At 34.4% G+C, this 142,194-nt stretch overlaps 15 protein-coding genes and 1 non-coding gene across 18 annotated transcripts; 6 read left to right on the top strand and 10 right to left on the bottom strand.

The window, feature by feature from the left end:
- The first annotated feature begins 23,413 nt into the window (after positions 1-23,413).
- LOC113737207 (phosphate transporter PHO1) lies at positions 23,414-33,900 on the top strand. Its single transcript, XM_027264469.2, has 15 exons — positions 23,414-23,759; positions 24,467-24,556; positions 24,687-24,918; positions 27,437-27,779; positions 28,182-28,230; positions 28,807-28,878; positions 29,236-29,365; positions 29,777-29,897; positions 30,931-31,180; positions 31,833-31,937; positions 32,043-32,087; positions 32,266-32,418; positions 32,688-32,966; positions 33,061-33,200; positions 33,321-33,900. Exons 1-15 carry the CDS (start codon positions 23,523-23,525, stop codon positions 33,409-33,411), a joined length of 2,337 nt encoding a protein of 778 aa, XP_027120270.2. The 5' UTR covers positions 23,414-23,522; the 3' UTR covers positions 33,412-33,900.
- Positions 33,901-40,052: 6,152 nt separating this feature from the next.
- LOC113736193 (long-chain-alcohol oxidase FAO1) lies at positions 40,053-44,517 on the bottom strand. Its single transcript, XM_027263044.2, has 3 exons — positions 44,153-44,517; positions 43,761-44,033; positions 40,053-41,981 (listed from the first exon to the last, which is right to left on the bottom strand). Exons 1-3 carry the CDS (start codon positions 44,381-44,383, stop codon positions 40,236-40,238), a joined length of 2,250 nt encoding a protein of 749 aa, XP_027118845.2. The 5' UTR covers positions 44,384-44,517; the 3' UTR covers positions 40,053-40,235.
- A 7,021-nt stretch (positions 44,518-51,538) lies between these two features.
- On the bottom strand, positions 51,539-55,992 carry LOC113736736 (KIN14B-interacting protein At4g14310). Its single transcript, XM_027263820.2, has 3 exons — positions 53,980-55,992; positions 52,668-53,281; positions 51,539-52,296 (listed from the first exon to the last, which is right to left on the bottom strand). The coding sequence occupies exons 1-3, from the start codon at positions 55,831-55,833 to the stop codon at positions 51,762-51,764; spliced, it is 3,003 nt and encodes a 1,000-aa protein (XP_027119621.1). The 5' UTR covers positions 55,834-55,992; the 3' UTR covers positions 51,539-51,761.
- Positions 55,993-61,884: 5,892 nt separating this feature from the next.
- LOC113736192 (plastid-lipid-associated protein 6, chloroplastic-like) lies at positions 61,885-65,789 on the top strand. The gene is made up of 4 exons (XM_027263043.2): positions 61,885-62,299; positions 64,479-64,715; positions 65,036-65,162; positions 65,266-65,789. The coding sequence occupies exons 1-4, from the start codon at positions 62,006-62,008 to the stop codon at positions 65,478-65,480; spliced, it is 873 nt and encodes a 290-aa protein (XP_027118844.1). The 5' UTR covers positions 61,885-62,005; the 3' UTR covers positions 65,481-65,789.
- A 1,064-nt stretch (positions 65,790-66,853) lies between these two features.
- LOC113737923 (kinesin-like protein KIN-10A) lies at positions 66,854-71,737 on the top strand. Its single transcript, XM_072084533.1, has 6 exons — positions 66,854-67,731; positions 68,356-68,511; positions 68,598-68,705; positions 68,800-68,910; positions 69,009-70,583; positions 71,294-71,737. The coding sequence occupies exons 1-6, from the start codon at positions 67,039-67,041 to the stop codon at positions 71,564-71,566; spliced, it is 2,916 nt and encodes a 971-aa protein (XP_071940634.1). The 5' UTR covers positions 66,854-67,038; the 3' UTR covers positions 71,567-71,737.
- A 726-nt stretch (positions 71,738-72,463) lies between these two features.
- On the top strand, positions 72,464-75,663 carry LOC140003869 (polyubiquitin-like). Of its 2 annotated transcripts, XM_072084532.1 has the most exons (3): positions 72,464-72,733; positions 73,866-74,537; positions 75,320-75,663. In XM_072084532.1, the coding sequence occupies exons 1-3, from the start codon at positions 72,683-72,685 to the stop codon at positions 75,368-75,370; spliced, it is 774 nt and encodes a 257-aa protein (XP_071940633.1). In that variant the 5' UTR covers positions 72,464-72,682; the 3' UTR covers positions 75,371-75,663. The 2 variants fall into 2 exon arrangements, with proteins under 2 accessions (XP_071940633.1, XP_071940632.1); XM_072084531.1 differs by having other exon boundaries at positions 72,467-72,733; positions 73,866-75,641.
- Positions 75,664-86,307: 10,644 nt separating this feature from the next.
- LOC140038781 (probable disease resistance RPP8-like protein 2) lies at positions 86,308-88,031 on the bottom strand. Its single transcript, XM_072084054.1, has 3 exons — positions 87,896-88,031; positions 87,305-87,812; positions 86,308-87,196 (listed from the first exon to the last, which is right to left on the bottom strand). The coding sequence occupies exons 1-3, from the start codon at positions 88,029-88,031 to the stop codon at positions 86,308-86,310; spliced, it is 1,533 nt and encodes a 510-aa protein (XP_071940155.1).
- Positions 88,032-92,708: 4,677 nt separating this feature from the next.
- On the bottom strand, positions 92,709-100,052 carry LOC140038780 (disease resistance protein RPH8A-like). The gene is made up of 3 exons (XM_072084053.1): positions 99,180-100,052; positions 94,059-94,118; positions 92,709-92,786 (listed from the first exon to the last, which is right to left on the bottom strand). The coding sequence occupies exons 1-3, from the start codon at positions 100,050-100,052 to the stop codon at positions 92,709-92,711; spliced, it is 1,011 nt and encodes a 336-aa protein (XP_071940154.1).
- A 926-nt stretch (positions 100,053-100,978) lies between these two features.
- On the bottom strand, positions 100,979-101,497 carry LOC140038779 (putative disease resistance protein At1g50180). The gene has a single exon (XM_072084052.1). The coding sequence runs from the start codon at positions 101,495-101,497 to the stop codon at positions 100,979-100,981; it is 519 nt and encodes a 172-aa protein (XP_071940153.1).
- Positions 101,498-104,133: 2,636 nt separating this feature from the next.
- LOC140038778 (glycolipid transfer protein 1-like) lies at positions 104,134-107,357 on the bottom strand. Its single transcript, XM_072084051.1, has 5 exons — positions 107,240-107,357; positions 106,803-106,858; positions 105,983-106,113; positions 105,280-105,547; positions 104,134-104,169 (listed from the first exon to the last, which is right to left on the bottom strand). Exons 1-5 carry the CDS (start codon positions 107,355-107,357, stop codon positions 104,134-104,136), a joined length of 609 nt encoding a protein of 202 aa, XP_071940152.1.
- A 999-nt stretch (positions 107,358-108,356) lies between these two features.
- LOC140038610 (uncharacterized) lies at positions 108,357-109,712 on the bottom strand. Its single transcript, XM_072083988.1, has 2 exons — positions 109,404-109,712; positions 108,357-108,689 (listed from the first exon to the last, which is right to left on the bottom strand). Exons 1-2 carry the CDS (start codon positions 109,542-109,544, stop codon positions 108,465-108,467), a joined length of 366 nt encoding a protein of 121 aa, XP_071940089.1. The 5' UTR covers positions 109,545-109,712; the 3' UTR covers positions 108,357-108,464.
- Positions 109,713-110,581: 869 nt separating this feature from the next.
- Positions 110,582-110,653, bottom strand: TRNAQ-UUG (transfer RNA glutamine (anticodon UUG)). The gene has a single exon. It is a non-coding gene; the product is annotated as a tRNA-Gln (tRNA).
- Positions 110,654-111,654: 1,001 nt separating this feature from the next.
- LOC113734306 (uncharacterized) lies at positions 111,655-117,443 on the bottom strand. Of its 2 annotated transcripts, none has more exons than XM_072084530.1 (7): positions 117,223-117,359; positions 117,013-117,142; positions 114,504-115,443; positions 113,538-114,437; positions 112,948-113,250; positions 112,271-112,527; positions 111,655-112,184 (listed from the first exon to the last, which is right to left on the bottom strand). In XM_072084530.1, exons 2-7 carry the CDS (start codon positions 117,057-117,059, stop codon positions 111,986-111,988), a joined length of 2,646 nt encoding a protein of 881 aa, XP_071940631.1. In that variant the 5' UTR covers positions 117,060-117,142; positions 117,223-117,359; the 3' UTR covers positions 111,655-111,985. The 2 variants fall into 2 exon arrangements, with proteins under 2 accessions (XP_071940631.1, XP_071940630.1); XM_072084529.1 differs by having other exon boundaries at positions 111,751-112,184; positions 117,287-117,443.
- A 3,050-nt stretch (positions 117,444-120,493) lies between these two features.
- On the top strand, positions 120,494-122,772 carry LOC113733785 (putative protein phosphatase 2C-like protein 44). The gene is made up of 5 exons (XM_027259962.2): positions 120,494-120,574; positions 120,966-121,268; positions 121,615-121,907; positions 122,245-122,344; positions 122,493-122,772. The coding sequence occupies exons 1-5, from the start codon at positions 120,542-120,544 to the stop codon at positions 122,628-122,630; spliced, it is 867 nt and encodes a 288-aa protein (XP_027115763.2). The 5' UTR covers positions 120,494-120,541; the 3' UTR covers positions 122,631-122,772.
- A 943-nt stretch (positions 122,773-123,715) lies between these two features.
- Positions 123,716-125,153, top strand: LOC113735389 (uncharacterized). The gene is made up of 5 exons (XM_027262400.1): positions 123,716-123,812; positions 123,913-124,074; positions 124,595-124,720; positions 124,844-124,930; positions 125,086-125,153. Exons 1-5 carry the CDS (start codon positions 123,716-123,718, stop codon positions 125,151-125,153), a joined length of 540 nt encoding a protein of 179 aa, XP_027118201.1.
- A 1,541-nt stretch (positions 125,154-126,694) lies between these two features.
- LOC140003866 (COP1-interacting protein 7-like) lies at positions 126,695-135,709 on the bottom strand. The gene is made up of 14 exons (XM_072084528.1): positions 135,552-135,709; positions 135,311-135,443; positions 134,151-134,330; positions 133,036-133,156; positions 132,922-132,961; positions 132,631-132,683; positions 132,499-132,554; positions 131,927-132,079; positions 131,522-131,739; positions 129,617-131,235; positions 128,260-129,201; positions 127,418-127,808; positions 127,091-127,156; positions 126,695-126,997 (listed from the first exon to the last, which is right to left on the bottom strand). Exons 2-14 carry the CDS (start codon positions 135,367-135,369, stop codon positions 126,930-126,932), a joined length of 3,966 nt encoding a protein of 1,321 aa, XP_071940629.1. The 5' UTR covers positions 135,370-135,443; positions 135,552-135,709; the 3' UTR covers positions 126,695-126,929.
- Positions 135,710-142,194: the final 6,485 nt, after the last annotated feature.

The raw sequence follows: 142,194 nt of genomic DNA, 5'->3' as shown, positions 1-142,194 counted from the left end.
AGCTGAGTTCACAAAATTCTTAACTCCAACAAAATTCACCACTTTCTCACCTTTGATCCTCCCCACTAAGCTTGACTGACATTCTTGAATACCTTTGTCAATCTCTTCTCCTCCCAGGTCAGTTCCCTCCAGCTCTTTGTCAGAAAGAGCAAATTTCCTTATCGCATCTGCTAGTTCCTCCGCCATGGGGTATAAACAGATTCGAAAAACAACCTACTTCCACTACTGAGAAAACCAAGGCAAGACGGCCAAAGCCTAAGAAGAACAGAAACGACAACTACCTCGGCAGACAAAGATGTACTAAAAGAAAGAAAGACTCTAAACAAAAAAACAGAAAAAAACCAAACTACTCAAAAAAGAGGAAAAACCATAACTTTTAACCTTTAAATCCTAAACAACCTGAAACAAAGAGATTGATCGGGGTAAACCCCAAAAACTTTTAAAGAAAAAAGTAACAAAAGCAAGAGTGAACCATGGAAAATATGGCTGTGAGGATACCTGTCAGCACCCTAGCTTCTTCCATGGAGTCTGTTTCCTTGAACCAGAATTACCGAGCTATCTTCTGCTTGACACATTCCGACGTTGAGCTGGAATCTTAAAAGTGAAAACTGTCCCCCTCATGGGGAGCTAGAATCTTTCCAAGATGTTCGGCTTTAGCTATTTCATCACTTACAGACCGAACTACTTAATTTCATCAGCAATAAGGTTGTTGATCTTTGTTTGATTCTTGGGATTGAGTGTAAAAGTTTGCGTAAAATTTTGAAAAGTTTTGAACTCTCAAAAAAGAGAGACTCGCGCTCTTACCCAGAGAGAGAAACTCTCACTTTTAGGAGGGAGTTTATACGTGATGTATTCATTTGTGGAATTTGTGATTTTCATTTCCCCAACACACGAATTATTCTCTTCAATTGCGTGGTTCAATAACTAACATCCCTAGTTTTTCCCCTTTAAAATTCATTCAAGTGCGACATAAAATTGTATTGTTTCTTGTAATTTGGTCCAATTTCGTGGTAAGGTGTCAAAATTTTATGCATCATAGCTGAAGTAAATTAGGTGTAGGTAGTTTGGCAAATCAGTTCAAGAAGCTTCCAAACGGCACCTCTTCTTTGCAGTTGGGAATTTTCCTAATATGATGACCATAACTGGTCTTGAATATCTCAATCCAATGTCTCGTAATTTCTTATGTTTCCAAAAAGAATCTGCCTATTTCTTTTGGCAACAGATATTATAATTTGATTAGATTAAGAATTTCAAAAGGAAAAGAATTAACCCTCGGAATTGCTTCTACTAACTAATCGAATTCCTAACTCGTCTTACATTCAAAGAAAGTTCCTTGGCATGAACATTTAATTTTGGAGCCAGAGCCAAATTTGTCAGAGAATTTTCCGCCAGAACTCATTCTTGAGATAGTCTCAAGACTACCAGTGGAGTCTTTATTGAGATTTAAGTCTGTTTCCAAGCAATGGCTTTCAACAATATCCGATAAGAAGTTCAATTTTGCTGGAAAAGAAGAACTTTTGCTCTTCTCGTTCAATAAGAAAACACCACCTAACTCTTTCTAAGACCATCAATTTGGTTTCCAATCCTCGTCCAATGGGCTAGATGAATTTGGACCCAAACCTGATATTTTTTAGGCCCTCAAAATGTGGTGCCCTATAGCCTGACAATAGCAAATGGTCTCAAACACCACCCAAATAACGGTCTGCTTTACACACTGGATGGATTCCTTTAACGGTTTCGTTGATTTTGATCCCAAGGCCCATGACTAGGGCTATAATCTAACTGAGTTGCTTGCAACCGAGCTAAATCAAGCTACTTGTGAGCAATTCGATCAAAAACTCGACTTGAACTCGGATTAATTGAATTCGAGTAGCTCGATAGGCCAAGTAAATCAAATTCGAATATCTAATAGTAAGGTTCGAAAGCTGATCAAACCTTATCGAGTTATTTAATTTTTATTCTTTAATAATCATTATTATGAAATTACCTGAGCGTCCACAAGAGTGGTTAAATTTACAAAATGTTTTCGGTCATATGAAATTTTTTGAAGGGCGATAATGCCTTTTCGCTCAAAAATTATCAAAAAAATGAATCTCCAAATCTTCCTGACTCAAGCTTGATAAGGCTTGCATTGATTCAAGCCCCATGCGAGTCGAGTTTGAGAGCTCTGAGTTCTGTGAGCAATGCATCGAGTTCGAGTTCAAGCTCCAGTAATATTACTTGCTCGAACTCAAGTATCTTTCCTGCATATCGAGACGAGTTTGAGTATGGCGATACTCGAACTTAATTCAACTCGATTACATTCCTACCGATAACATTTGAACATCGTGGCACTGTACAAGATCATTTTGCTTGCCTGCAATGATAGTTCGTGACGTGTCAAAGTAAATTACTCCTTTTCATTTTCTTATAAAATTAAATTTATTTATTCAAGAATAAAAATTTTAACAAATATTTTTCATAAAATACAATTTTTTCTCCTTTTTTACTTAATAAATAAAAGATTTTGAATCCAAAATCTCCCCTTACCATCTAGCCCAACCCTCCCCTTTTGAGAAATACTCAACTTACGTTTTTGTAATAACTAATGCTATGTCCAATCTTTTGTTGTTAAACTTTTGATATGTCAGATTTTTTAACGCTGCTAGTGATATAAGACAATACCGAAAAATCGTCAACCATCTGATAAAATAAGGCCTCCTTTCACAAAAAAAAAAAAAAAAGAAAGGAGAAAAAACGATAAAGGCTTTCTAGAGTTGATTTATTAAAATTCAATGTCGTTTCTCCAAATGACAGCATCGATTGTAACAACTAGAACTTGCAATTGTTTCACAATGCTGTCATCCAACAACTAGAAGTTGCAAATTATGAAACCGAGTTTTATAAGCCACCATACTTTCCATTTTCTTTAACATGAATGGGAGATTCTTTATAGCCAAACATCTGTAACATTTGAGTCTATAACTTTAGTTATCGTGTCTGTTGAAAAATGAAACTCCATTTAGCCTATAACAATCACATATTATTTCCTCTTGGGATCAAAATGATACTTTTCATGATGTCACTGATTTAGTGCAAACACTGTAGTACTTCTAATGGTGATTCTCTACTTTACACACCACACCTAATCATGGTGTTAATGAAAATTTCATATTATATAGTGTCTACTTTGTGACTTCAATAATTCCCACAAATACTAACAATAATTGGTCAAATTCCAAGCCGTGGACCCAATTGCAACATCCTAAACCAAGTCCATACATTGAGGACGAATGGAGTCTGCTATGCTGCTCCTAGTAGAGATAATAAATTTGTATTGTTAGGTTAGGTGTTGAGGACTAAGCAAGTGTTTTGATAGACCCACCAATAAAAGACTTCAACATGTCCTGCTCAATTGGTTAACACTATTTGTAATTCTTCTTTTACTTGTTTGGTCTTGTGGTAGAGTCCCTATCAGTATTTGATAAAGCCTCCACTCGTTTGTACCAGTGGCCTTAACTTTTTCTTATTAGCCTTATAACGTACTAATGCATTTCAGTGTTCCCCACTCAAAAATGAGGTCGATTTGATCTTCTACTCTTGGTTTTTTTTTTTTTGTCCCTTCCCTTTCTTGCATATTTCTTGTTTATAGTGGATGCAAGCAAACGAAAAGACTTATCCATTGTATAATAGTTTATAAACTAATGAAACATGCACTGTAGCGAACTAGCCGATCGGTATGCGTTAAAAGTTTAATTCCATATCCTCTTATTTCAACCTATACACACACTCACACACATGTATATGTGTATATGTAAATATGTGTGTATATATATGTGTGTGTATGTATACATATATACATATATATATATATATATATATATATATATCTGTGTGTGTATAAAATAAATTGTTACGCAAACGTTTTGCACAATTTTTCAGGTGTTGCATCGAGCTTCTAAGTCCACAAAATTTATGCTCAAAATTAAACATAAATGCGAGTTCTAATGAATCAAATGGGTTCCAGCGTATACAGGAATATAAGTTCTTCATTGTTTATGATTTCACCAGCATCAGACACAGCTATTCCCTCATTACTTGCTATGTTGGGGACTAGGACCCATACGTAACACATTGTTCCCCCATTTTCGGTAGTCAAATTAGGATTAGTACCTTATGAGCCTAGCACCTGCTTCAGGCTGGGAAATATTCAAGTACAACTGAGTAGAGTTGCGTTGTGACGTAATTTAAACCTGTTCAGATTCAGGGTTGACAAGAAGTTCTTCGAATCTGCGATCTAAAGCAAGTTATCCACACGTTGAGGCCGATAAAAAGGCAAATGATAGAGTTATAGGTAAAGACATTATTGCAGGGGTGACAAAATTTCTGGTTCTTGGATTCTGATAGACATTATTGAGTCTTTATGATTTAAGGATTTCTACGATCAATCAAACAACTTGTCCAAGTAGTAGCACGCAGACAGTAAATGTGGCATTTTTTGGGCCTTTTCCATTCCATATTGGACTATCTTTTCTGTCAATATGGCCTCCAGAAGTGAAAGGTTCCATCTGGTTTGGTATAATCAATAGTTTTGATGGTAACATTTCAAACTTGTTCATGAAATAGTACTGTTTTAGCATTTTCTTCAACAATCATGGGGAATCTCTTACTCTTCCCTCTCTTATTATCTTGAAGATAAGAGACTTTGTTGATCATCCCCCCCCCCCGGGGTGGATGGGGAGGGTACATTAATCGTTAAAGAGGACTTGGTGCTTCTTGAGCTCATGCAGAAAAAGATACAGTGTATATGAGGTGGCAATAATTTTGTGCCCTATCTTCATAGAACTACTTTTCAACATGATATCATAACTTCAAGCTTGTGGTTTTCTTTTCCTACTGAATGGGGAAGTTCTTACTTTCTTTGTAAAGATGTTTGAAACTATAAGCTTTTCCAGATGCCATTACCGGCTGAAGAGATATGGCTATTACTGTGCATTTCTTGGATTTATATTCTTCTATGTGCTGTTCATAAAGAACTTAAACCCTAATTGGTATAGAGAAAACATGTGTACTGATTTTGCAAATTTTTTTCCCCTTTGACATAACAAGTGTACTGATTTTGTAAATCAGAGTCAAATTGAATATCTGATTTATCAAACTCAAAGTTGCAAAAGGTTCTAGTAATTGAAGTTTTTGGATTAAACGTGTCAATTCAAGTTCATCCTTTACTAAATAGTTAATAGAGAAGAACTGGATTTGACTTGAATGAACTTTTATAAACTTTTGCCTTATCAAGCACAAGTTCAATCTTTCAAAAAAAAAAAAAAAAAGCACTCAGTTTCTTCGTTAGTTTAGGATATGCACATTGTATTTTGTGTAATCAATAAAATTCAAGAAGCTTGAGACTGACTTTAATGGTCTCACAGCCTCAGTCCTTAAAGAGTTAAATTCAATTATAACTTGAATAGCTCGAACTGTATCCCAACCCAGTCAAAACCAAGTTGATTAATCCAACTTTGGACTAATTAAACTGATTAATAGCAAAAAATTGTTTGTTAATTAATCGTACGTTAGTTAGTCCACGAAGCATAAGACTGGACCATCCAGGTGACGTATGAATTCTTGTAACACATTCAAATTTCTTGAAAAATAGAAGTACAATAGGAGACATTTCGGACGGAGGAGTCGTAATCTGAGAGTTATGCAATTTCTTCTTGGATCAGATCAATCCCACATTCCCACTTGTTGTGGACTTCAGAGCTGTTGGACCAATAATCATGCTCTTAGGTTTATATTGTTAACAAGTTTTTTACCCGTTCGTTGAACGGGAATTTTCAAAAAATAATAAACTATTTAGTCAATTTTATAAAAATGTCGATATGAAATACAAACTTAATGTATATTTTATTATAACCTTTCTTAAGTATATTACTATATGCACATTGTAATATAAAATATTCTTATAATATAAATTTGAACATCTAATTCAGTAAATAATAATTCAAAAATGAAAAAATAACATTCGACAATACCATAACATTCAAAAACTTGAAAATAAATAAAAAGTACAGTAAATAATATCAAATAATATTCTACTCTTCAGAAACTTATTTTTGTTTTTCTTTTGTTTGAACATTCTCCTCGATTTGTCCATGCAAATCAGCATTTATTGATTTTTCATTATCACTGCATGATAGCAAAGCAGGATAACTAAGAATAAAAAAATAAATGATTTATCGCATTTAAGGCTGTGTATAACAATACATAAAGATTATAATTTAAGAAAGTAAAATAGTATATTAAATCTACCTTCTCATGCATATCTTTTTATGAGGATTCCCTTCCTCTGTGATTTTTGTTGAACCCTCTGATGAATGATTCAGATGAAGTGTATTGAAATGTTATTTATTAAAATCATCTATTCTACTAATTGGGATCTGGGAAGAAGATGCTTCAAGTTGGTATTGGTTGTCAGTTCCACCAATCTAATAATGATTTATCAAAATTAAAGGCAAAAATATTATGTGAGATATAATATGTGAAATATAAGAGAAATTTATTACTAATTCAAGATATATTACTAATCCTATGTGTTCATAAAAAAACAAACAGAAAATAAAAACAAAAAAAAAACAAAATTCAAGATATGTTACTAAACTTTTATAATTGAAGATCAACATGCCTTTTAAAAAAAAAATATGTATTGAAAGAAGATGTACCTGATAATCAAGAGGAGTGGAAACCCAAAATCGATACTTTAATGTGCCAACCGCATGTACTGAAAATACCTAACCATGAATTTGATGCTTGAAATCAATATATTAGAGGCTATATGTAGTGTAGGCATAAGAAATAAGAATTGATAAGAATATAAAGAGATGTTGATAAGAACATTAAAAGTATGTTTATCTTGATTTAAGTTGTTTAAGGTACATAACTTTGAGTAGGAAATAAGAATCCTATAATAGTAAGAATTCTTATAGGAAATAAAAGTGTGTTATCAAGACAGATTTTACCTACTTTGAAAGACCACCTCAACGATATCGAGTCCTTTAAGTGCATGGACTCCTGTGGCGTGGGTCCACACCCTAAATACTCCCCACATCTGAGCAGAGAAGTATTGTGAATCCTATAACCTAGCAATGAGTATAACCTGCATGTTTTGATTAACAACGAACGGATTTATAGGAATTTACAATCCGGTGCTCAAATAGGAATTTATATTTGACCGTACGGGGCAAATACATATAGTTAATTGGATTCAATTAACTTTTTCTTTTCCATAAATTTCGTGTTATGCATTATGTCTTGATAGCGCACTTAATAATAAAATTTATTAAGAATATTATTTCCATTCTTGTAGTGATAACAATTCTTATTTACTTTGGTTCCCTATACAGTACACAAATTATTGGCATGAATTTGGAGATATATTTAATAGAGATATTTATGTCTCTTTTATTTATATCGCATTACTTTTCAGTTCCTTTTTTGAGTAGGAAATAAGAATCATATAATATTAAGAATTCTTATAGGAAATAAGAATTGATATATATCTAAACAAAAAAGGAGCAAGCCACGTAAGAAACTACTTGCCGTCTCGTTAAGGCACGTAGGAAAGAGAAAATATGAAGGGATAAGAATGAGGATACGATTTTATTATATATATATATATATATATATATGATTAACCTAGATGGTTGTGATATGAAGTTGGTAAGCAGATTGATAAACATATTGGCTAGTTTTCATTCTTTTCTATTCATTTTTCTCCTTAGATGAACAAATCAAGTAGTCAACCAATATGGTTTCTTGTTACATGTATAAATTAAAGTCATTATTGCCATATGACTAGCTTTTCACATTGCTAAACAGTGGACAATCTCAAAAGACTTGGTAATATAATTGCATTATTATAGCAAAGGATGCTCCCACCCTGTGAGAAAGATCTAAAACTTTTCTTGATTGGCAGTAGCATATTAATGGTAGAAACAGGCAATGCATAAAAATAATGGTAGGGTCATAACCTAATTCTTCTAATAATGTCAATTTAATACTTTATCAACATGCCTAGGACCACTACTATTTGCTTTCGTCATCTTTTCTTTAATTTCCTGATTTCCTTTCCTTTCATTTGGTGGAGATGTTGTCATATCAATGATGAATTCTTAGCGTACCATGACTTTTACTGGTGCACGCCCTCTTCTAGTCTAAGGAAAAAATGCACTTTTCATCCCCAATGTATGAGGTGTTGAACAATTTCATTCCTAAAATTTCAGTCAAAACACATTTTATCCTCATAATTTTATAATTTTGATAAATTTCATTCCTAAAGTTTCATGAAACACATTTCATCATCATATTTTCATAAATTTGATCAATTGAGGACAATCGAATGATTGTTAACCAATTTGAAGAATATCATCACATGACTAGTATGTCCTGTTAATAATTGTAATGTTAATACCTAATTCGGTCATTTATTAAATTACATAAATAATATTGAGTGTGTTCGGATAAGAGATTTTGTTTTTTAAATTTGTGATATGATATATGTGAGATAAAAAATAGATTGGATGATAGGTAAACAATTTGAGAAACACGTATATGATGCAACAAAACAAAATTTTGCTAATAAATGACAATCTAAACAATTCTTTCTTTCACGTTAATATTTTTCTCCAATTGGTTGCAATGGAATTATTTGAAAATTTTCTCCAATTGGCTATAATAGGGTTGTTTCTTCCCCATGATGTTGTTTCCTCTCAAACTTTTGTACAATTTGTGATTAAGAAGAGAGTAATACTGGCTAAAAATTGTTTTTTAAATAATAAAGTGAATTAAAAAATTATTTTTGAGTTTTTGTTGATCCAATGTTTTGTTGTATTTTACTAATCGGCATGCTATGGTCAAGTGATGATATTCCATTCAAATCGCTTGACAATCCATCAATTGTCCTTAATTAGTCAAATTTATGAAACTATTACAATGAAATGTGTTTGCATAAAATTTTAGGGACGAAATCGATCAAAATTATAAAATTATGTGGATAAAATGAGTTTTGACTGAAACTTTAGGGGCGAAATTGTCCAATACCCTAAACAATGATGATGAAAAGTGCATTTTTCCCTCCAGTCTAATCACATTTGCTACCTGCATGAGATGAATAGCATATTCCTAGAACAAAATATAAGCCCCAATTCATGGAATAGCAAAGAAAAAGTAAAAAAAAAAAAAAAGGAAACTAATGCCTTTAAAGCAAGCAGAAGCATAATTCCAGAGTAAGAAGTAAATGGAGAAGAAATACTTCATGGGATAGTTGTTGCTTAGTGCTTCTTACTTCTAAACACCTTATCCTATCACAAATACGCTACTTTTAGGTGGTTCATGTCGTTAAGTCTGGTATTTGGCTTGACTCATGGCTTTAATTGGATAATATGCGTAATGAAATCATCAACCTCTTAGAAGTGTGAGAAAAAAATGAATTATGAGCATTTAATTAAGGAAGAAGTGGAGATAGACCTGCTTCATCTGAAAATATTATACTCGCAATATTCATACAAAATTCCCCAAAAAGTCATTTTGATAAGCATGAGACTGGAAGATCAAACCAAATTCATTTTGATGAAGATTGGTGTTGCTGACACTGGGTAGAAATATATTTAATTAGTCATATTAAGTCAAATTGTGGAATTGGAAAACCATGTCTACCTTCTACAACTCAGGCGTTTCATTGTTTCTTTTCCGTTTAAAATTTCAGTACATGAATCGTGTCAAAAACGAGGGGGCTTAAACTTTACATCCCTGTGAGAGTGCCTAAACTACTTCTATCATACTACGGTGTCGTTTGCAAATGCGATGACTTATAAAGAACCATTTTTGACGTAAGTATTTTTAATAAAAATGCTTTTGAATTACTAAAAATTAGGCTATTTAAATTACAGAAAATTAGTTACCAAACACTCTAAAGATACTTTCAGTACTTAAAAGCGCTCTTTTTGCAGATGCATTGCAATTCCAAATGGAGTCTACATCTTTTTGAGACTTTGACTTAAACATTTTTTTTAAATAAAAAATAGCCAATTTAAAGTAATGGAGCACATTCATATTTTTATTTGACTTTTCCTTGTGATGACAGAAATAAAAAAAAAAAATTACAAAGGAAACGTGAAATTAAGACACCATTAGCACGATAATATTCCACTAGCCCGTAAGCATATCAAACCTTTTTTTATGTACAAAGCAATAAGTTCATTAACCTTCAATGAAATCAGCCATTAGCTCGTAAGTATATATAAAGGCCTAAATAAGTCAATATATAACTAGAGTACCACAACAACTTGTTTCCCCTTAAAAGTCACATGATTTGGTTAACAACACCAAGTTTAAGAGGAAAAAGGCTCATAAACAAATGAACTAGAATTTGGTTCACGGGATAACAGTTGTAGGCGGCTTGGATATGAGAAATATAGCTTGCAAATCCAGATTTTCTTTCCTTCATTCCCTTGTTTTTTTAATCATTTGCTCACGGATAATGTTCTATGATGTGGATCTGACATAAAGGTGAATTCAAATTTAGCAAGGAAAAACTTTGCTTTACAGGAACAAGGCGTACAAAAATTTTCCATCTTCAGTACAATAAGATGCAATTGTGCAGCGATAGCTAACGCACTACAGCCACTGTTATGTGAATGAAATGTGTTTCTCCGACTGTCCAATCCCTTTGCTGACTTTCTTGAAAGAAGCTAAATGGATTACACAACATCAAGTAGTGCATTTTGTGCCCAAACTTACTTAATGAATAGAACAACCCCAAAACTACATGCGAAATTTGGTTGAAGAAAGAGACACGACACTAAATCTCTAGTTAATTAGTGTAAAGAGATTTACGAGTTAGTGGAAGAAAAAATTATAATTTTTGTCACAAAAAGCTATGCGTTTTGCCATGCATTTTGATGGAAAGATGACTTAGAAATGCCTTTTGCCTTCATACACTAGAAATAATAATTACCATTTCCAATGTACTAATTCTTTCGTGGAAAGCAGTGTACATGGCTAATGACAAAATATGCATGTGTGGCTTTTTAATTTACTACTATTTGATTTTGATTTTTTTTCCCCTGTCTCGTCCGGGAGAGGTCTTAATCGGATCTTGTCCCCTGACCCTTGTTGCTATGCGAGGGGCAATTTTCTCTTGTTTCTTTCAATAAGAGCTACCAAATGATTTCTGGTCTCAAAGGCCGCATTGTCGTTTGTACTCCATCTCCAAGTTTATAGCTCTTTTACTAAAAAATTGCTGTGCATATACAAAATAGATTGTACATTATTCCTTTTTTTGCCTTAGATTCTGATTAACAAAAACATTTTTTCTCCTATTCTGTGACAAATTTACTTTTTATCTTCAATTCCATCCATCGATTTCCTCTTCTTCTGAATTTATTTGTTTCTTTGAATTTTTTCCCCCTTTCAGCTGCTTGATCCAAAGCCTTATGATTTATTCTATCTTTCACTAATTTGAAAATTTGTTAATCATCAGTCCATTCTGGATCGTTCACGTCATCAATGTATCAACTAATCAAATTTTTAATGCAAAACATGAAAGCTAATATTCATGACATGATTCCTTGAGACAGACATAATTATGGCCCTTGAAACAGAAGGGTCCCCTATGATTTTCTGCATGCCCTTAAATAAAAGACTCTAATTGTGAATGGTCTGAGACTCTTAGAGGAGGAACACAATAAAATGAAAGGAAGCAATTTTGCAACGTCATGCACACTCAATTTTAAAAATTAATGCTATAACTATATCTTCGCTTAACCTTGATTATTCATGATGATGGTAATGATGAATCATGATCGATCATACAATGCCCACTAAGACCAGTACTTGTTATTTTGTGTCTCCCTTTCATGCACCACTGTACAGAACAACAACCCAACAGTATGAAAAGAAATTCTCCGAAGCCCTTTATCATGAATTCATGACCACCACCTCAGAGTTCCTATCAATCTCCATTACATTTCTTCTTTATGTATTTCTTTTTTTTTTCTTTTCTTATGTGGATTATGGTAATGAATCTCTACACGTGTTTGAACTCACCAAACAAGTTTCCTAATTTATATCTTGTGCTGTGGCTATAAAATTGCTGCTTTTCAGACTTGGCAGTAAGTGGTTAGTGCTAATTAGTTGTCGGTCTCTTAAATATGGAACTCTTCCAATCTCTCAATGACTTTTTGATTGCTATACTAATTGAACTTTGGCACATTGGGTTAATAGGTTAATTTTATGTTATCAAATTAGAACAACATGAAATAATGTAAAAGAAACAAAAGGGCATCACAAATTGGATTCCGCTTGGTGTTACAATGATTGTTTTTTTTTTTTCAATTTTGGACGCAACATAAAGCATGGAAAGCATTTATGGTACATTAAACTTGTTAATCATTTCTGCATTCTACATTTAAATATTCGCTGACAGGAGTTGTCATTTTTTCCTAAAGTTTTTCCAAACAAAGTTGTAACTTGTACGATTTTAAATATGTTATGTGTTTTTTATTGTGGACTTATCTAACCGGTGCAGCTTAAAATAATGGAGTAAAAGTAATAATAATGAGGACTCTCATGAACAAAGTCCAAATTTATTTTGACAACTTCATCATTTATTAAGATCTTCGAATATGAGAGGAAAGGAGTGTAAATGAGAGATTCTGAATTCGACACCTCCTATTTATACTAGAAAAAAAAATATTATTGAATTAAGTACAGTTGGTTCGACAAATAAAAAGTTTATAACTTGAAGCCTTATTTGCAATATGGAATGGATGCTTCACAGTTATTATTTTAAATAGATAACGTCTCTTTCTCTATGTGATAATTATTTAGTAAAACAGATTTTGATCTTATAATGTTCATCAATTAACTCACAATTTAGCACATAGACTACTATAAGGTGTGTAACAGTAGCTCATGTTGGTAGCCCACCAAACAAACAGGACCCAACGTAAAGGTGTTTAGGCTAATGAATGAAGTAAAGTAGCAAATTTGCATGGCTAAATAATTTTAGTAAGGTATATTCTCTTGTATCAGTATTGTACATAAAAGAATGATTCCATTTGCTTCCAACGTTGGGATCTCATTTACTGAAAAATATGGCAAGAATGTTCAATCCTAAACGGTGCCCAGCTCCTAAATTGACCAAAATTTTCAATACCGAAGTGCCCAGCAATTTGGATGCTACAAGGCCGTCGTGCTATACGTCTTTGTTTGTCAGGTGAACTTTTCTTTATTCTTCAACTAAAAATACAACATGATTCAGCTCTTCTATTAATTATTGTAGATTCTAGTCCTTGGTTAAAACCAATGTTTTAAAAACCGGACCGTTAATTGAACCGGTGAAGTGAAAGGGTCGAGGTTCAACCGGTCGGACCGGTTCAACCTCGGTTCAATGAATTTTTTAAAAATTAATTTATATAAATATATATATGTACAAAATAAGACATGTAATGGACTAATTTAATACTTTGTATGATGAAAAGTTTACTATTTTTTAATAACTTGGATTTTTAAAAATAAATTTTTTAAATTATAAGTTAAAACAAATAAATTTCATCTCAATTTCAATTATATCTAACTCCAACCCCAAAATATCACAATATTTTGAAATTATACAAAATTATACAGAATTTAGATATTATGAACTTAAGTTTTAATTTACGTTTTGGGATTTAGAGATTGCAATTTAAAAAAGAAAATTTGGAATTCGAAGGAAGTCAAGAAAATCGAAAATAGAAATGTAAACTTGATAAAAAAAAAAGATAAAAGTGAGTGGTTGTGGCATTAAATAATTTGGGTTAAAAAAAATTCTTTTTTAACTTTTTTCAATTTAATGGACAAAAACAAAATTAAAAGATGGAAGAAAACATCAATAAATTAAAAATAAAGAGGTTTGATTAAAAAGGGAGTGACAAAAGAAAAGAGGAGAGAGAGAGAGAGAGAGTTGAAAATTAAAAAGAAAGAGCCATGAGGGAATGAGATTTTGTAAGAAAAATGAAAAAAATAAATATGAGCGTTTGCTTTATATAAATAAGTTATCAAAAAAAACTAATAAGATGTGATGGTGCAACGGTTAATACATTGGTCTTTTATTACAAAGGTTTTGGTTCGAATCTTGATAGCTGCATTTTGCAAAACTTAAAAAAAAAAAAAAAAAAAAAAGCTAAAAACCGGAAAACCGCCGGTTCAATCCGGTTCGGCGGTTTTCACGGTTCAACCGGTCTTTGACCGATTTTCTAGCAAAGTCAGCAATGTCATTGAACCGGACCGGTGCCATGGCCGGTTCGCGGTTCAACCGGTCGAACCGGCCGGTCCGGTCCGGTTTTCAAAACATTGGTTAAAACTTAAATAAACATGAACAAACAATAGTGGAAGTGTTTGGCACGTTAAATTTCCTTATTTTTTTTATTTAATTTATAAAACATATGCAAAAGATATACGTGAAACATATATATATATATATATAATCTAGAAATAGGCTTGTCTTTGAGTTTCTTTTCGTTGGTTCAGTCAACCAAAAGAAGATTCATTATTGATACAGCAAGTTATCATATATCGTTTCAAAAATGTGTTTTTCTTGGCCTTCAATGATATAATGTTGCAAAATAACATTTTTAATCAAATGAATATATATATATTCTCGCATATATTAATAGGAACATATCTAATTTGTGCCATAGCATTAACGTCAATGGGGCATCCACGCCAAACAAATTGAAAGCCCCCCTATTCACCAAAAAAAAAAAAAAAGAGAAGTGCAGTATTCTAAAGCAAACTAGCTTTAAAGATCAATCAGTCATAGGGCAAAATACCTTATTAAAGAAATACAAACCAACTTTATGTTTAAGCTTCTTGTTCTATCGGTCACATTTCCTAACAAAGATAATTGAGGCTCCAAATACAGATAAGATTTTGCATTTTCAGTTGTCAAATCATGGTTGCATAAATTTTTTTTTTATCATTGTAAAATGCTACTCCTACTACAATCTTCCACCATTCAGTCATTTACAGGATGTATCCAAAATTACACCGTTTTCTCGACAGTCCATTTCACCAAAAAAAAAAAAAAAAAAATCTTGAAACTGTGATCTTTGGAGGTGGACCAGTCAACTTTAAATAAGAGTAATCAAACTCCAAATTGTATTAGTCATGCCTGCTCTTTTGGGTTGCTTTTTTCTTTTAAAAAGGAGATATAATAGTGACTTCCTGAAATAAGAAAGAAAAGAAAAGCGTCTTAGGGATAGAACATTTCTTCACACAATCTGTTGACTAGATACATGAAAAGTAAGTAATTCTCGTGATGATCACTCTTATTCTTTCAAATAAAAATGGAATGTCTCACTAAAAGGACCAATAGTTTGAGAGCAACTTAATCCCTCACGTTATTATTATTTTTCTTTTTTTTTATAAACGATGCTTCACGTTATCCTATCTTTTTTTTTTTTTACCATTCGAGATTTTTTTTTTTTTTTGGCTGGAAAGAAAAATTTTCAAAATGGTGTAATTTGTTACCGAATTTCTCATCAATTTTGCCATTGAAACCAAACAAGGAATAAGGCCCTAGTGATCAAAAAGTTGAATCAAGATTAGAACCTATTAAATCTGGGAGAAAAAGAATAGGGGAGGCCATTCATCAAGTCTTAAAGTTTGGGCAATGGCTTTTTGATGAAAATAAAGCATGTCTTAGCAATGTGCCAATTTTATGGGTTTCTCATAAATATTCACGTACCATTTCAATTTTTGTTCTATTGGCCCGTTTTTAACATTTTGGAAAGAGTTCTTGGTTCTATGTACAGTGATAGTCTTTTGGGCATTTGCAACTTTCAAGCAAACGGTCCTGAATGGTCCTAGACATTCATGTAGTCTAGCAACATATTCTTGTAACTTGTAAGGACCAACATCCTTTTATTACTTCACTGGTTTTCACCGCGCATGCGACAGCAGGTTTGTTTACCTAATCCTTCAGCATTTTCCAGCATTAATGCATTAAGCAATTGGATTTTGCTAAAAGCCTACATGTCTAGTTCCAGATACTTTCATTGCTAGTTCCCATAAAGAACGCCACATTAATTTCTTCAAAAATGTACTTTCAATTTGCATCGGTATGGCTGTTACTAGATCACTCGCAAAACAGCTTACATGTTGCAAACGCCAGACAGGTTATTGTTAATATTTCACTTTGCACCATCAATAGATGATTAATTAATTCTTACTTAATTGCATCAACTTGTGTTTTGGACCGATTAACTTTTGATAATAACAAATCGATCTCTCGAATGAGGAGGCTGAAATGTCACAATCTGCTAGGTAATTTCCATTGGTCCCTATTTAAAAGTCACATGTCTAGTACAAAGCAATTTAATTAGGGTTTTGTTTCGTTATTCCTTTACTTCTTTTTTTTTTTTGTTTGGTACAATAAATAGAGCTCTGTTTTGTATGAATACTAGGCGTTATTTTCCAATTTGCGTGAAAAAATGGTCCATAAAGTCCTAGTCCGTAAACCTAGTACTCCCTCCCTTTTTTTATAACTGACGTTTAAGGGTTTGCACACCAATTAAGAAAAGTTTTTCATTGTTTAAATCTGTACACTACTTTTCTTTTGTACCCTCATTAATTGTCCAATTCACCCATGTTTTCTCTCACTAGAGTACTACTGCGAGAAAAGAAGAAAGAATACAGAGGGGCAGATAATTACTAGGGTTGTTACAAAGAGAGAAGCAATAATTACTAGGAGTAGTAATTAAGAACCCTGTATTGAAAAAGAGAGATAAAAAAGGTAAAATTGTGAAAAAATAATTAATACTGTATGGGGATAATAAAATGACAGATAAAAGTACACTAGAGCAAATTTCTTAAACGTCAGTTATAAAAAAAGGGAGGGAGTATTAGATTTGCAGCTTCGTACTGTTTTAACAACTCACTGAATCTTAATCACTATGGTTGGCCTAATGGTCAGGAGACAAGTTGCATTGTTGTGCTGTCCTAACAATTCATTGGATGATTCCTCACAAGTTGCAGCATCAATTTTACTCTATACATAATAACCTCATATTGGGTGCAAAAAACATCATAATCTAACATGGCGTATACATGCATTGCTATCTGACAAGAAATAAAACAGTAAAGCATTTTAAGACAGGATAACAGTTGAACTCAGTAAACGATTCAGAAGAGTTAATACAGGCTTATGACTCCAAAATTGTTCCATTTTTTGGCCTCCTTTTACATATGCAATATGCGGTTTTCGTAATTCTAGGTTTCTACTAGAATTGAAGCCATCGGAGACATGAATAATGCTAGGATGCCAGCTGAAATACAATTAATGTGTCAAATATTTGTGTTAAAAAAAATTCTTGACAACTAATAACTTTGTATGGGAAAAAAAAAAATTCAACATAGGGTATATAAATTAACTCACATTGGAAAGATAGAGCAGACAATTATTAATTAACGTCGTATTGCCTTCTTGACAACTAATAACTTCATATAGCAGAAAAAAAAAAAGGAACATACGATATAAATTAACTGATCACATTGGAAAGATAGAGCACACAATTATTAATTAACGTCGTATTGCCTTCCTCTCACGTTAAAAGAAAACAAATAAGAGGTTGTAATTGATGTACCAGATTATGAAATTAATAGTGAAATTAATGCTTTTTGGAACAAGTGACGGCACCCATATTAACATAAAGAAAGCGATTTCTCTCGATACTTCAACTAGGGTTAATGTTGAATTTTGGAACTGGAAATGTTCTCACAATTTTATTTGCTTAGGCTATTGCATCCATAATTTTCTTCTGTCGACCAAGAAAATATTTACGTAGAGTATGTCTTCAGCCCCATTTATAGACTATATATATAGTAGATTCAATAGTCAATAATGTATAATAATGTAATAAATGTGGGCTGTGAATAATGTATAATAATATTAGAAATTTTATGTGACTATTACTTATGTCACATAATTATAATCTACTAGTAAACTGGTACACCAAGTCTATGCAAGTATTGGTGCATGGACAAACCTCTAAATTAGTATGGTATCACTTCTTGATATAGATCCCAATTACTTTCAGTAAAGGACATTTTCCTCCAAAGCCAATACTAAATAGTAGGCATCATCCAAAAGTACAGCGTTAACCCATACCAAAAGGTAAAATGCGTAGAAAGTCAGGTTTTCCTTGGATTGAAGTTTTTCAAGGAAACATTTTTATGGTTTTCATAATCATATTTTATAATCAGCTTTTTATTTCACATACTAGGGGGAGTGTCCGCGTATCGCGCGGGCGTTTGGTGCCTATGGTTAAAGATAATTTTTCATCGAACGAATAATAGTACATTTTATAAAGAAGCAATCATCAAATATAACAAAACTAATAATAGTATATTCTAATTGCAATACATACTTATACATTTTACTTTATCAATACTTTTACAATTTTAACATTCCCAAAAGATCTCTACAGATGTCAGCTGAAAATCACCCAAGAGCAGACATAAGTTGTTTCAGACAAAGGAATATTCTCCAATGGCTCGTTATAGCAACGTGTTAATACGTCTTTGTGTTAATTGTACAACAAAAGCCACATTTCAATTAAATGTGTCTATAAAATTATTTCAGTAATTATACGAATACATAAGCTTATATGAGTTGTACTCAATGCAAAAACGGTTGCAAAATAATTCCATATTCCAGAAATATCCAGATGTCTCCATAAATCAAGGGATAATTTCAGAAACCTCTCCTGAGGTTTCTTATAATATCATTCAACTCCCCTGAGGTTTTTAAAATCTCACTTACCTCCCTTGAATTAACATTTCTTGTAATATTTTAACCCTTTTGGAGGAAATACAAGAAAGATAAAACTTTTGTTCCAATACTACTCTTATATTATCCTACTTATGAATTAGAACAACAATAAAAAATATAATAAGGTTAAATTTCTTGACTTAAATTATTTATTTTAGTTGTATTGGAACAAAAGCAAAATTTACATCTTGAAAAATTCACACATATGAATAGATTATTTTAGTTTTCAATACGACTTAAACAATACCATGAATTAAAACATATTTCCCCAAAAAATATCTTGGCTTCCTTAATTGTAATTGTGCACAAAATTCTTTAAGGTGTTAATTACTCTCTAAAATCCTCCTAAGTGATTGATCTTGATTAGATTTAATTTATTCATATCCTTTGCTATTCAACCATGACTTCAATGTAAAGAAATATGGACTATTATTAGCTAGCAATTTATTTTTTTAATTTACATATTTTACTTTTAAAATTTTATTTTGTTTTGGTTTTTTGGTTAAATAGTTATTAAAAGCAAGGGTAATGTTGTTAATTTGTGACCTTTGATAGGAATATTTAGTCTTGTCAAGTTGACAAGGGAGGTAAGTGAGATTTTAAAATTTTGAGGGGAATTGAGTGATATTATGACAAACCTCAGGGGAGGTTTCTGAAATTATCCCATGAATCAAAGTTTTAAATGTATAAGGGATAATTTCAGAAACCTCCCCTGAGGTTTCTGACACTTTCACTGGCACCCCCGGAGGTTCTCAAAATTTCACTGACCTCCCTTGCTTTTAAATTGGGCCCCTTTGCTGACATCATGAAGGCCAAAATTACAAATATATCCTATGAAGTTGGGGTTTATTACTATCGTTTAGTTGGAGAAAAAGGCATCTAAAGTGATTAATTAAACTTAACAACAATAACACAAACTTGATGGTTAATACATGAATTAAAGCTGGATTAGGGAGTAATGCGCCATTTTTGTGCCATTCTTGTGCCTGCTGTGAATATATAAATGTTTTTAAGTAAAATTCAAAAACATATTCCGGTAATTTCTAACGAAAAAAAACTAGTAGGTTATCTATTTAACATAAATTAAATATTTTTTTAAAAAAGAAATATCCCATAAAGTACCAATTCTTTATGGCTTTTCTCTATTACATGAATCAAGTACCAGGTTTTTATGGACATTTTATTCTGAATTATTTAATTTATGTTAAATATATAAATATTTGCAAATAAAATTCAAAAGCCGTTACACAAATATTTTTACGAAAGAAAAACTCGCATGTTTTGTATTTAATATAAATGAAATATTTGAAAGTAAAAAAAATTGTCCATAACATACCAGTTCTTTACGAGTTTTTTTCATTATATGAATAAAGTACTAGCTATTTATGAGTATTTTACCTCCAAATAAAAACGCAATTTTCAAATACGTTATTTTAGTTTTCATAAATTTGTTTAAATATGAAAAATTGGTTAAATAGCGCATTAAATACAAAACCGCTTTATGGTATGTTATGGGCAATTTCTTTTTTTTTTTAAACTTTCACATATTTAATTTATGTTAAATACAAAACATAGTAGTTTTTCTTTGGCCACTATTTAACCATTTTTTCCTATAAAGAGCTGGTATGTTTCCCATAAAGAGCTGATACAAAACATATTACAAAACCTGCCAGTTTCCCATAAAGAGCTGGTATGTTATGCGCTATTTTTTTTTTAAACTTTCACATATTTAATTTATGTTAAATACAAAACATATTAGTTTTCCTTTGGTCGCAATTTAACCAATTTTTCCTATAAAGAGCTGGTATGTTTCCCATAAATAACTGGTACAAAACATACTACAAAACCTGCCAGTTTCCCATAAAGAGCTGGTATGTTATGCGCTATTTCTTTTTTTTTTTTAACTCACATTTAATTTATGTTAAATACATACATTTAACTTTCAGAAATTGGCGTCAAATTACTTCTTCTATTGCCGCCTAGGAGTAATGATTTTTTAATCACCTTTATTAGATATTAAATTTATGTTATTCTAGTTAAATGTAATTACCAACCAGCAGATACATTTGTCAATTACTTAACGTAAGTAAAATTTAAAAGGTGATATACTAATATTTTTACGAAAGGAAAACTAGTAGGTTTTATATTTAACATAAATTAAATACGTGAAAGTAAAAAAAAAAAGTAATTGCCCATAACATATCAGTTCTTTATAGTTTTCCTCTATTACGAGTTTCTCCCATTTAATTAGTTTAATTAGTTACTTACTTTATGTTAAATAGATAACCTACTAGTTGACTTAAAATTTATGAAAACCGACATTTTTCCTGGCACATCTGGTGCTTACATTTTTTTGTATTGTACTTATTCCCCCTCAATTTTAGTAATCATTCTAATAATTTATTCTTCTTTCAATCTTCTACTAATACAAGGAGCAAAGGGGCAGCCATGGAATAAAAATACCTTCTCACACATGAAAATAATATTGCAATCAGATTTGGACTGCAATGTTACCAAAAACTCAAAAGCAAGGGAGGTCAGTGAAATTTTGAGAACCTCAGGGGGTGCCAGTGAAAGTGTCAGAAACCTCAGGGGAGGTATGTGAAATTATCCCAATGTATAAAAATGAGGGCTTTCGCTAAATATATCTAAATACATGCTACCCTCATTGTACTAAAAGTTTTAAAAACAAAAGTACACAATATTTCACATTTCCAAAAAACCCCTATCCATGCGGTTGAAATTCAAACTCCCTTAACCACAACTCATTCTTATATAGTATAAGATTATCAAATAGTTACAGTATACTTTTCTACAAATAATTCAGAAAATAACAATTCAAATAGGACCTTAATTATTCAGCTGAGCTTTTGAAATTAATGTTTATTTCCTGATTAGATCTTTATTAAGAATCCTCAAAATGAGTTGTAGTTTACAATTTTCTTCTCCTTTCTGTTAAATTTCCCATTAGGACTGTAGTTTGTAGTTTTTCTCTACTTTAGCCCATGTTATAGATTAGAAGATGATTATCTCTCTCTCTCTCTCTCTCTCTCTCTCTCTCTCTCTCTCTCTCTCTCTCTCAAGTGCACTTCTCTCTCTTTTTTTTTCTCTCATATTATGATTAAGTATTGATTTTTTATATTGTGGCTCCTAGAATGAAGAAAAAAAAAGCACGGTCTAAAATTATGGGAGTGTTACAATTTTGACACCCAAAGTTTAGGCTCTACACACTAAAGTGTTTTCCAAAGTTCCAATAAAAAAAAAAAATGTAGTCCTTCATTTCAAAATTTTGATAGAAAAGACAAAAAGAAAATAGAGAATTTGGGCAACCATTACAGGAACATTAATCAAAATAATAAGATATTTTTTCTGAGGATAATTACATATCTTCTGAGTTATATACCAAATAGCATCAATATATGTAATAATTTCTATAGATTTATGCATGTGAGAAAAATAAGATGATATAATCATATAATCTTCCTATAAGTAATGTCTCTACAAAAAGATAATAGTTAAATGTTGTATTAAAGTAGTATAAGTTTTGAAAATTGTAATAAAAGTACCTTTCTTTTGGTTTCATTATAACTTTTAAATTTATCTGTACATTTTTATTTTTTTTTAATGGAATTTAAGAAGTAAGAAGGGGAAAGAAGGATTTGAACTCAGGATTTCAAATTCGTACATATTTATACTTATATGCCTAATTATACCGAACTCATGTTTTTGCAGCAAACTTTAATTTAATCGTATATTTAAAATAAAGATTGTACTATATAGCTACAAATAGATTGGTGGATGTAAAGTCAGCATAAATTTGGAATTTCCCAAGTTCGGGTCGGTAGTGGAAGATGGATCGGACTATAGAAAGTACGTGATAAATATGCCTCTTTTTTTGGTTTTTACTAAATGTGCCTTTTTTTTTTTTTTGGGGGGGGATTAGACGCAGTTCGTCTGAAAGCAGTGAAAACTCAGCCGCAGCAAAAGATTTTACATTTTAGGGTGAAATGCACTTTACCCCCTTATAGTTTAGCAATTTTTCATATAATCTCTTATAGTTTCAAAAGTTATATATATAATCCCCGCATAGTTTAAATTAAGGTATCAAAGTGACGGAAAGAATCCTTTGTAACGGAATTCAAAAAAATGTTAGGAATATCTTTGTTTAAAAACTAAAATGAACTGAAATAACCAAAATATAGAAACATAATATATAAGACACTTTAATGCCTTATGGTTTTATATTTTAATACGTAATCTCCTTCTAGTTTAGTGGTTTATCACATAACTCCCTTATTGTTTTTAAAATATATAAATAAACCCTGTAGTTAATTAATAATTTTCACTTTTATAGATATGTACTTTTGACATTTTAATTGATTGAAATACAAATTTCGTCACTTTGATATTTTGGTCCAAACTATAAGGAAGTTATATATAGTTTTTCAAACTACAAAAGGATTATGTGAAAAAATGCTAAACCATGGGGTGTAAAGCGTATTTTACCCTACTTTTTATTGCTTTGTCTTTCCTCAAAGCTATTTCCCTCTATATATGTCACCTTTCTAAGCACCCTCATAGCTCTTAAGTCTGCTACTCTTCTTCTCCATTTCTTCTCGTCTCCTTCTTCACCACTTTTCCCATTTAGATTATCCTGTCTTCCTTTCCATGTACAATGGTGAAGTTCTCGAAAGAGCTCGAAGCTCAGCTCATCCCGGAGTGGAAGGATGCTTTTGTCAATTATTGGATTTTAAAGAAACATGTCAAGAACGTTAAACTGTCAAGAAAATCACACCTTGTTCAAGACAAAACTTGTGGTATTGGTCGCTCCATTTTCAACCCCATCTGCATCTTCGCAAACAAAATCTCTCAAACAGTTCATAATGCTAGGGGTGATCCAGACCTTTTCCAGGTAAGAATGACCATGATTTAACTTTGAATGCGTGGTGGAAAAGTTAATATCCATTAAAGATTTTGTTTTATGAGGCTAATCTTTTAGCTTGCCGTCTTGACTATCTATGCAAAAGTGGCAATTCTTGCTGCTGTTTATTAATCGCACAAGTTAAAGGTGGCAAGAAAAACATAAGTTTCATAGATGTCCATCCAAATGCAATGATGCTCTTTCAAGTTCATCTTTGCTTCTGGTAGTGGCCATAGCGGCGAAAAAAAATGAAAAAAGGATATCATTGTCAGGGAAGAAGTCCAATCTCAACTGTAAAATATTTTCAGGAGTGCTCCGTTGCTTTCTGCTCCACTACTAGTATCCCATGATCCTCCTTTTTCGCTATCTTTTTCACAGTTTCATAAAATATTCTTCAACTTTGTGGGTCTCCAAGTTCTGCCGTTTCGTTTGGAATATTCATTTCTTTTGATCAACTTTAGTTCTCCCGAAAACCGAAAACTGGCCATTGAAGTCATATTCTGGTGTTTTGAAGTTGAAAAAGATGCATTTCCACGATTTGAAAGGTGGATACAATAGCAGCGAGACGTTTGTGTCATGACATATCCGTGAAGAAAAGAAACAGTTGTAACAACCCGAAAAAGATGTCGACGGAAAGGACACAAAAAAGAGGAACTAATTGACGTTTACGCAAATTTTTCTTTTTCGTTTTATTGCAGGTGAAAAGGAAGATCAGTCAAGGTGAAGAAGGTGTAGAAGAGGAAGGATATGAAAAGGAGCTGCTTCAACTATTCTCAGAAGAAGATGAGGTGACAAACAAAACATACATGCACATATCAACTACCTTGAATTTAGTTGTCTTACGTTTTATACTTCATGTGGATTAAGAATTTTAGCACTATCCCATGTCAAGAATTTATTATGGCCATGCATGGACAGATTCAGTTGTTCTTCGAAAGATTGGACGAAGAGCTTGAAAAGGTGAACAAATTTTATGAGGCTAGAGAAACCGAGTTTCTTGAAAGAGGAGAGCTTCTGAATAAACAGCTTCAGATATTGGTGGACCTCAAACCAGTCCTGTCTGACCGACGCAGGAAATTGTCTTCGAGATCCAGTAGTGGATTTCTCTCGAGGTCTTATTCATCCTCAACCAGAAACTCAGACTTCTCTGGTGAGTTCTATGCCTTTTCTCTAGTGTTTTTTTTTTTTTTAAACTCATAATTTAATCTCTAGTGCTTGTTGATTTACCACATTTGATTGCACCAGAGAATTTAAACAGTAACTCAACAATTACATAGACATTAATATGCTTATCAATTTTCATAATAAAAAAGAATGAAATGGTCATATGAACCATGGATTCTTTCCAACAATTGTGTATTGTGTGGAACAATTGTTTGAGAAACTCAACCACCCCTCACTATATATTCATGGGCCATGGCTGAAATGTGTGCCTCTTATGCGTTGACCTATGTGGTAAATCACCTGAGTAGAAAAGTACAACTTGACGTTGATTTGAATTCCTGCAATGTGACGGCAGCCTCATTAATTTCAGAAAATTTAGGTGGTCATAAACTCTTGGGGAAAGACCTATCAAGTTGCCAAATACATCATAAATTTTATTTATTTGAAAAAATAACTTTCCGGGCTAATTCTAGTGCGGTACCTTGAAAATTATATATATAAACGAATAAAAAACAAGTGAATTAGTCGGTCGATTGCTTTTGGATTTTGGGCAAAAGTGAAACTTGTCTGGTAAAATATGTTGGAAATCAAAATACTTCAAGCTAGGTAACTAACTTGACTTCATTTTTTTTTTAATGTGCCTTTCTCTTTTTTGCCTTTAGACAATCATATATTTCTGAATCGTCTTTTTGCTCTTTCAATATCTTCAAGTTGTTTGTAGATTTTCTTGAAAAATGTATGAAGAAATGACTAATTATGATTGTCTTATAACTTGAGAAAGTATGTAAAGTAATGATTAATTTTCAAACACTAGGGTTATTCTTTCCTTTCTCCCGCGGGTTCCCTAGATTTCTTTTGACTGCATAAGCACAATTTATTAAACTACAAGTCCAAAGTACATAAGTCTCAAAATTCTCATAATCATACAACCGATCTAAGGTAAGTTTTGAAAAGTTAAGTACTGAAAAAAAAAAATCCGTGATTGTTCTTTTAAGAGTTTCTTTTATTAAATGATGATTCTAATTTTTGACAGTAACTGATGATTAATGTTCCTATCAGTTAAGTTAATTTAAATCTTAAGGACTAAATTTGACATGCCCATATCAAGTAGTGTTTCGAAAGACCACTTTGTTTAGCACCATAAAAGATTTTTGCATCAAATCTTAAAGCAATAGTTCCTCCATTTCCAACTTGTGGTCCACCTACAAAACACCTGTAAATTGTGTTTCTTGCACACCATTCATCCACTCCTACCGCCCAGTGGAATCCACGTACGACTCATTAAGCTCAAACCCAAGTCATTGAACTTCAAATTCCAGCCCTGAAAATTGAGAGATCAGTCAAAAAAAAAAAAAAATTGAGGGGGACATAATTAGTGTCCCGGAAGACCTCTTTCATGGTTGAATTTAAAGAATCCCGCTCCAGCATATAGTTCTTCTAGCTCATGGGAAATGGACTTGGTGGTTGTCAATTCGACTGGACAAAGCAAAGACAGTCTTTTTTTTTTTTTATCCGGAACGATAGAAAGCAAAGATAGTCAGATAGGGCAAAGCCACTCAATTTCTTGCTTCACTATAATTCAGTTGTTCAACTAAAAGATCAGATTGACATGCCAATTGGGTCAGGCTACAATTGTATAAAAATCTTACTTTTGACAACATAAACCAAAAAAGAAAAAGCAAAAGGAACATGATGTCAGGGTTATATCTCCTCTAAGATTTGCTTCTAGCGGTGTCCTAACCTGATATGGAACTGAGCATTTTTTACGCTAACTTGGCTTGTTGGTAACTAGTTCTTCAATACATACATATATATATATATATATATTCTTGATTTAAATATTTTAATGCTTAAATATAATTGCTGGCAAACATGTGAGGGCATGCAATCACCATATGATCCTGAACCTCGTGCCTTGTGTACTCCAAAAGGTTTCAGGATATTGCTGTATATAGGTGATAGGCAAAGGCAAATTTATGCCATTAGATGTTTTTACCTTGTCATTTAGTTAATCAACAATCATTAATTTCATCTTTTATATACTAAGGTGAAGTTACCTAGTTAACAAAGTTTTGCAAATTCTTTTTTTTTTCTTTTTTAATAAATCTTCTATTAAACAAATAATATATACACTATCATTATTAGATATATGACAACTAATCGAATTTAATGTTTAAAAAAATTACACGTAGCACTTACATGTAAGTTTTTTCTTTGTAAAACGTACATGAGTATCTATTTCTGAATTGACATTTATATTTCAAATAATATTTAATTTCCCAAAATTAACTTAGTTCCACAAGATAGTGTTCTAAATCTAGTGTATAATTGATGAGGTTTTGATGAGAAGGCTAAGTAGCATCAATCAGCTGTTTATTAATACGCCACCAATTTGCATAGTTGAACTAGATTTTTTTTCTACATGTTTTTAAAAGACAAATATATTATCGCTTTGCAACTTTTAAATATGTCTCTTAAATCTATTTTCATGTCTTGTCTTGCAGAGACTCAAAGTGAGTTTAGTGATACCCCCACAGAAACGTCCCAAACAGATGATGTTATTGCTGCTTTAGAAAAAAACGGCATAAATTTCATCAACTCAGCAACGAGATCAAAGACAAAAATGGGCAAGCCTAAGATGACCATGAGGATTAATATTCCTGCTACTACCCCTGCACGTACCATTGCTGCTGTTTCATCGATGCTTTGGGAGGATTTGGTGAACAATCCTAAGAAAGAAAGTCCAGGAGATTGTATCAATAGAAAGAAGATTCAATGTGCTGAAAAGATGATTAGAGGGGCATTTGTGGAGCTCTATAGGGGCCTGGGATTACTCAAAAGATACAGGTTTCATACTGGATCTTTCTACGTTTAATTGGCTAAATTCATCGAGATGCATGGACTTATCGATTTAGTTTCATTGCTGAATTACTTAGCCATGCAAAAGCTTTCTTTTATGTTTTGGTAGTGACACCCAAAGTTGAGTGACCATTTCTGACAGCAGAATGAAACTTGAATAGATAGAAAGATTGCCTGTTCTTGCAAAGAAAAAAGAAGTAGTATAAGAAGAAAAGCATAAGAAAAAGATGAAAAAGGAAAAGACAATCGTAGAGTTGGCAATCAAAAGCCTGTGGAAGTTACTTAAACGTATTGCTAACTAAATTGCCTCTGGCTTTTAAACTCGTCAAGTTTCTTTTCACTTGTTGAGTACATGCAAGCATATACTAATGATTTCACTACTTTTGGCAGCTCCTTGAATATGATGGCTTTTATCAAGATACTTAAGAAATTCGATAAGGTAAGTTTTCATTTCATCACCTTTATTTTTTTGGGTTTGTATGGAAATGGTAGGAACTAGTCATTCTTATCAGTTAACCAAAGTAATTGAGCTATCAGGTGTATCAACAGTTCATGAAGAAGAATGCTTTTATCAATGAGCGTGTTTAAATAGCAAATTATTTGGGATTTTTTTAAAAAAAAAATGATATTATAACATTTTTTTGATGTGATATATATGAGATAAAAAAGTGATTGAAAAATGTATTGATAATGCAAGAAAATAAATTTTGACCAAAAAAAATCACGATCCAAATCAGGTTTGGGATATTGTGACAGTCTCCAAACAATTAGGTAGCTAGCTATCACACTTAACACCAAATAATTGACAGTATTATGCCTTCACCAAGACGTGGGCACGTCTTTGTTGCCAGAAAGGAGGTGACATAGACCAAAATGGATCATTGAAGACTTTTACACGACATAATTAAACAATTTGAAGACTTCATATTTCGACTCTGAAGTGCTGAATTTTGCGTTTGATTCTCATGCGGTACTTGAGTAATTTGTAATCCTTAGCTATTTTCCATATGAACAGGTATCAAACCAACAGACGTCAGCAAGTTACCTGAAAATGGTGAAGGAATCCCATTTCATTAGCTCAGACAAGGTAATTCATTGGATCATAACGCAAATGTTCTGAAGGCTTACATTACATAATACAGAACCATTTTTCTAATTGATGAAATTTAAAGTGAACAAATTACAGTTAAAAATAAAATTATCAATATCAGCTAATGACATTGGTACACCCTAGTTACTCAATGCTCCATAGGGTTATTCAGAAACAAATTAAATTTTTTTGGAGTTAATTAGTTATATAAGGGATTTTTTTCCCCAAATCATATCTTATACAATTTTTTAATTGTAGAATAAGATTTTGGAATTGCATCCACATCACGAAACGGTTAGTGGTTCTTAGCTTTCTGATGACATTACAAGTACTTTTTTATTTGTTGTGACAAAGGTTGTTAGGCTAATGGACGAGGTGGAGTCCTTGTTCACACAGCACTTCGCCAACAATGACAGGAAAAAGGCAATGAAATTCCTAAGACCACAACAGAACAAAGATTCTCACATGGTCACCTTTTTTGTTGGTACTCTTTCTCCCCATCTGTCTCTTTACATTACATAAAAGCAACACTCTTTGGAAATTCTAAGACAGATTGTTTGGAACAATTCACTAGACAATTGACTGTAGCATGCATGTGATACATAGGAGATTGCAATTGATAAAATACTCAACCAGGAAGGGCTTTTACCCTTTCTCCACTTTTTAATGCAAAGGGTCACTGAAGAACAATTTATCTTGTTTCACGAATTTGTACAAATGCATAAAGTTGTCCACTTTCAGACACCCATTAGTCTTTTGCATCCCTTTTTTTTCTTGGTGTGTAGTTACCAGTAACAAAAAATTAATGGAGTATGACAGATTAGAACAGGATTTCTATGGATGAATCTTCAGAATCATTCTGACTATGGAAACTTTTTCGTTGTCATCATTGCAGGACTTTTTACAGGTTCTTTTGTAACATTGTTTACTGTTTATGCAATTTTGGCGCATATCAGTGGCATGTTCTCGCCCAGATCAGAGAAAGATTATATGGAAACTGTTTACCCTGTTTTCAGGTACACTTTATCACATTATCTTCGTGGCTTGCACTTCCTTCTCATGCTTTTTGTGCATTTGCATTCTCAAAGGAGGCAGTGTTTGTTATGCAATTGTCATCATTTAAACGTCACTTGTTATGGTCTCTAAGGCAATGTGCAAATTTGGCCATGAATTATGGGGAAAGTGATGTATTCCATCAGTTCAAGTAAACTGTATTTTGTCTCCGATCAAATGACAAGATATCATGTGTGCTGAATTTTCTAATCAATTATAGGAGACTGTATTAATTTGAATTCTTAGATTAGTTCTAGGATGGTACAACTGCTAGGCATTCGTTGATTCCTATAGCCAAGTTACCAAGACACTGCAAAGCCTCATGTACAATGTTGTGCAGTACATATAATCCGGGCAAAAATTTGACTCTACCTTTTGAAAAAAGTTTTCATGTACCTTTCCTGTGCAATGCAGCAGAAAATTCTTATGCTACTAGGTGGAAGATTTTGCCAAATGAAATGTCAGTTTTCCTCGATAAAGGGTCAAAAACTCCATCCTTACTTGCCGTCCTTACTGACTCAGGATTTTATTGGAAGAAGATAAACTAACATGTTAGTGCATGGACAATGGAAATGATTTTGTGACACCAGAGTACAATCAAACTCGTTAAAACAAAAGCTTTGTTTCTTCTAGCTTCCTAATGTAGCATGGTCTAATGAAAATCTAAGTCAAAATCATACCACTGACTGCTAAAAACTTAATTTCAATGTTGGTTCAGTTGAAGACATGAACAATCCTCTCTCTCCATCTCTTTCCCATTTTCTTCCTGTTTAATTGTTTGCGGTCTTCCATCTTTTGCCATAGGATTTTAGCCATTTCTGACACCAAAATATAATAGCATAAGGTAATTTAAACTGGAATCAGTTGCCATAGTCACTTTTAGGCTGATGGAAAGTCAGATAGTAAATGCAATGTTTCCATGCTTTCATTCTCCATTTACTTTAAAGTCTATTCCCACAAGCATATTGCTGAATTTATAGGTGTGTCCACTTGCAGCATGTTTGCATTGCTAAGCTTGCACTTGTTTATGTATGGCTGTAATCTGTTCCTTTGGAAGAGTACGCGGATCAACCACAACTTCATATTCGAATTCCAGCCCAACACAGCCCTCAAATACAGAGATGCTTTCCTCATCTGCACCTCCTTAATGACTGCAGTTGTGACAGCACTGGTCATTCACTTAATCCTTCTATCAAACAATTTACCACCAACTCAAGTAGATGCCATTCCAGGAGTCCTTCTCTTGGTTAGTTTTCAATAATCTTGCAACTGACATAACTCCCGTTTATTTCAACTAGTTATTGTCCAATTTGGAACAAGTTAAAAAGGTTAATAATAGGAGAAAATATATGGCAATATGTAATCAAATAAACCACTGATAAACAATAGCATATCTACATAACCAGGTTTTTTTTTTTTTTTTTGGCCAAATTTTCTGCATAACAATAACAGATAAGATTCATTAAACCAATACGAATTATAAATAACAAAATTAAGATGGTGAATCAATTGTTTTGTCCATCCCTTGTAAACTTTTCAATAGATTGTGCAGTCCTGTATAATAATTAAGTTGAAAAAACTATGCCATCACTCTTAACTGGTTCAGTGGCTTGGCAATTATAGTTTTGTGCAACCTTGTGATTTAAAAATTTATTGCTTCTGGTCAGAATGTACATACTCATAGCTTCAAAAATTGTACTCATTCATCCAGAAGCAAATGTTGGTATACCAATGAAACATGGTTATTTTAGTCCAGTTACATCCATCTTCATAAAGTAGACCCTGCATTTTGACATCAAAGCTGGAGTTCAACTTATTACCTTCTGTATAGTTCTGTGCTTATGTTATTCATCTTTAAATGCACTGAAATATCAGGCTGATTTGAATTGCATTTTCAGCTTTCTCTAGCCCTGCTCATATGTCCATTAAACATCTTCTACCGCCCAACCCGCTACAACTTCCTCAAAGTGATGCGCAACATAATCTGCTCTCCCTTTTATAAGGTACTTCAATCTCATCTTCGTTCATTTATAGAAAAAGATGTACTCTCTATAAATAGTCAAATGAGCCAACTAAAGAATATTTCCTTTCAAATTTCACCTGTTCAGGTTCTAATGGTCGATTTCTTCATGGCTGACCAGCTTACAAGCCAGGTAAACCATCCGACTGAACTCTATTTGTTGTTAATAGTTGACTAATGCAAGCCCAAGAATAGAAAAATTGGTAATTACAACACATTTCATGATAGATTCCTTTTTTTTTTGGGGGGGGGGGGGGGGGGGGGGGGGGGGATATTTAAATTAGACTAATGCAGTCTGTTCCATCAAATAGATTCCATTGCTCAGGCATATGGAATCAACAGCCTGCTACTTCATTGCTGGAAGTTTCAAAACACACCGTTATGCAACCTGCAAATCAGGGAAAATGTACAGGGAGCTTGCCTATGTTATCTCATTCGCACCATATTATTGGCGTGCCATGCAGGTATTAGAACATTTGATTTATTTAACAGCAAATTCAAATCCATTATCTATTTTTAAGAACTATGATAATGGAACGGACTTAAACCATTATGCTACATATAATTCAAACATTATTGACATCTTATAATGTTAAATTTCCATTTCAAAGTTACTACTACAACAGATTTTTTGTTTAAACCATGAGCAGTACCATTTATTCACTGTATCATTCTGTTTCCTGGATTCTTTGTACATTCCGCTTGACAAAACTTTATTTGGTTCAACAACTAGTGTGCAAGGCGATGGTTTGATGAATGTGACGTAAACCATCTGGCTAACCTGGGGAAGTATGTCTCAGCAATGGTGGCAGCAGGGGCAAGAATTACATATGCTAGGAATCCCTCAGATTTCTGGATGATCATAGCATTGGTGACCTCACTGGTGGCAACAGTTTATCAGTTGTACTGGGATTTCGTGAAGGACTGGGGGCTTTTGAACCCAAAATCAAGAAACCCATGGCTTAGAGATAATTTGATTTTAAGAAACAAATGCATCTATTACATTTCAATTGTAAGCTTCCACCGTTCTCCTCTCTTCTAAATTTTCTGAAAGAAGACAATAAACTGCTTTTCTCCATTCTGATCAGATTACCTCCCCAATGCAGGCCTTCAATCTTGTACTAAGAGTAGCTTGGGTCGAAACTGTGATGCATTTCAACAACGTTGGAATATTTGAGTCACGAATGCTGGACTTTCTCCTGGCTTCACTGGAAGTAATCAGACGCGGGCATTGGAACTACTACAGGTAAAATTTCCTCCAGTATCACACAAAGAGTAAATTGCACTAATCTCTGTGTTAGCTTCTGCCATTGGAAAGAAAATAAATAAATCATTTTTTATAATTTCTTTCATTTTTTTTGAACAGATTGGAGAATGAACATTTGAACAATGCTGGGAAGTTCAGGGCAGTCAAGACAGTTCCTTTACCATTCAGAGACATTGATTCAGATGGATAACCCAAAAAAAAATTAGAGTACGTATATCTAGAGACATCCTACCAAGAAGGGGTCGGGGAACATGTTGAAATCATCAAGAATTGGAAAAGGATCCAGGTTTGGATCTGACAAAACATGGTGATCAATTTCCTTCATCAAAAATTGTGAAAGAAGTGAACTGTGAGGCATCAGACATGTGAAGATGTGACAAAGGAGGCGCTCAGCTGGGCAACATTACCATTCAAGTGTTCAATGGGACATCTGGAGAGTTCTAACTTCAATTACATATAAATAACATCAGTTTGGTCTTTGAACAATTTCTATCCTATCCTGATAACATTCATACTAGTAAAGTGTACCTACTCATGGCGCAAGCCTATTGCTTAAGTTTGATCTCAAAATTGAAATATTTTTCCTAAAAAAGTATATCAACTAATGAATTATGCTTACTTGTAATGGCAAGGATGTTATGAATTTGTACATAAATATTGATGAAGTTAGATAGTACAAGTTGTCTGTGTAGCATTACTCTTTTTTTTTTTTTTGATAAAAATGAAGTCAATATTGTTAATAAACTAGTGGGAAATCGTCCAGCACGATTTGCTTAACAAAATAATCTGCATTAATGGCAGAAAATACATCGAACATGTCACAGATATATTCGATTTGAAAAATCATTAAATTTAACAGAGTTACAAAATATAAAAGATTATACAATGAATCACAAATCATCAAATCTGACTACTTGAACAAGTTGCTCCATAGACATCTATGCATGTTTGTTCTCTCAAATTTGTTATCCAATTGGTTCAAGTTCAAAACTGATGTTGACATCTGATGAGAGGACCCAAAAAATTTTAGATCTAACATATAGATCTAAAAAAACTCTTAGATATGAGAAAAAATAACAAAAACTAAACAAAACTCTCACTGAGATAGCTTAGAAGAGAAAAAAAACTGTCACTAGAGAATACACTAGGAGAAACTTTATTAAATAAAAAGCAAGAACCAATGGAGAGGAGCCAAGATCTCCCTCCTATGAAGAAAGAATAGTAGGGAGAAGGTTGAGAATAGAGATACTTAAAGAAGATGAATTTGATTAACCAAGATAATTAGACAAGGTGATGGATTAATTCTTGTTATAATTTTTTAACTATATGGATGTAAACACAATTTCTTATTAAGGAGTGTATCAACCAATTAGACAGTTCCAAATCGCGCTTAATAGTGACGGTTATAGTTATCAGTATGAATTTAAATTTAAGAAAAGAAGAAGCAGAAGAAGAAAAAATATATTGCCACAAAATTATTGATGAAGATGTTACAAGTGCAATGTTACTTGTGTGGCACGAGTTGACACGAAAATTGCGCCTTCGTTTCTCAACTCCTTAAGACGTGAATTCTGAACCTAAGGAACACCAACGCCTCCAAACAAAGTAAAGTTTCTATTGAATTCGATATAGTTTGTTCCTCCTCTTACATTTCTTTGAAAGCTCAAAAGTCAAAACCTTTATCAGCACTATATTTTGAGAAAAGCTGCTAAAGTGCAGGTTCTTCATTTTTGCTACCAAAAACAAAAAAAAAAATTACGTTTTAAGATGACCGAATTCATGAAATTTTCCTCCAAGTCAGATAAATTCAGGTGCTTTTTCTATTTCTGGCTCTTTACTTTTAAGAGGGCTCCTTAAGATTTGTTTTAGTATTGTCAAAAACTACAAAAGCCTTCAGTTAAAAAAAAAAAAAAGGCGAATTTATATTGCCATCCATAGCTTTTGGTATTGCCAGTAAATAAGTAACTAGTAATAGATCATCCACCTTATTTTAATGTAAAATCCTCCTTACTTTGTTCGATTAATGTTCATTTTTATATATTCTTTTTCAATTATTAGAATTTAAATCGAATTATAATTGTATATAACAATAAATAAAGTTAGCAAAATTTTTAAAACATAATGTTATGTTAAACTTGTTAATGTTCAAAGAGCTTTTTTTCACTTTATATAAATTTTATTCAACTATCAATGATTTAATTAAAATTGTTACAAAGAGCCAACGTGCTTCATTTGTAAGCTTAGAAGAGGAAGACAGAGATCACATCAAACCCCATCCTTTTTGGCAATAATTACAAAGGGTGTATAATTTTAGTAACAGAAGGACAATATTATATTATCATGGAAAAATGGTCAATTTCGTCCCTAAACTTTTTTTCTGTGTCAATTTAGTCCATGTATATTTTTTTTGGCCAATTTGATCCTTATACTTATTTAACGGTTCTAATTGAGGAACTCCGCGGCGGCGCCACCGTATAAATTCAATCAAATCACTAATTGAACAATTAAGTAAGGGTATTTTGGATAGTTCACTGGGACAATAACAAAAGAAGTAAAATCCTTGAAGGATCCAATTCTAAACCTTGGATTCTTGACTAACAAAGTCTCCAAAGGCTGTCCGAACTCCTCTCCCATTGCTTAAAAATTGCCCAGTTTTGCTTTGTTTCTTTTCAACTGCGTCAGAGAGATCACAATTTGCGACGTCCAATTCTAGGACTAGTCCGGCCTCCGAATCCACCGCCCGCGCCAACTCCTCCACCCTTACCAAATCCCCTATGCCCTCCACCAAAACCTCCTCCAGCCCCAAAACCACCACCTGCACCACCTCCTATACCTCCACCTTTCCCAAAGCCACCATCTGCTCCACCCCTTTTTCCGCCACCGGCCCCACCTCCAGCACCTTTGCCAACGCCTCCTCGGGCTCCTCCTCCTACACCTCCACCTGCTCCACCTCCGGCACCCCACTAATGCCTCCAACGACCCCTCCTACTTCCCCGCTTGCTCCACCCCCAACTCCACTACCAATCTCTACCAGCCCCACCACCTACACCACCACCTACTCCTCCACCAGCTCCACCCCCTGCACCTCCTCCAATGCCACCTCCAACACCACCACCTGCACTGCCTCCAACTCCACCACCACCACCTGCTCCTCCAACACTAGCTCCAGCCCCAGCACCACCACCTACACCTCCTCCAGCGCCACCTCTAGCGGCACCACCACCACCTGCACCTCCTCCAACTCCAGCTCCTCCATTAGCACCTCCAACGCCGCCTCCAGCAGCACCACCACTACCTGCACCTCCTCCAATTCCAGCACCACCATCGGCACCTCCTTCAATACCCAGAAAATCCTCAAGAATGTGTTTGTATCCCGCAACATAATTAAACAAAAATCAGCTACCCAAGATAATTTAAATTCTTCCAAAAAAATAAAAGAAAAAGGGGTGTATATCAGGTATAAGGCGCTCTGAAGAACAAAAAAAGTGATAAAAATCGGTCCCCAAAACACTCAACTCTGTTGGTCCTCAAACGTATCGAAACAGTTGGGAAAAGAAGGGAAAAGCTCTGCTGGTTTGTAGTGGAAAGGGATTTTCGAGTGGTGATAATCAGTAGCCGAATAGCAGAGGAAACCGAAATCCAGTGGAGCTTCTTCAATAAAGACTCAATATTCTCAAAACTCGATTGGAATCTTGCCAACATAAATCTCAGCACCCAATTCTAAGTTTAGAATAGAATTGGGTCTTTTGCCGGATTATTGCAATTATAAAAAGCTAATTGGGTCCTTTTGCCGGATTTTACTTCTTTTGTTACTGTTCCAACAATGAACTACCCAAAATACCCTTGCTTAATTGTTCAATTAGTGATTTGATTGAATTTATACGGTGGCGCCGCCGCGGAGTTCCTCAATTGGAACCGTTAAATAAGTATAAGGATCAAATTGGCTAAAAAAAATATACATGGACTAAATTGACACGAAAAAAAAGTTTAGGGACGAAATTGGCCATTTTCCCTATTATCATAATACTCACTTTTTTTTTCCTTTTAACAAAGTCAACATTTTCCAAGATGACTAATTTCCTTGAAGAGTAACGTATATATTTTTAAGGTCCAGGGTTGTAAAGTGTGATTATCCCAAAGTTTAGAGGGACAAAAAGTGTGATTGACCCAAGAAAAATTACTACTAATTGAATAGATCCCTTTGAAAACTGAAATCTCAATTTATTAAGTACTGAATTATTAAGTATTAAATCTAATGAATTTAAGTGTACATCACATTAAATGATAAGTGAATAGTTTATCACAAGTTGAGATTATCAAAAGATCTAGACAGGCACTAGGATGATATTCTGATTTTTTTGAGCTCAAAAACACGGATATCCCAAATTTTTTGCCTCGACTGTATACCACGAATCTGATAAAGATCACAAATTAAATCAATGAAATGGCATTTAATAAATTGACAGAAACAAGATTTGAAAAAAGATTTAATATGTGATAGAAAAAAGATTTCAAAAGAGAGAATAAGTCGACTCATCATTTTTGAAATCAAACAATTGCAGGTAGAGGAAGAATATTAGAGAAGGAGAAGAAGGGGTAGAAGAAGAAGTGCATAAAAACAAGTTGCTTCAACTCTTTTCTAAGAATATGAAGTGATAAATAGCAAATTTAATAGTAAAATTTGAGCATTTGTAATGGAGATAAATCCCATGTCATAATTTTTTTGTTATGGCCGTGCATGTAATTAATCGTAGGATCAACTGTTCTTTGACAAACTCAACGAGAAGCTTGACAAATTGGACGAATTTCATGTTGCTAAAGAGACCGAGTTTCTTGGAAAAGGAGAGATTCTGATGCAACAGCTTCAAATTCTGCTGGACCTTAAGCAAGTTGATTCATCAAATCTAGGTCTTATTCATCATCTTAACTCAGACTTCTCCAAATATCTACAAATAAACTATCTCACAAGCAGGTCGAATATGATAACCTCTCGTTGATTTATCATATCAATACGTTGAATTATCATAAAATACTCATACACAGTCCTTTTACCTATAAACTATCTTGTTGATTTGGTAATTGTCAATTCATCTCAACAAGGCTACTTTTTTGCTCAATAAGCTTGAATGAGTATGTGGCATGCTTAGTTAAAGAAAATCAATGGGTTATTTGAAACTTGGGTTTTATCCATTTCTTGCATAAATCCCCCTCAAATCAATTTTACACTCTTCTAACAATCTTTATTTATTTTTAATAAACTTAAATTATTTCTTTATCCATATATTGGTTAGTTTGGTTTTTCATTTTTTTTGATAAGTAAATTTATCAATTACGCCAGAAATTGGAATTGAATATTAGTTCATGACAGAATTCTAAAAGCAAGTACATTACTTTTTTGTTTTTAAGTGTACAAATCATTGTAAAAGATTAATCGTTATCTCAAAAAATACCTATTAAATTTTTTTTAACATACGCTGTAGTATTTGATGAATATTCTCATATTATCTTAATTTGATGCATAAGAGTTTTTCAAAATTGATATAGTAGTTGGGCATTAAGAATACAATAATTTTTCAGACATAAATATGAATAAATGTGCAAGAAAAATATTGATATAATGCCTTGCATGTACAACTAATCAAGGTCAAAAAAAATTGATGCACTATTGTACAAGCTAAAATACTAGTTTTATTAATAGAACGATAAAGCAATAAAAAAGGAATCTAACACCAACAAAAAATAAAAAATCAACACTCTATAAAGGACAGATGGAACACAACATCATTAAACAATTCAACCACACATCACTAACTAGAGGGGGGGGAAATGTAAATGGAAGAAATCAAAAAAAAATTAGTCAAAGACGTCTAGGGCTCTAACTTCTAAGCCACACAATTGCGTGAAGGTACTAAAGCATAACTATGGTTGTTGCAAATCTGATCCTTTCTTTTAATACAATATGGTACCAAATAAAGTTTTTCTGCGATGACTTCTTTATGTACTAAAGGCAAATACAGTTGTACCATGTCCGATTCTGACGGGTTTTTGTATTTTTTGTAAGAATTAATGTATCATCATCACATTACCTATTGTATCGAATATATATAAAAAAAATTCTATTCAACATTAAAAACAAACAAGAAACAAGAAGCCCTTTGCAAGTCTTTAGCTTATTGTTTCTTGATATCTTTTCTCGGTCTTGATGATGCAGAGACTCAAAGTAAATACAGTGATACCCCAAAAGAAAACTCCCCAAACTGATGATGCCATCACAGGTCTTGAAAAAGAAGGCATAAACTGGATATTACAAACTAAAATATGTTGCTACCTACCACCTATTGATCGAGCAAGTCCACGTTCCTTAATTTTGATGCTATTAGATATGAAGTGTAGCTTACTAAGATGGGTACCAACTATAAATTGATGAGACAGGCACAGATGGTGCTTTCTATTTTGATGATGAAGTGTTACTAGTAACTTGAATGCACAACTAATCAGGCATCAAAAGGCAAATTTGTTGATGAATTCAACATTTATTCCTTGGGTTCTAATTCCATTGCTTTTATGTGTTTCTGGTTCATTGCCAAAGGCTAATGAAGTGTGAAAATTTAGTTCTCAGGTAAATAAGCTACTTTTTCTTTTTTCTTTTTTTCGTTTTCTTTGGTTTGTAACTAGGATTGATTTTCTTTTACTTAGCAATTCTGTAACCGAGCATCTGGAGCTGTTCCGGTGTCTCGAAGTTGCTTCTGCTTTCTAAGAGGCTTTTTCAATCTATCCATTCGCTTGAACCTGTTGGTGGCTTTGTGGACAAATTAAATGCTAACAGCGAAGTAGAATAATTGATAGCTGATCCATTTAATTTACAAACTTGACGAATCAAAACTGAAAATTGTTGCTACAAATGGATGCTTTTTGTTTCTTTATAAGTTTAGGTTTCTTCTGTGCTTCTTACATGCAACACTCTAATGTTGTCTGTTCTAACAACATCAAAGCAGAAAGGCAAGAAAAATTAGCTCAATCTGAGAACTTTCGTTCTTTCAAAATCTCTGCTATCTTATTCGAGAGGCAATATGCTGTTGACTGGATAGTGATCATTGGATTGACACCAACAGCACCTGGCAGAACACTAGCATCACAAACAAATAGACCTTCTGCCTCCCAACTCTCTCCATTCTCATCCACTGCACCGACTTTTTCACTCTTCCCCATTCTGCAACTCCCCATTTGGTGTGCAGAAAAATATGTTGTCCAATTCTGTACTAAAGATTTTGGTCCCCCTGCTGCCGTAACTTCATCAAGAAACTCTTCTAGTTCTCTTTCACTAGTACCCTTGCACTTGAATTTCTGTCCATTGCTCTGAAGTGTACCTACTTCAACAGCTCCTGCTGCTACCAAAATCCTCAATGCTTGACGCAACCCTGCCGTGAGGTTCTCTTTGTCTGTTGCATCGAATGTATAGCTTATCCTTCCCTCTGACCTGACTTCTCCTGATCCTCTGTCTCTAATCATCGAAAACAAATGAGCAGTTCTGGCATACTTCAGTATCCTTTTCTTTGATTCAAGCCCGGATTCCCAAGGGCGTAATGCTGCAAATGATGCTGGTCCTAAAGCAGGCGATTCTATAAGGGCTCTTACACTGGAATCATCCGATCCCACTTTATGGACAGAGGTGATAATGCCTCCCTCGTAGATTTTTCCCTTAAGTTCTGAATCGGACTCTGGAAAGTATCCCCAAGCCATTAATACTGGATGTAGATGAAGATTCCTTCCAATATGTTGATTCGTCAGACCACTAGAGATCATTAGAGGAGGAGTCAAAAGAGATCCACATGCTGAGATTGTCACTTTTGCTTCAATGCATAGTCTGTTTCTGATATCTCCATTCAAACACTTGGCAATCACTCCCAAACATTTACTCTTTCTCGATCTCCCATATTTATTCTTTTCGAGTACAAACTTCTCAGTTTTGCATCCTGTTATAATCACTGCACCACAAGCCACAGCATCCACCAGCCAAGTTGAATCAGTTCCTTTTTTATCTCCTGTTCTACAACCATAGTTACAAGAACCACAGTAGTGGTTTTCCGAGGAGTTCCTTGGCACAGATTCAACTTCAAGCCCAAGCTTTTCACAACCCCGACGGAGGATCTGGTTCTGGAACCCCTCTTCACTACATTTCTCTGTAACACCAATTCTTTGAGAAACTGTATCCATGGCAGATGTATATTGGGAACTTGTGAAAAGTGGAATTTGGCAATCATTGGTCCATTCCTGGAGCACAGACATAGGTGTTTTGATGCAAGCTGACCAATTAACAGCAGAGCCACCCCCTACTGTTGATCCTGCTAGCATCATCATCTTTCCATCCAGCGTTGCAAGGATTCCTCCTGATTCATATAATTCATTCATGGAGGGTCCTTCTAGGGAAGAGTAGTCTGTCTTAGTGAAATAATTTCCTTTCTCGATGACAACTACTTTCTGGCCAGATTTTGCAAGAACAGCAGCCGCAACTCCTCCACCACACCCTGAACCAACTATTACTACATCACATTTGATCTTGTAGAGCTTCTCTTTAGGATCTTCCTTGACTCTGAGGCCTTTCTGGACTAGGGAACTGACGATGGTCGACTCAGTTTCGTGCGTGGTCTCTACCATACCTTTCATTAGAGGTTTCTCATGTGGCGTAGTTGATGAGTCCTTGCGATTATCCACCTGATAGTCCATGGCTTCCCATGCTGGATTTTTTAAATCATCCCATACCTATGACAAGTTGAGATATCAAACCATGTGCTTTAGAAAAAGGATTTGGATGGTATATAATGACATTTAAATTGTGATTCGACATATGAGTTAGATTTTAAGAACAACTCAAGAGTTATACAAATCGCATCCTTTACAATAAGCCCTTATCCCTGGATGGTGAAGATTTCACTGCATCGGTTACGAAGTTTGCTATCCTATCACAGACAAGGAAAGTTACCAAAGGGGCAACCTAACTCAATTCACAAACTTCAACATCATACTTTTGAAACATGTTTTTCATTTGAGGAAAATGGCTAGAGGTTGTACTAAAATTCTGTTTGTCATTATATGCACATTTGTTACTGAAAATGCATTTTCCTGCTCCAAATATATACAGTATATTAACGTACCTTCAAGATTATACTTCTCAAATTTGTAAAAAATAACTTTCTAAACTGTATATTTTGTGCAGTTTTGCCCCAAGTGGTAGGTGAACTTAACCTGATGTATGCATCTATTGTCATAGTGAGAAAGGAAAAAGAAAGATGTAGAATTAGAAAGTTTTTGTGAACCTTTTCTATCCTCTATTCTTCTGGCATTAAAACAAGCAGAATTCACAGGTAGATGGACAATCAAGTCAGGCTGCTATAATATCATTCTACCTCAAGAAAAAGGATACTTGTCCAACATCGTTAGGGGTCTTGATTTTTTTAAAAACTATCCATCTGACTTGAAAGTAGAACTTAAAAAAACTGGCAACGATGATTTGTGTGCTTTGGCACGGACTACCAGTCAAGAACAATGAAACCAAGATAATTTCGCATCTCTGATATGATTGTGGAAATATAGCTATCAGCATAAACATTCTGTTTCTGGAAATGGCCAGTTTTGAGTGAATTACACTATTGACAGCTTTCGTAAAAGCAAGGGTCATTTGACCCCAAAAAAAAAAATTTTTTTTTTTTTAAAAAAGGTCAGTTATAGTGGTGAGACACTAATCTCAACCCCATAAAAGGACAAATTTAATTGCTCACCTAACCCCAATTCCCCCCACTTCAGGTAAAAGGGAAAAAGGACAGAACAGCTAAATCAGAGTAAGATGACAAAATTGTTAATCTTGCTACTGTTTTTGGAACTCACAGTGCTTTTTGTTAAAGAACAAGAAATTCCATTGGTCGGAGACAGCTCATCTAGTGCTCTTGATGACTGTAAAGTGGAAAACCAAGGAGCTAAGCTAATCTTTGTTGGCCATTGTTTGTGGACACAAGAGGAGGAGTTGTACCATCCTTGCCTACCATGATCTAGTGAATCGAACATTTTGTGCTGCCTCACATACCAATGGATGTATATGGTTTCAGTAAAGTTATTTGGCATAACACAAGACTGGGTGACACCAAATTTTCTAAGTGGATTTTGTATACTTAAAGAATTGGTCAATGAAAACCTAAGACACGCCTATGCATGCAAGTGAATTCGAGTAAAATACTACTTGATACAATATTTAACAGTTCATTAGAGCGCAAATCATATGCATTACCTGTCAAACATAATTTATTTATTGTGATTACATCATTGTTGGAGAAAAAAAAAACTGTGGCTATTGGGACTCTTAACTGTCCTTTCAAGACCATTAAACCTTTCAATAAAATAATCGAGAAAAGCATTGAGCTGGAATCATTTTGACTCTCGGTTTACTTGCCCCAACAGGAAAATCATATATGCAAACTTCAGTATGTAAGAACAAAACTGAAATATGTCAGCCTGATCAGAGACTAGGCCTGCAGGGAAGGCCATTACCTGAGTGAAGAAGGCGTAAAGACACAAGAACTTGATAAATACAAATGGCAGCCTGATGGGAGTAAGGAACCTATGCTTGAACCATTTCTGGATAATTTTCTCTCTGTTTTCAACTGGGATGTCTGAAAACTTGTTGATGTATGGCCATTTTTCACCAAAACACAGGGTACCACATAGCAACAAAGTCCCCAGCCTTGTTGAAAGAATTATCAACAGGATTCTTACCAAGATCACAGCCTCAAGAAACCCTCTCTTCACCGCAAGTTCAGCAACCTGCATAAACATCCAAAACATGTAACATCAATTCCATAAGCACTTCAATCAAAGAAGTCATCAAGAAAGTGTTGTCACTGTGTTTTTCTGCGTAATATGCTCTGGCAATTCTTTATTACCTCATCAGGGATTGGGTACTGAGCGCCTGAAGATTTGTAAAAAGACTGAATAGCTTCTTTAGTTTTGCCATCTTTCCCAACCATCTCTGGAGAATTATTCGACGGCAAAGGTGGTATAAAGGCCTCACAGATACCAGTTAAAGCCTCCAATTCTGATGAAGAAAAACCATGGCTGTATTTTGTTTCTCTTCTCCCTCCCCTCAGCGAAGGATGGCACTGATCTTTTTCCATCTCTTTCTTTTCTCTCCTTTCCCTGCTTTCCGGGACAAAGAAACAGAAGAGCAAAAGCGATACAAGGAGCCAAAAAGAACAGCTTGTTCAATATGTAAAACGGGCTTAACCAAATTTGGAGGCTGAAGAGTGAACAATATGGACCAATGAATTGCAGCTCTCCCTATTTATAGCCTACCTAAGGACTTTGAACTATGAACTCGAGTCAGTCACTATACCCCGGTCTGATCCTAATGTTTCGCGCATTTTTTACCCCCACTTGATCGGGTTCCTGGAGGTGCTACTTGATGCAGTCATCGGAGTAGTTTTCTATTTGGTAAAATATACTTTTTTCCTTGGGGAAAAAAAAAGCCATCCATTGCATTTAATACTTGTTTCTTTGAGCTATTCTATCCAGTCAGATAACTTTCCCTCAAAAGGGAAAACAAAACTGAATAGGAAAAGGAGTTTTGTAACGGATTCTGATGGAGTACTTATTAACACGACTAAATTACATCTAACTCATCGTATGAATGCACATATTAATAAATATTTTCGGGTTTGTTTGGATTAAGGATTATTTGCCAAAATTTATTTGCTTACATCATCATTACAATTTTCAACACACATTTTTATCTTCCCAATTACCTTTTTATCTCACATACATCACATCACAAAAAGTGCTACAGTAAAAATATTTCAAATAATTTACAATCCAAACAGAGCCTCCTCTTTTACCTTTACAAAATTTTTTGATTTGATTCTAGTTTTTTGCAAAAAAACAAATTAACATTTGAATTCAATCTTAGCTAGTATCAAGCGGGCCATAGTTTTATAGACACCAAAAAAAAGTCTCAAATTGTTTAACATATCAAAATTATCCCGTTAAGCTATATCCATTGTATTTGGTATTTAGTTCTCTGAACGACTCTATCCAATCAATTTACTCTAGACTTGTATGCATGTCACTATGAAATCAGATGCATCACAATATTTTTTATCCTTTTTTAGAGAGAAAAAAAAGCAATTTTAAATGCGATGAGTGATGAGTGGACCAAATTAATAGTAGCTACCATATAAATGCAATGATCCCATTTGGTTTACAAAATGAGTCTCTCAAGTCTCAAATTGTGTGGTCTATGGACACATACGTATGCATTGTTTGTTTCATGCATGCTTTGCCCCCACTTATCTTCCTAGAGATCCCACTTGATTTATTAGTGGATGTACATTCATTCTCAAAAATCTGAAATCTAAAATTTGAATCTATTAAGTTATTAAATTTTTAAATATTAAATCTGACACATTTAAGTATATATTATATTAAGTGATAAGAGAATATATGGCTTATCACTTATTTTTTAGAGTAAGTTCTGTCTAGAAAATTTAATGTCATTTAATTAATTCAGAGGTTCAATTTTTAATTATCAAACACGTTTGAATATGTTAAAATCTGAATATATTAAATTTAAATACTGAATTAAATTATTAAACAGGGCGTTGTATATCAAAAGTCTCAAATTTGCTATACATCGAAAGAGTTTTTCTGATAGGCATGTGATAATATACCCAAATCATGATCAACCTAAAATATGAGTGCACGCGCTAAATTATAATACCCTATTTTCTATACTTTTCTAATTAATCTTATTTTTTTCAAAATAACCACACCTGAACATTATATTGATGAATGTTAAGTCTGTCGACCGAGTACTCGTTAGACAGACCCATATCAAAATTATCTGTTATCCTATACATTGGATTTAGTATTTGTTTGTTTGAAGTGTTCTCTTCAATCAATTTACTCTAGAGTCTAGACTTGTACGTTCACTATTGTAAATTAATGGAATTAGATATGCACTATTGCTACTAGAAATGGCGATTTTTAACTGTTGTTCTTTTCATTATCCTCGTAAAATTTGTAGCTCGTAGACAAACTAATGTAGCAAAATGGTTCTACCCAGTGTATTTTGGATAAACTAGTAGGACTAATCAATAAGACCATCATGGGATATTCAATCAATAAGACTATCATGGGATGTTTAATCACTTTTTTGTGGTCGAGGGCCATCTTTCGTCTAGCTGGTGGGACGAAGCTTTCGGGTGCTAAACGTAGCTTTATATGATTAACGCGCACTAATTTTGATGTGATTTTCTGGATCATCTTTTTCTAAGCACATATGGTTTCTACTTTCTTCTTTAACCTTCTATTCATCTCTTGAAAACCATCAAACAAGAAACGTGGTTTGAAACATTGGAATTAATTTTATGTGGTTATGTTTAGTTGAGACTTCCATTGCAATTAAACCAGGGTTTGCCCACTTGCTCAAGTAATTAATTAAACTGATGCCAAAGGAAAGTAAATCGTGTCATGTATTTATTTCTTGAGACACTGGTTATGTGTTGTTTTCATGATAACAATTAATGACAACCTTCCAAACCGTTAAACTAATTCTGATTACTTAAAATCTGGGCTCCAGATTATCCGAATGTGTCCAGGTGTGATTCTGGCTAGACCATAAATGCTGTGTTGAAATGCCAAATTTTAAGGGTTTGGTTGAGTTTGTTGATTCAAACTGTTTGTTAACGTCTAATTCAGGGAAGTGACTGTTTTAAGGATCTGGTTCCATGTATTTATGTTACAAACGTGGAGCTCGATTCATTTATTCGTGTCCTACTGTGTGTATTTAATTCCTTCTTTTTCAGAAGAACTGAATTTAATTTCTTGATTTTCTTCGTTTTTGGTTTACGAATTAAATTAGTCTGACTATTCAATTTCAATGGATCTAAGGTGGGCAAATATCTTCCTACGGCCTACCAACAATAATTTCTCATCAATATCATAAAGAGATACTGATGTGGCACCACCAACTAACACGACTACTAATGTATAATAAATAAAAAAAGGAAAGCTCATTGCTTTGCACTGTTGTAATTGGCTCAACTAGAAATAATTAATGGCCTTTTAACGAATGACATCTAACTATATTGTTATCTTTCATTCTTTCAAGTTGCAACCAATATTAGTAGCAATTCAATTTAAATAGGACAAATTTGATATTGAACCATCAATCAGAAACAAAACCGTTTCTTGAATTAATTTTTCATTCTAAAATATTCGTTTGAAAACCTCATTCTTTGCAAAAATATTCTTTTGTATCGCATCATAAATACGTTCTTTAATCACCGTTGCCAACTACCTTTTTATTATCACACCTATATTGAACCATAACAAGTGCTGCAGTGTGATTCCAAAGAAGAATTTTCAAATACTCTTGTGTTCCAATACTCTTTATGGAGACAATTTGCTTTAGACTAATTTTGATCTTTCCTCATAAACCCTCATTTCAAAACCACAAGGAACGATAACAAGAAAAACTCGAACTAATTTCCTCAATATTCATCTGTGACTCACGGAGGGTTGAGTTGGATGGTAATTGGGAGAAATATTGAACCCAAGACATCCCACTTAAAAAGAAATAAAAGAATAAAAATTGTGATTCCTGGTCATGGATTTAAATGTCAACTAAACTAAATAGCTCTTGCATCAAATTGTCATGCAGCAAAATCATTTTTCTTTTGGGCAAAGGGGGAGTAGTTGTGGAGGTCAAACCAGTTGGCTTGCATAAGAGTTCCAACAGGTGCCATTGACTTTAGGAATTACAGACATCTATTGTGTCATTTCTAAATTAATACATAAACGATTTTCTAGTCAGATTTCGGCAGCAAATGAATCCCATGAGTCAACTGGGAAAAGAACAAAAAGTCACAGTCTCCTTACCGTTTTACATTTTTTCCGTGTCAGGGAAGGTTAAGTCAAATTTGTACCAACTTTTTTAATGTTTGCAAGTTGCCAAATGATCTCTTACAAAATACCATTAAAAAAAAAAAAAAAAGTTGCACCATTTGATGAATTGAAAAACCCAATAGGCTAGAGAGTGCATCATCCAATTTTTTTTTTTTTTTGAATAACTTACCAAGAATGAGTTTATCATAGGTAAAAAGTCTTCTTTTTTGTATTTGGGGGTGGGGGTTGGGGGGGTTTGCAATTTGTGATTGAATATCCCACCGACAGGCTTTGGGGAGTTTATAGTTTGTAAATGTTACTTTCTTGGGACCTGGAAACATCACTATAACCAGCCTCTAATTCAGAGAGAAATTAATATGAAATATGAAGTGATGCCATTCTCTAGGTTGAGATTGCAGCAGTCCCTAAAAATGTTTATATACTTTTATGCAATGCTCAAACAATCAAAAAATCCAGTCAAGTCCTTGAATTTTGTTAAATTAATCAATACGGTATGGTGAGGTTAACTAAAAAAACTAATTATATATAAGGTTTTACTTCTTTTTTTTTTTTTGTAGGAAATGGTAACAATCTACCATGCTCCTACACTAAGGTGCATTTGATAAAATTAAAATCTGAAATCCGAAATCTGAAAACTAAAGTTGAATTTTGTTAAAATAACCAAGCGGTCTGGTGAGGTTAACTAAAAAACTATTATTTATAAGGTTTTATAGGAGCATAAATGGACTTTACTTTTAACCCCAACTAATATATAAGGTTTTAATTTTAAACCCAACTCTTTTTACCATACTTCAAAAGATACCAGAGAAGTTTCAGAGAACGCCTTCGTGTCAAAGGGACACAACCAACAACTTGCCATGATTTCGGTTCAAGATCATACCACCAATTTGAATTCAGCGTACACGCATATGGGTTTTATCGTGTTACATTACAATCCATTTGGGATTGCGATACTTTGATTAAAAAAAAAAAAAAAAAAAGCACTTTTAAGCATTAAAAATACTACTAAAGTGTTTGATAACTAATTTTCTGTAACTTCAGAAGTCCAATTTTTGATAACTTAAAATCACTTGTATCAAAAATTATATTTGATACACTTCAACTCCAATCAGAGGCCTACAGTTGTTGATATTTTCCACATGGGAGTTTGGATAAGGATGGCGATTGATTGATAAGGCACATAGGTTTAAGCCCCCCACAAGTTCACATGCATGAAGGACAATAATGGATTGTGAAAGGACTATTTTCCTGCAAACAAACAAAGCGAGCATCATTAAGTCTAATTATCTTAGCAAATAGATTTTGGAAAGAAAACCACTGTAGGATCTAAGTTTGTTCATTACATAAATTTTTCACCATCTAAAATTCATGCACTTTTTACAGTTGGGAGTGTTTAGACTTTAAATCATAGTGTATAAATTAGACGGCTACACTGATTACTGGCGAAGACAAATTACACGTATATATTAATGCTTTTTACATTACCGATCTGAAATTTTTCTTGCATGTACCACTGTATGGTTTGTGACACATTATTATGTCTGTTCATATTTGACCTTTAATCTTTAAAGTATTATTGAAAACTGACGCATTATGTAAGAAGAGATTAGGGTGGGGAAAGAAAAGCAGTTTGATTGAGTCACAAAACCCATAGCAAAAGGCAGAAAGAAGTGTTATCACTTAGTTATCATACATGATCTTCTTGTGAGCGTTGTGACGCCCAACTAATTCGTGTGGTTCTCACTCTTTCTTTTTTCACTTTATGTTTTCTTGGTCCACTTTAAAGCCTTTATATATATATATATATGTATTGTCAAAATACCTTTGTGTTTTTTTGGGTAAAAAACAAAAAAAACTCCGTGATAAACCTAATATACAGAAAAGTCCCTTTGTGGTTTCAAAGCGTACAACATGACACCTCATGTTTTTAACTAAATTATAAAGGTGACGGAATCCGTTAAACTTAACGGAAATGACTTATTGGAATCTAACAAAAAATTTATACCTAATTTTTAACAAATATACCTATTCTACCACTTAACAAATAGAGAATAAAACAAATAATTTTGTTGAGTTGTCTTTTACTTAATTATATCAAGGCATGTTTGTCTTTTCATCTATTTCCGTTAAATTTAACAGATTCCGTCACCTTTACAATTTAATTTAAAATACGAGATGTTGTGTTAGACATTTTTAGATCACAGGAGACTTTTTTGTGTATTAGGTTTGTCACCAGGCTTTTTTGCTTTTTACCTTTCTTTCTATTGATATAAATGTGCCTTCACATAGCATTTACAAAAAGAAGCAACTGCTCCATCAAGCCTGTGCCTTTCTTTTACAAATCAAATCACGGGGGAATCTAATTCCCATTTCCCACTTCACATCTGAAATCAGTTCCCATCTGAAATCAGTTCCGAGTTTACATCTGAAATTAATTTAGTAGCAAATCTTGCTGAACAGTTGTGACTCTCTATTGGAGCTTCTACTAACAAAAGTAAAAGTAAGGTACGGTTCCGAAAAGATTCTTTTAGTTGTCCAATTACAAGCCATTCAACCTGTCTCTTAGTACTTTACAGTTAGGTGGAATGTTGATAGATGCCCAATTTTTCTCTAAAGCAAAAAATTAAAGTGTATTTGGTAGCCAAAGCTATCAAAAGCAACTGGTGCAGCCCATGTTGCTGTCCATTCTCCACCTGTATGGCTGTATCCCAAAACTCCTGCTTTGTTCCTGAGCTTATACGAATGGCAACAAATTGTTTGTCCTTGTGGGTGCACAGCACAGTAAAGCTATACAACATCTCAAAGAAAACCTAACAGAGAGTCAGTTGGCATGCTGGAGCTAGCAATTATCGATGGTTCACTGCTGGAGGCTGTGAAAAGAAGACTGATTTTACGAAAGGAAAATAACTTCACAATGATGGATAAGGAAGTTATTTTCCTCCACTCGGTATAACTTATTTTCTGTCAGAAATTATTTTCCCAAATTAATTGACAGCCAAACAACGAAAAATGTGGAAAATGTTTTCCACCCAAACAAACAGACCCATAGTGCAATTCCTTTGCAATAGTGATCAAACAATTGCCTTGTAACATCTCAAGGAAGTCTGAATTAATGAGAGACTTCATCTCTGATCTATCAAAAACAAGTGCATTTGGTTTGTGATCACCAGATCACTCAAAGCTAACGAAGAGTAGTACTATTAGAGCTCTAAAACAACTCGAGCAAAGCGTGCCTACTTGGAGCTTCATGCTAGAGCTAGTTCTATATTTCACAAACAAGAGAAACATCTGATGTCAATTGAGTGTGCTCATGGCTCGTGTCAAAGGGCACAGCTTCAGATAAAGAAGGCCGAGAGGAGGCCTCATGCTTTGCAACAATTTGAACAAGCCTCTATAAATTTTCAGAATAATTTATATGCTACCGAGTTGCAGTAACATTATAGTACAACATTATCTCACAGAAACTAACACAAAACTTAAACAGCAATATTCTAGTAGTAGATTACAAAGCAGGCATATAACCTGTAAGGGGTACAATCGGGTATCCTCCTTTTTGAGTAAAAGGATAAGTCTCTGGAGGAACTATGATGGCTATGATAAATACCTCCAAAGAGCCGGGCGATCTCTAGATACAAGGAGAACACGAGAAGCTAGGTAGTCAAAAGAAGGCGAATACAAGTCATCTGGTCCAATCACCTCTCTGACATTCCACATGTCTTTACCAGAATCAGTATCAAGTGACTGCAATACATCATCTTTCAGGGCATCAAATACAAAGAGGCCTTGTCCGTTAACTCCTATGACGAGTTCAGAATTTCCCCAAACTTGAGTAATAGCTGTGAAATGGGAGTGAGCATTTGATTCTGGTACAACATAGGTGCTATAAAGCCTCTGTTTGCGCAAGGAAAATTGTTGGATTTGAGAGCAATGCTGCTTTCTTCCTGCTGACCTTAAATTAGTGCAGCCCATAAATACAGAATCACCACGTGAGAAAGTTGACTGCACATCAACACCAACTTTAGGAATCTTAAGGCCTATTCCAGATGGTTGGCGAAAATCTAATACATTGATGAAATCTGAGGTGCAGAAAACACCATCATTGCCTTCAGCCTCAGAGGAGCTCACTCTGCACATGAAGAATACACACATTAGCAAATATACATAAAGAATATATACATAAAGAATGTTTTCTTGACCATCGCCAAGTGTCTTAAAATACTAAGTTGCTAAAATATCTGCCTCTTTAAAATGCCGTGACACCAAAAACTAGGATGCTTGCTGGAAAGGAAAATATGAATTGCCAAGGAACTGTAAGAAGTACTGATTCAAACAATACTATGAGATAAACTAACTGAAGACACCATGAGCTTCAACTTGCAGCTGACAAGCTTTTGCAAGAATGTATCAACAAGTGACTCCATGGGCGGGAATCAAATGTTTAAAAGAACATAAAGTACTCAAAATGCATTGAACTGGATGAAGTAAGTTAAACTGTACCTCTGTCGAACTCCTCCGCCCAATTCAGCATCCGTATTGTTCACGTGAAGAGCATCAATTTTCCGGTTGGAAGACGAAATAGATGACAATGCTTGAGGATGAAGGGAGCTGACATCCCAAAGGGAAATAGCTTCTGATTCAGCAATGACTACCTTTCCTCTATTTCTCCACTGCAAAGGGCTAGAGTAATCCATTCCCAGCACAGGTTTCTGCAGCTCCCATTTCATTATGTGCTCTCCATCACGAACGTCATAAACTCGTACCATCCTCTGAGAACTAGCTGCAGAAACAATAAGCGGTCCACAGGGTCTATACCACCACTGTTGGTTCTCTGGAGCAATACTTGTTGACAACACATTTCTTCTGAAAATTGTGTTATTAGGAAGGGGAGCAAGGGCTGTTCTAGCAGTAGAAAGTCCAGTTTCAGCATGAAAAGCACGTACTTCTTTGGTATAAAAATCCCACGAGCAAAAACCTGAGACCACTGAATTCCCAGCAGATGCAGCAACAACATATCGTCCAGAACAACCATCTGCACTAGGAGCACGGATTAACCAACAATCTCTCCACATATTTGGAGAAACTCCATGAGGGGGCTTGTAAGTAGCCTTTCCCTGCAAAAAGAGAAAGCATAATCTCAAAGTATACCCCTAGGTGTCGCAGTATTACCACTTACACGGTCCCCTAGGTATTGCAATATTAACGCTTACACAGTTGCTGTGTCTTAGCTGCATAAACATGAAAAACACAAAAAAACCATTGAACATAACATTTCAGAAGCCACATGAAATGTATTTCCAGCAAAATAAATGCGGAAAGCCGGAGTATTCTCAGGCCGAATTGATGCCTATGTGACCTAAAATATAATAAGATGATTACAGAAAACTATAATCCTAAAGCACAATGGTAAGATAGATGGATGGCTACAATTACTCAGAGTTAATCGATGTAAGCCTTCATTCACTCTAGCCCTTCCAATCCCCCAAAATGTTGAATACCTTGCATACCTATTGGCTCTTTACATTTAATCAAAATTTTCATAAAAATCTAATCTTCAGTGCAGTAAAAACATAGCCATATACACAAACACAAGCAACATTTATCCTTCTTCCTCCTATTTCAGACTGTAAATTATGACTTTCAAGGTAGACGTGTCAGGTACGAATTAGATACTAAATATGTCAACAATGAGTTCCACTAAATAGCAAACATTGACGTGTAAACATATTTATGCAGGAAAAGAAATATGCAAAAGAAAGGGAATAAATTAGGCATTTATAATGAAGTTCCAAATTGAAATTGACATCCATACCTCACTATTAATTATGTCATAGAAGGAACACGAACCATCATCATGAGCAAGAAGAACTGATTCTCCCTCTGACACAAACCAACCTCCTGTTGTCATCTTCTGTCCAATTTGATTCAACTCATACAAAGAACTATCTTCTGTCTCTTCTTCAATAATCATTCGCGACATGTTTTCTTGGTCGTCAAACTCTTCAAGCTTTTCATCTGCTAGCAGTGTAAGATCAAATGAACCTTTTCCATTCAGAGAGTCTGAGAGACGATTATTCTCTCTGGAAGTTACAGCTCCATCCGTCTCTTGGACTTCACTAATCTCCGGACCAAAAGTCCCAACTCTTATTGTATCCTCACACCTCCCCTGACTGAGGGAAGCCAAGAACTCCATAGCAATAGGATTCTCATCAACAGGACTTATTGACTTCTCTACTTTCAATTCACCATCTGTCACTACAACTTCAATCTTGTGACTTTCAGCACTTTCAGAGGCTGATTTCTGCGATGTCCTATCTCTAAGTAACTTATGATGTGGAAACAATCTTGCTTCTAATTCATTTGCATTCAACGCCTTAACCAAACTCTTTCCTTCATCCACTTTGTTCACTTGCATCTTCTCCGATGCTTTAACTTTCTCAACATCAATCTCAGAACTTGCTACCACATTAGCCTTCAGATCATCATCGTTGTTGCCAACACTACCCATTGCCTTCTCAATCCCTGTAATCTTTTCCTGGATATCAGACAAAATCATCCTTGAATTATCGGGATTGTTCAAATCCAGCATCTCCTTTGTTCTCTTGATATCTGAGGCAATCCTCCTCACCTTCCCTTCCAAAAAAGCAAGCTTTTCATGAAGTTTACTTGGATACTTAACATTGGCACTTGAACCACTGACCCCATTTCCATTTCCATCTTTAATCTTCAAAACACCACCCGATCTGTTCATTATTTTTGACTCCTTAGTTTTTGATTCCTTGGAATTAATTTCACTAACGTCTTTTTCCTTCAATGTCCCAGACAATCCAGCTGCTTTATTCCCCATTATGGAGCCCCTCAATTCACCGCCATCTCTTTCTTTAGGAATCATCAAACTCAATTCACCACCATCTCTTTCTTCATGCTTCATCAAACTCGAAGATTTTGATTCTTTTTGACTAAATTCAACACCATTTCCCAAACAAGATTCCACCTTTTCATCCTTAATATTCTCAATTTTCACGTTCCTAATCAAATTCAGCTTTTCATCAGAATCATCCAACTTGAATTTTACCGAGTTTGAGCTCAAATTAACCTCTTTTTCATCATAAACTTCACCACTTTTTATTAAATTCTCTGCACCCCCCTCCAGAAGCTCACTGTTTTCACCCACTTTCTCATTCAAACACTTAAAGCTCCCTCTTTTTTTCTCCACAGACGAATTCCTAGATTTCCCAGAACTCAATAAACCTCTATTAAACTCGGAAGGGCTAGAACTCCTACCTCTCTGCACCGACACCTGCACCGGCACCGATGAAGTCGACCATCGAGGACGTCCTTCAACCCCGTTATTGGCAAACCCATGAAAGCCATTACCCACTCCATTTGCGGCAGATATTTTATCCATCCTAGGCATGGCTTTCATGATTGGCTTCTGGGATTGCACCATCGCCGCCCGGCCCCTAGATGTAGGCCTTGAGTTCTCCTTTCCGGCGGGCCTCTTGAGACTCTCTTTACTGCCGCAGCCACGGCTGAAAAGAGGTTTTTCAGATTGTGGGGTGAGGGATTTTGGGTGTTTCAATGTGGTGGTGGCGGCGGTGGCAGTGATCTTCGCTCCGCCGCCGCCGCGTTCCTTAAGCCGGCGAACTGATGACATAGTAGACATAAATATGATTTTGTCTGCCAAAAGTTGTTGGAATGTTGGATTTGAGGTGTGATTTTAGGGTGAGGAAAATGAGGTTTTGTATGATTTTGTGAGCTTTTCTTTGGTGTTTTTAAGGTACGAATTAAGGTTAAGGATAGCGAGTAGACGATGAAATGTTGGTGACGAGGGAAAAGCCCAGATTTTTGTGATTTTGAATTTTGAAACTTGCCGGGTCCATATGGCAGCTTTGCCGTCTCCGATTTTAGGGTTAATTTCAGAAACCTCCCCTGAGGTTTCCCCTAATCACACTTAGCGCCCCTTAACTTTGAGAAATCACACTTACCACCCTTGGCAGAATGAAGTGACATGCTGTACCAATCAGTAGAGGAGAAATTACAATGCTACCCCCTATTATTAAGTAATTCTTGTGCAGGAAAATGCCGTAAAAATTAAAAAAAATTGAGGCTATATTAATTGAAAATTGAAAGAACAACATTGCTCTCATTTTTGGCGCACAATTTGAGCGCCATTTTTGTTATCTTGTAAAGTCAATATAATTGAGTAATAGGTGTACATTAGCTTCTTCGCACTATCATTAATTCCAGGATCATGTACAGGGCAATGTGCCTATGAAAGTTTCAGGTCAGGGGAGTAATATAAGTCGTGCACAACAAAATGCTACTTTGAATGCCCAAGTTAATTTGCAGGCTAGCACAAGTGCTGCTTTAAAAAAAAAAGTAAGCATTATCATGCCAAAGATTCATGATCAAATTGATCCCGAACAAGTGCTTTTTTTGCTGAACAATAAACCAACATAATATTGATTAAGTTGTAATTTTTTGATGTAGAAAGGGAGGCCTTCAAAGAGAACCAGAGATGCTGTGAACAATGTCACCTATGATGAAGTTGTAACTCCAACATGGGGATAGCAAAACCCCTCTGGACCACCTATACAAGCTACTCAAAATGATGGTTCTCAACCTAGAACTTCTATTAGCATCAACACTTCTACAACAGAGACTTCTCACACTGTATCAGAGCATTTCCAAGTGGTTTTAACGATGTTAAAGGCTCCCTGCAATCCTTACTCTTGGTTTTTGAAGTAGTACAAGTACTCTTTATTATCAAAATGTATGATAGAAGACTTATTGTATTTTTGGTGTATTTCATCTGGTGGAATATGCATTGCCATATACTAATCTTATAATATATAGCAACGCATTGATGCACTAGTTGCTTGGAAAGACACGTTGATGCATTAGTTGTACGGACAGATATGAATAGTAGCACATTTTTTGGAATCTTAGTTTGGCTTAGACTTAGCTAAACATGTGACCGTGGGAAGTACACATCTGATTGGATTGTCACAAGTACCATACAAAACAGGCTCAATTTCCCCAACTTTCTACTTTGAATTGCCTATGACTATGAAGGCTAAAACAGTTGGTAATCAATTACAGCATTGCATGTTGTACTTGGACTTCATCAAATTGATTTTGTAATCTGAATAAAAATGTAGATAGCAATCAGTGTTAGATTGATGCACCAGTTGCTGCAATTTGCCCAAAGAAAATCGATGGTGAATGATGTTATCTTGTTTCCAATCTGCTTAATATAGCTTAAGCACCAAACAGGTGGGAATGGTTTTGCCCAACGGTCCTCTATAGTATCAATGTTAAGAAGCTTCTTGTGCTTGTTACACTTACACCTCTTTAGCTTCTAAAATACTATCACAACATAGTTTTGTTTTTATTTTCATCTTGTAAATTCAAAACTCATCTTCCAATAGGGCAAAAGTGGAATAGAAAAATAGTCTCTCTCCTATAAACAATTTTTAAATATAATTCTTACACAAAAGGGCTGACAATGTGATAAAAGTTGTCATTCTAAGGGTGGTAAATATGATTTCTGAAAGTTGGGGGTGCTAGGTGTGATTAGAAAAAATCTCAGGGGAGGTTTCTGAAATTAATCCCCGATTTTAAGGCGATTGTTGTTTGTTTAGATTTTACCAAAAGATCATGGAAAGTGATTATAGAGAATAATTAGAATCTATACATATACAACTTACTTGTTGATCGATTATAAATTTTAATTTTTTTTATTAAAAAAATCTATAATCTGAATATAAAAATAAATGTGAATATTATAAAATTTAATTGTCTAAAATTAAAATCTACAATCAGTTAAAATAATAAATTAAAAATAAGTGCTAAGTTGTATCGAATATTGGTCATTTCTATTACATGATTACGTGTGTTTAGACAATAAATTGTCATAAAAAAATTTTAGAATATTATTGTATTTCTTTTTTAGTAGTGTAATGTATATGAGATAAAGAGATAATTGAAAAAAATAAAAAAAATGTATTTATAATGATCCAAGATAGAAATTTTCTCCAAATAATCACTTATCCAAATGAGTGTATTTGGATAAGGCATTTGTTTGCAAAGAAAGAAAAAATAAATTTGATTACATCATAAGAAAAAAGAAATTTGATTACATCATAAACACATTTTATTAATATTTTTGATTTTCACAATCACCATATTATCTTATATATATCACATCACAAAAAGGCACTAATAGTACAATGGTGTTCCAAAAAAAAAATTCAAAATTATCTCCTACCAAACACTAAAAATACATGAACTCTTAGAATATAAAAGTGAAAAAACAAATGGTTAAATGATTGAAACGTGCTCTTGATAAATTAAATTGTATGCATATTTGTTTATGAGCGAATTTTTCAATAAAAAGGATAATTTTATTCCAATATCTAAGCTCATGGCAAAAAGTATATCAAACATGACAAAGATACATAAATTTGATAATAATCTAATACAACAAATCGAAAAAATAATAAACTTGATCATAACATTGAAATTTTAAAAAAATCTTCCATCAGATGAATATCACTATTGCCCAATAAATCTATATGCATATGTTCTAATAAATCAAGATTTTGCTTCTAAGATCTATCAAATCTCAAATCTAGAAAATGAAACAGACAACAAAATATTCTTACAAGGATATCTTAGAAGAGTAAAATTCCCACTAAAAAAATTGGGTGACTACCCTTTGGGTATTCAAAAAAAATTTCCTAGATCCATTGTGGCATGTGGGCATGACAAGTATAGATTAAGTCACCAACTCCAAACCATAGTTATTAAAATCAACCCGGTCATCAACCCAGCGTGAGGATCGAGTTGGCAGGTTAGTGGTTAATTCGCAATTCACTGGTTGAACCGTTGGGTCACACTATATAATAAAAAATATGTTATATAATTAAATAAACACATAAATTATAGTAAAAGTAGTTCAAAACGTCCCTCACATTTTATGAAATAATTTTTTTGTTCCTCACTTTTAAAAGTGTAATCTTACGTCTCTTACAAATTCACATTAATCAAATTTAGTCCATACCTAGATTTCCGACTAGTTTTTTGCAAGAATTCACTGTGTGTATTGCACGTGATCATTTTTTAAGGCAAAATTATCAAATTAGATTTAACATAATTCGATCCATAGTTCCTCACATTTTATAAAATGAATCTTTTCATCCCTTACATTTCAAAAATGAATTTTTTCATCCTTCGTTGATCATGTGTACGAATAGTTTTTTTTAAACTCGCACACACACACACACACATATATATATATTTGATTTTACTAGAATAGTACGAATAGCATTTAATATATCTTTATTTGATTTCGTCTGAATGTATATACACGGGTTAAAAAAATTATTAGTTTTTTCACTCATTTTCATTTCTTTTTACTCAAAAAATTGAAAACAAAGAAAATATTTAATTCTAAACATTATTGAGTGTTTATATCAAATTAAATTTGGACAGAAAAATAAACAAAGGAAAAGTATGAAAAAAAAAGAAGTAAGTGATTGGTACTTTAAATTTTAATTAATCACAAGGCAAGTAGTTCAACTGTTGGTCTTAAAATTGGTAAGTAGAAATTTCAGATTTAAACTATAATTTGTTAGTATGACTATAGAATACAATGCCTTGTTTGGCAGACAAGTTTTTTATCAAGTTTGTCTACTACAAATTTTTTAAAAACTTTAACTACAGTAACATTAAAAAACTTCTCAAAGTTTTAAAACTATACACTTCAAAATATTTAAAAAAAAAACACACACTTCAAAAAAATTTTTAAAAACTTCTACAATAAGTTACAGTAAAGTTTTAGACAAACACCCAAAAAACTCACTTGCCAAATGCTGCCCAAGTAAGTGCCCATTAATTAGATGGTCTTATTGTACAACTTAATAAATGAATTATTATCAAAAGAAAAAAGGCCACAAATATTGATAGGTTCACATAGTAAAATCAAATAGATATATACGTATGGTTTAAAACAAAATTATTGGTTTTAAACCCATGTATATATATTGAATAACATGTGTACAATTGTAATTAATTTATTTAGAAAAAATCAAATTGAGATATATTATATGCTATTCATACTGTTCAAGTGAACTCAAATAGATATGTACATAGATTTAAAAAATATATATTCGAACATATGGTTAATGTAAGATGAAAAATTTCATTTTGTGAAATGTGAGAAATGAAAAAATTTATTTTGTGAAATGTAATGGACAAAACAATTTATTTTGTGAAATGTGATGGACTATGGATCTAATTATGTAAAAATTGATTTGACAATGTTGCTCCTCAAAAAATATTACATGCAATGCAAGTGGTAAATTTTGACTAAAAATTAGTCAAAAACCTAGGTAGGGATAAAATTTGACCAATGTGAATTTATAAAGGATGTAAAATTACACTTTTAAAAGTGAGGGATGAAAAAAGTCATTTTACAAAATGTGAGAAATGTTTTGAACGATTTTTCCTAAATTATAATATAAGTATAAAATTTTTTAAACCTTAACAGGTCGTAATTTGTTCATAGTTCATACACACAAGCCATATCTAAACATGGTTCTCAATTCATGAATTCATGTTGATATTACATTTCCAATATAATTATAAATTTAAGTGTCAGACCACCAAACATAAGTCACAAACAGCCAAAAAGAGGAAAATTGGAAGAATAAAGCAAAGAGAGGAAGAGAATTCTATTCTTGAATTTTGATTTTTTGCTGCGAAAGTGAGAAAGAAGAATTAAGTTAAATCCCTAATTGTTAGCATGATGCAAAGAAAGACGAAAATGCACGAATTAGTGTTCCTGATCAAATGAAAATTTGGGTAACAAAGTCATTCCACAATAATTTCCAAAACCCATCGGGTTTATCAATAATCGTCCGAGTGTCCCGGTTCTTTAGTCAAACTATCTGAGTTGAACGATCATCAATGAATTCCATACAACTTCGATTTAATTAGTAACCCAACCCGATTTCAAGGCCGGTTCATCAAGTTGATCGATTGAACCGTCGGACTGTGTTAGGTTTAATAACAATATATTAATATTCCGAACATCAATATTTGACCGATTTTTTCCCTTTTCTTATTTTATACAAATGATGATATTCTAAGGAATTCGCCATGTATACTTTTAGAAAGTAATAGTGCTAACAAAGTTTCAAAACTTTTGGATCATCAGTGCCATTTGGGATTAGATTACACAATAATCAAATGAAACTGCCCAATTCATACAAGTGCTTAAGTACCTCATCCAAACCAAATAATTACATGTTAGCCGACCAAAAGTTCCTCAGCAATATCAACCAAATTCTCCAATTATCACAAGCCACCGCTTACGATTCTTGTTTGGATTGCTATTTTTTGAAGTTTTTGTAGATAAACATACCATAACAATTTAATGTATATAATGTAAAAAGATAATTAAAAAAATATCCATGTTAAAAATTTTCCTTAAAAACTAGCAATCCAAACGTGCAGAGCTATGAACCTCCCCTAGGGAAAAATGATAAAAAAGAAAAAGAAAAGAACAAAAACAATATGACAAAGCATCTTGGATTTCTTGATTATTGTTGTTTGCTCCTCAGGCCCCAACGTTAATTTAGAACCACAGGCCGCCACAGTAGACCATCACCTGGGATTTAGGGACTTGACATGGGGACCAAGAATTTTCAAGTACAATCTACACGTATGCCTCCAGCCAATCAAAACATACCAGACTCATTTCTTGCACTGGCTAGATAATCCAGCCACCTTCTCAGTTCGAACAATCAAAAGTGCTACAAGAAACTGCCATGGCATCTCTATTTCACCCTCCAATTAAGCCATTATTGTACCATCATCATTCTACATCATCATCATCATCACTACCATCCATAACCCCTTCACCAAAATCATCTTCTAACACAAATAGTTACCTGCCAAGAGCCCGGAATTTGTTCTGCTCTGCTGAGTTTAGAAAAAGAAAATCTTGCATCAAAAGAGGCTGCATTTGCAGGTCAGCCCTTGATGAAGCCTCAGTGAAATACTCTTCAGAAGCTGAGCAATCAAAAGCTGAGCTTGTTAGCTCTTCAAAGCTTAAGTTATTGGTATCCGTTCGTCTCTTTTTTCTTTCTGTCTTTTTATTTCGTTTGCTTTTTTGGAAGACTTGTATAGCTGATTTTTTATATGTTTTTTCTTTATTTTTCCTGTTTGGTTTGATGGTGTCTGGAGTGATAATTGTATAATTTCTCTAGTGGGATGCTGAATTATTGCTCCTTAATTGGGAAGTATCAGTCATCGCTGAAGAACGTGTTTGCTTCAATGACTAAAACAGCCTATGGCCCAATTAGATGCAACGGGGAAATTGTTGGTTAATTAACTCAATTGGATGCATCTTTTAATCTACTTTTTGAGGTCTCTGAAGAATTTAGTGATTCTATACTTCAATTAGTTACATTTAACCTGATTTTGAATTGTGAAGCTGGCTAAACTGCCTTGTTGCTTTTGAATCAATACCATAGAATCTTGCGATGTATCAATTTTTGTATGAACTTTTTTTGTAGCTTCATCCCCAGTATGCCTAAGTAGTTAAGTAGTTCCAGAAATTTCTGACAAGTTAGTATGTCAATGCATTTTTATCTGGATTGGCCAATGTCAATAGTCACTTCTTTAGAACAGAAACATGGATTTGAATGCTTTGAATAGGCTCAACAATAGGTTAGGTTCTGCAAGTTTCTGGCATTAGCCTATTTTTAGTGTACAGATGCTTTTTCAATTAGGATAGCAAAATCAGGAAAATAGTGAAAACTTTGGTACATAAGATATGGACATGGACATCTGTTTGGTAATCTAAAAGATAGCAGAGAAGGACAAAAGCTTGATTTGCTGTAAAGAAAGTATTGGACTCTAGGGTGAGGCTTAAGTTGCCAACCACAGAATCTGGGAATCCTTTAGAGGCTCCTAGTATAGAGAAGTAACACAAAAGATTAAAGGTTATATGTGATTATTGCAGTTGCAGTTAAATAGGACAGTGTTATTCATCCAGAGATTGTAGAATCAAGAAGCTTGCAGTTACTACCACAAATCAGGACACTGTTTTAGACTCTTCTAGTGGAAGATTGGAGGATGTATTTGTTGCAATGCAATCACTTTGGACTTGAATCAGTGTCTACATTGCCATGGTTTTCAACTTGGCCCATGCCTGTCAGCTGCATGCCTTGAGTAACAACTAAAATTGCATGAAGATTAGTCAGAGAAGACATTGTATATGAGTGCATCAACAATCACAAGAATTACTAGATAATGGATTGGACAAATCAAAAAGTTCCTCAGCTATGTCTTTTTGGCCGGGAAAAGGATTCTATCATTGTTTAATTTGGAATCTGATGTTTAGTGTTGCATATTAGTTGAAAGCACAAGGACATCGAGGCTCCTGCTATGACAATCCTGGAGATTAAGCCTAGGACACAAACCTTATTGCCTATCTGTAAAAGTGAAATCACTTTCATTTCTTTTCATGTTGTATTGAATTCATTTCATTACGTGTTATTTATTTCTGTTGAAGTAAGCAAGGATGGTCACCTCCAATTCTGAACTGCTAATTTGATCTTAGTGCGTTGTCATAGTTTCTTCCACTCAAAGACCCTGTTCTGATTCCATGGATCTTGCATGCCTCTGGTTATGAACAAAATGTGCTCTCCTCCTTCATTTGATTACTAGTGAGAAGACTAGAGAACATACTACGTTCTTGTTCCTAGTGCCTTTAATCTTTTTCCTTTTCGTTTCCTTGCTACTTTCCTTCATTGTTTGTTTTGATTTTTTCCTTGGATTTTTGTTTCTAATTTTTAGTTGCTCTGAGTATGTTAGTAAGGATGAATACTGTCGTATAACATCTAAATCAATAAAGTGGTCTGGAATACATGCCCAAAGGTTTAGAGGTTGAGTCTCTGGTTGGTTGGCTCCCATCTCAAGTTAGGCATGCTTAACAGCCCACTTCCTCAGGAAGAGTTTTTTTTGGGGGGGGGGGGGGGAGGAGAAAGAGTTCCATTTATATCATAATGGATTTCAATTATCATTAATCTGTACAAGACAGTACCAGCTTTCCTTTTTGACTCTTTAAGTTAAAAGTACGTGGTCCTGGTACAAGGTGCTTGTTGACAGCAGAGCTATATTTGCAACTGTGAATTCCAATCTGTTGTGACAACAATCAAATTTCTTCCTTTGCAATCTGATGTGTGAAATATGATGTTTTGGTATTTATGAGGCTTCAACAAACCTAAATTGCAGAGTGCAGTTTCTGGGCTAAATAGAGGGCTTGCTGCTACTGAAGATGATCGACAGAAAGCAGATGCTGCTGCCAAGGATCTTGAATCTGTTGCTGGCCCTGTCGATCTCTTGGTTGACATTGATAAACTGCAGGGAAGGTGGAAATTGATCTATAGCAGTGCATTTTCTTCTCGCACTCTTGGTGGAAGCCGTCCTGGACCCCCTACTGGAAGGCTTCTTCCTATAACTCTTGGCCAGGTGAGACGTACTTGCTTAAGAAATCTCCTTAAGTGCTGTCGTTTGACTACAGTATGAGATCATACACAAGAATGGATACTTTGACAATGTTTTTTAGATTTTAATGGCAAAAACAGCGGAATTCTCCTTAATGCTGAAGTGAACGAAAGCCTTAAAAGAGGGTTGCTCCCAGGATATCATGGTGTCCATATCTTCCCTCTCCAGATTGTTGAAACTGTGATTTAGTTTATGGATTGCCCACTTGTTTGTTAGACAAAAACTGCATAATGTAATATCGTGCTTTATTATCTCATCACTGATGGCATAAAGTTTTCTGTTAGGTATTTCAACGGATTGATGTCTTAAGCAAAGACTTTGATAACATAGTTGACCTTGAATTAGGTGCTCCATGGCCTCTTCCACCTGTCGAACTGACTGCTACTTTAGCCCACAAATTCGAAATTATAGGTTGGTGCTTACAATTAAACTTTCTACGTCAGTCTGATTTCAGTGTTTCACCATTTGCATCAGTTCACCACTATCATCATAACCTGCTTGTTGGCACATGTAGGTACTTCCAACATCAAGATAACATTTGAAAAAACTACCGTCAAGACTGCTGGAAACTTATCTCAGTTACCGTCGCTGGAGGTACCACGGATACCAGATTTTTTAAGGCCACCTTCTAACCGCGGAACTGGTGAATTTGAAGTTACCTATCTCGACTCTGATACACGAATCACAAGGGGAGACAGGGAAGAGCTAAGGGTTTTTGTCATCTCATAATTTTCAATGATGAGCTCTATCATACCTGCAGTGACTGATGCATCTCTATCATACTTTCAGAGGCAGTAGATCTACTGTAACTGCAGAAACACGTAAAAACAGGCCCTTCTGCATATGTATGCGCCCACAGACTTGCACTGGAAAACCTCAATGACTAATTTGTCACAATTAATTGTATAGAGATTCATAGATTTGTTTTTGAAGTGCATCAAGAAAGCCATGAAACTATATGTTCCGAGTGGTATCTATAGCCCCTTAAATGGAACTAACTTGATGCCAGAAATATATTCAATGAACCTCTTATTTATCTGGGCTGGTGCTCTTTGGTCATCCTAAAGGTTGAGAAGAAAAAAAATGTTAGAAGGGGAAACTCAATCAATCAAATTTTAAGCTTCATTTTATCTCATGCATTACCAATAACACCCTGTGACTGAAAAGGTACTATTGGTTCTTGTCCCCCTTCCCACAAAGAAAACAAAAGTCGATAGAAATCTTGAGATATGACAAAGCACATTAACTCCTTTTCCCTTTTAGATGAACAAAAGGGCATTGAAAGAGAATCAATTAGTCTTTATGTATTATCCAAAATGTGAAGACAAACAAGTCTACTTTTGGCATATAAATCACAAATAAGGCATGAATTCTCCATTTAGCTCTTTCCTCTGGCTGATCCTTCTACAGTTCAGTTTTTGTGCCCAATTCATAGCTTAACATACAATGATTTGTTATTCGCTAATTGTTTCAACAAATGTTATATATTATCTTTAATTTCGATATTGATTGATCAAATGGACACAAACTTCCTCTGAATAATTGTGTGAAGTATGGAAAGAAATTAACTTAAACTAGCATACATTTTTTGAGGATACTCTTTTATGATAACTATTTTAGACTTACTTTACCACAAAACAAAACACGAAATAAGAAGAAACTATATGGTAAGGTATGAAATGCGAATTTCAAAAAAAAAACTAAAAATATTTGGGCTATTTTACAGTCATTTTAAGTATGAATCATAAGCTTTATTTCCTTTTTTATCAAAAGAACTTATTGGCTCTTAGAATTTCATAATAAGACTTGCTGATAAATTTTTTGAAATGAATTCCCGGAAGAAATTGTTTGTACACGAAAATGATGGTTGGGCTGGTAAAATTTCATAGGCCCAACCCTGCTTCCATTAAACCCAAAGCATGAGTCATGAGTATTGAGTAGGCGTCCCAGCTATACACTTAGCCGTTGGAGAGTAACGGCTACTTTTAATTCAATTTCAATAAAATTTTAATTTTTAAACTTCAGAAAACATCCCCAAAAAAAATCCTTCTCATTTCTCAATCAAACTCCTCTTCTTTCCTTTGATTCTTTCCATTCTTAGCTCTCCAAAAATTACTCAATTCTGAATCTCCTTCAACATTCAAATCCCATCTTTTCCCTGTTATCTCACACACAGACACACACTAACTCATAAAGAAATCTGTCATCAGAATCTTGAAACCCACAAGAATCCCAATAAAAGGGTAAATATTCCCATCTTTCCTCCTGATTTCTTGTGCTAAATGCGATGGCACCTACACCATCATCAAAGCCCCATTCAATGATGCAGACCCCTTCATCAAAATCAAATCCAGCCCATAATCAAACCAGAACCCCACAATCAAAGCAGCGTCTAAATTTCAACGTTTCTAAGCCATCTCCGAACCCCAATTCATCAGCAATGGCAAAAGAGAGCAACAACCCACCAGCAGAGCATCCAGTGGAAGTAATAGGCCGAATTCGTGACTACCCAGATCAGAAAAAGAATCCCGCTTCATCCTCAGCCTTGCAGATCAATCCTGACAAACAATCTTTAAGGGTCAAGACTGAAATTGGGTACAGGGATTTTAGTTTAGATGGGGTTTCACTGTCTGAAGAAGAGGATCTTGATGCATTTTACAAGAAATTCGTTGAGTCACGGATTAATGGGGTGAAATTAGGAGATAAATGCACTATTATGATGTACGGGCCAACTGGTGCTGGTAAAAGTCACACCATGTTTGGGTGTGGAAAGCAGCCAGGGATTGTGTACAAATCATTGAAAGATATATTATGGGAAGGTGAAGAAGTGGGTGAAGAAAATGGTGAGAAGTTGGGGCCTGCTACTTTTGTTCAAGTGACTGTATTAGAGATATACAATGAGGAGATTTATGATTTGCTGTCTACTAATAATGGTGGAGGATTCAATCTTGGTTGGGCTAAAGGAGGAAGTGCTTCGAAGGTGAAAATTTCCTCTTTTGTTGAACTGTTATGGTTGTTATATAAAAACCGGAAACTTTTGGCTAACCAATGATCACTTAAGTTTGTTATGGAATGCATGAGATTTGATAGTGTTTATTAGTGCCAGCATCATATTCATGTATTTTCTTGAACTTGATAGTCTTAGAATATACTTCGTTTGTTCTTTGCAGGTTTTTAATGAGGTATTTTAGGTATATATTTGTGGAGATTAATTTGTTAGGCATATGGAAAAATGCGTCTATTTCTTCTTTAGTGATAAAAGTAACCTTCCTCATGAAGAAGATGCACCTTCTCACCTTCAAGTAGATAGGGGTTTGGAACTTTGCCTGTTGCATTTGTAGAATCAGTATTGTCGATTCTAGTTTTTTTGTTGTTATCCATGTGCTCGTCCTGCATAAACCTAGAATGTAGCTGAAAACACTCTGTTTTAGCTAGGACCTTGTACAGTGCCAGACCATGGAGAAGTTGGATTGTAAGTACTACAGTTACAGAAAATGGCTATTAAATGTTTGTTTGGCGGATATTGATATGGTATTACTTTATTTCGTTGTTATGTTGGGCTTGGGCACATCAGGATACTATATTCTTGGTCTTTATTGCGTAGGTGAGGCTGGAAGTAATGGGAAAGAAGGCTAAAAATGCAAGCTTTATTGCTGGTCATGAAGCTACAAAGATATCAAGGGAGATACAAAAGGTGGAAAAGCGTAGGATTGTCAAAAGCACACTCTGTAATGAGAGAAGTTCTCGGAGCCACTGCATGGTATCATTTAGCTTATAATTTGATTGCTTGCTTGTTAACTTAGTCGCTCCATTGCTAACACAATCCCACTTTATTCATGTTTGCAGATAATTCTTGATGTCCCTACAGTTGGAGGACGGCTAATGCTTGTAGACATGGCAGGTTCTGAAAATATTGAACAAGCTGGTCAAAATGGATTGGAAGCTAAATTGCAGGTATTGAATTGCTATGGATAGTAGCTTTTGTGGTGCAATTAAGTTATGATCATGTTCTTCTTGTAACCATGATCATGCTCTCTCTGAAATTCAGACAGCAAAAATTAACCAAGGGAACACAGCACTGAAGCGTGTGGTTGAGTCCATTGCAAATGGTGATTCCCATGTACCTTTCAGAGACAGCAAGTTAACAATGCTTCTTCAGGTACATTTCTTTTGTGGTCTGGTGGATCTTTCATCGCGACAACTTGCCAGCTCAATGTTTAATGACTTTTGTGAAATAATTCCAATCATTTTGTCTAGGATTCTTTTGAGGATGACAAGTCCAAAATTCTGATGATACTCTGTGCCAGCCCTGATCCTAAGGAGCTGCACAAAACCATATCCACTCTAGAATATGGTGCTAAAGCTAAGTGCATAGTTCGTGGTCCTCATACTCCAATTAAGGAAAAAGGTGCGGAAGATTCTTCATCAGCCGTCATTTTGGGGTCAAGGATTGCAGCTATGGACCAGTTTATTTACAAGCTACAGATGGAGAACAAGCTGAGAGAAAAAGAGCGTAATGATGCCCAAAAAGAACTTATGAAGAAGGAAGAAGAAATTGCTGCCCTCAGGGCTAAAGTTGCCCTTGCAGAAGGAAAAGGACATGATACAATGGAGGAGGAGATCAATCTAAAGGCAAATCAGCAGGTTCAGAAACTGAAAAGTGAATTGGAGAAGAGGATACAGGAATGTGAGAAAATGGCAGATGAGTTAATTGAAATGGAAAGGAGGAAGATGGAAAATGTGGTACTTCAATTTCAACAAGAGTCTGAAATGCTTCGACAGCGTTTGAGAGAACTTGAATCTGAGCTGTACAAATCACGGGTTGGAGGTGGATCCCTGGACATGGATGGAAACAACTTTGTTAGGAAGCTGTTGGATACCTATTCTGAAGATTCAGGGATGGTGAAATCAATGGATTTGGACAAATCATATGACTTGGATGCTGGAAAGCAAGAAGTGCTGGTTTTTAAAGCAGGAAACGGTGAAACCAAAAGTTATTTGGATTTTGACAGTAGAAAGAACTCAAGAGATGACAAAGATTATGATGATCTTCTCGTTCGGAGCTTTTCCAGCAAGGGATGTTTGAGCACTGTATTTGAGGAGGATGAAGAAGAAGGTAGTGGGGATGACAAAGAGAAGTTCTCAGATGAAGAAGTTCAGAAAGAGGTAATAGAGGAAAAGAAGGTCTGTTCGAGCACACTGGCAACCAAGGCTCCATCTATTCCTGAAGTTTCATCTCAGAATCAAGACAAAGTAGAGAACTTCAGAGAGACATTAGTGGATAAACTTTTGCAAGCAGAATCACCCAGTGAACCTGAAAGTGCTCAAGATACAGCCTCTTCCAGGCTAATGAGGATACAAAACATATTCACCCTTTGTGGGAATCACAGAGAGCTCTCTCACCACATCAGAACTCCTATGCCTGCCCTAAAGAGGTCCGAGAATATTGACCCCATGGCATCACCAGTGAGGACAACTGAAGAGGGCTCGGATGCAAAGTCAATTAGTGATGTTAAACTGCTTCAGAAAAGCCTCTCCAAGGATCTTTTGGTGTCAGACATCCCTGAAAATTTTCAGACACCGATGGGAAACAAGAAGATGGCACCTAGTTCTTTTGAGAGTACCTTAGCCTCAAAGGAGAACTGCAATCCTATTGATGAAAAAATTGGAGACCTTGATGTTTATGTGAAATGGGAGGCATCAATGGAGAACCCTGGGAAGTTCATCACTACACTAAAGGTTGTCAAAGATTCAACTCTTGCTGATCTGCGGAAGTTGATAGAAATTCATCTTGGCGGAGATAATCAAGCATTTACTTTCCTTGTGCTCGGGGTATGTATATCACCCATGATCTTCTTCTATATAGTAATTTATATGTTATTGCATAGGTCACCAGGTAAAATTAGTCATAAACTGCAGTAGGAAAAAATCAGATACTTTTCGGACATCATACCATGCATATCACCCATGATCTTCTTCTATATAGTAATTTATATGTTATTGCATAGGTCACCAGGTAAAATTAGTCATAAACTGCAGTAGGAAAAAATCAGATACTTTTCGGACATCATACCATGCATATTGAGTTGTCATGTCATACATGTCTCCAGTTATTTCCATCGAACAGGAGATTTGGCTGCTTTCAAAAATTCCTCTTCTGCCGTTGTTTTCCTCTTTAAGAGAAATGCATCTTTTGCCTGAGCATAATAGCCCTTTCTGCTTTCTTCCAAACAGATTTTCAGTACATTTTGAAGCCACAATCACAGAAAGTTGCTTCTTTCAGCGTATCCATAAGTGCATTTCCTTATTTTGCTTCCACGTCTATGTTCTCAGCAAACACAAAGCCCTGAAATTAGTTATTGGAAGAAAAATTTCTATAGCGTAAAGCAACGCAAGGATTATTAGAACAAGAACCCAGTAACCACCTCAACTTTACATCATACCCTTCCGTGCAGACGATGTGTATTTGCCACCATTTAATGATGCTTTACATCTTAGCCTTCAGTTGTCGACAGCTGACATGAATATTACTCTCTGAACAGGATCCTTCTGGTGCTCCAGTGCCAAGAGAAAAAGAGGCGACAATGCAGGCATCGAAGCTACCAATTTGCAACAACCAGCTTCCAGGCCGCCTAGCTTGTTTGCGCCCATTAAAAGGAACCCGGAACGCCCCTCACCATCTTCCTTTGAGTCCACTGGAAAACAAACTGCCATTGACTCCAATTTCAAATGTTACAAAGCACTGTGATTATCTCTCTCCAGAATTACCTACACACCTGGATTCAACCCCTTTTGTGACTCTGCGTAGATATTAGGTTCGATGATTAGTAGTTTGATTATGCAGGTTGTGATTGTGTATCAGTAGTATGAAGTGTGTATTCTTCTGATCACGAAACAGCCTCTTTGAGTACATATGCATATGTACTCTTGGTATCTGTAAGCTTTTTTGTGGTTTGAATTGTTGATATCGTTACTTTTCTGTGGGAGATTGTGGTTGATTGATTCATCGCTGATACATTCATCAGGTGAAATCTGCGCTAAAAGAAAAGCATACACTATGCTGAGTTTGATCGTACAAGCAATTCTCCCAAGAAGCTCTCTACCTCCATTTATCAATGGAATTAAAGAAAAAATATGTGTTTTAGGCCTACAATTTTTAAAAATTTTATTTTGGTCCTGCTAATTTATCAATAATGTATTGCCACTGACCAAAGTAAACTGTACATTTAAGGTATTGGATTGTTAAAGATTTTGTGAGGACCATATAATTGGAAGAAAAGAAAGTCACTAGAATTTCATACCAATGAGTAATTTAATGACAAATTTTAAAAACAAAATGATGGACAAGTTAAGGGAGTTTAGTTTAATTATATGATTCTTTACATCCTCCCTCTTTATTTTTTGATTAATTATGTGCTAGCTATTTTCCTTAGTACATTAATATTATTGTTACATGCCGTAGAGCAACAATAACTGTAATATATTTCTGCTTCCACTTGAAATTTTTTTTTTTTTGGATCCACATCCCATAGCGAGAAAAAAATATTTTTTTCTCTGGTAGAAAGCTTTTTTTTTTTCCCATCAAAATTTTACTGGTTGCCTTTCCTGCAAAAGAAAAGGGAGTAAGAATCTTGATTGGTGGACTAAATTCTTTTGGGCAATTAAAATTCAAAATCCTTTACAGCGCAAACAGAAAGGTGACGAGTTCTAAACACACCCCGCAACACCCCCACCACAAAAACAACCAGTCAAATGCTGAAGACTTCTCTTATAAGCAAACCAGTACAGTTTAGTAATCAAAGCAGTCTACAGAATTTGATCCATTTTAGGCTTTTTCCCACTTCCTCTTAGCTTCAGAAAACTCCTTCTTTCATCTCTTTCTCCAATTGATTGCAATTCTACCATTGGGCTGCAAAGAAAATCCTCCATCTATGGAAGCAGGCCAATCATCACAACACAACGATGGAGATGAAGAAGAAGAGGTTAAAGTTGCAATCTTTCTGCTCTTCTTTTGATAATACGGCACCTTTTTTTACCTCTGCTTATAGGCCTGTACATAAGTATGACCTTGATCATGGTACCACGTTTGTTGTCTGTTAGTATTTGTAAGGAAATGTGGAAAAACAGAAAGAACTACTTAATCCCATTGTAGTAAATTGCTTTTTACATCATGGGTTATCTCAAGTTTGCAGCTTTGTATGTTTGTAGAACCTTGATCATGGCGCTACTTTTTTTTTTTTCTGGTTATTTTCCTTTTCTGGTTTTTATTTGCACAATATAAAGGAAGTGAAAACGCATTATTGTAGAAGGCTTTTTATATTGTTGATTTTCTCAAGTTGGTTGCTCTTTTCCTTCTGATTTTGAAATAAGCACGTAACTCTCTGTTCCTTTGGCTTCTATAAACTAAGCATTGCATGTTTTGGGTTTTAATAATGAAGAGTTGTCAAACTTATTTCTACTTTCTGGGAGCAAAGTGGAGTGTTTTTTTTGAAAAAGACTAAAATAAGTGCGTATTGGCTAAATTAAAATTTAAAACAAAAGAAACGACCAAAAAAGAAATTTTTTTTGTTTGGGGGGGGGGGGGGGTTTCTTTGTGGACTTTGTAACATAATCAATTTTTTTTTGGTGTTAGACATGGAATTTGAGGCCATAAAGTTTTGGGTTGCTTTGTAAAAGTATTATTATTTGAATTGAAAAAGTGGCTTCTAAGGCATGGAAACTGTGCAACATTGAGGTTCTAGGCAATCGTACTTGTGTTACTATCTTAGTCTACTTCTCATTGAAATACACATTTTTTTACAACTGTTGTGACTTGCATTGAATTGTGGATGGAATTTTTTAATGTTTCTCTAGGTGGTTAAGAAGCAAATGTATGCAGTAACTTAAAAATTGAAAAGTCAGGCTATTGTGGAATCAAGCAAAGGAAAATTTTCTAAAGGACCTAAGGACCTAGTTAGTTTGCTTTCTAGTGGCAAGCATAGAAGAATTTGCTTCATCCAGCATAATCTAGTGCAATGTGAATTCTAGTGCTTATTTTGTCACTTTGCCAATGGAACTTCAATTCACCAAATAATTCTCTAACCTATCTTTGTTTGTTCTCTCTGTATCTCGCAGATGAACATATACCTGAAGGTCATCAAAACTGTTGCTGTGACTGTAAAGAAATCAGCGACTGTCAGAAGTGTCAAAGAAAAGTTGAATGACAAGGAAGGCATATCCGAATGTCTTCAGCAGGTTTTCTACAATGGCAAAAGGCTTCGGGATGACCAAAAGCTACTCAGTAGCAACATTCAGCAAAATTCCACTCTCCAGCTCTTTGTCCAGAATTTTATGCCAATAAGACTGTTCATTAAAGTGCCATCTGGTCAGAAAATTATTGAGGTTGAAGCTAGGACTTGTGATACCATCCAGAGTTTCAAATGTTTGATAGCAGCCAAAGAAGGGATCAATTCACAAGACTTCAATCTGATTTATGCAGGAAAGCTGCTTGACGATGAGAAGACTTTAGGCTTTCTTGATATTCAAAAGGAGTCTACCATTTATATGGTGATTACTCCAAGGGATCTGTTTCCAGTCTCTCTTAAAATGCCAACTGGAGAAGTCGTGAAGTTAGAAGTTAAAGGGCTGTACACTGTTCATGATGTCAAAATTATAGCTGAGAGTTTAGTTGGTTTCCCCCTAAATGATCTAACTTATCATGGAGAGGAGCTTGAGAATCCAAAGACCCTATCTTCTTTGGGCATTACAGCAGAATCTGTGTTAGAGATGTCACCTCAACGTATTCAGGTATTTATCAAGAACTGTTGTGGCAAAACAATGACTATTGATGTATGCCTTGAGGATTTAGTGAAAAAGGTCAAGGACAAGATTTTTCATAAACTACGATTGCCGGCTGATGTTCAAAGTCTAGTGTTTGAGGGAAAATCTCTAAATAATAGTCGGACTTTGGCTAGTTACAACATCCAAAAGCACTCCACCATTCAGTTGGCTCTCTGCCGACCATCAGTACAGCCTGACTACGCACCATCATTACAGCGCCAGTTCAAATTATCAGATATTGGAATTTCTTCACGAGACTTGCCAAGTTCCATGACTATTTCTCAACTGAAATATATGATCCAGATTAAAACTAGTCTGCCTGTGAAGTCATTATCCATTGCTGGAGACATGTTGCTAGATAAACTATCTATTACCAATTATGGTATCAACAAAAGGACAGTAGTAGTTGTTGGGTGGGATGCACTTTGAGAGTTCAGTTGCAGTTGTGTCTTCCTTTGTTTTCATGTCAGAAATCCTAGTTGATGAGTGACAAAGAAAACATGTCTTGTGCAAGGTTACTGTCTTAATCTTCATTTCTTTCCAATATGGGCAGTTCCTCCTCTGAAGCCTGTCTAGCATTGGAGTTTTGTCATTAGTTAGTGTAAAATGACCCAGATTAGCCATTTGTGAGGAGGTTTAGAAAATGTGATATGGGCATATGTCACTTTCCAACTTCAAAATATTCAGCACAGATGGGTATCCGATTTGATTTTCCCACTTTATGTTTTTCCTCATCTTGTTCTCTGCAGGAAAATCACCAAGTTATGAATTTTGCTTCTTCGTGGATCTCAGCTACATGATTCACTCTGCAATCACGAGACTGTTATCTCAGCTATGTGAATCTTAGTTTGGCAGTATCGAAGTGGTTATGTGAATTACCCCTGGACAAGAATATGTTCTTAGCATGTCTCCTTATGGAGTTGCTGAAAGAGGTTGACAGGAGAGACCAGTATCTGTAGCTTTTTCAGCTTGCTGATCCTTCTTTAATGCTCTTTCAATGTCTTGATTTTTCTTGAAATCTGCCTGCAGTTTTCATTGTGTGTATATATGCTTGTTATGAATTAACATAGATACTCTGCATATTTGTGATGAATTTCTTTTCCTTGCCTAGATTAGGGAGAAACAAATACGAAGGATGGCATGCAAAAGAATGGCAGAGCGCTTTTTTTTTTTTTTACCTTCATCGGGCTAACTCTTACAGATATAATACGCTAAGCACTGAATTGCAGAGAAATTGAAGACCACAGCAGTACTATTAGACAGAATAAATAAACATATGTCTTGAGCATGTCCTAGAAAATGGAATTTCTTCCTAGTTTCTTCATAGAACACAGCACTAACATTTGACAGAATCAAGTTGAAACATCCGCTGGGCTCTTCTTTTCAACTTTAAGGAAATCAAAATTGTCATCATCCAAGAGGGCACGTTGATGTAGGGGCGGGCATATTCTTCTTGGAAATCTTGCCGATCGCCAATGCTAACAGGCTATTAATCGTTTACAGACTGGGACCAAAGGAAAAGAAAGGAAAAAAAAAAGAGAAGGAAGCAGCCGAAAAAGAGAATGTCACACATTGGAAAAAGACTGCTGCAGTTTCCAAGTTGATGAAGAAAATCTTTTACGCATTATTCATGTTCAAACATAAATATAAAGCAGACTATGAATTAATCAAAAGCACGAAACCAAGAAGAGAAAACCTAAACAAATGGCACCATTTCTCAGAGTTAATTGCAACATGGCCCTTCAAGAACTGTTCGTATGCCATGTGCCCGCAAACTTTCTGTTTGAATTGCTATTTTTAGAAATTTTTGTAGGAAAAGCGATAGTAATTTGATATATATATATATATATATATATATATATATATATATATATAAGGTAAAAAAGTAATTGAAAAATGTGTTTACGAAAAACGTAAAAATCTTTTTACAAAAAATTACAATCCAAACAAATTGTTTAAATTAAAGAATGATAGAATCTACAAGATCCAACTTAACTAATAGGGACATTAATCAGATGAGACTTAAAAGTCCTTAATTTGACTCTAAAGCCTTCCTCCTTCCACCCTCGGACTCTAAAAAAAAAAAAGAAAAAAAAGGATAGAAGCCCTTGATAGAATGACGCCCAATTGCTATCACAATGACAATAAAAGGAAACGAAAAAAATTAGTCCATAGCATAACTGTATTGAACAATTGCTGGGAATTGCACATGGTGTAGAAACTAATTTGCAAATGCAATAGTGTAATACAATGGACACTAAATTAAAGAGAAATTGAAGTATTAATGAAATTTGAACATGAGCTTCATATTACAATTTTAACATCGGGTCTGTGGACATAATAATTAATTTGTCCTCAATTGTAAGCTTTAATTCAAGCATGAACAGTTTAACTTTGATGTTTAACAGCATGAGGTCGATGATCAAACAGTCATGCTGGTTAGAAACTAGCTGGTCAGAAATATTAGGGAAGGCGGCCAGTTGAGTTTGGTATCCTGCAACACATAAAGAAAAATGCCAATGAGTACTTATTCGAGAAGCCAGAATGCAGATAAGAACCACCTCACACTACCAAATTGCAGAGATAGTTGAAAACAAAAGAGAAAGACTTGCAGCTGACCTGATTTTTGGTGAGTCTTATTGAAGAGAAATTGTAGCTACATGGTGGACATGGAAAAAAAAATCTACAACGTCTTAGTTCCCTCAATAAAATCATTTCAACAGCGATTATTTCCTGTAGTGTTGAGATGAATCTCAATCCATTTATCTCTCAACTTTTGACAGTCTGTGACCTCAAGTTTCAAAAGATTGCTCATAGCTCCGTGGTCAATCCTCCACTTCTCTAAGTTGTGCAGTCCATAGAGCTCAAGTAAAATAAAAGCTCTAGAATTTCAATATCGTAGCTTCTTCAAAATTGACCCATGGTTTCGAACAATAATTGGTTTAAGAAGCGAAAAGTACCTAATTTGCTTTAAGATAATGTTAACAATTGACAATGAAGCGTAGTCTAGTCAAGGTGAAATTGAGAGGTCACAAATTTGGGTTATGAAGGGGCAAGTGGAAACCACTATTGATAACACATGAACGAAGATGTTAACTTGAGATACTAGTAGATAAGAGCACGCACGCACACATATATATAAAGGAATTTGGGACAGAATTGCATTCTTCACTAAATGATCTTGCACGACGATTTGTAGAGAAGCAGAATTTGTACTTACTAGTCTTGGATTCTTGACAGCTGATGTGCTCAACTTGTGATAATCTGTTGGGAAACAGGAAGTTTGGAATTCACAACTATAATCTGTTGTGAAATAGAAGGTTTGGGGTGTGAATTTGCAAGGCTTAAACAGGATTTTGCTTAGAAGATGGACAACATATAAATGAAGAAACTTTTTGTACAGCCTAGCTTAGGATGTAGACTCACCCCCAGACCGTGAATGTAATCTAAGCATAAATTCAGTAGAAGAAAGTAGTCGTGATACAAGGGGAGAATTTGCTTTTCCTCAGTAAGGGAAAGACACGTTGATTTTATTCAAAAGAAGTACGTGAATTATAATACTTAACTAGTTTTATACCCGTTCGTTGAACGGGAATCGTCGAAAAAAATAAACTATTTAGTCAATTTTATAAAAATGTCGATATAAAATACAAATTTAATGTATAATCTATTATAACTTGTCTTAAGTATATTACTATATGCGCATTGTAATATAAAGTATTCTTATAATATAAATTTGAACATCTAATTCAGTGAATAATAATTCAAAAATGAAAAAAATAACATTCAACAATACCATAACATTCAAAAACTTGAAAATAAATAAAAAATGCAGTAAATAGTATAAAATAATATTCTACTCTTCAGAAGCTTGTTTTGTTTTTCTTCTGTTTGAACATTCTCCTCGATTTGTCCGTGCAACTCAGCATTTATTGATTTTCCATTATCACTGCATGATAGCAAAGTAGGATTTAATTAGCCACACTATTTATGGTATTTGATGTATTAAAGTGGGTAATAATTTTATAGTAAATTGTATTTGTAGACTTAGTTGACTATATATGATGCCCATGACAATCTTGTTGCGTTGACCCTTGAACACCAACATACATAAATTTCGCAAAAGAAACCAAAATAAATTTTCCCCTTTGAGTTCATGATCACTCAAGAGGCATAGGCCAAATGCTTATAATATGAATATTTAACAGTAGTGTCAAACATAGCAAAAAAAAATTCAACTAAAGTAACTAACAGTAATAATAGCTAAAGACACAAATTTCGTGAAGAAATATCTTAGTCAATTGATTATTAAAAATTTAAGAACAACATGGGACGTAATCAACAATAGCATTTACTTCCATAAAATTCTTACATCTGAAGATGAACATTTTTTTAAAAAAAGAATCTTTTGGCTCGCTGAAAACAATTTCATTACAAAAATTCTGGACAACAAAACCCATGAAAATTTATATATATGAGGTGAAAATTTGATTAAAAAATATTTACGAAAAACATACGTAATTTTTGAAAAAAAAATGGCAATCCATGCAAAACCTCGTTAGTCAAGGAAGTTGTTCATCTACTGAATCAACAACTATTTATTTAGTTTTTACATAGCATAGTTGCATCATTTTTGAATTTTTCATTCATCTTGTAAACTTGAATCTTTCAGCAATTGTTTGTTCTCATTTTTTTGACATGTTTATAAAATGAAAATTATCATGCATTCGAAACGGCCCAATAGGATTCCGTTTTAGTCAATGTCATAAGATTGATCTTCGCATTAATCAGTCAAAAGAAAGACTCCAAAGCTATCCACAGAACGGGTGCACCCATTTCAATGTACTGACGCGTGCATGACTGCATGTGCGATTCCCTTAAAGCTTATTTCTGATTCGATGCATGTGACCAATTAGAGAAATTCGATGGAAATTCCATTTGACAAATTTTCAATGGATCTTGCTCATTTTGTCATGTTCAACTTACAAAGAGCAGGTGGCATAATTTTATTACTCAATTATTTAGAGTTATCTACTTGGGACAGTAAAAAATTTATTTTACCCAAAGTGGTCTTTGAACCAATTAAAATATATAACATTAAATCAATTACATTTTGGGACTGAAAACGTGCATGTTAAATCAATTCCTATGTCTTCATACAAAACAAACAGAAAATAAAACAAAAAATAAATAAAATTCAAGATATGTTACTAAATTCTTACAATTGAAGATCAACATGCCTTTTATTAAAAAAAAATATGTATTGAAAGAAGATGTATCTGATAATCAAGAGGAGTGGAAACTCGATGCTTTAATGTACCAACCGCTTGCACTGAAAATACCTAACCATGAATTTGATGCTTGAAATCAATATATTAGAGGTTATATGTAGTGTAGGCATAAGAAATAAGAATTGATAAGGATATAAAGAGATATTGATAAGAATATTAAAAGTAGGTTTATCTTGATTTAAGTTGCTTAAAATACATAACTTTGGGTAGAAAATAAGAATCTTATAATATTAAGAATTCTTATAGGAAATAAAACCACAATCGTCCAAATAACTATTTTTTTTTGAAGAAAAGATGATTTATTAATTGAAATTAGTTACTTTTCTACTTCTTGTAGTGATAACAATTCTTATCAGACTAAGAATTGATATATCTTATCGGACCAATCATATAATATAGGAAATAAGAATTGATATAAATCCAAACAAAAAAGGAGCAAGCCACATAGGAAACTACTTGCCGTCTCGTTAAGCCACGTAGAAAAGAAAAAACATGAAGCGATAAGAATGAGGATACGACTTTATTATATATATTTATGATTAGCTTGATTCCACAAAAAATATAAACTTAAAAACAGAAACAAAGGATTATTTAGGGTAAAATACATAAAACCCCCCTGTGGTTTACCTATTGTACATAAAACTTCCTCATTATTTAAAACCCACACATAACCTCCCTATACTTTGGACTTCTTTGGAACTTGGATGAGAAGCATCCAAACTAACAGAGTTTGTGATACACGCGTGTATTAAGTGAGTTTCAAGTGACATTGTCAAGGACAATTCAGTATTTTGCAGTTTTTTGTCATTTTCTTTTTTATTTCCTTTCCTTTTTTTGGTTTATTTTCCTTCTCCATTTCTTCCCTGCTCACAACCAAACTGGTCAATAACACCAAAATGGTCAACGACACCGGTGAATACCAATCATCATCAGTACCACCACCGATCACCAGTAGCTCCACCATCGCCACCAATCACCAGCAACTCTACCACCAATCATCACTAATTTCAACGCTCAATGATCCCAAAATAACACCAAAAAATTTCCAATTAGATAGAGCGCAAAATAACAACAAAAATTCTCAATCTAATAGTCTCAAAATATTAACTAAAAATTCTCAATCAATGATCCCAACCTAACACCAAAAGCCTTCAACATATTAATCACATAGTGGCTCCGCTATCAACTTCAAATTAATCCCAAATTCAATAGAAATATGAATAGCAAAATTAGATCTGACGATGGCCATTTGTCGGTGGTGTCAGTTGAAGGACGGATGGAAGGAAAGGAAAAGGGAAGGAAAAAAAGAAAAATCAACTGGCGGGCAAGGAGGAGAAATCGAGGTCCACTGCCTTCATGTAATTGGAGAGTGAAGACCCTCTTGGCTTGCTTGGAATACTGAGAGACAGAGCCTCCTAATCAACTGCGATGGGGCCGAGACCTTCGAACGATTGGTGATGAAGATACAGACGAAAGAGCCGGTTTTGTTGCCTAAGAAACTAATGATTCAGAGGAGAAAGAGACTAAGATTTAAGTTGCTGCTTAGATTTAGGTTCTTAATTTTACAGAAGAACACATGAAAAAATCATGAGTCTAGATCGGCGGTGATAGAGATGCTGTTGAAAATGAAGATGGCGAGATGGTGATAGCGAGATGATGGCAGCAATGAAAGGGTGGTGTTGGCTGGATTGATGGGCAAGAAAAAGAAGGGAAAATCAATGGAGAAAGGGAAAACAGAAAAATGTTCTGAAAAAAAGGAAAAAATAAAAGCCCAGAACGTTTTGACATTTCCTTGAAGAAGATGATACTTCTTATAAAATTTCAAATGAGCCCCTTAGTTCTACCTTTGTTTCAAATGAAGGAATAAAGTTTTTAAAACTTTAATTGAGCCCTAAGTTAACCTTTGATTTAGTTTGGAAATAGGGTTAATATAGGAAATTTACATCTTTCCATCAATTTGGATGATTTCTGTCCATTATCCAAAGAAGTCCAAAGTATAGGGAGGTTATGTGTGGGTTTTTAAATAATGAGGAAGTTTTATGTACAATAGGTAAACCACAGGGGGTTTTATGTATTTTACCCTATTATTTATTAATCCAACTTTTAAAAATTAAATTCTGTGGCCTCTTTCTTTTTTTTTTTTTGGTAGTTAAAGATTGACGATATGTACTGAACTTCACTGTGCAACCAAAGCATTAAATTTGTTTGGAAGTTGATATAGTTTACTGTAAGAGAAGAGGTTTTGCTTTTTCTTTCTTCTTCTTCATTTTTTTTAACGTAAATGTAGTGAAACAATGAACTTGTGCCTCGCATTTCTAAGTAGTAAGATGGCGCAGTTAAAAGAAATATTGAAGCAAAAAGCAAGCATCTGCTTAACAGGCAGAAGTGCAAGTGGGTGTGTGAAATGACTAACCTATCGTTGGTATAAAGAGGATCACACTTTACAACCTTCTAACTCCATTTAGAGAAGGCAAGGAGTTGCCAAATCTCAAGCTAATATGTGGGTAAATTTTGAATGGAATTTGCTTCTTCCTTCCTTGGTCTCCCAACTTAAATTTTGCCTTGGAAAAAATATTAATTTCTCTAAATATTTTTAGAATATTATTAAATTTGTTGATATTCAAAATTTAGTTTCCTTTTAAATGCTTTATATTGTATATTATCTTCTTAGAATTTTGTGTATTATCTCCAAGGATATCCCACTATTAAACATGTATTATGATTAACATTTGTAATTAATTGGCTATTTCATTTGGTAAAGTCAAATTTGCAGTATGTTCATATTGATAGATACTTTTCCTTATGTAGGGTGATAAGAAAGAGAATATAGAATCATAGGTTACAATGCAAATTTAACATACTAATGCATATTTTAATTCAATACTCGGTACATGATTTTCGCACTATATTTTGTGGATTTGATTTTATGGGTGTTTTCTTAAAATTATCTTCGTAACGAAAAATTTGTTGTTAGACAACTTTGGCTTATTATATTTTGGATTAAATTGCTAGCGGATATTGAGTGATTAAGCCAAAGAAATGGAAAAAAAATTAATTCGCAATTCATTATTTTCAAAATTACACTCATTAAAAAAAATTTTAATTTACTGCCACTATTTCGTCCAATGTGTTTATAGTTTATAGTGGCAGCTTTCACTTGGCAATTCCAATGTGTAAAAGCGATCGATGATGGTTAGGATCATAAAGCATGTTGAATTATGAACTGCAGGGCTGATCGATGAACAAAATGTTCTGGGCATACCATAAAGCAGATGTAGATTAATTACCTGAAATTTAGGAACTTCTATCTATCCTGCAAATAAATTTTCTTTGAGAAAAGGGCGAGAATGGACCTAGGTAAATGAACGAAATCATTGGACATCATATGATTTGATTGAACAATTGCTGGAAATTGTACAGTCTCGAAACTTTTTACAACAGCAATGGGCACCAACTGAAAGTGAAATTTAAGCAAAAAACAAATTTGTATGATGTACAATTTTAACAACTAGTTCATGGATATGGTAATTATTTTACACTATTACATTGTAAGCACGAATTATCTAACTCTGATGTTCAACAACATGAGATGGATAGCCAAGCAGTCGCACGAGTACCATGCATAATGTATAACCAGCAAGGAAAAGTATAAGCAGAAGGAAAAGAATCCACAGATGCTTGCTTGTTAGAAATTCTGAAGGAAACCAATTGGGTATCCTGCAATTCATAAAGGAAAATGCCAATTAGTATCCATTCACTTACCTAGAATGCACATAAATAAAATCACCCGGTGCTAACAAATTCACAAATAAAGCATATATTTGTTACCTTGTACTTGGATGGTCGTCAGCATGCCTGCAGCATCTTCTGCAGACCAGAAAAAATTACACAAAGAGTAAATTAAAGAAACAATAGAAGTTACGAGTCCGAATAATACAGAAAAAATATGATCATCTGATAATGATCCTATCTGCAAATTAAGCTGTAATAGTTTAAACAAAACTGGATGATCTACTGAATATCATATTTATGCAACCTAATCATTATCATTATCATTATCATTATCATTACTATATAAAAAGTATGAATGTTGGTATTAAGGAGTGCAAGTGTAAGCACTTTTTTATCTTAATTTTTGTTATTCCTAAATTACCCTCATGTCTTTTAATTAGAATTATTGCATTTTAAGTGGCACTAATTAAAAGAAATAAAACACTCCAATTGATTACATTTTAATGGTATTGGTAATTATAATTAAAAATTTCTTATTAAAAACTATTTACCTATCCTTGGACTCCATCTCCTATTATTATACGTATCAAAATTTCTTAATTGAAGCATGAAAAATTTCTCATTAGTCATTAGTTGAAATTGTTAAAAAAATCAATTTCAAAAAATAGATATTCTCTAGAAAATGGAGAAACATATATATACAATAAAAAGTATGAATGTTGGTGTTAGGGAGTGCAAGTGTAAGCACTTTTTTATCTTAGTTTTTGTTATCCCTAAATTACCCTCATGTCTTTTAATTAGAATTATTGCATTTTAAGTGGCACTAATTAAAAGAAATAAAACACTCCAATTGATTACATTTTAATGGTATTGGTAATTATAATTAAAAATTCCTCATTAAAAACTATTTACCTACCCTTGGACTCCATCTCCTATTATTATACGTATCAAAATTTCTTAATTGAAGCATGAAAACTTTCTCATTAGTCATTAGTTGAGATTGTTAAAAAAAAATCAATTTCAAAAAATAGATATTCTCTAGAAAATGAAGAAACATACAATGACAAGAAAAACCCTTATTCATCTGTATATCTTCACACAAATATCACGAGAAAATTTTACAACTATACACTTTTACCAATATGAAGAATTTTTCATGTTGCACCCAATAAAATTTCAATATACAAAAAATGATGACACCGTTATAACTGAAATAGCAGTATTAAACTAGAAAATAGAAATCTAAAACAGCACCATACAAACCACTATTATCATTAATAGCAACCGATCAAAACAAGAAAAACTAAACTAAGATTGAAAACTATTTATAAAATGACATAAAGTAAATAGCAAATGAATTAAAAAGTTAGAATACAATTCAAATAATACCAAAGACAACATCTAAATCACTGATATCCAAGGAAAGACAAACATTGTTATTGACAATAATATAGTAATACTTCATTTGTATTGGTTTGAACAAACCAAATCCATCCATCAAATCAGAAACCATCTCCAATGATAAAATAAGAATTATAATAAGAGTAAATATAAAATGAAGAATGATAAAATGAAAATGATATCCAAATTATTTTTGGTGATATCCAAAATACCCTTATTTTTCAAATGATTACATATATTTATTGTATTGCAATATTAGTGAATAATGGAAGCGGTTATGAAATGAAAAGCTTTAAAATTAAGTAAATTTCATTTATGGTGACAATTGTAATTAAACAGATTTAATGCATTCCAATAATTGATAATAATGATAGCAGTTATGGATTCAAAGTTGGCAATTAAAAACTAAAACACTGCAATATACAAAAAAATAATATTAAAATTATTAATTAGCCACAATTCTCATTCCAATTTCTTGATCATAAAAAAAACTAATATTAAAACCAAAAATATTGTGCTCATATGAAAAAAGTAGACTTGTTACTCTTGCTTCACATTGGATTGTGCTAAAAACATGAATAAAAGAAAAGGAAAATAGAAAAATTCCAACTATCTCTATCTATAAAATTTCAATTGTTAGGATGTACAAGCCAAAAAAATTTTACGTGATGGATCATTTATACTCCATTATTGACAAATATAGAATTAACATAATACAAAGAATTTAAATTACATTTATGTTTTCTAACTTAATTATATTCTTCGTTTATAAAAAATTGTGATGATTGTGGTTTATATGCAATAGAGTCATGAATATACAATAATTTTGGTAAAACATGATATTATCAATATTTGATATGTTAGAGTTCAAGTTATAAATCAAAAAGTCTTTGGTTCATGATTTCAAATTCAATCTTAAGGGATATGTCAACTATATTGAAATGTTTTCTGTCTCTTTTCATTTAATAAAATTTTTAAAAGTAACTAGCTTAAAAAGATAAATAACATAAAAATACTATATTATGATGTTGATGATCAAAATTTCATAAAAAATTTTAGTATTTGAAAAATAATATATTTTAAGATATTACAATCACGTGCAAAGCACGTGAACTATTACTAGTGTTGACAAATGTATCAATCTTGGAGAGGAAAGTTGTGAGTAAAACAATGTATATGTACAGATAGTCACGCATGCGAAGACAACAAAAGACAACCCAAAAAAAAAGGGAGAAATGAAGCTGACGTGATGTTTGGTTATTCTTATCCAAGATGGATTTTTTCCAAACGGGAGACAATGTCATAATCTACTCCTACTTGACCATCAACTGTTGCAATTCTTCAATAAATTCAGCAGGCATGTCAGCGGTACTAAGTTCCTTGACTGTTGAGATGAATCTCAATCCAATTGGAGTCATATTCAACTTTTTACAATTCCTGATCTCAAGTTTCATAAGATTGCACATAGCTCCTTCATCAATCCTCCACTTCTCTAAATTGTGCAGTCCTTTGAGGGAAAGGTTAGTGAGACTAGGAAACCCCATGTTGTGGCAAACCATTTCTTTGCCCATAAAGGAATTCATCAGCAGTTGAAGTTCTCTTAAGTTGGGGAGTTTCTCCAAAATTTTCATGGGGTCTTCTACGATCTCAGATCCAAACAGTGCCAAACGTCTCAGACTCGAAGCCAAATTTGTTTCGTACCTAGGTAATTTGTTGCCTAGGTTCCCTTCAATCATCAACTCCATAAGGTGGCGACAGTTGAAAACCTTCCTTACAAGATTAGAGTTGGTCCCACTTTCATTTTCAGTAAAATTACAGTTGTAGATAGCAAGCAACACATGCCCTATATTGGGCCAATTGACCTTGATGCAATTGAGGATTAAAGAAAGGCTCTCATTGCCATAAATTGTTGCAGAAAACTGTTGAATATTACTCAGTTCAAGAAGATCTGCAACTTCCATTGTATTGGTGTCGAAATCAGTTATTACCTCCAGCTGAACTAATCCACATAATCTAAATTTTCCTTGATCAACCATTTTCGCACTATTACCAGGAAAGAGGAGATGCCTCAATCTTTTTGCTTTCCACACTACATCTAGCTTTGGTATTTTAGTAGGATTCATCCAGACAGACCCTTCAAGATTTAGGCTCTGTAAAAAGGGCAAGTTAAGTACTTGTAATGGCAACTCATCCATCTTACAACTGTTGAAACATATAGACCTTAGGTGAATCAACTTTCCTACAAATTCTATTGACTTCTTGTTCACAAAAGTGTACTAGTCAAAGCCTAGAATTCGAAGATATTTAAACCTGTTGAATATTTCAGAGGATGTCCATGCCATATCTACCGAAAAATTTTCACCTTGACTCATATCGGTAAAAGTAATGGAACGTAGTCGTGGTGAGAGTCGTTCTATAATTTTTCCTATAGCATCACCTTTAAAGTTTCCATCTGTATGGATAGCCAGTCTATATGTGTTGAAAGTGGTAGTGTCATCCATAATAACAGGAAAACATTCTAACACCGGTTGCCTTCCACCCTGAAAATCCACAACCTTGACATAGTCTTCTTCTGAGCACTTCATTAAGCATAGTTCTCTCATAAGGTCATGAAGATAGCAATGCTTGTACTTTAATAATCCTGGTGCAGCAAACTCATCGAGTTCAACAATAACCATGGACCTACTTACCAACTCGAGCAAATATTGTTTTGCAACTACCCCTGCAGTCTCTTCTCTTCCAGATTGTTTCTTCGGCAAAATTATTCCTTCAGCCAACCATGTGAAATACATGTCAACTGCATCTATCTTTAGATCCTCTAGGAAATGGCCAAAGGAAAGAAAACATTGCTTTAAGTGGTATGGTAGGGCATCATAACTCAAAGTCAAATGTCTTTATTACCATTAGAGCCTTCTTTTCCCAAATAAGAGTCAATGTCTTTATTCACTACTGTCCATTCATCTAAAGATGCCTTTTTCCTCAAGATCTCTCGAATTACTGATATTGCTAATGGTAGATAGCCGCACTTCTGCACCATTTCCCTTCATATCTTCTCTCTTTCAACTTCAGTTCTAGAATCTGCATAATTTAGTTACATAGTCAAATCTTTTAGTGATGCACAATTAAATGATTTTTTGCTTTAGTACACAAAACATCACTTTTTCTCAGTTACAATCCATATAATGGAATATGGACAGTCTACATTTTAACTGTCTTTTCACTTGTTCAGACTTCTAATACAATAACTAAAAGCTAACAAAACCCAAAAATTTTAAGTTGAAGAATTTGTCAATCTTCAAAAACTAAATCCACGATGAAATATTTTTACCATTTAATTTGTCTGCTACTGAAGTGATGAAAAAACTGCAAAAATCAAAATAATGCTAAAATAGAAGGGATATGCTTTTTGTTTTGTATAAGTTTTTACACATAAACTTGCGTATCAATCATGATATGACTTACACATACTATTGAGCTTCACTAAGAACATTAACTTGTATTATAAAGTAACTGAATGGAAAAATTGTATTATTTTAGAGCAATGAATCTTTTTGTACCTAATAATCTGTATTTTTTGAATAGATGTTATAATTCCAAATGTGAAGTACAATAATCTGAATCTTTGGATAAGCATACAATATTCATTTCAAGCTGAAAAGAGGACAAATCTTATGCTTTCATTTGGTTTATACGATGTTAATCTATAGGCTATTGGCAAATATGCCTCAGTTAGATTAATGAAATTGTTACCATAAGTCAAAGTATGTTGCAAAAGCTTTCAACGTTATATGGTAAAACAAAGATTATCTTTCAAATGCAAATTAAATGAATGTTTTTACCATTCAGAGAGATGTCAAATAGAATGTGGCGAGGACACATTTTTGGCAAAACAAACAAGCAAAAATATGCTAAGCTTGAGGGTTCACATCGTCAAATATCAAGGCCTTCTTTCGAAGTAGCTCCCAAGTTTCGTTGCTGTTCAAAACACTGAGTTCGTGAACCCGTCCAACTTGAGCTACTTCAAGGTTACGAGTTGTAAGCAAAATCTTACTCCGAGATTCCTTGATCAATGGGAAGGCTGGTCTGAGGCAATTCCAATCAATTGTATTCCAAATGTCATCCAGAACAACCAAGCATTTCTTCTCTTTTTGTTCTTTACACAGCTCATCCATCAATTCCCCGTCAGCCATGGCACAACTGTTGCAAGTTTTCCTCCAAAACTTTTCTAACTTGGCATTGCTGAGTTATACACACCCAAGCAAAGGCATCAAATTGGCGCCGAATCCCATCATGGTTGTAAATTTTTCTTGCAACTGTGGTCTTCCCAGAACCCCCCATTCCCCAGATCGAAACAACTTTATGGTGCGTATGCTCATCCACTACGAGGTATTTCAATTTCTCAATATCATTATTCATCCCTACAAATGTTTCTTCAACCTAGTGAGCATAAGTCATTTGTAGCCATCGCTCTTTTTCATGAGTTGCAGGATTATTAGAGCTTTCTCCTTGACTGACTGCTTTTATACCATAAGTTTGCATACTTGATGCCATACCAGCTATTTCAGCTTTGATATTTCCAATCTCAGCACCAATTTTTCGCAATGCTCTTGTTTCTGTCAATATGCAAGCAAATCTTTTGCAAGCTTTTTTGAATCCCCTTCCTCTTCTGGATGAAACTTCAACAACATATGTCTCAATGACATCCTCAGCTCTATAAGCAAGACTTATGATTTCTCGTATCCAATTTTGCACAGCTTGTTCTTTGTGTTGCCTTGCCTCAGCATCTTGAAGAAAACATTGCATCCTCCTGAACTCTATGCAAATTTCATTGATTCGATCACTTACTCCAGATAACAGCTTTGCTTCTTCTTTTAACAAAACCCAGAGACTTTCTATGGCGATAAAAACAATAGATTTGGCCATATTATTGCTAGCAGATAGTATTTGCACCGCCCAGACTTCTCTAGAAATTCAACAAATTCATAAATTTTTCTGCATAAAAAGATCACGTGAAATCAAAATATCCTTTTTCCTTGGAATCAATATGCATGCGTAAGATTGAAGTTCACATACTACTTGTACTTTTGTAGTTGTGCAATCATGAATAACTAGTATTGGGCCGAGGCACAGAGCTTAAACTCAGGAGTTTTCATCTTTTCGTGTATATTGGATACAATGAACACTATCAAATCAAGGAAGATTAAGAAAAACTACTACAAAAAAAATTGACATGGTAATTAACAAAGTAAATAAAGCAATTTAATCAAAGTATCCAGCACAAGCGAGCATACCTGTTATCATACCTATGAGGATTGTTTGCATTTTGTCACTTAAGATTCAACTGGTTCACAGGAGCATTTTGACAAGTTGGGCCACACACTAAATGGAGGAGGATAGTGAATGGATGGAAAAGTAAGAGTTGGAGATGCAGGAAAAGAAGAGATGCGGATCAATTGGAGAAGATGAGAACCTTTTTTCGAATGAAAAAGTAAAGGAAGACTGGATATTTTTATATGGGGATTGGTTTTAGGCTTAATTACAAAGTACCCCCCATAATTCTGAATCAGTAGCAAATTTCCTCCTATATTTACAAAATCAATAACTTTGACCCTTATTTACAAAATCAATAAAAAAATATTTGCTTTTAATACTATAAATCAATAATTAGAGCAGCATCACTTTCTTTAAATACTTACCTAGTATTTATGTTAACATAGGTTTTATCAAATTTAATTTGATAGTTGTATTGGTTATAGTATTTTTTATTTTTAGTAATTTTTTTTAAAAAGCTTTATATGCTCGAAATTGCGTATCAACCGATATTTAATCGTATGCAGCAACGGATGTAGAATAACCGCGACCGTGACGTGACTGCGACCCATGATGACGAACCATAGTCGTAACCAAGGCATTAAATTTCTTTGGATGTTGATATAGTTTACAGAAAGAGAAGAGATTTTGCTTTTTCCTTTTTTTTTCCATAAACGTAAATGTAGCTAGAAAATGGACTTGTGCCTTGAATAGTTGTATTTCGAAGTTGTAATATGGCAGGTAAAAGAAATATTGAAGCAAAAGGCAAGCATCTGCTTAGCAAGCCGAACTACAAGTAACGTGTGAAATGAGTATACTCGAGGAACAAGACGAAGAGCAAGAATCCTACCAATGATAAATTATATATTAACCCAGAAATACAAGCTTCAAAAGGCTGGAATTGTCTAAACAAGAAACCGTATGAAGTACCATGAGAAGGACAGAAGACAGGAAAAAAGCAAGAAAAGTGTAGACATGAGAATGAAGCAAGAGAATTAAGGCTGCATTGCCATTAGAGAAGGAAAGAAAGGGAAAAATAAGAAGAGTGTAGACATGATAATGAAGCAAGAAAAATAAAGCTGCATTGCCATCAGAGAAGCAAATCATATCATGATGACAGGTTCCGATTTTACAAAGATTTCATACTGTCCAATCATGATGAAATTTGATATGTTTCAATTTTTGTCATAAAGAAACTCGCATGCACCGATTTTTGAAACGTAAAAATGAGTTCAGATCAATTTCAGAGATTAAAAAGGAGCAGGGGAGACTTGTGCAGAATCACAAGTACCCCTTTTGGACTTCATTTTAGCTTAGGTAGATACGTCTGTATTTTGATATGATCTTAAGGATGATTACATACATCCTTGAGCATGGCAAAGTACCTATCGTTGGTATAAAGAGGATCACACTTTACAGCCTTCTAACTCTCTTTACACAAGGCAAGGAGTTGCCAAATCTCAAACTAATATGTGGGTAAATCTTGAATGGAATTGCTTCTTCCTTCCTTGGTTCCCCAACTTAAATTTTGCCTTGGAAAAAAATTAATTTCTTTAAATATTTTAGAATAATATTAAATTTGTTGATATTCAAAATTTAGTTTCCTTTTAAATGCTTTATATTATATATTATCTTCTTAGAATTTTGTGTATTATCTCCAAAGATATCCCACTATTAAACATGTATTATGATTAACATTTGTAATTAATTGGCTATTTCATTTGGTAAAGTAAAATTTTGCAATATGTTCATATTGATAGATTCCTTTCCTTATACAAGGTGATAAGAAAGAGAATATAGAACTGGAAGTTACAATGCAAATTTAACATACTAACACATATTTTAATTCAATACTCGATACATGATTTTCGTACTATGTTTTGTGGATTTTCGTACTATCGTAACGAAGAACTTGTTGTTAGAAAATTTTGACTTATTATATTTTGGATTAAATTGCTAGTAGATATTGAGTCATTAAGCCAAAGAAACAGAAAAAATTAATTCGCAATTCATTATTTTTAAAATTACACTCATTAAAAAATATTTTATTGCCACTATTTCATCCGCGAAGTAAGAGTCCTGGCTCCGCCACTAGGATTATGTTTATACTTACAGCTTTTACTTGGCAATTCCAATGTGTAAAATTTTCAGTCGTAGCTAGTAAAGTAGTAATTTCAAAGCAAAGGATTCCAGAAGATTGAAAGTTCTTTTTACCAGAAACCTGTGGATCTCTCTAAGAATTGGTGAAAAAGTTGTGCAAAATTTTTTCATATCATTGTAGATGTTCTCTGAGTTTCCTAGCACCTCCATGAACTTTTTCCTATCTGGAACAAGCTTCAGAGCTATCGTAAAACTTGAACTAGCCAGCTAGCCAAGCCATTTTTTCAAGGTCTTGCTGTAGGAATCATTGCAAGCTTGTGAAGTTGACCAATCTTGATGCTGTGCTAGATTTTGAAAGAGCTCCACTACGAAATCCATTGCTCTGCAACAGAATAAAAATTTCTACATATTAAAACAGACATTGACAAGAATGAAATAAATGGTAACACAATTGCAGAAGTGGTAGATGCTGGTTTCTTTGAAGACTTATGGACCATAATCGATGCTAAGATTGATTACAACCATGTGGTTCATTCTTTCTTCTACCTAGTTTGAAAAAAGCTACAGAAAGAGATATGGATGCCTAAAACTTTGCTCTTCCTACTCTCCTCCTGTTACTCAAAGCAACTAATATGCTCGACCTGCTTTTTCCATTTAATCCAAAAGTTGTTTTTTTAACTATAAGTGAGACAAGACTGCTTGTCCCTAATCCTTCATTATTAGCTGCAGCAATTGTCTAGAATTTGTTAAATGGCTGTGCAAGTTCGGAACAAAATGCAATATGTATATAATAAGTATCTGGAAATATAAATACTAGTAAGAACCTTGTCAACCAAAGAAGGGCATTGGTACAGCTGGATGAAGCCTTGGTAGATTTTGTTTCAACTTCTGATTGTACTATGCTGTACAAGTAGTTGTATCTAGATGTATTGGAAGAATATTTTGATTCCAACCTCTGCAAGTAAAATAGGAAAGCATGTTCAAGTTTTCGAAAGACGAGCACGATCAGAGAAGTGAACCAATTAAATATATCAGATGATTCGTGTATGGTAGAGGAACAAAAATGTAGCCTTATCTGGTGATGTGCATATATGTTTACACTAATCCCTGGATCTATGTAACCATTAGGTCCATTTTAGATCCCATGGAGACAATCAACTTCCAAATTGTGGACCTTCCAATATTCTGACCAGAAATTCCCTGTTACACTATGCTACATTCTTGGTTAAGCTTACTGCTTCTTTAAACATGAACAAGTTTCTAAATTTAAAGGGCCTGCTTCTCAAGCCAAGTTTGTCCTCTATTCATAGTTTGTCTCAGATAGCTAGTACAAATTTGTTAAATTGAACAATTCAGGGATGATTTCTTAGGGCTCTGACTATTTGCCATGGAAGGCCCTATACCAACTGGCAAACAAGCCTGACTTATGATTGCTCTCAAAAATCATAATACTTCACCCTAGAATGCCATAGCTTTGAATCTCATGTCATTATGCTCCATCATCATCCAAGCAAAGTGCATTCCTCATCAGCATTTGCTCAATTGTTTGTTGCATGATATGAGATAAAATAATATCAATCCTCTGTATTCGTTAGAAACAATTCATCTCAAGCATGTTCGGCATTAACTAAATTAACCAAAGAGGATGTCTTACCGATATATTACCGCTGACATCAGATTTCACCACAGTCATTGCAGCATCAGAAATGAAAAGCTGTAGGGGATGAAACCGAGTCATGGTACAGAAGATATTGCCATAAAAAAAGGAAAGAGCATTCAGATTTGAGATGAACATTAAACAAAAGGGCAGAATTTAGGAAGCTGAATTGGAGAGACATGAGACAATGATCAACTTCTATGTCAATCCTATTTGCTAAAAGGGCTCTTCTGTGTCATTAATCCCATTTATGGAAGAAAAATTGTATTAGACTAACAGAAAATCCAGGCAGATAAAAAAGAAATTTAAAGCTACAATTTTTTATATTGCAACTATTTTAGAAAATTCAAAACAAGATCCAAAATCTCAAAAAAGAGAAGTTGCAGTTGTGATGTTAGAAATTCTACTTGACGAGTGACATAGAGAACATGTCTTGTGCAAGGTTACTCTCTTCATCTTCATTTCTTTCCAATATGGGCAGTTCCTCCTCTTAAGCCTGTTGGAGTTTTGTCATTAGCTAGTGTAAAATGACCCAGATTAGCCATTTGTGAGGAGGTTTAGAAAATGTGATATGGGTATATGTCACTTTCCAACTTCAAAATATTCAGCACAGATAGGTATCTAATTCGATTTTTCCACTTTATGTTTTTTTCTCATCTTGCTCTCCGCAGGAAAATCACCGAGTTTTGAATTTTGCTTCTTCGTGGATCTCAGCTACGTGAATCACTGTGCAATCACGAGATTGTTATCTCAGCTATGTGAATCTTATAGTTTGGCAGTATCGAAGTAGTTATGTGAATTACCTCTGGACAAGAATAGGTAAAACTATGTTCATAGCATGTCTCCTTATGGACTTGCTGAAAGAGGTTGACAAGAGAGACCAGTATCTGTAGCTTTTTCAGCTTGGTGATCCTTTTTTAATGCTCTTTCAATGTCTTGATTTTTCTTGAAATTTGCCTGTAGTTTTCATTATGTGTATATATGCTTGTTATGAATTAACATAGATACTCTGCATATTTGTGATGAATCTCTTTTCCTTGCCTAGATTAGGGAGAAACAAATACGAAGGATGGCATGCAAAAGAATGGCAGAGCATTTTTTTTTCCCTCTTCATTAGGCTTTATACGTCGAATCGAAACTGTTAGTTATGAGATTTTAGCTTCCAAAAATGTGCATGCTATAATTTGTAGAATTTTATGAAAAGATCACCCTCAAAGAGAACTGATGAATAGCTCAATCGATTTCACTGATCATTGCCAAAAAGTTGGCAAACTTTTGCAGAAATAATAGGTTAAGCACTAAATTACAGAGAAATTGAAGACCACAGCTGTAATATTTGATAGAAGAAATAAACATATGTCTTGAGCATGCCCTTAGAAAATGGAATTTCTTCCTAGTTTCTTCATAGAACACAGCGGTAACATTTGACAGAATCAAGTTGGAACATCTGCTGGGCTCTTCTTTTCAACTTTAAGGAAATGAAGTTTGTCATCATCCAAGAGGGCATGTTGAACTTGTTGATGCCAACTACATCGCAATTGTAGAAGCGGGCATATTCTTCTTGAAATGTTGCTGATCGCCAATGCTAACAGGCTATTAATCAATTACAAACTGGGACCAAAGGAAAAGAAAGGAAAAAAGAAGAAGAAGAAAGCAGTTGAAAAAGAAAATGTCACACATTGGAAAAAGACTGCAGCAGTTTCCAAGTTGATGAAGAAAATCTTTTACCCATTATTCATGTTCAAACATAAATATAAAGCAAACTATGTATTAATGAAAAGCATGAAACCAAGTAGACAAAACCTAAACAAATGGCACCATTTCTCAAAGTTTATTGCAACATGGCCCTTCAAGAACTGTTCATATGCCATGTGCCCGCAAACTTTCTGTTTGAATTGCTATTTTTAGAAATTTTTGTAGAAAAACAGTAGTGATTTGATATATATATATATATAAGGTAAAAAGGTAATTGAAAAATGTATTTACGAAAAATGTAAAAATCTTTTTACAAAAAATTACAATCCAAACAAATTGTTTAAATTAAAGAATGATAGAATCTACAAGATCCAACTTAACTGATAAGGACATTAATTAGGTAAGAGATAAAAGTTCTTGATTTGACTCTAAAGCCTTCCTCCTTCCACCCTTGGACTTCAACAAATAAAAAAAAGGACAGAGGCCCTTGTTGATAGAATAACTCCCAATTGCTATCACAATGACAATAAAAGGAAACGAACAAAAGAAAAAAAAAGGATAGAGGCCCATGTTGATAGAATGACGCCCAATTGCTATCACAATGACAATAAAAGGAAATGAAAAAAATTAGTCTATGGCATAACTGTATTGAACAATTGCTGGAAATTGCATATGGTGTAGAAACTAATTTGCAAATGCAATAGTGTAATACAATGGACACTAAATTAAAGAGAAATTGAAGTGTTAATGAAATTTGTACATGAGCTTCATATTACAATTTTAGCATCGGGTTTGTGGACATAATAATTAATTTGTCCTCAATTGTAAGCTTTAATTCAAGCATGAACAGTTTAACTTTGATGTTCAACAGCATAAGGTCGATGATCAAACAGTCATGCTGGTTAGAAACTATCTAGTCAAAAATATTAGGGAAGACGGCCAGTTGAGTTTGGTATCCTGCAACACATAAAGAAAAATGCCAATGAGTACTTATTCGAGAAGCCAGAATGCAGATAAGAACCACCTCACACTACCAAATTGCAGAGATAGTTGAAAACAAAAGAGAAAGACTTGCAGCTGACCTGATTTTTGATGAGTCTTATTGAAGAGAAATTGTAGCTACATGGTGGACATGGAAAAAAAAAATCTACGACGTCTTAGTTCGCTCAATAAAATCATTTGGCATGTCAACAGTGATAATTTCCTGCGGTGTTGAGATTAATCTCAATCCATTTATCTCTCAACTTTTGACAGTCTCTGATCTCAAGTTTCGAAAGATTGCACATAGCTCTGTTGTCAATCCTCCACTTCTCTAAGTTGTGCAGTCCACTGAGCTCAAGTAAAATAAAAGCTCTAGAATTTCAATATCATTGCTTGTTCAAAATTGACCCATGTTTTCGAACAATAATTGGTTTAAGAAATGAAAAAGCACCTAATTAGCTTTAAGATAATGTTTACGATTGACAATGAACCGCGGTCTAGTTGATAAGATGAAATTGAGAGGCCACAAATTCGAGTTATGAAGGGGCAAGTGGAAACCACTATTGATAACACACGAACGAAGATGTTAACTCGAGATACTAGTAGATATGAGCGAGTGCGCAATGGGCACCAACCGTTTGCTTGAAGAGCCAGGCAATGTGCCTGCAAATAAATTTTGTTTGAGAAAATGGAGAGAATGGACCTAGGTAAATGAACGAAATCATTGGATAGCATATGATTTTATCGAACAATTGTTGGAAATTCTACAGTCACAAAACTTTTTACCACAACAATGGGCACCAACTAAAAGTGAAATTTAAGCGAAAAGCAAATTTGTATGATATTACAATTTGAACAACCGGTACATGGATATGGTAATTATTTTACACTATTACATTGTAAGCTTTAATACAAGCACGAATTATCTAACTCTGATGTTCAACAGCATGAGATGGATAGCCAAGCAGTCGCACGAGTACCATGCATAATGTATAACCAGCAATGAAAAGTATAAGCAGAAGGAAAAGAATCCACATATCTTGCTTGTTAGAAATTCTGAAGGAAACCAATTGAGTATCCTGCAATTCATAAAGGAAAATGCCAATTAGTATTTATTCACTTAGTTAGAATGCACATAAATAAAACCACCCGGTGCTAACAAATTCACAAATAAAGCATATATTCGTTTCCTTGTACTTAGATGGTCGTCAGCATGCCTACAGCATCTTCTGCAGCTTAGAAAAAATTACACGAAGAGTAAATTAAAGAAACAATAGAAGTTACAAGTCCAAATAATACAGAAAAATGTGATCATCTGATAATGATCCTATCTGCAAATTAAACTGTAATAGTTTAAACAAAACTGGATGGTCTACAGAGTATCATATTTATGCAACCTAATGTTGACAAATGTATCAATCCTGTAGAGAAAAGTTGTGAGTAAAACAATGTATATGTATAGACAGTCACGCATTCGGAGATAGCAAAAGACAACCCAAAAAAAGGGGAGAAATGCAGCTGACCCGATGTTTGGTTATTCTTATCCAAGATAGATTTTTTCCAAATGGGAGACAATGTCATAATCTACTCCTGCTTGACCATCAATTCTTCAATAAATTCAGTAGGCATGTGAACGGTCCTAAGTTCCTTGAGTGTGGAGATGAATCTCAATCCAATTGGAATCATATGCAACTTTTTACAGTTCCTGATCTCAAGTTTCATAAAATTGTGCATAGCTCCGTCATCAATCCTTCACTTCTCTAAACTGTGCAGTCCTTTGAAGGAAAGATCAGTGAGACTAGGAAACCCCATGTTGTGGCAATCCATTTCTTTGCCCATAAAGGAATTCATCAGCAGTTCAAGTTCTCTTAAATTGGGGAGCTTCTTCAAAATTTCCATGGGGTCTTCTACTATCTCAGATCCAAATAGTGCCAAATGTCTCAGACTCGAAGCAAAATTTGTTTCCTACCTGCGTAATTTGTTGCCTAGCCTCCCTTCAATCGCCAAGCCAATAAGGTGGCGACAGTTGAAAACCTTCCTTACAAGATTAGAGTTGGTCCCGCTTTCATTTTCAGTAAAATTATAGTTACAGATACCAAGCACCACATGCCCTATGTTGAGTCAATTGACCTCGATGCAGTTGAGGATTAAAGAAAGGCTCTTATTGTCATAAATTGTTGCAGAAAACCATTGAATATTGCTTAGTTCAAGAAGATCTGCATCTTCCATTGTACTGGTGTCAAAACCAATTATTTCCTCCAGCTAAACTAATCCACATAATCTAAATTTTCCTTGCTCAACCATTTTCGCACCATTACTAGGAAAGAAGAGATGCATCAATATTTTTGCTTTCCATGCTACATCTAGCTTTGGTATTTTTGTAGGATTTGTCCAGACAGACCCTTCAAGGTTTAGGCTCTGTAAAAAGGGTAAGTTAAGTACTTGTAATGGCAACTCATCCATCTTACAACTGTTGAAACGTATAGACCTTACGTGAATCAACTTTCCTATAAATTCTATTGACTTCTTGTTCACAAAAGTGTACCAGTCAAAGGATAGAATTCGAAGATATTTAAACCTGTTGAATATTTCAGAGGATGTCCGTGCCATATCTACCGAACAATTTTCACCTTGACTCGTATCGGTAAAAGTAATGGAACGTAGTCGTGGTGAGAGTCGTTCTGTAATTTTTCCTATAGCGTCACCTTTAAAGTTTCCATCTGTATGGATAGCCAGTCTATATATGTTGGTAGTGGTAATGTCATCCATAATAACAGGAAAACGTTCTAACACCGGTTGCCTTCCACCTCGAAAGTCCCCGACTTTGATATAATCTTCTTCTGAGCACTTCATTAAGCATAGTTCTCTCATAAGGTCATGAAGACGGCAATGCTTGTACTTCAATAATCCTGGTGCAGCAAGCTCAAAGAGTTCAACATTAACCATGGACCTACTAGCCAACTTGGTCAAATATTGTTCTGTAACTACCATTACAGTCTCTTCTCTTCCTGAATGTTTATTCGGCAAAGTTATTCCTTCAGCCAACCATGTGAAATACAAGACACTTGTACCTATCTTTAGATCCTCTGGGAAATAGCCCAAGGAAAGAAAGCATTGCTTTAAGTGGTATGGTAGGACATCATAACTCAAAGTCAAAATCTTCATTATTCCTCTATTACCATCAAAGCCTTCTCTTCCCAAATAAGAGTCAATGTCTTTATTCACCACTGTCCATTCATCTAAAGATGCCTTTTTGCTCAAGATCCTTCCAACTGCTGATATTGCTAATGGTAGATAGCCGCACTTGTGCACCATTTCCCTTCCTATCTTCTCTCTTTCAACTTCAGTTCTAAAATCTGCATAATTTAGTTGCATAGTCAAATCTTTTAGTGATGCACAATTAAACGTTATTTTGCTTTAGTATACAGAGCATCACTTCTCCTCAATTGTAAAACCATATAATGAAATATGGACAATCTACATTTTATCTTTCTTTTCACTTGTTCTGTCTTCTAATACAATAACTAAAAGCTAACAAAACCCAAAAATTTTAAGCTGATGAATTTTTCAATTTTCAAAAACTAAATCCACGATGAAATATTTTTACCATTTAATTTGTTTGCTACTGAAGTGATGAAGAAACTGTACAAATCAAAATAATGCTAAAATAGAAGGGATATGCTTTTTGTTTCATATAAGTTTTTACACATTAACTTGCGTATCAATTACGATATGACTTGTACATCCTGTTGAGCTTCACTAAGAACATTAATTTGTATTATAAAGTAACTGAATTGAAGAATTGTATTCTTTTAGAGTAGTGAATCTTCTTGTACCTAATAATTTGCATTTTTTGAATAGATGTTATGATTCCAAATGTGAAGTACAATAATCTGAATCTTTGGATAAGCATACAATATTCATTTCAAGCTAAAAAGAGGACAAATCTTATGCTTGCATTTGGTTTCCACGATGTTAATCTACAGGCTATTAGCAAAAATGCCTCAGTTAGATTAACGAAATTGTTACCATAAGTCAAAGTATGCTGTAAAAGCTTTCAGTGTTATATGGCAAAGCAAAGTTTATGTTTCAAATGCAAATTAAATGAATGTTTTTACCATTCATAGAGATGTAAAATAGAATGTGGCGAGGACACATTTTTGGCAAGGCAAACAAGCAAAAATATACTTAGCTTGAGGGTTCACATTGTCAAATATCAAGGCCTTCTTCTGAAATAGCTCCTAAGCTTCGTTGCTGTTCAAAAAACTGAGTTCGTGAACCCGTCCAACTTGAGCTACTTCTAGGTTACGAGTTGTAAGCAAAATCTTACTCCGAGATTCCTTGATCAATGGGAAGACCGGTTGGAGGCAATTCCAATCAATTGCACTCCAAATGTCATCCAGAACAACCAAGCATTTCTTCTCCTTTTGTTCTTTATACAGCTCCATCAATTCCCTGTCAGCCACATTGACATTTTTCTTCTTTTCTGGATCTAAGTACAGCTGTTGCAAGATTTCCTCCAAAACTTTTCTAACTTGGCCTTGCTGAGTTATACACACCCAAGCAAAGGCCTCAAATTGGCGTCGAATCCCAGCATGGTTGTAGATTTTTCTTGCAACTGTGGTCTTCCCAGAACCTCCCATGCCCCAGATCGAAACAACTTGATGGTGCGTATGCTCATTCACGACGAGGTATTTCAATTTCTCAATATCATCATTCATCCCTACAAATGTTTCTTCAACCTGGTGAGCATAGGTCATTGTAGCCATCGCTCTTTTTCATGAGTTGCAGCATTACTAGAGCTTTCTCCCTGACTGACTGCTTTTATACCATAAGTTTGCATACTTGATGCCACACCAGCTATTTCAGCTTTGATATTTCCAATCTCAGCACCAATTTTCCGCAATGCTCTTGCTTCTGTCAATATGCAAGCAAATCTTTTACAAGCTTTTTTGAATCCCCTTCCTCTTCTGGATAAAACATCAACAGCATATGTCTCAATGACATCCTCAGCTCTATAAGCAAGACTTCTGATTTCTCGTATCGAATTTCGCACATCTTGTTCTTTGTGTTGCCTTGCCTCAGCATCTTGAAGAAAACATTGCATCCTCCTAAACTCTATGCAAACTTCATTGATTCGATCACTTACTCCAGATAACAGCTTTGCTTCTTCTTTTAACAAAGCCCAAAGAGTTTCTACGGCGATAGAAACAATAGATTCGTCCATATTATTGCTAGCAGATAGTATTTGCACCACCTGGACTTCTCTAGAAATTCTACAAATCCATAAATTTTTTTGCGTAAAAAGATCACGTGACATCAGAATTTCCTTTTTCCTTGGAATCAATATGCATGTGTAAGATTGAAGTTCACATATTACTTGTACTTCTGTAGTTGTGCAATCTTGAATAACTGGTATTGGGCCGAGGCACAGAGCTTAGCCTTAGGAATTTTCATTTTTTCGTGTATATTCGATACAATGAACACTAACAAATCAAGGTACATTAAGAAAAACTACTACAAAAAAATTGATATGGTAATTAACAAAGTAAATAAAGCAATTTAATCAACATATCCAGCACAAGCGAGCATATCTGTTATCATACCTATGAGGATTGTTTGCATTTTGTCACTTAAGATTCAACTGGTTCACAGGAGCATTTTGACAAGTTGGGCCACACACTAAAACAAATGTCTTATTTCATTTCAATCGGTGTACAACCGAGCCTAAAATTTTCAACTCCTTCATTAATTAATTCAACTGACATAGACCCAGATAACTAGAATTATATATAGGCTGGAGAAAAGAATAAACTAAAGCAAAGATCAAGAAAATTTTTCTCCATTACGAGAAGTTACTTGCGAATAGTTGAGGCTCAAAAGTCTGCATATCTATATGGTATCTGTGTATCTTTTGTGTCTATCTATACTCCGTAGAACATTACGAGAAATTTTGAAGTAAAAGCCCAACTTCGATTCCGTTTTTTCATTCCCAAACAACATTATCTTGTTTGTAAATTTTAAAAAACTAATCTTTATGGTTTACGTGTATTGATAGTCATAGCATGTAACAAGTCTGAACACATCTTGACGCTGTAATTTTTTGTATCACGTTGATGCTCTAAATTTATCATCACAATACGAGCTACAAAATTAAAAATAAAGCTCTAGAATTTCGATATGATAGCTTCTTCAGAATTGACCCATGTTTTCCAACAATAATTGGTTTCAAAAATGAAAAAGCACCTAATTGCTTTACGACACCATTAACAATTGACAATGAAGCATAGTCTGGTTGATAAGCTGAACTCGAGAGGTCATCAAGAGGTAAATGGAAACCACTATTGATAATGCACAAATTAAGATATTATCTTCGGATACTAGTAGACAGAAGCATATCTAAAGGAACTTGAGACAGGATTTCATTCTTCACAGGATGATCCTGCACGAGGATTTGTAGAGAAACAGAATTTATACTTACTAGTCTTGGATTCTCGATAGGTGATGATGTGCCCAACTCCTGATAATCTGTTGGGAAATAGGAAATTTGGAATTCACAATTAAGGTGTGGGGTGTGAATTTGCAAGACTTAAACAGGATGTTGCTTAGAAGATGGACAAAGTATAAGTGAAGAAACTTTCTTTCTGCTACATCCTTTATACAGCCTAGCTTAGGATGTAGACTCAACCCCAGACCGTGAATGCAATCTAAGCATAAATTTAGAAGAAGGAAGTAGTCGTTATACAAGGGGAGAATTTGCTTTTCCTCAGTAAGAGAAAGACTTAAATTCTTCATCAAGGCCCAAATTTTTTATGCAGTTAAAAACTTGAGGATATGATACCAAACTTCACGTCGTAACCAAGGCATTGAATTTCTTTGGATGTTGATAAAGTTTACAGAAAGAGAAGAGATTTTGCTTTTTCCTTTTTTTTTTCTTTAAACGTAAATGCAGCTAGAAAATGAACTTGTGCCTTGAATAGTTGCATTTCGAAGTTGTAATATGGCAGGTAAAAGAAATATTGAAGCAAAAGGCAAGCATCTGCTTAGCAGGCAGAACTACAAGTAGCGTGTGAAATGAGTATACTCGAGGAACAAGATGAAGAGCAAGATTCCTGCCAATGATAAATTATATATTAACCCAGAAATACAAGCTTCAGAGGTTGGAATTGTCTAAACAAGAAACCATAAGAAGTACCATGACAAGGATAGAAGACAGGAATAAAGTAAGAAAAGTGTAGACATGAGAACGAAGCAAGAGAATTAAGGCTGCATTGCCATCAGAGAAGGAAAGAAAGGGAAAAAAATAAGAAGAGTGTAGACATGATAATGAAGCAAGAAAAATAAAGCTGCATTGCCATCAGAGAAGCAAATCATATCATGGGGATAGGTTCCGATTTTACAAAGATTTCATACTGTCCAATCCAACACTTGCCTGCAAAACAAAGAACATGCATAAAATGAAATTTGATATTTTTCAATTTTTTGTCATAAAGAAACTCACATACACTGGTCATGGAAACGCAAAAATGAGTTCAGATCAATTTCAGAGATTAAAAATGAGCAGGGAAGACTTGTGCAGAATCACAAGTACCCCTTTTTGACTCCATTTTAGCTTAGGTAGATACGTGTGTATTTTGAATATATGATCCTAAGGATGATTACATCCTTAAGCATGGCAAGTTCCTATCGTTGGTATAAAGAGGATGACACTTTACGGCCTTCTAACTCCATTTAGACAAGGCAAGGAGTTGCCAAAGCTCAAACTAATATGTGGGTAAATCTTGAATGGAATTTGCTTCTTCCTTCCTTGGTTCCCCAACTTAAATTTTGCCTTGGAAAAAATATTAATTTCTCTAAATATTTTTAGAATATTATTAAATTTGTTGATATTCAAATTTTAGTTTCCTTTTAAATGCTTTATATTAGATATTATCTTCTGGGAATTTTGTGTATTATCTCCAAAGATATCCCACTATTAAACATGTATTATGATTAGCATTTGTAACTAATTGGCTATTTCATTTGGTAAATTAAAATTTGCAATATGTTCATATTGATAGATTCTTTTCCTTATGTAGGGTGACAAGAAAGAGAATATAGAATCTTAAGTTACAATGCAAATTTAACATACTAATGCATATTTTAATTCAATACTGAGTACACGATTTTCGTACTATGTTTTGTGGACTTGATTTTATGGCTGTTTTTTTAAAATTGTCATCGTAATGAAGAACTTGTTGTTAGACAATTTTGGCTTATTATATTTTGGATTAAATTGCTAGTGGATATTGAGTGATTAAGCCAAAGAAACAGGAAAAAAAATTAATTCGGAATTCATTATTTTCAAAATTACACTCATTAAAATTTTTTTTAATTTACTGCCACTATTTCATCCGCGATGTAACAGTCCTCGCTCTGCCACTAGGATTATGTTTATAGTTACGGCTTTCACTTGGCAATTCCAATGTGTAAAATTTTCAATCGTATCTAGTAAAGTAGTAATTCAAAACAAAGGGTTCCAGAAGATTGAAGGTTCTCTTACCAAAAACTTGTGGATCTCTCTAAGAATTGGTGAAAAAGTTGTGCAAAATTTTTCCATATCACCGTAGATGTTCTCTGAGTTTCCTAGCACCTCCATGAACTTTTTCCTATCTGGAACAAGCTTCAGAGCTACCGTAAAACTTGAACTAGCCAGCCAGCCATGCCATTTTTTCAAGGTCTTGCTGTAGGAATCATTGCAAACTTGTGCAGTTGACCAATCTTGATTCCGTGCTAGATTTTGAAAGAGCTCCACTAAGAAATCCATGGCTCTGCAACAGTATAAAAATTCCTACATATTAAAACAGACATCGACAAGAAAGAAATAAATGGTAACACAATTGCAGCAGTGGCAGATGCAGGTTTCTTTGAAGGGTTACGAACCATAATCGATGCTGAGATTGATTACAACCATGTGGTTCATTCTTTCTTCTACTTAGTTTGAAAAAAGCTACAGAAAGAGATATGGAAGCCTAAAACTTTGTTCCTTCTACTCTCCTCCTGTTACTCAAAGCAACTAATATGCTCGACCTGCTTTTTCCATTTCATCCAAAAATTGGTTTTTAACTATATGTGAGACAAGACTGCTTGTCCCTAATCCTTCATTATTAGCTGCAGCAGTTGTCTAGAATTTGTTAAATGGCTTTGCAAGTTCGGAACAGAATGCAATATGTATATAATAAGCGTCTGGAAATACTAGCAAGAACCTTGTCAACCAAAGAAGGCCATTGGTACAGCTGGATGAAGCCTTGGCAGATTTTGTTTCAACTTCTGATTGTACTATGCTGTACAAGTAGTTGTATCTAGATGTATTGGAAGAATATTTTGATTCCAACCTCTGCAAGTAAAATAGCATATAAGAAATCAAGTTCAAGTTTTTGAAAAACAAGCACGATCAGAGAAGTGAACCAATTTAATGTATCGGATGATTCGTGTATAGTAGGGGAACAGAAGTGTTGCCTTATCTGGCGATGTGCATATATGTTTACACTAGTCTCTGGATCTATGTAACCATTAGGTCCATTTTAGATCCCATGGAGACAATCAACTTCCAATCTGTGAACCTTCCAATATTCTGACCAAAAATTCCCTCTTAGACTATGCTGCATTCTTGGTTAAGCTTACTGCTTCTTTAAACATGAACAACTTTCTAAATGTAAAGGCAAGCCAAGTTTGTCCTCTGTTCATAGTTTGTATCAGACAGCTAGTACAAATTTGTTAAATTGAACAGTTCAGGGATGATTTCTTAGGGCTCTAACTATTGGCCATGGAAGGCCCTATACCAACTGGCAAACAAGCCTGACTTATGACTGCTCTCATAATACTTCACCCTAGAATGCCATAGCTTTGAATCTCATGTCATTATGCTTTATCATCATCCTAGCAAAGTGCATTCCTCATCAGCATTTACTCAATTTTTTGTTGCATGATATGAGATAAAATAATATCAATCCTCTGTATTCGACAGAAACAATTCATCTCAAGCATGTTCGGCATTAATTAAATTAACCAAAGAGGATGTCTTACCGATATATTACCACTGACATCAGATTTCACCACAGTCATTGCAGCTCCAAATTTATCTGGCATCAGAAATGAAAAGCCGTAGGGGATGAAACCGAATCGTGATACAGAAGATATTGCAATAAAAGGGGAAGGAAAGAGCATTCAGAGTTGAGATGAACATGAAACAAAAGAGCAGAGTTTAGGAAGCTGAATTGGGCTGACATGAGACAATGATTGAATTCTATGTCAATCCTATCTGCTAAAAGGGCTCTTCTGTGTCATTAAGCCCATTTATGGAAGAAAAATTGTATTGGACTAACAGACAATCAAGGCAGATAAAAAAGAAATTTAAAGCTACAATTTCTGATGCCGCAACTATTTGCGAAAATTCAAACCAAGAGAAACTTGAATCCAAAATCTCAAAAAAGAGAAAAAAAAAATCAGCTGTGAAGATGAACCTAAAATAGGCAAAATGAGTCTGCAGACATCCAGGAAAGGCTTGGTAAGCAATTCCCCTTGTTCAGACTTCAAATGGTTCATTTGTTCCAGAGCTGGGGTAAATGGAGTTCCATCCATTTTCTCAATATTCTGCACATCACATTCAGAAAATTCATATAAAAACAATATAAACAAGCAAAATCGTAACTGCGTGAAGATAAAGAAATGGCATAAACCACATGACAAGTTCAAATGTCCATGAATGACACACAGAATGGACAAAGAAATGTAAAACCGTATCATGATTTGCTCGTAAAATGAAGACAGGAATAAGACTCCGAAAAAAACGGGTTTCAAGCTTTCGAATACATGTATAAATGCAGAAAATTGACCATAATTATAAAGAAACGAAGATGAAGAAATGCAATCTTATAGTTATAATTTGAAGAAGGCAATCTTATCAACCACTAAGAAAACAGGATTCAAGGTTTCAAATACATATGTGAATGCAGAAAAATTACCATAATTATAAAGAAACGAAGATGAACAAATGCAATCTTACAATTATAGTTTGAAGATGGCAAAGATGAGGAACCTGAAATTAATGGGATTTCTTGAGAGAATTTGATTTAAAGAATCTGTACTGTGTATATTGAACATCATTTATATGTGTACAAAGCTCATGACAATTGTTAATTCGGAACTAATTAATTGTTTTTTGAAAAAATTGAATGCAAAAAAAAAAAAATTAATGAGTGGTTGTCACGTTAACAGTTTTTCAAAATACCCGCGGATTCAGTGGTCTAATAGAATAGAATGAAGAATATGTTTCCGTGTGAGCGCCCACACCGGTTTATATGCACCATTATGTCAATGAACAAGCGAACTAAGTACATCCCATTTCATGATTTCATTTTTTAACGTCAATTGATCCACTACTATTTCATCTCCATTTGGAGGAAAATAGGAGGATACTAAGCACAAAGACTTTCTCATGCCATAGCAGTTTTTTGTTTCTCTGTTCTTCTTTTTTTTTCCTATTTCTTGAAGAAAAGACAGGGACATTTAAATAGATAATTGAGACAAATACGATTGGATTTTGGTGTGACTAGGTGCGATTATTGTATACTTTCAAAATTTGACGTACACTCGAGGTTCATTTTATTTCAACATCTGGATATCAGATTTTTGGCCATAGGATTTGATCTCAGTCACAGAACAAAACTGTCTGGTGTATTACATTTTTCAGAAGGCTTTGGGAGGGTATTTGACTGCATTCTTCACAATCTTCTTGGTGGCAGCATCACCTAGATCAATGCCACAGATATCAGCCAACCTGATCAGGTACAGCAGCACATCAGACAACTCTTCTCCCAGATGCTCTTTATCAGATTCTTCCCAATTTGGCAAGCCCTTGCCAACCTCACCTCTCCATTGGAATATCTCTGATAGCTCTCCTACTTCACCAACCTGCAAAAGACAAAGGGTTATTCAGGGAAATCTAGCACTTGTGCCACAGACAAGTTGAACCATCTGCATTGATTCAGCATAAATTGTAAGCTACTTTTGATGAAGGTGTTTCCCCAATATGCTGGAATAAATGAGAAGCATCTTGTATGAATCAAGATTTGTGGTTATTGGCTCATACACGTCTTAAAAGTTCCTGTTTGGATCTTCTTTTTCTTCTGAAGGAATGATGCTGTCAAAATTTGAACTTCGACTTTCTGCACTACGTTAACAAAGATCTAAAAAGTAAAAATTAGGCTGAGCCAATATACCCATCCGGCCAAAATTGTGGCTGTTTCCCAGGCAGAAGCACCAAACTCACGCAATCTTATACTTGGTTCTCCAAAATGACTAGGTATGATTGATAACTTCTGAGAATGCAATATGTGATGAGCAAAAGGAAAGGATTTGACTCAATCAGTTAACAACAATTAGAACTACTTGAGTTGTCCATAACCACCTAAAATCCAATTATTCAGGTTTGCCTATATGAAATTGGTCATTCTTTGTGAATGATGGATTCCGAATTGCTGCTTCTGAGATTGGAATTGAGAAACAAAATCAAGCCAAACATTAAAAATTGAAGTACCAAATGGTCCACAACATGCCAAAATATCACCATTTAAAGTACTCAAGAAAGGCAACTACTGTCATTGAGCTTAAAGAAAGTAGAATTACCATGGCAAGAAGTAAATTCCTGGGACTATGGTACCTTTCCCAGTCTCTAGCCTGGGCAAATTCTTCAAGCTTCTTGGACAAGTCCTTCAGACTAATTTCCATTTCTTTCTGTTCCACTACTTTTTCGTCTTCTCCGCCCATTCCTCAACCAGTTCCTCAAAGCCTGCTCCGCAGTGGAAGAAGGATGCACTCTCCCGTATATAAAAGCAAGAAAGTTGTTCGAAGTGGGCTTAAAAAGTTCTTTCAGCTATCTTTTGCTCGAAATGTTACTTTAATTTTTGCACATGAGATTCTCACACCATAGAACCCATGCAAAATGGCCATTTTACCTAGCTTATAAGGCCAACAACAGAATATTCTATTTCTTTTCAGGATCCATCTAATCAAGATTTCTTTTCTAATTTAGACTGCGAATAGAATAGATGCGTGGAGCAGCACTGTTTACATTGAACGGGGTCAACCGTGTTTTCTTGCCATTCCTTGTTATTCGCTAGCAGTACCTATCTCGTAGGTGAATTGGTCGGTTCTTTAATTCCTTTTGTCCATGTTCTTCTTACCATGCATCTTTTGCCGAAGTTATTTTATGATGATGGACCAAAGGCATTGGGTTCCCTGCAATTGTAAGTATTGCACTATGAATTGTTCTTTTATATATATATATATATATATATATATATATATATATATATATATATATGTGTGTGTGTGTGTGTGTTGTGTGTACGTAGACACACACATTATTATACGATTTACAATTATAGAAGTTTTAGATTTCAAAGAGAAGTAAATTAATTTAGGGTCTAGTTATCATTTCAACCTAACTAATAGTAATAGTTAAAATTCGTAATTTGTAGTTGTGAAAATTAATTATACTTATAAATATTATCAACAAGTAAAAATTTTTCAAGATAGTATGGACTTATTTTTCAAGAACTTGAATTATGTAAATTAAGATAGTAAACGAATATGTAATTGTATTTATGTTATGTATTTTTTTTATTATTGAGTTGTCTTGTGATGAAAAGGGAATATGTGATTTATGCAATTCATTTTCACGTTTCAACTAAGAAATGCTATTTCGGGACAAGAATTGGCAAAAAGGGCAAACAGAAAAAAGGAAAAAAATCATTTTCAAATTTCAACCAAGAAGTGCTAGTTCCATAAAAGAAGAAGTTAGAAGGTCCCACCGGGAGTCGAACCCAGGTCGCTGGATTCAAAGTCCAGAGTGCTAACCACTACACCATGGAACCTAGGCAGTCAACCTGTTTGTGTCACAGTTTCCAAGAATCCCTTTTATAATAAAGATTACGTACACAAATTGGATTACTTCTATTTGGATTGTGATTTTCTGAAAAGAAAAAAAATTTTACGCTTTCCTTAAACATATTTCTCAATTTTTTTTTACCTCACGTGTATCAAATCGTTACAATACATTTTTCTACAAAAACTCCTAAAAATAGCAATCCAAATGGAGCTTCTACACTGAATTTGTAAAATATACTTGGAAATCTTATTAAATATTTACAATTAAGAGTAGGATAAGTTAAAACACTCATTTCCTTTATGAATAAGTTAAAATACTCCTAAAGTAAAAGATTCTCAAGTATCTAATCGGCAACTGAATGCTAGTCTTCTGTTATTTTATTAACTCTTTCTTAGCTTATCACAAGGAATTTTTTTTCTCAAAAAATAGGCAAGAGCCGAGAGATAGAGGAATCTAAATACCTGATGTTTTGGAATATTCACTCATGTTTAGCAAACACTTCTTCAATTTTGGAAATCTGCAAGTTGTGAAGGAAAGAAAGATTCTTGATTATCACGGATTAGAATAGAACTTTTGCTAATTCTCTCGTTTAACGCCCAATAAATACATTATCATATTTGGTAATGGGAATACCTTTTGTATAATCTTATCTAAGCCTTTTCAGACATTCTCCTTATCATTGATCCCCAAAAGGGAATTGTCAATTTCTTGAGGCCCCTTTCGGCTATTCCAAGCATAAAGCTCAAAATTTTCTTTAATCTGGATTAGTCAAGAGAACATTAGCACCGTCATTACTAATTTAATGCATATTATACACAAATAATCTGCAAACTTCATATTTAACGAAAACTTGAAGGTCATTTTGTTTTTAAATACTTCATCCCATCAAAAGTTGGAGAGAGCACCAAACAGCAGAGAAACAATTAATATCATCATCCAACTTTAGCTAGCCTAATTGACCATTTTCTGGCTATAGAGGATCCCAAATTCCCAATTACAAATGTGCAACTCAATTTCAAAAGAGATGTATACCAAATCAAAGCATGATATCTAAATCGTATGCGCTAAATAACACTAAAAAGATTGCCACAGAAAAGCTCTAATTACGGTTGAGACATTGTAGGAGTGGTGGTAATATCATGTTCTTGATAACCCTGTACTACAAAATTTTACCTGCATCTAAACTGTACTATGGAAACTGTACTATGGAAATTCAGTTGCTCATCAGTTACTCTTGATCCCAAAAAGTTTTAACTTGTCGAGAACGTGAACATCTTTAAAATCAAGAACCTAGTAAGGATACTCTTAATCATCCATCTCAATAGAAGTCTGCAAGATCAGTAAGCCCAACTTTATGTACTACATCCTCCCCCAGTTCTTGCAGCAGCTTTTGCACCACAGTCTTTACATGCTTTCTTTCCTCCGGATGGCTCCATAGAATTTGAAGGATATCCGGAGGGAAGACACTTGCAGGCTGAGCTAGCAATGTTTGACCATCTATTGCAACTGCATTCAGTCTTAGGTATCCAAAAGAAGGATAATGATTAGGCAACATGCGTGTCACTTGAATACAAATAATAACTTTATATGCATATAAAATCACCTGTTTAGGATCTTTAACATGTTTGGCCACTCTGCAAGCTTGAAGTGTATATCCATGATGCCTGGGCTTCTCATACGGACAAACCTGGTTTTCCCAAGAGAATTGCACACTTGAATAATCTTGCTTCCTTTTACACTCTGGTTGTACAAAACTCTTACAGCCGTCGTTCTTGGTGCATCAATTCGAGATATTTGTAATCGCTTCCCCAGTACATCAAGAGAATGTTTTGCAAGAGCTATTTCTTTGCCATCTTCTGTCTGGAAAATTACAATTCAAGTGTGTATGATCAGATGATAATGGAAGATCAAATCAAGAGCCAATTTGACATACATTGCAGTTTGTCTCCAAATTCATATTTAAGTTATAAAATTGCATCTCAGAGAGATGAATGATTTGTAGTCTTTGCAATTAGATAGTAGTCAAAAGCAATTTCTACCATGATATTCCTATGAAACCTTTCAAGGATGCACGTTTACAAGTACGTTAACATACACTCAAATGTAGAGAGAGAGAGAGAGAGAGAGAGAGAGAGAGAGAGAGATGCAGCAGACTTTGCCAAGCTCTATCTCTATTAATATGGTGCAGTATTGTAAACATAACAGATTCAATTAGATGAATAGCTATTTATCAGATGCTATATGCCCAATGACAAACTACAAGTGGACAGGAATACTCGCCTCAAATTCCACAAAAGCTACAGAATCAAGTGCACCTAAGAAGAAGCCAGTAACTTTGCTCCCACAGGATGTCAGAGCTGCAATTACATCATCTGAGCTAATGTCGCAGGTCAACTGTGTTATCTTGATAGTCCTCGTTGGATTCTTCACCAAGCCTGCAGGGACATCTGGGTCACCAATCAAACTAGGGATGGAGGTTCTGTATGATTTGTCTTCCGCAGAAGCAGCAGCTTCCACAGTGACATTCCGATTTGTCACCATTATGTCAGTTTCTTCAAGAGCATTTCGCAACCCTTCTCTTGTCTGTTGTGATAAGGAAATTGGTAATTAATAGTAAGGCAATGACAGGACTAAAGCTGTTTTTTCACATCCCCCTATTGCAGGTATAAGGACTCATAAATGGCGATTCACCAAAAAACAAATTGTTCCCATGCTCAGTGGAATAAGTAATTTACCACCAATGCAGCTAATCTCTTCAGAAACATTCTATTTCATTTTGCTATGAATTCTTCTAGGCATTTATCCATATTGCACCCACCTTTTGAACTAATGCAGATGAAAAAAAATTACTAAAGGAAATGACCACTCACCTTAAAATAGATGGTAGCAGACCTATAGAAATCCTCTTCAGAGGACCAAATTTCAACCTTCAAGATATCACCACAATGCTGGAAGGCCTTAACTATATTATTCTCTTGCACATCTGTTGACAGGAACTTCACTACTGCCTTGTTTTGACCTAGCTCTTCCATTACCAAGAATTTATTCTGTATTTCCTTTAACTCCTTTTTGTCCATCAGAACAGCAAATTGTGTATGTCCTCTTTGCTTGCTGCAACCTGTACTATTTCCTGCATCATCCTGAGTCCTTGAACCTACAGGTAGTACCATAAGTGGGTCGTCATTCTTGCTTGTTCTATGATCAGCATGGCAATCTGATGACATCTTTCTTTCTTTCTTGTCACAATTGTTGAAACTAGCCAGTGACTGAAACCCCAATTGGCTCTTCTGACTATTTTCATCTGTCTTACAAGAAGAAACATTATCCTTTTGTCTTAAAATGGATGGCTCTCCTGCAAGCCCCTTGATCCTCTCAACTAATTCCTTTATCTCAGATCTTGTGGTATCATTCTTCCGTGCAGGCACTTCTAAATGCTCAAAGAGAGTGCGCATAGAAATATCTTTCTTTTTGTTGGTAATGAACTCTGATACTCGGTTATTCACTCTTTTCGTGCCTCCAAAACCCATAAAGTTCCCAGAACCAGTGAACGATTCAGCCATATTGGGAATAACAGTTTGTGTCACGCTGGATCCAATCATTTCCCCTTCAGGTCTTTGATTTTCAGATCCACCAGAAACCAACTTATTTGTACGAAAATCCTGGCATTTATTAATGGATTTACTTGGCAGTAGAATATCAGAAGAGAACAGACTCTCAAGCTGTGAATTGCTATCTTTTGTATGACTAAGAAGTATGCTAGAGAGTGATGCCTGAGGACTCTCAACTTGTGAATTGCTATCTTTTCCGTGACTAAGAAGTATGCTAGAGAGTGATGCCTTAGATTCCAATTTTCCATTCTTGGCATCAACTTGTGAATTGCTATCTTTTCCATGACTAAGAAGTGTGCTAGAGAGTGATGCCTTAGATTCCAATTTTCCATTCTTGGCATCAGCAACTGATGCATCATCTTTAAACTTCTTAAAGATATCTGCTAGGCTGCCGACCTTCTGTGAATTATCAGGTAAAGTAGACTTCGGACTGATTTCAACACTCGAATTTGGAGATGGGACACAACTCATTGTTTTATTCTCTTGCCACTTGTGACAGCCAGTCGAATTCATTTTATCATGTTCAAAGTGAGACAACTTCTCAGAACTTGAAACATGACCATTATCTGAAGTTTCAGACATGTTTGAGACTGATTCTTTAGGTTGTATGCATAGGCTATCCAACTCAAGCTGTGAATTATCTGTAACAGCATTCGGTTGAACCATGCTCTCAGAATTGTATTTCATACTTAAGCGAACGTCAACTTTTTCTGATGCATCTGTCTGACTTGCATGAATGTCTAATCCAGAATTTGTACACTGAACAGTAGATGTTGTTTGAAGCTCACATGAACCAGAAGTTTTATGCATATTAGTAGCATCTGAGGCTGTTGGTTCAACTATCAAAGCAGAAGAAGCATCCACTGCTGCCGCTGTTGTAGAATGTCCAAAACTTACATCTTTATCCTGAGGTTGTAGCACCTGGTCTGTGTTGACTACAGAGCCAGAATGGTCATGAACTAGAGAATGATAGGTCACGAATGCAGAAGATGCAGTCTCTTCTGCAGTAGCTGAAGCATCAATAACGTAGTGATTATCCGATACAGGAGTTCTGAGTATCTTATCTTTTATGTTGCAAAGAATTGCTTTCACAGTGTGCCATGATCCACCCACCTCATTTTGAATATGGCTTGCCTTGGGAAAGACTCCTTGATTTGTTTCCATGTACCTACAAGTTCAAAGTACTGGAGTTCAGAAAACAAAAGAAATTAATATGAAAGGCTGCTACTGTTGTAGAGAATAGAACAAATAAAAAGGAAAGAGAAAGCTACAAGCTGTATAGAGAGAAATGCACGACCCGAACCCGCACATCCAACCCAGAACAGAAAAAGAAAATAGAAGAATTGCAAAAGAGAAAAATAAATTTCCTTATCCTGATGCACATCCCTGAATAAGTATTACAAGCTGAACCAACTTCAATGGAAATATTACAAACAAATTACACTTGAACAATTATTTATTCAGTTGTTCCCAGAGGAAAACTACAATAACGTCAACCTATCTAATTCAACAAAGGCCATTATTAATCCACAAAGGTTCAATTACAACACCTAATGGTCAGATTCCAGTAGGATCATTTAAGGGCTTTAAACACGTTACCCATTTACATGATCAACTACTGGAAAGAGCTTAATCTGGGGGGAAAAAAAAAGGAATAAATTGACACAACCGTGCTGTGCCCATACTTGAATTTCTTATATCCTGTGAACAACAATATATTTGTAAAAGTAAATGGAGGAGATGTCAATCCAAGTATAACAAGGTCTATACTATAACAACGCCCTAGAACCTACTTCAGAAGATTGTGTATCCAGTACATTTTCTCATCCTTGCATGTGCACACAACTATACATTTAAGCCATGATGAAAGGAAACCTGAAGGAGTGGAGACATAGCTAAGAGAAGGGGAGAGATGAGGCAAAACCAGACTTTCATTGATCTTCAGATATGGAAGGTAAATACACCTCGAGGGTATTTACTAGGGCCAAGCAATTAGAATCAGACAACTAATATAAGAACTCCACATTGAACTGAATAAATCACAGGAGGAAATGCCTTGTTGCTGCTCAAGTTCAAATCCATTTTAGTACATCTCACCCTTAGGAATATGTGAGAGTTTGACGTCCATTCTATATCAACATCGAAACATAAGCAACTGCTACCTCCACCTCTGTTATCCATGTCCTTGGCTAAAACCAGGGATAAGGCTACATTTGCACAATAGAGTCCCTCGGAGTACAGAAGCAATTTCCATAAGAAACAAATCACGCAATTCCAGAAAAGACCATGTACATAAATCCTCCGTGGCTAAATCATCATTCTATCGCAATTTCTCTAACTTACACTTCAATGGTTATCACGCTTAGCCACCGATTTTGAAGTTTGCTAAAACACGACAGTGTTCACCATCAATTAATGTTATTCTTCCTAGCCCCATCCCAAACATCAGTAGCCTCAACGAAATAATGGCAATAAGTGTTCTCCTTTCCATCATTGATATTCTAGCACTTTTCAATTGGTAGGAAAGACTTATAATCGTTAAAGTCTATCGACATGGAGAAATCAGAAAAGCATAATTATGTTCTCACATATGCATAAACATTTCCTCACAAGTACCACAATTTCAGTCCAATTAGCACAAGTGAGAAGAAGTAAAAGAACAAGAAATTATCCCTTCTTTGTTTTCAGCCAAGATGAAATATAAACAGTTGATTGGTACTAAACAAGAACACTTTACCTCTTTACAAAAGACTCTGCAGCCACAGCCCTTTCTTCCCTTGGCATAAACGTTTTCTTCAATTTTGATGACTTCCCAAGCTCAATATCAGAAGATTGGGAAGAGAACCATCTTATGGGTTTTGGAAATCCTGCAATATTTTCAAGAATCCCATTAAAATGGTGAAATAAAAAGAGACAAAAAAAAATATAATCTTGGCAGCATTATTACGTGGAAATGGAGAGAAAATACAATAAAGAAGACATATTTCCAGATGGGTTTTCGTTTTGGATACCGTATCTGTCAATTTTTAAGACTGATTTCGGTCGAAGAAGATGAGAGAGCGCCATTGTTTTGCTCTCTGTTCAATGGAACCAAAGAGGGTTTTAGTTGGGTTTTAGAGGAAATTAGAAGAACAAATAATAATAAAAAATTGTTCATTTTAATCTTTTTTCCCCCTCATTTTGCGAAAAGAACCGAAGTCAATTCGGCGATTCCTGGCAATAAGAATTTAAAATAATAATCATTTTTAAAAAAAAAAGAACAGAAGTCGATTTCTTCGCAAAAATGAAAAATTAAAGTTTTCATTAGGTCTAAAAACAAACGTTAATATTAGTATTGGTTTAGTATTGAAGTTAATATATAATCAATCATCACAGGTGGATTTAGTATAGGCAATACAAGCTAATGAGTCTGTTAAACTCCTCAATTTGCCAATCAAGTAACCTGCAATATTTTGTTTTAGTTATTCTATTTTTTAATGAGTAGCCAATGAACACTCTATAGTACACCTAAATCACATTTAATCTATAATATAAATTCACGCATTAATAATTATTGGGTAAATCTTGTATACACTAACAGTGTATACATTTGCAGGTCTGCCACATATACAAAATTTGATGTTTAAATTCAAATTTAGATGATGTGACGTTCATCTAATCCCGTTAGTGTATACACAGATAGTGTATAAAAGATTAATCCATAATTATTACCCTATATTTATATTTCAAAATATGAACACTCGTTCGACTCTTAATTATTATGGGCTTCTTAAAATTTTAGAATTTTTAATTAACCACACCGTTAAAAGTTGTCATTAGCTAATGGTATAAATGCAAATGGAAAATGAAAAGTGATGGCCACATTTAAGTGTGGAATTTTAAGTAAGCAGGAGGTCCTTTAGCTGTCATTCTTTAAAGTTCAATACATTAGGTCATATGCAATGTATTCTTCAACTGTCAAGAAACACCCAAAGAAGCTAATTATTCAATGAACAAAAATTTTTTTTTTGCTAATAGTGTATAAATAATCTTTTAGCTGTAGGTATAGAGGGGAATTAACTGCAAGCGAAAGCACCCCATGCTGGTACAAGTTATTAAAATACAAGGCCTTGGTATTTTTTTTAGTATAACATTCTTTTTTGGGTGGTGAAAAAATAGACCTTGGTATTGTATAAGTGAAATGAGGCCACCTTTGACTCCTATAGAATCTTAAGGTTAATTCTTTTTTTCATTTATTCTCAACTTTCTAGAAATCTTATTGAGAGCTTATTTTTCTAAAAAGGAGAATTTTCTCTCCAAAATTTATACAGGCTAACAGAATGTAGCCATGACATTTTCAGGCTTGTAAAACCAAGTCATGACCTTTGAGTCACTTTCTCATAGACTATCTTCATATGTACTATTGAAAACAAAAAATTTGGTCTATGCGAACTTTTTCATAATCTTCATGCTCACTATTTGTGTCAACACAAATTGGTTTGATTGGTAAGAACGGATCACTTCCTCACAAAAGATTGTGTGCGCCCTATAATCCTGAAGCATGCCCTAATCCGTGGTGATGATTGGAAACGAATCCATCCAAACATTTTTTTTTACCAAAAAAAAAAAATATTGCTCAGTATTCATTAGTGGCACACTCGCTTGTATCGTAGTGATAATTGAGTCGAGTCGAGCTCGCATGGTGCACTACTCGAGTTCGAGTTCGTCGAGATCTTGAGTTAAACTCGAGTTCGAGTTCGATTTTATTTTGCATTATTCAAACTCATGCTTATGGAGCCCAATCGAGCCTAATCAAGATTAAAAAGTATAAATTTATATTTTATATAATTTTAAACAAGAGACAAAATAGACATTTCATACTATAAATAAAAAAAATTTTAAAAAAACATATATATGTGAAACTCGATTGAGCTCAACAAGCTTTCGACCTTTACATATTAAACTTGAATTCGACTCATCAAGTAGCTTTAGCTGCTCAAACTCCAATTCGAATTCGATTAATACGAATTTGAGTTCGAGTTTTGACCGAGCAATCTTGCGAGCTATTCGATTAAACTCGACTCGTTTGCATCCCTACTCTGGGGTATTTGGAAGTACACATCTGAAGATGTATTTTTTTCCAAACCATTTTTTTTTCTTGTTTTTGGCTAACCGTTTTGTTTCTTGTTTAAGAATCTACTCATCCCCTGAAAAGGATGAAAATTAATCTGGACCTCTATAGTACTGGGCTTGGTAAAGAACTCGAGTCATTAATAGGAGTCATCAAAGGCCTATCTCCTTCTTGCTGACGGTTTTTACTAATTATTACTAGTATTAAGTACAAAACTTGCACAGCATGCATGATTAATGCAAATTTCTACTCATATTAACTTACCAAGATTGTTAGCTGTGCATTTATATCAAAAACTCCAATTCAACAGCATTAGATGTGTATCTATTAATTCCAATTTGGGAGGGGCTAAATCTACACCCCTCTATGTAAGTGTTTCAAAAAGTTTAACAAAATAAAGGTGGTAAATCATATATAATAGGAAAGAGAAACGAAATTAAAGCAGCTTTAGAGAAAGATAAATTTTGAAACGAAATAAACAAGAAAAAAAATTTGTATATAAAACTTACATAAAGATCAGTGTGTGAATTTTTTGCCTTTAGAAAACATATTATTACAAAAAAAAAATTTATTTAATAAATGCTAAGGGCATCAATGTCTAACAAATGCATAGGGTGTGGATTTAGTCCTTCCCTTCAAAGTTTTCTCAGAAAAAAATATTTGATAAAAATAGAAGAATTTTTTTAACTGGTGCCTATTTTTAATAACTTAGTATGCCTAAATTAAATTAAATTTACCAGATGAATACATATATCCACATTTATTGTTCCCTTTGTATTTAGACACTTTTCCAAATTGATTTCATCTTCACAAAAAATCATCCACCACCCCATGGCACCCCTCCAACACTAAAATGGCAACTAACCATTGAGTTCAGTAGTGCATTAAATTTGTCTACTGATATCAAATCTCATAAAATGCTTACATTAAAAGTTCCTCAAATTTTTATCTCTAAAACCATAATGAAGCTAATCAGCACTGGCTGTAGCTGGCAGTCCTATACAATAGTAATACTATTTCATTTCCCAGGGACCCGCGTTTCTTTACCAGCCTTTTGAAATTTTTACTGTTTTATCTTCTTATTATCATCATCTTATTCATTCAAAATTGGAGTTCTTCAGAACTTTCCGTTACCATTTACACTCACAACAGAAACATGGGGCTGTTAGATCTTCATCTCAAGCTCAAGGTAACCATCCCTCTTATTTATACTCCCAGAACTGTGTGAACAAAATTCTGAGTTCTTGATTTCTCCAAATTCTTGATCAATGGATTCTTGGGAAAGTAACAACTCCTCTTTTGATGGTGTAACATCCATCCAAAAAAAAAACAATTTTTTTTCCAAACCATAACTGGGAACGTCCATCAATTAGAATAGCTCAATTGAAGTAAAAACCAATTCCTTTTAGTGATCATCTTCCATCATTTACTCATACATTTGTATACAGATTGATTCATTACCCAATGGTTCTTGGTTTGTGTTATGCTAGTACAGGAAATGACTGCTTCAATGTGTATTGCATACATGGAAAATTATTATTGTTACTTTGTGTGGCATATTAATTCCTGAATTTGGACAGACATTTAGGCTGAGGAGACTTCTAATGGGAGGTGAGGGAGATGACAAAGGAAAGACAGCAAGCGGAGGAAAAAGGCCCTCATGGATGATGCCTGCAGTATCACATGGATATCATGTAGCGGAAGATCGGTCATTTGTTGCAGCACTGAGTAGAGGTTTGGAGTTGGAACCTGACAAAGTTGTTGTACAAAGAGAAGAGATTCAAGAGAATGAATTGTGGTTCTTTGGAGTTTTTGATGCACGAATTGGTGATGGAGTCAGCAAGTACATTCAGGCACATTTGTTTGACAAGAAGGTGAAGGAGGTAAACTATGGTAGTAATTATTTTTCGAAATTTTTGTTGATTTTTTGCATGTGTAGTTTTCTTGTGAGGAAATGAGGGAAATGAAGTTGTATTTTACCTCTTCCCTTAAGAGGATGAACAAAAAAAAAAACAAAGGAAAAAAAAGGGGATTGTGAATTCATAATCCATCCAGTCTAAGTTCATTAATCATAAGTTTATCATCCCACAAGTAAGACCCTTAATTGTGAAAAGAATGGGTTTTGATTGAAGTACAAATTGATTGAAACAAAGAACATTTTATCGGTTAGTTGTCAGTTTGTTATTTTACTTTGAATCAAATTTTACATTAGAAATCTATTTGCTGCAGTCCCACATGAGGAAGAAGACAGAGGACGCCATAAAAAGGGCTCATTTGAATGTTAGAGCAAAGATCAGAGAAGCAGAGAAGGTAGAGGATGCATGGAAAGTGAGTTCAGCAACGGCAATTGTAATCAATGGGGAAAAGCTTGTCATAGCTAACATGGGGGAGTATAAAGCAGTTTTGTGTAGAGATGGCAAGGCTTATCAAATCAACAGAGAAAAACAAGGAGGGATTAGAAGACGTTGGTCGCGAAAATTTATCCCAGGCATGAATCTTCAGTTGAGAAATTCACTTTCTTTGCTGGACAAGTAGTGCTGTCAATTTTGCACCTAGACAGCAGCTGATCTAGGCTGCCATCACCATGCTGCTCTAGTTTTAACTGTCAAAGCTATCATCATATATAACTACGATTGTTCGAGAAATGAGGAATTGCAAATCACAAATGTGGCATGCTTTCAATAAGATTTTAGTTTGATGTCCTGTCTTTACCAACACACTTAATCCAGCTTATATTGTGTTTTACCAAATCATATGCTCTGGGATCAAATTAGGCATAGGCTGACATATTCCAATCACTTCAGGTGCTATTCACAGGGTTAAAGCGCGATTAATAGGCCGAGTTTCTGGCAATGCAAGAGCAAATAAATCTTATAAATGCTCAGAACTCGTGGTGGTATCTGAAAGAGTAGAGTCTGATACGGAATTTCTAATCTTGGCGAGCATCGGCATATGGGAGGTAATTAGAAAGCTAATTCCCTTCATTGAGATAACTTTTTGATAGAACTTGTTTCTTAGCTAATTGATTTCTTTTGTTTTTCTCCCCATGCTAGACCTGTTTTCAGTGAATTATTGATGATATCATTCTTTCTACCATCCGTGAACAGGTGATGAAGCATCAGGAGGCTGTTAACCTTATCAGGCATATAGAAGATCCACAGGAAGCTGCTGATTGCTTAGCAAAAGAGGCTGTAACAAGAATGAGCAGAAGCAACATTTCTTGCTTGATCATTCGTTTCGATTGACATTGCTGCTCTTCTATTACAGAAACACCATTTCCATCATGACAAACTGCAGAGAATCCGAAATTAGAGAACTGATTTGCGACGTCCGAGTAGTCATAATACTTTTGTTTCTTGTACTCGTTGAGGCAAACTGTAAAGATGATTGAAGTGCCAAACAACTTTTTTCAGCAGACAGACATTCTCAACAGCTCCTGATGGATTAATTAAATAGGCCAAGATTCAAACTTTCAAATCTTTTCCTTAGTTCCTTGCTTTTGGTTTGATTCTGAAGAAAAATTTTAGACCAACTACAAAGATGACTGCATTTTTGTTGTCCTGGTACAGCTGCAGCTGCCCATCTTAAGTATGTAACTGAGATACAAACATTAAACTTTCCTTGATAAGATAATTCAATAGGTTGCATCAGTGGGATTAGAGGCAAGGACCTCATGTTAATTAATGTAAAATGAAAGACTGAAATCAACGTTTTTAAAGCCATTTTGAAGGTTAATAATTTATTGTAATCCATGATAGTACGAGAAAACGTATAACCCTTAATCACATGAAAGCTTTACCAACGGATGACAAGATTGGCAAAACATTCCCAGAGCTAAAAAAAAAGAAAAAAAGATTGCAGTACTACTTTTCGATTGAAAAATTGCTCTATTCTCCCATAATTTACTGTAATTGATGATAAAGATTAATCGAAAAAATAAGCATATAAGAAACAATTAAACTGATTTAACTAGTTCATTATCTTGATTCCGAATTCAAATTGATTAGAGGTTTGAACAAAATTAACCTATCTACAAGGCGAGTTTAATGTTAAGAGTATCTTATACTGTTAAGAGTAAAATCAGCCACGTCCAACTCCCATTGGAGACTAGGAGTTACAAACTTAAACTTCCAAAAAAAAAAAACCCAAACGGTATAAAAAATTTAAAAACTATAAACACTTCCACCAACAAATCTACCAAGTCCAAATAACAATTCAAGATTCTGATATGGATAAATGTAGTCACTAAAATTTGAGCTATAAATAATTAGGCATATTTTTCTTCTTTCATCTCATCACAAATCTGGTTGTTAGAAAACCATTTTGAAACATGGCTTCTTTTCATACGCATGCAATCTTCATTAGTGCAATCGTTCTTATTCTACAGCCTTGGTGTGCTGCAAGAAACATATTTTCACCAATCTTTGGTATGTTAGAGATGAACCCTTTATCATATTTGTCATATATTTTGAACGATATCAAGCGTCTACATTTCTGTTGGTGTTTCTTGATTTTATACTTGTACAGATGCTCTATGCGATAAGATGGAATGTGGAAAGGGTACTTGCAAACGTTCACAAAACAGCACTCTTGGTTTTGTATGTGAATGTGATGATGGTTGGAAGCAAGCAAGTCTACCTCTATTTCATGTTGATGATCTCAAGTTTCTGCCTTGTGTGGTTCCCAACTGTGAGTTTCCGTCCAATCTTTTTTTTTTTTTTGGTTCAAAAAAAAGCAAATTTAAGGCTTTTTAAGCTTGCTTATTTATTCACAAGATATATGGTAAAGGGCTTCATAAACTAATATAATTAAGCTTGAGGGATTGGCTGAATAGATTTGTTAAATTCAGTGGCATGCAAAAAATAAAAATGCAAACGAAAATAAATGGTGACTAGAAAATGCAGCTTAACTGGTAAAATGCTTACTATACTTGATTTTTTTTGCTTTTTTAACTCATTCTGATATGGATTTTTTCTTTTTCTTTTTTTTTTTCACTAGGTACCCTGAACTCGACCTGTTTAGAATCACAATTTCCTCTTCCTCCACAAACAGAGAAGCCCTCTACATCAGCCTTCGACCGTAATTGCAATTTCAACTTTCCCTCTTTTTTTATTTTTTTAGCAACACTTTCTACTGCCTTACTAAATTAGTGATTGGATTATTATTCACAAGTTAAATTACCTTTTTGTTTTGGGGGGCTTTCTTTTAGCGTGCCATTGGATTGATTGTGGAGGCGGGACATGCAATAGGACCTCTTTCTTCAAGTATAGCTGTGAATGTGAAGAGGGTTACTACAATCTACACAACCACACTGGACTTCCCTGCTATAATGACTGTAAGAATATACTCCAAAGTCCAAAATGCTCTTAATAATACATATCTATACTCAAGACAGTGGATGTTCTGACTCTTTTTTGGGAGAAACTTTTGGGTTGTCAACTATTGTAATTTTGTTTAGGTGCACTAGGAAATAACTGTTCGAAGCTTGGAAATGAGTTACCAGATTCCTCCCAGCAGAGTTCAGCTGCCACATGTAGAGACAAAGGTGAGACTATTTGTGGTTAAAAGATTATTTGGAGTATTTACACCATAGGAGAAGAAGTTCAAATATAAAATTTGTTTATTTTGACCATGCTTGTGTTTTTTTAACCCTTTTAAGTATCATTTGATTCATGCAACGTTTCTATTTGCCCCTCACAGGAGATGCTAAGTGGTTGATTATCAGTACGCTATTTTCTGTTCTTGGAATAGTTGGGGTAGTCATATGATTATGACAACAATCGAATAGCTAAGATTTTATGTACTATATAGCCTTCTATAGGATGGGATGATTTTTGTTTAGTCTTTTGTTGTTGTCATTTCCATGTACTTCAGTTTCAAGTAGCATCTTTAGGAAGCTGCATAAACTTCAGTTTCTTTTAGTCTTTTGTTGTTGAATATGTTTTCTTCTCTTTAAAGAGATTTGTTGCTTAAGGTGCAGCATGCAAAGTACAGAGTTCTCAAAAATAAAGATCTCAATTCATCTAGAGGTTTGGGTTCCAATGTATATCGGTATGAAAGGAAATTACATGCATCTCGCATCTAGTGTCTTGCCAAAAATTAAAAAAAATAAAAATCCTCTATCTAATTTCCTATGATACCTTTCGTTATATTATAATTTGCCCTTCACAAACATTCTATTTTAACTCCTTTTTGGTTTCCACAAGTTCTAATAACTAATAGCAGGGCATTCTTGACCTTGAGTTCTAATAACTAATAGCATGATAAAAATACAAAATATAGTAAGTTAAAACAACACTATATAATTAAAAAAACAAAAATTCATTAAAAATTCTATTTGTTTCTCACATTTTGCCTTTTTCAGTCGTTTTATTTTATTTTTTACCCTATTATTAGTTATTGAAATTAAAAAAATGAAGGATTAAAATAAGATATTTGTGAAGGATCAATGACAATATAATTAAAAGGAGGACAAGTCATCCTTTGTGATTCAGGAATTAAGCAGGTAATACCATATCTAACATATCATTTTTCCCCTTTCAATTTACACCCAATAGCAGTCCTCCATTATCATAACTAGCTATTGAGGCACACTCAATACGTGTGCAACTTGTCAAAAAATATTTTTAATTGAAAGAATCACAAAAATAGTACAAGTGAATATAACTATTTTATATAATATGTAATAAAAAGTGTATCATACAAAAACATGTATAATTGGAAGTAAAAAAGCCGCTAGCAAGGGAGAACGTGAGAATTGAAGGGATGTAATTTTGATTGACTAGGATTTGTGTGCCAGTTGATAATAGAGATAACAATTAATGGATAATAGAAATAAGAATTAATGAATAATAGAAATAAAAGTGAATTTAAAAACAAACTAAGTTCACACACCAAGTTAACACCTACACAGGCTTATTTTCGTCGAGATATCACTCCATTTTGCAATACTACCACCATCATCACCGTTAAGCCCACATCGGAGAGTTCTCTCATGAAATAAACCATGTACTGGAAATTACAACCAAAAGGACTCGGGATCTTTTTTATAGATACTTCTCACGTAATATCTTCAATGCTATGCTTAATGAATCCTCAACCACAGTGAACAAAATTCCATCGGCTAATAGACTGGCTGCTCAATTAAGAGCCTTTGTAATCAGTCATTTCATTATATGCATAATAATAAGACACAGACGTCAAAAATTAGTTCCACTCGATATTACGCCGAAAAAGTATCCACTTTGTCATCTAAAAATCCACGAGGTTAAGAATTTAGGCACAGCGCAATAAATAGAGAGAAGGAAAGGGATATTAAGGGAGAGTTGTGCATTTCGAGTTCCTGTTTAACACAATGAAGTGCAAATGAATCTCAAACAATTCACTTACGAAAAAGACGAGAGTAAAGTTGCAATGCAATCAACCATCTGGATGTTCAGGTTAAGGCCTGAGAATTTACAAGGATCCATTTATACAACAAAACTTCTTAAAGGAAAGAGCCGATGACACAACAAAACTGAAAGCAACGATGTTGAGACTCCTCTTCATGTTGTCAACTTCTTTTCACCTGTCTTGCTACGAAATGACGACAACAAAGAGAAATGGCGAGAAGCTGCAGCGAAGAAAGATTGTCAAATACACATTCCACGATCTCCAAAGATGTAAACAGCAAAAGGATTTTTGTGTAAGTTGTAAATGGACTTACATTTCTGGGAAGCATTGCCCGATGTAGGAGTTTCGTCTTCCGAAATTAGATTCTTTAACGTATGAACTGCAATAAACACGTATGTTAAATGTGGTCAGTTAGCAGATTAATTTAAGTCAGACTGACTTAACCATGATTATGTGATTTTCCACAACAGAAGGAGATGCACATACTAATACTTCTGGACTCATCTGCTAAAGACTGATGCAAGGACCAGATGTTCCTTAGAATATTGTAGTTGTCATTGTTAAATGGACATCCTAGTCAAGAGTCTCAAAATTTTCTAGACACAAATCGACTGTATAAAAGGTAGGAACTATGCAATACCTTCACCAGACCCTGTGCATGAAGCATTATTATGTGGCTTAAAACCATTGCTAGTCGCATTATCTAATTCGAGGCTTTGATCGCCTGCAGCTGTACTATGGCTCTTCTTTCCAAACTTCAAAAGCTTTCTAAGCCCTTTTGGTGACTCTTTTACTTGAACTTTTGCTAAAGCTTCTGGAATGGTCTCAATTTGTAGTGATTTTTCATTAACCACATAAGCTTTAGCAGCTGTAGTTGTTCCTGAGCTTGTCGGGAATGCTTTACCATAATCAGAATTTCGAGTACAAGGGTCTTCCAAAGAGGAGATTCGAGCAAAAGGGGCATGGTAAGGTTTTTCAGCAGCACTAACTTCCAAACTTTTGGATGATTCCTCCACACGACTGGTGTTCACCTGATTATCGCACAAAAAAAGAAACAAAAATTCATACAGCCCACATATTATATGGCAGGTGTAAAAGCGTCTAGAGAAAATCGGTAACTCTAAATGCAACAAATAATAACTGAAATCATTAGTAAACAGTTTCAACCTTCTGTAGTTTACTTTCTAGAACTATATTATCAAATCATAACTGTAAAGAACCCATAATAGACAACGAAAACTTCCTGACTCTATCAAAGCCATGTTATATTGGGATAATAAATAAAAATTTTCCGCAAAAAATGCATCAGTTATGTACGTGTTGCATACTTTTGCAATTACAGTTTTTTGATCATTGCTTTTTTTTTTTCTTTTTTTCCCCTTTCCCATACCAGATTATATTGACTGCTTAAGATCCTCAGCCACTTCAACTGTGCATCGTAAAAAAAAATATATAAACAGAGTTCTGACTTTCAAATACTACCTCATTAGAATTGGATTGCCTTTGCAATGGACCAGGTATGAGAGCTTCATCAACCATGTTGCTGAGGGATGGTGGTGCACGAATTGCAGCATAATTGGATACTCTTTCAGATTGATCCAGCATGCCAGGACTTTCAAACTGAGAAATCTCAATTTTTGCTCCAGAAGCATTTAGAACAGGAAGAGAAGGCTTGTCATTTTCAAGAACAACATTTTTCTCGACAATTGGGTAATCATCTGCTTCCGTATGCTGAGATAATGTGACATTGCTCACAAAAAACTCAGAACTTCCAGAAGTTGCTGAAGGCTTGGCCTCATCTATGTTCCTTGTTTCCTTAGGAAGTAGCAACTTCTTGTTGACAACATTGGACGGCCCCTTGGTTGTTTTCAGCTTAAGTTCAGGAAGAGTTGCAGCCTTTCTTTTGTCAAGGTTCATAATAGCAGACATTTTTGTGCTGTCAGGCTCATCAGATAATTTCAGCTTTGATACTCTCTCAGCACTTTGTACCTTTGTTGAAGTTAAAGAATGGTTGCCAACAGTTTTTGGCTCCGATAATCTTCTAATCCGGGCCATGGAAGTCTTTGATTCAGGAGTAACCCCACTGCTATCTTTCTTTGGGTCAGACAATGATGAGGCTGATCTTGTCAATCTATTTCCAGGAAAGAGACCACCTTCACTTAGTTTACTGGATTTGGAGGCTTTACGAGACTCATTGGATACAAGAGACGTTCTGACTTTTGATCTCTGCAAAGGTGACGATGACCCAGGCTCTGAATCACTGAACTTGGATCCTCTATGAGAGATAGGAGAAAGTTTGGTTGGCAGTTTTCTTGTTTCCAGTGATGGTGCTGTTGAACCAGCAGAGGTAGAGCCGCATCTTGCAGCAATCCTTTTCTGCCTATCCAACTTTAGAGCTTCAAGCCGCTTTAAGTCTGCCTCCTCCTGTCAAGATACATATGTTAAACTCTAATAAAACAAAAGTCTGCAAAGCTATTAAATGTATTGTAGAAAAAAAAATGAAGGAGAGTAGCATAAGCTTTCAGGTACAGGCAAACAGAAAAAGTCACTGATACATGAACTTAACCAACCACTTGGAGAGTACATGGTCTTCATATTAGAAACTGTGTTTCAAACACAGAGCAAGAATTTTATCTGCCACATTGCCATTTTCATAAGACAATTGTAAAATTAATCTTTAGATACATCGTTACTCTCCAGTTGTTTTGTTAACTTCCTTAAAATACTGCAAGTGCAAACTTGAATAGATGGCTGAACAAGATCAGTAACAACTATTTACACCTATCTCGACCTTGAATTTGATACTTAACAGTATCCTGTCAATCAGAATCAATTGTACCTTCTCTTTCTTCATTTTCTGGATATCAGCCTTGAAGGCACGTATCCTCTCAGCACGTGCCCGTGCATCCTCTAAAGGACTTGTCTTTGATGGTTTTCCTTTTCTTATAGGTCCTCCAGTCCTTTCCTTATCTAAAGTTCCTGAAGTACCTTTAGAGCTCCGGGTTTTCTCTGATTTTTTAGTAGTTGCCTTGACGTTATTCAAAGCTGCCTTTGCACCTTTATTCAGTGTAGCAGTACCTTCCTTGGAGACCTGCATTTCATAGTCCAAAGCAGGATCATATCCAACAGACCTTTTCTCTGTGCCACGTTCTGGTATCAGGCTCATGTCATCTGGCTCATAGCTGACTGTTTTCCTAATACCACTAGAAAGGTTCTCAGAATTTTGATAAGAAGATGGAAGCTCAGAATCCATATCAATAGCAGTTCTACCCTCTGGTACAGCTTGATTTAATGCCATTGACCTGAATGGTACTATGAAAGACTCATCTCTGATACCACAGGATGACTCTCCATGCAACTTACTGTTCACATGTTCAAATTCATTAACTGCTAATGGATCTGAAGAATTGTGTCGTTCTGAAAGCTTTTCTCTTCTGCCAACCATAAAATCATCATTTGAAGTCCTAGAGATGAACCTTCTTCCTTTTGTCTCTGCATATTGCATATCCATTGGATCATCGAGTCCCCTTGCATCGTTATATCCTCCTCTGGAAAGCAAACCTTCATCATTTGATCCTCTGCCAATGCGAGTTCTATATCCATTACCTTCATGGACTGAAGTCATTCTCCTATCTAGTATTTCATTTGAATCTCTCCCAACAAGACCCGAAGGATCATCAATAACAGTATTTTGTCGTCTTCGCGCCTTGCCAGCATTTTCCTTTGCAAACATGCCTTCATTGGAAGTATGATTTTCTTCATCAGCACCTTTCAACAGAAAATTTTGAAATGCTGCCCAGTGCCCACCATCAGTATCCTTTTCAAATATACTCTCTTCTTTATTGTCAATTGGTTCAGCTTTTGACTTGGAATGATCCCCTTTTCTTTTTGATGACCTTGAAGTTTTGGTACAATATGCACCAATATTGTCAGCCTGATAATCTTCATCATCTATACCACTTTCAGAATCAGCTTCTGATTCTGAACCATCGCCAGTAGAGTTCTTTGCTTCAGAGGTTATGTAATTAATGTTTCGGATGACAACAACACCTGACTGCTTTTTACCAGATCGTCCATCTTTCTTCCGTGATTGAAGATGCTGTGAACCTTCCTTATCCAAGTCTCCACTCTCCTGCAACCTTGATTTGGTGTCCATGTCTGAAATTTCGGATTCATAATTGTCATCTCTATCATCCATAGACTGCCTTTTCTGTCTATTCTTAGGACTAGCACTGAATCGAGTATCCTCCATAGGTGGATAAGGTGGCTGGTAAAAGGGAATACCACCCGGAAAAGCCTGATAATAGGGCATCCCCTGCACAGGATATGGCGGAAACATTGGCATGGAACCATTTGCAGAATGCATAGGCCAAGGTGGATACATTGGATGCGGAAATTGGCCTTGAAAATAATCTTGTTGACTGAATGAAGGCTGGTGATTCATTGGAGGTTTTTCACCTAGGGACCAAATAAACGTGAATGTCATTTAATTGTGAACGAAAAATAGAACTACTTTGAATTCGGCAACAACTTCGAGGCGAAAGCAGTAAATAACATCCCAATCGAGTTAAAAAAGTGTGCAAACTAATGAAATACAAAGAAAAAAAAAAGAGATTTTTTTGCTGCTAGATAATTCACAGACAATTGCCATTTGGTTTAACAGTTAAAATACCAAACAGAATCACAGCAACAGGTAAAAGAGCGAGATGAAACATCTAGATAGGGACCAAGATTGAACATTTACCCGAATTGATATCTACACCCGATTTCTCATTATTTTCGGAAGCTGACTCATTATTGAAGTCATTCTGTTTGTTACCCATACTGGAAAGCACAATACCAGAGGCATTCATGGCAGAAAAGTCCGATCGGCCAGACAATGCTTCTGTTGCTTCAATTTCTACCCACTGCCCAGTCTCATGCTTTTTCTTCCACAGATTAATGAATTTTGAGGATGCATCCCTGGCACAGAATTAGCATAATACCAGAATAATCAACTCTAAAGACCAGATGCTGCTGGAATATAATAATTGGGAACATAGCCCTTTGACAGTCAATGTCCTATTAATGACTTGCCATAACTAAAAAACCAGAAGAATGATAATGCAGAAGGCGAGGGAACAGAAAGAATGAGACAAAAATTGCTTACTTTAATCGTGAAGCACCAAAGCATTCAGCAAATGATGCAAGTGGTGCCATGTCATCAACATCAAAACCAGCAGCCACCGCACGAGCAAAAGCCATACCCTGTTCTTTGCGCAGCACTTGTTTGCGTGTCTCTAGGACTTTCAGAAGCTGGACTCTGTTGAACAAGAAAATTGACTACAGTAAGACTAAAGCACATAATAGATCTTTTCATCCCCGGCACGTTATTCTGAGAGATATGCAAAAATGTGATTAAATATTGAAAACAAAGCTCAACTCTGTGAAGAGATTAACTTAAAAATCAATAGATTCATCCAAAGAAATTTATAGCTTTTCTTTTAATGTCAGAAAGCCACGCACTTATTTCAGGACTTTAATTAGCAGTATATGTTCCACAACCTGACAAAATTTCTCTTTACTTCCAAATAATCACATACCAGAATAATGCAGCATAGGTACTGGATTAAGTTCAATCTAACCTGATCGAGAAGTCCCACGACTAATATTTGCACAACATGTAAACATTATTTGATATATACTTATGCAATTCAGACATGTAATTTTCAGTAGACATACTTTGAATTTCCATCCTGCGTGTATTCACCGCTTGTTTGAGCTTGAGTTGCCTCAGGCTGCCAGAAACACAATGGTTATGATTTAGAGATACAACATATGGTGGATTTGGTGTAAGTGGCAAATGACAAGTACCTTGTATAAGACAATTGCTTTCTCATCATTTAGGTCTGGACTGCTTTTGGAACCTGTCAAAATTTTAGACATGCAAATCAATGCCTTGTCCTATCAACTATTAGTCAATGGTACAAGACCAAAATCACTATACAAAAGGACAAGAAAGAAACCAAAAATATGAATTCAGAACCGCTGATGCAAACTGCTTACAAAACCAAATGATCCAAGATGCAAAGAAAAGGCGAAACGGGAAATGGACTATCAATTACATACAAACACATGGAATATGTTATTGTCCTCAGGCAATACCTTCATTAGCTTTTAAAGGCTTCACTTCGTGGTCTTCAACCTACAAAACACACAACAACATGAATAAACTAATTGATGGCCAGAAGACAGGACATTCTAATTGAAGATGCTTACCATTTTCTGCCCTGCATCATTGCTTCCTTGGAGGGTGATTGCTTCCTCAATCTGTAAGATCTCAGACTCTACAGTATGCACCCTTTCCAAGATCTCAGGAGTGCTCACAAAACGAACAAACCTATTTTAAAGCAACAAATATCATTTCCACTATGTGATTGATATTAGTACTGTTGCAGTAGTAAGAGAGACGTTAACAGAGATGCTGTTTTCCTTGCTTGTCTCAGTACATTAACAACCATCTATGCTAGTATTGTCAATTTTCAACTAAGCAGGGATGATTTCTCTTTGGATTAAATCAGAATGAGAATTTGAATAACTGAAAACTGAAGATTGAGGTTAGATCCACGAGTATATACAGCTTCATCAGCATTAAAATTATCTACACGAGCAAGTAGCTAATACAGAATGCAGATACCACCATACCAAGAGGAATGGCTTTATCTTGTTAGGTAACATGAAATCACTTCTGGGAAAAAAAAAAAAGGTTCTTACAACTCAAACATAAAGACATCTTAGCTCTGCAGTACTAAAACAAAAAATGGAAATCTTGGATCCTTCCAAGCAACAAGGCCCAAGAATGACACAACTTCGTGCCCTGTGAAGAGATAATAATACCATTCAATTTTACTTAATGATCCTATTCATATGCAAGGATCGCGACATAAGCTAGCATCAAAGATAATGGCCTAACAGGTTTGGTAATTTGTTGGGTTACAATAAAACTGAAAAGCTTGCAGTAAATTTATTTGCCGCATCAAACTTCTTTTTCCACACCGAATATTTTGCAGAAGCAGAGAAAGCATCAGTTAAAAACAGTTTCTTTAGTAACTGAAAGCACCAGCCTGAATAAAGTTCACCCCAATCGGATACAAGACCTATACAATCGTTTTATCCCTACCCAAATTCTAATCTCATAAGTAACATTTGTATCATCAATTGCAAGTTAGTTGTATCATGACACAATATTCGTTCACAGCCAAAAGGCAGCAGGACAGGAAGAGTAGTTCAAGCGGAAAGACAAAAAGTACAAGTCATGTTAGTAGACATCACTGTTATGCCAGCAATTTGTAAAATAGAAAAGTCCCGAGATATTATCAGATACTGATATAAACCTTTCCACTGTTCCTTTGGTAAACCATGATGCATCAGTTTGCGGCTCTGGTTCAAGCACAATAGAATAACCACCCTTCTCAATCTGATCTCGTGCAGTCTTCAAGTGGGCAAGAAACGGATTTAATAAACCTGAAGCAATTTTCTCCTTCTTTCCATTCGCAATAATAAACAAATCACACCTGATAAAAGCAGTTAATTGCATCAGAAACTGTCAAAAGTCACAATTTAACTACCTCATGTCTTTACTGCAACAAGTTATCAGTATTGAAAAGTACATGACAGCAAAATACAAATAAAAGTAGGCACAATAGAAATTATAGGAGCAATAACATAGCATTGACTAATGAATAGGAGCTTTGCTGCAGCCTGAAGAATGCAGCAGAACAAGAAACTACAAACCAGCTTACACTGTTTGCTTTTGTTCTTCGTTCTCTTTACTAATTAAAAATCGTTAAGATTCCTGCTCACTAGTTGTAAAAGAACAAAAGATAAATGAAATAATGTCCCCAAAGTGAATGAGTCACAAATTTAGCTAGACAGTAATATTGACTCTCATTGACCAACCAGAAAAAGTCAGGTGCAACCTCTCCTGAGAGGTAGCTTTGTCTCATCTCAATATGGAGGCCGCAGGGAATTAATAAAGCTGTTACATTTTCGTTTCACCAATAGTTTACAAACCAAATTAAGAACTTTTCTCAATCAAAATCACCAGAAATACTTAATATCATTCTTTTTTTTATTTTACAAGCATTTTCATTCACATGAATCAAAAGATGAAGAAAAGACTTAAAAGTTCAAGGAATTATGCATTGTTTCATAATGCAATAATATCGGTAAAAAACCGAATTAATCGGACCAAATTTTAAAAGCTTTGCACAAAGGAGGGGTCAAAAAAACACACTATTGAGGCATATACTATATATTGGGCAAAAAATAACTCAAATTTGAGGAATCCTTAGCCTGTACGTATTCATTTAGTTCGGGAAAATCATTGCAAATACATGCCGAAATTTTCCAAACAATAACAGACCAAAAAAGTTAATAACTCATCAGCAAAAATTCTTTATTCCACGTCATCCAATCAAATACCCATCAAAAGGAAATAAGCTCATGCAAATAAAAATTTCGAAACTTCTGACCAAAAAGCAAAAACCTTCACCTAGTTCGAGTAGGAGTGAGGTGAAATACAGCCGAGTCAAGCCTAGTAGTCGACTTCATCTCTTCGCCGTTCTTCACTTCAATCCGAACCGATCAGCTGGGCTGAATTCGAGCAGAGATCTCCGAGAATGAGCCTGAAAATCTTCAATTTGTTAATTCACAAATAATTCCATCATCGCAATTGCCTCCATTCATCATTCTTCATCACTCTTCAAACCATAAAAGAATAGTTGAATAAATACCTTAAAAAACTTGGCTTCCAATCAATGCTGCTCATTCATCCACATTCATTCTCTCCGTGTAGAGAGAGAAAGTGACTGTATCACCTCGGAGTGGGTGTGCATCTGCATACAAGGAGAGAAAGAGCGAGTGAGTGTGTATCCCTCTCTCTATCTCTCAGCTGAATATGTGAGCATATATGTAGGTAGAGAGAGAAAGAGATAGTGTGTGAGTGCGTGAGAGAGAAAGTGGTCACTTTTACTCAGAAGCCGACCGGAGAGGATGGCGAAAGGTGGAAGGAAAAAAAAATGTCAGGAGTAGGAATTAGACGTTGAAAACCCGCCAGAGGTAAAAAGGGAAAAAAGGTAGGGGTAATTTTGGTAATTCGAGAAGCGAAGGGACGAAAGAGTGACAGGATGAGAAGGAGAAGGGACAAATGGGTGGGGAATAATTCAAGTAAAATGACGTTAATAACCTTAGGGCTGCTGGGTTAAAGAGGAAGAGATCAGGGAGTGGGGTATGGCATTGCAGCCAGTTGTACGCTGGCTGTGTGCATTATTAGTCAATTATTTACAGTATAATTTATTGTGACAAATGGAGTTGACTAAAGTAACTAAAATAATTTAATTATTTTTTGTTTTTACTTCAAATTTTATGAAGTTTTCAATAAAAATTCCTGGCAAGAAAATGTTCGATTTGAAGTAATTTTGAGATTTTTACGTAATATGAGTTAGTTAATGGGCATGCATGCAAGCATGCCCAATGACTTCATTTATGTCTGATAAAGTATTTTAGTTTATTGTCATATTTTTATTTGTTATTATGTAATGACGAAACATTTGACTATCGATAGATTATGTTTAATATTATCCAACAAAAAATTTAAAAAGAAAGGCATTAGGAAAGGCCGTGTTACAAAATAAAATCTATACAAGTTTTTTTTTTTAATTATTAGTCTTGCACAATCAAATTAGTCGAGACACCTTGAATTATGAAAAAAAATTTATGATATTAATGGCTAATATGCAGCTCGGGGCAAATATTTTTTGATTGCATATACAAAGGACGTTCACTTCTTATAATATTTGTAGTAATAACTCATAGTACCTTCTTTTCTCTTTTCCTTTTTCATCTTCTTCTAAATGTAGTAAGGGAATGCCATATATAATTTAGTAGTTTTTCTTTCCAAAAAAAAAAAGGAAGGGGATTGTCTCCTAACTCGATGCAGAGATTTAAAAAGTGGTATTTCTACAAATGAATTTGAGTATAGTCAAAATAATTAATTTGAATTTAAACTTGACTTATGAGTTCTTATAAAAAATTGATGAAATAAAACGAAAAGTATTCCAATTTTAGTATCTACATGATTTTACAATAGACGATGAGAAAGGGCACATGAGAGCAAGAACAACTTTCCTTTAGAAAAAGTCACAAAAATAAAAATGATAAGAATGCAGGAAAATTTTAAAAACAAAAAAGGTGATGGAGCTTAGGCCATGGATTAAAATAATTGGCCACTTTTAGGAGACAGGAAACAAACTCATCAAGCAATCACGCCAATTATGGTAATCAACTAAGCAACATTGGATGCTAAACAAAGGTGTGAGATACCCCCGACAACAATGGAGAAATCAATATACAATATACAATAAACAAAGGCTGTTTAATTCTTCTCGTGATTCCTCCCATAGCTTGAATCTTGATACCATATTTCATTTCATTCCCCAAACATCAAAATCATGAATAGTGATATGGATCCATCTCAATCGAACTTTCAAGGGATAATGACAGTAAGGCATTTACTTGGCTAAAAATAGATCGGAAATGTGATTATATAACTCTTCCTTTTTATTATGAATTTAAGTTGAAAAAGAAATTTCAACAACATAATAGATCAGCAGATTATTATATTTAAATTTAAAAAAAAAGTACAAATAGATGGGCACCAAGCAGAACAAAATTCCAAATTTCTATATGGGAAACAAACAGGATATTTATTATTGTAGACCTACCTATCACATAGGATACTTTATACCGTTAGAAGGGCCTGCATGTTCATAATATATATATATATATGTATGTGTGCAGTGGCGGAGCCAGAAAAAATTTTCAGTGGGAGCAAAAGCAACCCTAAAATTTTTTACTTACTCTTTTTTTAGTTTTTTAAGGAAAAAAATATTCATTAACAAGTACAAATGATGCATATATTTTATGAAAAACATAAAAAAACAACCATTTACAATTGCTCATAACGAGTTTTCATATTTTGATAACGGTTTACAACCTTTTCATTTTGAACTTCACGAAGTATATTTTTATCAATATAAGTAACTAAACAATTATTCATTTAAGTGTCTTCCATTTTATTTTGTAACCGATTCTTCACTATATTCATTATTGAAAAAACCCTTTCTAAGGTAGCTATAACAACAAGTAAAATCAAAGACAACTTTAAAAGCATATAAACCAATAGATACACAAAACTCCAGGGGACACACTTAAAATTATATCAAATTTTTATAGGTATCATAGAAATTTAAGGGCCCCCAGTGCCCCCAGTGTAAATCCGCCACTGTATTTGTGTATATATATATATTGTATTTGGACATGGGGATTTTTTTTTTGGGCTTTGAGGAGTTTTCTTGTTTTGTAATAACACCAAAATAGGAAATTTGGCACCCTTTGGAGTTTTGAGGAATTTCATTTTTCTTTTCTCAAGACCAAAGCCAAATAAATTTACTCAGATAACATGAAGGGCATTTATATACTTCGACCATAACTGTGGAGCATGTTGAGATTATTTATTATTAATGTTTTTTAGCATTAGTTTGCTGAATGTTAGAAGATTGATTTGTTATAATTGTAAGGGAGTAATACTCCTTATTAATGTAATTACTATTATTCATTTGTTGGAGGCTAGGCATACATCCTCCTCCTAATTTTAAGTTTGTTAATAAAACATAAGGCATTTATGCAAATCTGTCCACCAATTTTACTATCATAGTATCTTTGAGAGTTTCTAATCTCTAATTGTGGTGAAAAAGGAATATATATATATATATATATATATATATATATATATATATATATATATATATATATATGTATGTATGTATATGAAACAAGATGATTTTTATTTCTACGCTAAAAGAAAGATTAAGATTATAATTTCGACGGTTGAAAAAGGTAAGCCAAAAAGATTAAGATTTTTAAGTAAATCTTTTTTATTATTTATGTTCAATTCCTTTTGCCTTCATTAAAAACAAAAAATAAATTAAGTTGATTCTTTTTTTTTAATGAACTAAAATTGAAGTATTTCCTTCAAGTAATCAAGCAATCAGCTGTATTAGTCAAACAAAATCTCAAAATTCTCTTCTATCTATAAGTAAATTTCTGTTAATACTTGGCCCGAATTTTGATCAGCAAACAATAGATATTCTACAAATCCATTTCAACAACTCTTTCCTCCAATAATTGAGTGCAGGTTGGATGTAATAGCTCGCCCACCGCTCCCTTTTCATTAATAGCATGAAGACATAGTTTGTCTGCTGTGGACTAATGTAATGTTTATCTCTAAGAAGAATCATTATGGTATACTTTTGGTTTTAATTATCATAAACTTTCCACAAGAAACTACCAACCATTCGAGAGAAAATCATGACATGGGCCATAATTCTTTCTTTTTATCTTTGAAATACAGCATAGCTACAACTTTTATTAGTAAAAGTCATTTTATTGTGAGAAAATACATTTAGTCGAAACAAAAACAAAGGAAAAAAGTAGTTTGTCTTAGTGCTTGAGTTAGTAAAAATGATACAAAAACCTTTACATGTTATTCCCATCTAATAAAATTGCTAAGTTTAGGCTTGCAATTCAGAATTCAGTATCGGAAAAACGGTCAAATCTCAAGAAAATTGTTTTAAAATAATCAAGATTAAATTAATGAATATTAATTTTCATAACCCTAACTACATTTTTGTTATTTGTCAATTTTCTTGAATACAACTACAAAACTATTGTTATTTTAGCTTTATTTTGGCAAGTGAGAAATTAATTTTCTCTTTCATCTTCTTTGGCAGAAAATCCAATATTTAGCTAGAGATTACTAACAGGAATTTATCCCTCTTCAAGTTCTATAAATTAATGTTTTTTTTTCTTGGGTGTTTTTTTTTGTTTTTTTTTGGGCCCCGGGGGGGGGGGGGTAACAGAGACAAAGTTGTATTTCTTTCTTTCTTTCTGTCTTTATATTTGCTGGAGAGGGTTTTAACTTTTAAAGAATTGAAGAATATTCTTATGCTCCAACAAGAAGAAAATAAAGAGAAGGTCCAGTGGAGGGACATCCCGGGACTTGGACTTGGTTTGGTAAATAAGACAGAAACTGCTATTTTCTTGACATGTCATGTGAATGGACGGTGGCTGGTGAACGCTGATATTTTATTTTCGACAAGTCCAACAACGGAAATCAAAATCTTTGTTAATGCTTTCTTGTCTTTGTTGCTGCCACTTTTTCGTTTGGATAATGACTTGCCTTGCCACACCATTATGCCGTCTAGTAAATTATTGTTATTGGTAATTTAAAACTGCATGATTTTAAACGTTTTTCATCCTGCCAAAGATTTCAGGGACATGCAAAAAAACAAGATTCAACTTGCCACTGGCTGAGGAACACCAGATTAATGGGGAAAAAAAGAATGGGAATAGAGAATTTCCTTAGCATCATCAAGAATGATTTGATTCACTGGTTCAGAGAGATGGAAAAGTATTGCATACGTTGTAACTGGATCCATGCAGAACATGAAGACTGAAAACTAGAAAGCAAAGGGAAGATAGATGTAAAAAAGGACCAGAAGATACAAATAAACAAATAAAACAGCTCGAGCAACTTGAACTCGAGTTCGAATTCAATCAATGCAAGTTTTAGTTTGAGTTTTGACTAAGCAAACTCGTAAATTACTCGATTGAACTCGACTCGTTTACACCGTAGTTATAACTAGATCCATGCAGTTTGCAGTTTGGGGAGTTACACATGTACTTGCAATTTGCAAATGAACAGAATATGAAGACTGAAAACTAGAAAGAAAGGAAAAAGATGGATAAAAAAGGAACAGAAGATACAAATAAACAAATAAACCAACGCGCTTCTTTATTCCCTTGCACCGACGCTGTATTGTCTCTTCCTGATTTCCTCCATCCTTCTTGGTTGGCGAGGTTTCTCAGCCTACTAACTTCAATTAGATATTTGCACTACATTTTAGCTAAAAAGGGGGCGAAAGGAAACTAATTTTCGCTAATGAATGTGAGACAAGTGCGCTTTATTAAAAAAGAAAATAGTGTTGCTCAACAATGCTAGTGAGATATTAATAGCCCATAAATATTCTTTTGTTATCTTATCTATTCACAATGTAGTTATATAGTCATAGACTTAATCATTTTTGGGAATTTCTTACCAAAAAAATCATTTTTGAAAAAGAAAAGAATTAATCTTTCCTACATTGACAGTGTATACACTGTCAGCATTGGATGAATGACAACTATAAAAAATTTGAATTTGAAATTTAACTTTTGCACACATGTCATAAATCAAATGGTGATGATGTATACACTGTCAGTGTATATAAGATTTACTCGAAAGAAAAATTTACGACAATTGCATCAACCCTGCATCTTATTACAAAAGAATCCATCAATAAATAACACCTATAGAGCAGTCAATGTCAAAAGAAAGATGAAATCATGCTGTAAAATACCGTGAAAATTAGATATAGCTTAACAGTTAAAAGTGTTGATATTCTTCTTTTAAAACAAATGTTCAGTCCTTGCAAATTTTGGTAATTCATGTCTTTGGCATTATGATGCCTGCACTTGTGACTTTCCATTAGAGAAAGAATTATTTGCACTAATCTTAATATACATAATTATTCATAACTAAGAATAATCAATGATGCAGGGTAAACTTTTATCTGTAAAATGTATACCAAGCAAGAGTTTATCCAGATAAGCAGGCTTTAAATTGTCTATCCTCCTCTATATATAGACAAATGCACTTGTCCACTCTTCCCTTCTCCCCCCCCCCCAACCCCTTTTAGGCATGTAATTTTCTATTAATTCATTAACCATAATTTCGTCCTCCAAAATAAAGTATTTAGCTTCACCACAACAATCATCTTGGTATGTTTTTCTCTCTTTCTTTTTGTGTATATTTTTCTCATAATGTGCACACTTGCAGATACATACTGATTTTGATTATTCTCAATTTTATCTATATTTTTCACTCGTGCTTTCCATTTAATAGTGTTTGGCCAATCCGAGATTAAGCCCACCTTCTCTTGAACATCAAAGTTGCTTAATGTCTATTCTCTAAATCTAACCCAAACTTGTCCTTTTATATTCAAACGTTTGAATTTGTTTCTTCAAGACACTATGGTAGAAAAGGGTTCATGGGCTTCAGAATTATTTGAAGAAAACAATTAAAAAACAAAAAAAAAAAAAACTTCCTTTCTCACACAACTACTAAAATGTTCGCAGATAGTGAAACTGAATAAAAAGTGCCACATGACAACAAAAAAAAGAATAAATACACAAGTTTCTTTGCTTTTATAGCCTTTAATTATTTACTTTATAGCTTTAATTCCAAATCCAAGTCATGAGTCCCTCATTTGGTTCACC

Source organism: Coffea arabica, chromosome 3e (genome assembly GCF_036785885.1).
Source record: "Coffea arabica cultivar ET-39 chromosome 3e, Coffea Arabica ET-39 HiFi, whole genome shotgun sequence".
Lineage (NCBI taxonomy): Eukaryota > Viridiplantae > Streptophyta > Magnoliopsida > Gentianales > Rubiaceae > Coffea > Coffea arabica.
This window is presented reverse-complemented; position numbering and strand designations above follow the sequence as displayed.

Coding starts and splice junctions, on each gene's coding strand:
- LOC113736192 (XM_027263043.2), top strand. CDS start 62,006: ATGGCATCTCTATTTCACCCTCCAATTAAGCCATTATTGTACCATCAT. Junction 62,300..64,478: donor CTTCAAAGCTTAAGTTATTG/GTATCCGTTCGT, acceptor CCTAAATTGCAG/AGTGCAGTTTCTGGGCTAAA. Junction 64,716..65,035: donor TTCCTATAACTCTTGGCCAG/GTGAGACGTACT, acceptor GTTTTCTGTTAG/GTATTTCAACGGATTGATGT.
- LOC113734306 (XM_072084529.1), bottom strand. CDS start 117,341: ATGGCGCTCTCTCATCTTCTTCGACCGAAATCAGTCTTAAAAATTGAC. Junction 115,444..117,012: donor GCAGAGTCTTTTGTAAAGAG/GTAAAGTGTTCT, acceptor TTGAACTTGTAG/GTACATGGAAACAAATCAAG. Junction 113,251..113,537: donor CTGCTACCATCTATTTTAAG/GTGAGTGGTCAT, acceptor TTATCACAACAG/ACAAGAGAAGGGTTGCGAAA.
- LOC140038610 (XM_072083988.1), bottom strand. CDS start 109,544: ATGGGCGGAGAAGACGAAAAAGTAGTGGAACAGAAAGAAATGGAAATT. Junction 108,690..109,403: donor GGAATTTACTTCTTGCCATG/GTAATTCTACTT, acceptor TGTCTTTTGCAG/GTTGGTGAAGTAGGAGAGCT.
- LOC113733785 (XM_027259962.2), top strand. CDS start 120,542: ATGGGGCTGTTAGATCTTCATCTCAAGCTCAAG. Junction 121,269..121,614: donor TTGACAAGAAGGTGAAGGAG/GTAAACTATGGT, acceptor TATTTGCTGCAG/TCCCACATGAGGAAGAAGAC. Junction 121,908..122,244: donor TTGAGAAATTCACTTTCTTT/GCTGGACAAGTA, acceptor TGGCAATGCAAG/AGCAAATAAATCTTATAAAT.
- LOC140038781 (XM_072084054.1), bottom strand. CDS start 88,031: ATGGTGCAGAAGTGCGGCTATCTACCATTAGCAATATCAGTAATTCGA. Junction 87,813..87,895: donor GGGAAAAGAAGGCTCTAATG/GTAATAAAGACA, acceptor GCCATTTCCTAG/AGGATCTAAAGATAGATGCA. Junction 87,197..87,304: donor TCCTCTGAAATATTCAACAG/GTTTAAATATCT, acceptor ATGTTTCAACAG/TTGTAAGATGGATGAGTTGC.
- LOC113737923 (XM_072084533.1), top strand. CDS start 67,039: ATGGCACCTACACCATCATCAAAGCCCCATTCAATGATGCAGACCCCT. Junction 67,732..68,355: donor AAGGAGGAAGTGCTTCGAAG/GTGAAAATTTCC, acceptor TTTATTGCGTAG/GTGAGGCTGGAAGTAATGGG. Junction 68,512..68,597: donor GTTCTCGGAGCCACTGCATG/GTATCATTTAGC, acceptor TCATGTTTGCAG/ATAATTCTTGATGTCCCTAC.
- LOC113737207 (XM_027264469.2), top strand. CDS start 23,523: ATGGTGAAGTTCTCGAAAGAGCTCGAAGCTCAGCTCATCCCGGAGTGG. Junction 24,919..27,436: donor CAGAAACTCAGACTTCTCTG/GTGAGTTCTATG, acceptor CTTGTCTTGCAG/AGACTCAAAGTGAGTTTAGT. Junction 32,088..32,265: donor CTGACCAGCTTACAAGCCAG/GTAAACCATCCG, acceptor TCCATCAAATAG/ATTCCATTGCTCAGGCATAT.
- LOC140038778 (XM_072084051.1), bottom strand. CDS start 107,357: ATGGATGGAACTCCATTTACCCCAGCTCTGGAACAAATGAACCATTTG. Junction 106,859..107,239: donor ACTCATTTTGCCTATTTTAG/GTTCATCTTCAC, acceptor TTCTGATGCCAG/ATAAATTTGGAGCTGCAATG. Junction 104,170..105,279: donor GAGAGATCCACAAGTTTTTG/GTAAGAGAACCT, acceptor TTTGTTTTGCAG/GCAAGTGTTGGATTGGACAG.
- LOC113736193 (XM_027263044.2), bottom strand. CDS start 44,383: ATGGAAAAAGATCAGTGCCATCCTTCGCTGAGGGGAGGGAGAAGAGAA. Junction 44,034..44,152: donor AGTACCCAATCCCTGATGAG/GTAATAAAGAAT, acceptor ATGTTTATGCAG/GTTGCTGAACTTGCGGTGAA. Junction 41,982..43,760: donor TTTACGCCTTCTTCACTCAG/GTAATGGCCTTC, acceptor AACTTGTCATAG/GTATGGGATGATTTAAAAAA.
- LOC113735389 (XM_027262400.1), top strand. CDS start 123,716: ATGGCTTCTTTTCATACGCATGCAATCTTCATTAGTGCAATCGTTCTT. Junction 124,721..124,843: donor ACTTCCCTGCTATAATGACT/GTAAGAATATAC, acceptor AATTTTGTTTAG/GTGCACTAGGAAATAACTGT. Junction 124,931..125,085: donor TGCCACATGTAGAGACAAAG/GTGAGACTATTT, acceptor TGCCCCTCACAG/GAGATGCTAAGTGGTTGATT.
- LOC140038779 (XM_072084052.1), bottom strand. CDS start 101,497: ATGACCTATGCTCACCAGGTTGAAGAAACATTTGTAGGGATGAATGAT.
- LOC140038780 (XM_072084053.1), bottom strand. CDS start 100,052: ATGGTGCACAAGTGCGGCTATCTACCATTAGCAATATCAGCAGTTGGA. Junction 94,119..99,179: donor TGGATGAGTTGCCATTACAA/GTACTTAACTTA, acceptor CATCCCCTACAG/CTTTTCATTTCTGATGCTGC. Junction 92,787..94,058: donor ATGTCAGCGGTAATATATCG/GTAAGACATCCT, acceptor ATTCTGTTGCAG/AGCAATGGATTTCGTAGTGG.
- LOC140003869 (XM_072084531.1), top strand. CDS start 72,683: ATGGAAGCAGGCCAATCATCACAACACAACGATGGAGATGAAGAAGAA. Junction 72,734..73,865: donor ATGGAGATGAAGAAGAAGAG/GTTAAAGTTGCA, acceptor TGTATCTCGCAG/ATGAACATATACCTGAAGGT.
- LOC140003866 (XM_072084528.1), bottom strand. CDS start 135,369: ATGAAGTCGACTACTAGGCTTGACTCGGCTGTATTTCACCTCACTCCT. Junction 133,157..134,150: donor ACCAAAGGAACAGTGGAAAG/GTTTATATCAGT, acceptor GCTTTAAAATAG/GTTTGTTCGTTTTGTGAGCA. Junction 132,962..133,035: donor ATGATGCAGGGCAGAAAATG/GTAAGCATCTTC, acceptor TGTGTTTTGTAG/GTTGAAGACCACGAAGTGAA.
- LOC113736736 (XM_027263820.2), bottom strand. CDS start 55,833: ATGTCTACTATGTCATCAGTTCGCCGGCTTAAGGAACGCGGCGGCGGC. Junction 53,282..53,979: donor ATGACATAATTAATAGTGAG/GTATGGATGTCA, acceptor CTCTTTTTGCAG/GGAAAGGCTACTTACAAGCC. Junction 52,297..52,667: donor GGCGGAGGAGTTCGACAGAG/GTACAGTTTAAC, acceptor CTTCATGTGCAG/AGTGAGCTCCTCTGAGGCTG.